This window comes from Cheilinus undulatus, linkage group 14 (assembly GCF_018320785.1).
Source record: "Cheilinus undulatus linkage group 14, ASM1832078v1, whole genome shotgun sequence".
In the NCBI taxonomy this organism is placed as follows: domain Eukaryota; kingdom Metazoa; phylum Chordata; class Actinopteri; order Labriformes; family Labridae; genus Cheilinus; species Cheilinus undulatus.
In genome coordinates this window covers 8,032,063-8,176,241 of record NC_054878.1, presented here as the reverse complement: position 1 = coordinate 8,176,241, position 144,179 = coordinate 8,032,063, and the positions used below count along the sequence as shown (strand labels likewise).

Here is a 144,179-nt window from a genome sequence, read left to right as displayed (position 1 = left end):
ATACAAGGGCAAAAGGGGCATTAAGTGGCAAAAATTGGGCAAAGGTGGCAAAAATGGGGAAAAGAAAAAAAAAATTTGGAAAATACAGGAGAAAACCTTGTTAAACTAGGAAAACTGCAAATAAGTGGCAACATGGTTAAACAATAGGAAAAACGGGAAAATGTTTCAAATAAACAGTCAGGTGAAATAGGTCAAAAGTGGCAAAAATGGGCAAAAAGCAGAAAAATGAGGGAAAATAGCAAAAAATGGGAAAATACAAGCAAAAGGGTGGGCAAAAAGGGTGAAATATTGAAAATGGGCAGCCTAGTAAAAAACTGATGGAAATGGGTGGAAAGGGGCAAAGGGTGGTTAAAAAATAGGCAAAAGTTGTAAAAAGAGAAAAAATGGCCAAAAAATAACATGTTATACTCACAAAAAGTCACCAAAAAGGGGCATAAAAGACCACAAAGGTTAAAAAAGGCAAAAATATGTGAAATAATGGTTATGCCAGTAAAAACTGATGGAAATGGGTGAAAAGGGGCAAAAGGTGGTTGGGATTAGGCAATAAGTTGAAAAAATAGCAATAATAGGCAAGAAAACTACAAATATAGGCAAAAAGTGGCCAAAAAAGGGGAAAAAAGATTTTAAAAAAGGGCAAAATGGGACAAAAGCTGCAAAAAGTGGCAGAAAAATGGGCAAATATAGGTTGACAGTGGTAAAAGAAATTGGCAATTTTGAATGAAAAAAAAAAGTAAACCAGTTAAAAAGTCGCATGAATAAGTAATTCCGCCATCAAAATCCAATAATCACTTGACACACTTTTCAGCCCAAAATGAGGGAGCTTTTAGCCAGGATGCTAGCACCAATGCTACTGATCACACACACTTACACTGATATCAATAATTCAGGGCTATGGACGGCCCATTATTTGGGATTATTAAGGGTCCAGACAATTCTGTGGTCGGGCCTGCTGGAAACCCAAATGAAAAAACCTCAAGAACAAACAAAAAAAGTCTTTAGAAGAAATTCCTTCAGCTGTTTAGAAGAAGTGGAGGTCCTGATTTCCCTGACCTTTACACCACTGGGGACTGAAATGACATTGTCTTCAAATGCATGAACTTTAATATGAAGTTTCCCCCCTTTTATGGCCTTTGCTCTTCCTGAAGACTTTCCACAAGATTTTGTTTCAGCGGGATTTGGTGTCCATTCATTCTGTAGAGCATTTATGACGTCAGGCACTGATGTTGGACAAGAAGGCCCCGCTCACAATCTCCAGTCTACTTTTCCTTTTCGCATAGTACCAGGTGGATGTTGAAAAATACATCTTAGTTATTTTAGTTATTTTTTGTTTCAGGAGTTGCCTGCTCTCAGTATAAGAGTTTATTTCTCTAGTTTAGAAAGGTATAAAAATGCAGGGGTGCATCCACCACCCCTGCTCCCTTAAGCAGTGCTGAACGCATTATAAAATACTAGAAATATGTTTGATATAAAGCCATGCCGTGTAATTTAGACTGTGACATGTGAGGTCGAGTTGGACTGCATCTCAGGAAGCCACGAGTTCAGAAGTCTTTCAGGGGAACAGTTCGGCTGCGTTTTTCCTTCAATTGAGTGGGAGTTTCCTTCATTCCAACACGCCTGGAACGTAACATTTATTACAGCCCGGGGCCGGTGGGCGGCTGGTGGGTGTTCACCGACCCCAATGGTAATTATACTGATAGGCAGGTATAGTACTGAGTAATAACCCCAAAAAGTAGGGCCGGGGAGCTGTCCTTGATACTTACATTTGACTTTTTTTTTTCAGCGTGTGGATTCACTGTCTTGCTCTACTAACAGAGACCTTTCCTTTCACATTCTGGAGGTGGTTCAAGTGACTAATTGGGCTCATTTTACCCTGGACATGTGTGTATTCCTGTTAATTCCCGGTTGGAAGGTAACCAGAGCATTGGAGGTGACTCGATGCAGCATCGGGAGCTGATCGAGGGGGGCTAAAGGACCAGTGAGGGTCCCTTTGTGAGGATTAATGGGAGGTAGACTGAGGCTCACCTGGAGTCAGCGCTGGGGTTTGCTGACTCCCTACTGGCTGTGTACAAAAATGTAGAAGCAGTGAAGTTTCTCTTTTAAGAACACAGAACTATTAATGGTGGTGTAGTGATAGATACGGATAATAAACGTCTACATCTCCTCTCTCTGCTGCAGAGCTGCTCTCTCGTCCTTACACAGAACATTTATTTCCACATAAAGATGATGAGCTGAAGTAGAGGGGGCGCTTCAACCCAGTTTATAGTCAGTCTCAACTCAACAAATGTGATATTAGTTAGTGAAAGGTGGTTATATACACCACATATATAATGTAGGCACTAGTTAATTTATAGGCAGAATTATTCCTTACTAAGTGCTACAAAAAAGTTTTAAGTGGTTGTTTTTTGAACAAGGGGTGCCTCATCTAACCTGACACGCCAGATGGATTTGTTTCACACATCCGTCTGGAAAACCTCCCATAGACGGTGTTTGGGAAAGGGCAGAGCCTTTGGAAAAAATAAACTTGGAGGGTGATTGGACGAACGATCTGTCTGTCACATGTTCATGGGCCAATCAGGGCAACAAAACACGTGACGTCGTTGCAGCTCCTGAGGAGGAACTCCTTAGAGAACTGCATAACACAAACCATGGCGACTGTAGACTTTCAGTACATGAATTTTGTCGTTTTTGAAAAGAAAACAACTCACTGCTGTTCTTTGTTCTTCTTTTAACAAAGAAATGTCGTCAAGTTCTGGTAAAACTGCCACTTTAGCAGCATCTATGCTAATGTCTTACCTAATTGCACCGGCCTCTTGTCACTGCTTGCTTACGTCATGACTCTGCCACGCCCGAAAGTACTGCCTCTGCCTGAGATGGATTCACCAGTAAGAAACACGGAAATGGGCGTATCCATCTGCTTTGCAAGGTTAAAATTGGCCAACGCAACAAAACTCAATCATATTAAAAAGAGTAATAGAAGTAGTCATGGTACAGGTCCCTCATTCTTACAGCCTGTGGTGGTGTGGCCCCGAGGAGTGTTGGGCGTCCCTTATTTTTATGCACAGAAGGTTGGAACCCCCAGCTGTAGCTATGGTTGACACTGGAACGCAGTTGCAGAGACAGTGGTGACGACAGCAGCAAAGAGCGGTCCGGATCACTCTTGTAGTGTGGCCAGTCTGATGGCCAAGACGGGTCAAGATTTACTTTGCATAGGCTGACATGGTGCACTGGTTTCCACAAAGACAGGTAATCATAATGATAAGTCAGTAATCAATATTGACTGCTGAGAGCTAAGATGAAAATGACTGATGCACGGTTTTGGGGCAGAAATACGAAAAAGTGGTGTGCATTGATAGTTGTCTTTCATAAATGATTAAGTAAGACTTAAATCCTTAAGGTCTTAAATATTAGGATTTAAGTTGGTCTCTTTTTCATAATGTTTTTAGGTTTAAATATGCACAATAAAAGTCAAAGTCTTTACAAATGTCATGAATAAAAGTTTAAAAATGTTTAAAAATTATATATATAAATACACTTTATTGCCAAAAGTATTCACTCACCAATCCAAACAATTGAAATCAGGTGTTCCAATCACTTCCATGGCCACAGGTGTATAAAATCAAGCACCTAGGCATGCAGAGTGTTTCTACAAACATTTGTGAAAGAATGGGTCGCTCTCAGGAGCTCAGTGAATTCCAGCGTGGTACTGTGATAGGATGCTACCTGTGCAACAGGTCCAGTGGTTAAATTCCCTCGCTCCTAAATATTCCACAGTCAACTATCAGTGGTATTATAACAAAGTGGAAGCCATTGGGAACGACAGAAAATCAGCCATCAGCCACCGAGTGGTAGGCCACATAAAATGACAGGGCAGGGTCAGCGGATGCTGAGGCGCATAGTGTGCAGAGGTCGCCAACTTTCTGCAGAGTCAATCGCTACAGACTTTCAAACTTCATGTGGCCTTCAGATTAGCTCAAGAACAGTGGGTAGAGAGCTTCATGGAATGGGTTTCCATGGCCGAGCAGCTGCATCCAAACCATACATCACCAAGTGCAATACAGAGCGTCAGATGCAGTGGTGTAAAGCACGCCGCTACCGGACTCTAAAGCAGTGGAGATGCGTTCCCTGGAGTGACGAATCACGCTTCTCCATCTGGCAATCTGATGGACGAGTCTGGATTTAGTGTTTGCCAGGACAACAGTACGGGATTATTGTGTGGGGTTGTTTTTCTGGAGCTGGGCTTGGCCCCTTAGTTCCAGTGAAAGGAACTCTGACTGCTTCAGCATAGCAAGAGATTTTGGACAATTCCATGCTCCTAACTTTGTGAGAACAGTTTGGGGATGGCCTGCACAGAGTCCTGACCTCAAGCCGATAGAACACCTTTGGGATGAATTAGAGCAGAGACTGAGAGCCAGGCCTTCTCATCCAACATCAGTGTGTGACCTCACAAATGTGCTTCTGGAAGAATGGTCAAAAATTCCCATAAACACACTCCTAAACCTTGTCGAAAGCCTTCCAAGAAGAGTTGAAGCTGTTATAGCTGCAAAGGGTGGACCGACGTCATATTAAACCCTATGGATTAAGAATGTCACTTAAGTTCATATGCAAGTCAAGGCAGGTGAGCGAATACTTTTGGCAATATAGTGTGTGTATATATGTGTGTGTGTGTGTATATATATATAGGTTAATTGGAAAAGAATCTTTTGGGAAAGTAACAAAGCCCCCATCTTTAGGGTGGAGTAAGAGGTGGATTTGGCGAGTAAGCACGGCTTAGGGTAATGTTGGGATGGGAAGTAAGGTTGCTACAAGCCCCTGGTCATCCTGTGGATGTTCAAGGGGCCTGAAAACTGCCAGCCTTCTCTGGTTGAAAAGGCCCGGACAAAAGAAATGCTGTCGACACAGCAGACCCCAAATTTCACCACATTGCGTTGCTCTACCTCTGTTATTTTTAGTTGCTTTTTTAAGAACATTATAGTTCAGATCCACCCTGAGTGCAGGACGCCCCACACTGTAACAGAGGAGGTGTCTCTGACATAACCCACCTGAATGGAAATGTGCTTCAATCTCTTTTTCCATGTCAATCATCCTCCGTGTTGGTTTCAGCATGAGGCCATTGTTTGGCCTGGTTGTGAGGCAGACAGCAGAGGGACCTGAACAAAGCGAGGATGAGATCAAATGTACACAGCAGGTAAAGAGATCAAAGCTCAGCGTGCTCAGCGTCTTCGTGCGGGACTTGACTTCACACAGACCCGCTCTTACCGTGAAAGCAGCCACACGCTGGCACGTAAATGGACACCAGCTATTCAAATGCACTTTTCCAAAGAGGTGACGGATGAACTCTTTTTATCATCCTTTGCTGGGCGATTCTCACTGAAAGCCCACACTCTCTCCGAGCTTTAGGGGAGCTTGTCTGGGGTTTTCCATGTGGAGTGGACCGATTGTGAGGTACCGTGTCAGATCCTTTACAGTAGGAAGCAAACACCGGCCAGGAATTCACAACCAAAGTCTGTTTATCTCAGAGGGCTTTTCCTCTTTTACTGGGAGAGTGAAGGAATGTTTGCTGACAAGTTCAATCTATCAGCAGTACAACCCAGTTCAAAATAAGCTGGGACGCTGTGTAAAATGTAAATAAAAACAGAATGCAATGATTGTCAAATCTCATAACCCATACTTTATTCACAACATAGCATAAACAGCATATCAGATGTTGGAACTGAGACATTTTGCCATTTTGTGAAGAAATATTAGCTCATTTTGAATTTGATGGCTGAAGCACATCTCAAAATAGTAGGGACAGGGCCTCAAAAGGCTGATAAAGTGGGTCATACTAAAAGTCCCATTTCTCAAACTCTCTCTTGATATTCTTTTATTAAACATTTCAAAGATGTTATTTTAAAAAAAATTAGACAACACAATAAAATATCACAATAAAATATCACAACACGAAATAACTGACCCAAAACCTGTGCTTCTAAACAGCAGATGATTTAGCACGACAGGCGGAAGTCATGGCAACCATGGAATTTTGGGCAGCCATTTTGTAGACATCATGGACCTCTTCAATTACTCAGTCAGCCATTTTGTTTAACTTTATCTGGGAACTTCAAAATTGACTTCTAGAGTAATGGCAACCATGGAATCAGTTTTATTTTGCTGTATTGGCATGGACTTATCAGTTACTGCCAAAGAAGGGAATATACATATTAAATAAAAACACATTTAATAAACCTTGGTTGGCCATTTTGTTCAACTTTATCTGTGAACTTTTTAAAGAGTCATGGCAACCATGGGATGTTGGCAGCCATTTTGTGCACATCAAAGACTTTTTCAGTTCAGTTGTCAGCCATTTTGTTTAAATTGATTCATAAACTAAAAAAGATGCACTTTGAGAAGAGTCATGGCAACCATGGAATTTTGGGCAGCCATTTTGTAGACATCATGGACCTCTTCAATTACTCAGTCCCAACCTTTTGTACACATAATAGACCTCTTCAATTAGTGTGTCAGTCATTTTGTTTAACTTTATCTTCAAAATTGATGCCCTTCTTCTAGAGTCATGACATCCATGGAATCAATTTGAATTTTATTTATTGGCATGAACTGATCAGTTACTGCCAAAGCAGTGTATAAAAGTATTAACTATTTACACATAATATATTTATTAGGGATGTCCGATATTGGCTTTTTTACCGATAACCGATAACCGATATTGTCCAACTCTTAATTCCTGATACCGATATAAACCGATACCGATAATATGCGGGGTTTTTTCCACCAAAACTAATGTAAGGTAACAACATCACATATACCCTGTTGTGAAATTAACACATTATGCCTAATTTAGTCACTTTATTGTGTTGCCCCACTGGATGCATTCATAAATGTAACAACAAGGCTTTCAGATGCAAACATTTGATTCCCCTGTGCAAAAATGAGAAACAACTTCAACTTAAGTCAGGGAGAAAAGTGCCAACATGGCACTGCCATATTTATTATAAAAGACAAGTGCTTCTTTTTTATTTTTTTACATGCTTCAAACGACAGCTTGGATCATGCTCTCCCTGAGATAATCCTGACAATACCCGGCCACTACAACTAGGGCAAAATACTCAGTTTTGACTTCTTCACAAATGGCAAAACTACAACAAAAACATTGAAGGCAAACAGCTTCAGTCCAGACTAGAGTAGTACTAGTAGTACTACTAGTACTATTTCTTACTAATTACTCAGTCAGCCATTTTGTTTAACTTGATTCAAACTCAAACTCAAATGTGCTTTATTGGCATGAACAAATGTGTCATGTTATTGCCAAAGCATTACATAGAAAAATAAACACATTACATTGATAAAATAAAATAACAGCATTTTTTTTTAAATAATGACTATATTATAGAACAGAGCAAAATAATAGCTAAAGGATTTACATGTATGCTATTACATCTTGTGATTCAGAGTTAAACATTGAACAATAAATATATATGTAAATTTTGCATGTAAACATATTTACGGAACACTGAATTAATAATCAGAGTTTTATACTAAATAATAATATCTAGCAAAGAAACTTGTCTAGCTGTGTGACATGCTGTAATATACTCAGCTGACAGTTTTACTGTTAAAATTTCCTCTCCAAGTAGGATTTGAATTTGCCTCTTACTGGGGAGGGCAGCAAAGCCTGGGATTATATCATTAAATTTGGGAAAATACATTTCTTGAACTTTTTCATTTCATGGACAGTTTATTAAAAAATGGATCTCTGTTTCTACCTCTCCTGTCTGACACTGTCTGCAGACCCTCTGAGATCTTTCTGTCCAGTTTTTCTAATGCCATCCTGTTTCAATGGCAAGTTTATGATCACTGAGTCTGTATTTACTGAGTGTTTGTCTTTGTTTGGTTTGTTTTATTATGACTAAGTATTTGGCCAATTGAAATCCTCTTCCTAGTGAGTTATAACATTGTAATTTATTTATGTACTGTGTTTGTAATTTCCACTGATTTGAATATTTTTGCTTATTATCTCTGTCTATTTCTTTGATCTCTGAGTTGGGTATAATACTGTTACTAGTGTCATGACATGTGGATCTTCTGATGTCAAATCTGGTGTTATCAGGGACCACAGAGTGCTGCTGTTCTAAAAATGCCCTGTGTTAACATGATTCAGACTCAGATTCTATGAGGTGCTTGGTGAATTTCATTATTCTTTTTTTAATTTGAATTAAGAGAGGGAATTGACCAAGTTCTGCTCTGCAGCCGTGGTTTGGGCAGTTCCTGTGGACTCTTAAAATGTTTTTACAAAACTCCAGATGGACTTTCTCAAATGGGTTTGAGTCCCAGAGCTTGGGTTTGATTGATTGGCCCCACATTTCGCTTCCATACAGGAGGATTGGTTCTATAACACTTTTAAAAATCTTGAGCCAGATCCTTACAGGGATGTTTAAAATGAAAAGAGTTTTTCTGATGCTGTAATAAGCTCTATGAGCTTTATCAGCCAATGAGCTCACAGCCTTAGCAAAGTGTCCAGATGCGCTAATAACTGCGCTAATGATTCATGACCTAAAAAAAGATGCACTTTGAGAAGAGTCATGGCAACCATGGAATTTTGAGCAGCCATTTTGTAGACATCGTGGACCTCTTCAATTACTCAGTCAGCCATTTTGTTTAACTTTATCTGTGAACTTCAAAAATTATGCCCTTTTTCAAGAGTCATGGTAACCATGGAATCTTGGTCAGCCATTTTGTACACATAATAGACCCCTTCAGTTAAGCTGGGCATACACTGTGAGATTTTCCTCCGATTTCACCACAAATTTTCAATCACACGACTCACTTTGAAGGTGGGCTGACTTTCAGTCAGATCGGATGTCTTTTATCGTGCTGTTTTCAGGGCGGTACGACGGTCGATCACGGCCCAACTAAGACCAAGTTGTCAGCCATTTTGTTCAACCTTATCTGAGAACATTGAAAGCATCAAAAACTATAAATTAGAAAAAGAAGACCCAGGACTCTTGAGCAGCTAAAACTCTACATCAGACAAGAATGGGGCAACATTCCTCTCCCAAAACTCCAGCAAATGATCTCTTCACTTCCCAGATGTTTGCAGAAGAAGAAATTCTACACAATGGTCAACTAATATTTTTGATGAAATGGCTCTGTTTCAACATCTGATTGTTTCATGTTCTACTGTGAATAAAATATGGGTTTGCAAACCATTGCATTCTGTTATTATGAATATTTTACCTAGTGTCCCAACTTTTTTGGAATTGGGGTTGTAAATACCGAGGATAGGTGGTAAATGTTTGTTTTTGGTGTTAAAATTAGTGGATAAATGGTTTAAATAGTGGAGAAAATAAGAAACTGAAGATGATGGAGCTAGAGATAACCAAAGATAAAGCATTTATAGTAGAAACATACAATCAAAGTTGGCCATTAATAGTTCAACAGTATAAAAATACTAATGGGGGCTAAGAGTGCTCCTTTAATACTGTCAAACAGTCAGCTAACCTCCAGTTTAAACTTTGGAGTGGATCATGACTGATAGAGTCTATAAAGAGAGCGTCATGTAAAGGTCCGTGGGGGTCCGTCTGAAAACAGTAGGGATCCATTTTTCTGGATCATTCCAGAGCGGGCATGCTGAGATTTGGCCCCTCTCTGAACTTGCACTGTTTGTCTCTCAGCTGATTAGAGAGACTTGCATATCTGAAAGACTATTTATTCCCCTTCTCTTTTCATCTCCATCTGAAGCTTCCTGACACGCCGAAGGGGATGTGAATCGATGCGAGATCTGGGGAAGAGCAGAACTGTGATAAGTTTATTCCAAAGACATGAAAGAGAATGCCATAATAAGCCGTCTGCCCCAAAGTATTTTAGACTGCGAGAGCGTGTGAGAATTTTAATCTCACAGCTGTCTTCTCTTGTAGACTATACTCCCGCCAACAGATGACATCTTTTGCGTGACAAATGAGAAGTTCACGGCGTATCTCGGTTTCATTTGGAGTCAGACGTGCATTTGGAAGGAGGAACAATGAATACTTAGCCACGACGTCGTCTCATTGTGTCTCTCCTTATAACAGATAAACGTCTAAGAATACAATTTCATCCAGAGCGTGATGTCGACAGCCAGTGAGGGAGTTGTTGTGGGTTGTTGTGTGATGCAACCGCCTCTGGAGAAATTCATCGGTTCAGTGTGCGCGCCGTTGTCAAGTGTGACTACAGCATCTCTACAACTTGTTATGAGGCAAGTGAGAAGGCGACCCAGCAGGAGACGCTTTCACTGGCATGTTAGATGATTTTCATGTTTCTCCACACTTTAAAAATGAAGAACAAGAAACTCTGAAAAGACAGAAACATGCTGAATTTAGGACAGGGAGAACAGAGATGTTTAAATAAAGATGCTAGATCCAAAAAATCACTCTCATCATTATCAGCATCTTTATTAAGAAGCCAGAGCTGACAAATACATTTTAATGGTCTATGTAGAGTCAGTAACTTAAATACTTGACTGAAAAACATCCAAGAACATTTTGCAAATCATTTTCAAGTTCAGAGAAAAAAAAACCCCTTCAAATATGGATTGCAGTTCTTTAAAAAGGGGCATTTATCAGGGACAAGGCTTGCTTCTTCCCATCTTAGGGATGCAGAAAAGAACTATCCTTAAACCACCTCAAACCTGGTCTGAAGTCTGAGGGGCAGTTTTCAGACTGGCAACGTGTTTTGCTGTGTCTGCTCCAGCACGCCTCGTTACTTTTTTTTAACCAAGTTAATCTCCTGTCAAGTAACGTTGTATGTAAAAAGTGGAACAATGACTTGCCAGATAACTAGCAAATAAAATCCAAACCCAAGGCACTCTGACATCATTAAAAACCCTTCATTTAACAGGGATATCTACCCATTTCAACTCCCAATGAGTTTTTATCAGGACATAGTGCGCAGATTAAAAAACAGGTGTTTTAGTACAAACGAAGATGATGGCTCCTTCAGCTGGGGACCTCTGGCAGGCACTGGGATGGTTTGTGGCCTGAATGTAAAGTGGTCAGATGAAGGTCAGCACCTTCAAGTCAAAGGCCATGGTTGTGTTGCTCCGTTTGTTCTGTGTAGGACTCATAAGCCAAGGGGGGATGTATCTCAGTGGTGCAGAGTGTGAAATGCATGTATGAGGCCCTAGGTTGAATTCCTGGAATCTCCAACAACATGGCTGCTTGTGTGCCCTTTCACTTGTCACCCTCAGTCAACTGTTTTGACTGTCAGTCAGTAGCCATTGAGTTGTCGTGGCCGAGTGGTTAAGGCGATGGACTTGAAATCCATTGGGTTTTCCCCGCGCAGGTTCGAGTCCTGCCGACAACGCCAATTATGATCTTGTGCGGCCTGCTGGTCCTTTTAACATTCACACATCAACTTGAGGGGTACAGGCAATAAGCAACATTCTTCAGCAAGCTAGCTGCTCTTTCAGGAGGCAGAGGTGCCTTTGCAGGAATTGTTGCTGTATCTCGTCTGTCCCTGCTAACACATATTTGTTTGACAACGAGGTGTCTGGTCAGGGAAATACAGCCTGTAACAAAAGACGGCTTTTTAGATTAAACGTATTTGCAAAATCAAAGTTTACCAGCAGTGGTTGTTGTGGCCGAGTGGTAAAGGCGATGGACTAGAAATCCATTGGGGTCTCCCCGCGCAGGTTCGAGTCCTGCCAACAACGTCTGATCCTTGAACATCTCTGGCACCACACCCTTTGGAGCTGTGTATAGGTTTCAGAACCCAATGCAGACAGTAGAGACTAGACTGAAGATGTATTCAAATGTGTTGGAGATAGAATTAAGTATGCAAAACAAGCCCTCCCGTGTCACTTCAGTTCCTCATACCAAGGATCCCTTTTCAATTTGTCTCTGACGGATGTGCTTTTCCAGTTCTGTCTTGGAAGGTATGGGTCATTGATGACTTCATCAAAAGCAGGTTTTGCAGTTCAATCCAAATATGAGTTTACTTGGCAAAAAATAAAGCACATAGTTGTGGTATAGTTGCGAGCATAGCTGCCGCCCGAGCAGCTAACCTTTGTTCTATTCCCAGCTATCGCAATCAGAGAATTCAACTGTTTTGTGTTCTCCTTTCCTGCGAATCATCAGCATGAAGGTGTTAAAGTGGCTGCTTCACATGAAACTTTGTGTATGATGAAAAGTGGAGTAGCTTCCCAATAAAGTGTCCTAGGCCCATTATGGCCTTGAACTCTTGGTCATCATACTGACGACTAAAATGTTACCCCAGGTACTCTCCACAATCCTTCGTCTACAGCTCAGTACCCATGCTGACCTGGCGATGGTGGTATACTGGTAAGCAAAGCTGCTTGTATATATTGAAAGTGATGGATAGTATGTGCTTTTGAGATCCTGTTTGGAGCTTTCCGATGGGAATTGACAAAGTTTGGCCGCATCCAGCGCTAAAAATAGACCTGCAGTATATCTCCCAGAGTGGCGCTTCAGGAATGCGCAAGTGCCAGACTGGACCATGGGTAGTGGAACTGCTCTGACAAGAGAGGGAAGAATTTGGTCCATGGTGTGATCAGTCTGATATCCTGAGACTTTAACCTATATTTTCCATTACAAGGTATGTCAGAATCTCCCCATTTGCAAATTGCAGACATTAGGGGCAATGTGCATCTGATTGGGGAGGGCTATATGTCAATAGCCGTGTTGTCGTGGCCGAGTGGTTAAGGCGATGGACTTGAAATCCATTGGGGTTTCCCCGCGCAGGTTCAAGTCCTGCCGACAACGGCAGTTTTGATGTTGTGTCTGCCAGAGGGTTGAGGTTTGATCCTGAGAAGCATGTGAGTTGCTCACAAAGGATTTCACATATTCTAATGCAGTTAGAAAGCCATGTCCATCTCCAACATGGCTGCTTATGTGTCTTTAATCTCTGAGAAAACTATGTCTATGATGTGCCCTTTCAACATTTACATGAAAACTTGAGAGGTAAAGCCAGTAAGCAACATCCCTCAGCAAGACAGCTGCTCTTGCAGGAGACAGAGATGCCTTTGCTGGAACTGTTGCTCTACCCTGTCTTTCACTGCTACCACATACGTTCCTGTATTTGACAACAAGATGTCTGCTAAGGGAAAACAGCGTGTAACAAAAGAAGGCTTTGTGAAAGGTATTTGGATAATCAAAGAGTCAGCAAGGTCAGAGGTGTGGTTGTTGTGGCCGAGTGGTTAAGGCGATGGACTAGAAATCCATTGGGGTCTCCCCGCGCAGGTTCGAGTCCTGCCAACAACGTCCAATCCTTTAATCTCTTTGAGGAAGTTCTCCAATGCCAGTCCCTTTGGAGCTACAGTGCCTCCAATATCCACATACTGTACAGTGACCGTACTACGGAGCACATCGCTCCCTCTCTAGTCTATCAAAGCATTTCAACAGCTGGTGGGTGCCTCGAGTGCCACTTCACTCCGCTTTGTTCGAGATAAGCTGCAGGTCTAATTTCAGCGCTGGCCGCTGCTAAACCGGATCAATTCCTGTCAATCAGAAAGTTCCAAAAAAAAAAAGTTACAAGCATAGAATATCTGGTTATTTCAATATACAACACAATGCATGGACTCCTGGTTGCAAAATCATCACTATGGTCTTGTACACACGTAACCGGGTATCTGGGAAACTGCATATATTTTTGTATGTTTAGGCCTGTCATCCACATGAAACTGCAGTTTAACATCCCTATTAGATCTTTTCTGAAAACTCCGGCCAAAGTCAAGATTTTGGAAAACTCTGGTTTCGTGGTTACGTGTATGCCAGGAAACGGAATTTTTGGTTCTCAACGTCACAACTTGGGCAGTGTTTGAATCTCTGGCGGAAGAGACAGAATGATGGAAGTTCATTCTGATTGGCTGGCACAGGTTTCACATCTGAAAAACAGTGCCACCTATGTGTTTGGCAAGCTTAGAGCATCATTTAGTGGCGGATTTGCTGGTTACATGTGGATAAGGGTTTTTTTGTAAACGATCAGGTGTGGACGAAAGTATTTTTTAAAACGAATGAAGGGGGATATTCATTTAGAAAATACTTAGCTACGTGTGTACGAGGCCTATATCAACATTACGTCTCATCCTGCAGCGAAAGCGAAGGGTCACGGAGAGCTCAGTGCTCACAGAGAACCATTGAAGAGGAAAAATTAACTTTTGAGGACATTTAGCAAAAGAATTTTGCATATAACCACAGATCCTTTCAGCAAACATTAACTTTTAACTTCCTAATGTACTCACCCAATGTTGGAAGCAATAATGTCATGGACTTACACCAGAAAGGATGATAAATTAGTCCCAAAAGGTAAAATTGTCCACTGTTGACATACTATTCCTGTGTGAACTTGCAGTTCTCCCCTGATCTCTGCCCGCTGGTCAGGGCTACGCGCCACGGCGCAGCGCTCTAGAGTCACTTCCTGTTAGCGAAGTCACTTGCCTTCGGTCGTTGCAAACCCACGATGCTCTGGTGTGCAGCGCAGTCCTTAGTTTGCAGTTATAGTTAGGTTTCTGCATCAGATGCAGGAAGTATAGACGAGACTAAAGTTGTATTTACAGTCAACATGTTGGAGACATAATTAATGTCTGCTAAACAAGCTCCCTTTTTGTATGTGGAAATTGTGGTTAAAACTATGACTAAAAACGTTTGTTGTTAATCTTTTGTCCATGAGAAGGACTAGACTAAGACTAGCCAAAACTAGATCTTTAATGTCTGATGACTGACAAGAAGTTTAGTTTTTGTCAAGATGACTATAACTGGACTAAAACATATTTTAGTTTTTGTCAGACATTCAAAATCCAGGCTATTTCTCCAATGTGGTTAAATCTGTCAAAATGCAGTGCATCTGTTTCTATTCTGCCTCTCAGCTGGGATCCTAGGTTTAGCAGGGTGCATTGAACACACTACTATGTTTTGATACCAGATTCAGGCAAGTGAATAGATGCTTGGACTAAAAGTTCAGGCTAAAATGTGAGGACCATTTATGGACTAAAATGTTTTTGAGTTCTAATTGACTAAAACTATAAAGAAGAAAATACGAATTAAACTGAAAGGCATTTAATTTAAGGACTAAGACTGAGACAAAAATAAAAAATAGCTGTCAAAATAAACACTGGCTCACACATCAATACAAGCTTGCACAGTAATTCTCTTATTGTAATTTCTAATAAGAAATACCAGTTTATCTGCGAATAAAAACTATCAGTGACCAGTCTCATCTTCTAAAAATCACTCGAAGCAAGACAGAAACGGCCTGATCCTTTGTTTGTCTTGTTTCCTATAAAACAGCTATTTTTTCAGTTTCTTGGAGTAATTCCCTTCTTCCCAGATGAGTAAAAGTCATTCGTAGATTTACGCTCATCTGACCTCTTGAACAGTCACTCCTTGTTTTCCTCCTCTGTGTTGAAGTCCTCTTCATTTTCTTCACCTCTGCCTGGATGTTCATTCTGAAAACACCGAGCTAAACCTGTAGCAGCAATCTTTGCCATCCCGGCTGTCTGCCAGAAAACCTCCCAGCGCGTCTCCTGTGAGATTATACCTGCTCAACACAAGATGCAAAGTACAAGAGCAGGCCTGAGGGTGTAAATAGGGAATGAATGAGACGCTATTTTCTCCTTTACAAGTCACTTTACTATTCCAAAGGATTCAAATCAGTTATTTTCAGGTTCAAAGATTCATTTTGTTGCTTAAAGGAGATTTTATTTTCCCACAGAACATGTCAATTTAGAGAGAGCCGTTAATCTTTGATCAGCGCTAACGTTACTTTGCAGCGACTATCAATAGCTAACAGAGAAGCTAAGAGAAAGAATGAAGAAAACAGCGAACTGATAATTATCCCTTCAGGCCGTCTCAGCTCTGGTGTTTAGTTTAAGACAGTGGTGAAGAGCAGATATTCCCTTTGTGTGCTACAGAAGTGTCTTTCTCTTGAAGATTATCCAAAACCTCGCTCATGCTGGAGGGCCTTCACTGCTGGCTTCACAATCCTGTTCAAAGTTCAGACGTGAAACTTGGAACGACGTCTGATTCAGACCTACAGCAGAACTTCCTGATGTCATAAATATCTGCATCCACGCAGCTTCCAGGCAGTGTTTTCTCAGGGCGTCGGCGTGGAGGTTACTCGGTCTGATCTGGATATTTATATCGACGTGGTTTGGCAGAATCAACAACCATTAGAAATCCAACGTCTCATCTTATTGTGCGGTCTGTCTCGCAGCAGTTTCCCACAGGAGACTTTTAACACCTTTGGGTCCTCTGGAGCCAAGAAGAAGCCTTATTTTCTCATCTTGAATTCAGTTTTTTAAAATGTGTTTTGTATGATAAAGAGCAAAAACACAAACCACAGTGGAGGAGTTGTACTTATATCAAAGTGTGGGCTTGTTTGGGATTTTTTTAAACACAGAGGTCTAAAATATTCACACTATCGGATTTTTTTGGTCTTTAAACTCAACCAACATTCATTTATTAGGAAGGAGTTTTTATTCTGCTCTTACAAAACCATCTAAAAAAGTCTCAGAGCATTAAATTGGTATTTTAGATTGCTCAGGAAAAAAATCACCACCAGTTTGTTAAGTAAAACCTCAGTTCTTTCTAGACTTTATACCATCCATTGAAAATGCAACAGGACCTGTCTTGCCACTGTGGCTGTCATGTTGGAGCCACCATGACAGATGCGACTTGTTTATTCTGCATAAATGCAGAGGAAACTGCTGCCCTTCTCTTGCTGCATCCCATTCATGTTCTGTGCTACCTACCTGTTAGTGGTGGGAGTACTGACACAACAGTATTGATTTATCGATATTTACAAAGTACTCTTTATGGTATTGATCTCGAGCAAAGTATCGATATCAAATGGGTACTTTAAAATACGTCTCACCACTGACTTCTCTGCTGGCTTACCTGCTCGTCCATGCCACGTGACCTGGGAGACCAATCTTGAATGAGTAACAGATTTCAGTATCTCAACTCGCTCGCATCTGAATTCATTTTACAGTCTGTGATGTGTGAACCTGGCTGTCTTTCTCACTCAATATGGTCCCCGAGTAAAGTTCAAAATTGTAAGAAAACCAAAAATTACTGAGACCATACCATAAAATGTATGAAGACCAAGTTGTAGGAACATAACCTTCATCAAATAATAAATATTTGATGACTTTTATTTCTTACATTTCTACTTGAAACTAGTGGGTGGCTAATTTAGCCTTTCTATCTGATTATATTTTATTTATTTTATTTTTACCTGCTTGCACAAATGTTTTAATTCAGTTGAAGTTTCTCCCTAAATGAATGTCTGAATGACCTGCATATGTCTTTTAATTTGCCTGAGATGTGAACCTTTTGAAAGGTTGCGAGTCCAATATTTTATTTTCTTCAAAATTATCCGTACCAGTATTGATAAAATAACGTAAAAAATTATTGGTATTGTATCAAATTAAAAAACATTGGTATCCTGCATCTCTGCTACCTATGCTAGACCGGGGGTCCATCTGAGAAAGTACAAAAAGTTACCTCCTAAGTCCTTTCCTATCTATTTTTCATTAACCCTGGTGAAAAACCTCACAGGGTCAAGAAAAGGTGTTAGCAGAGGTTAGGAAAGGAGAACAGTGATTAGGAATTCTGACTTCACTTTCCCTCAGGTTGTTAAAGATGTGGCGTGTGTTATTTGTGTAAAAACCAAAGCCCCGTCCACACAGAGACAAATTCAGGACTACACGTAAAAGTGTTGTCGTCGTATCAGCGTTTCATCCACACTGAAATGGCGTTTTGGGAGGCTGTAATTGATACTTACTGAAACTGGGTCCCAGAGTGAACAAATCTGTCAATGCTCACTGTTTCATCTCTGTGTGGACAGCCAACCGCATCTTTCTTGAAACGATTACGTCACACATAGCATAGCCCACTTACACCGCGTGTCCATGTCGAACCAAAACAACCACGGCGGGTTACAGGACTGTGTTCGTGGCGCAGAAGCTACTGAGCTTTTTATGGCTTTTACAGCAAAACCCGATGCTCAAAGAACAGCACACACCAGACGTTCTTAAATCCACCACAGAGAACAACCAGAAGGGCAACCAGGAGAAAGTTTGAGTCAGTTTTCGGTAATCTTCTTCTCACTTTTGGTGCATCTCCGTGGCAGCCATACAGCGCCACTTACAGGCTTATATACTTAAATGTTTTTAGTCGTTTTCAGTGGTTCCGTGCTTACGCAGACATTTCCTGAAGTGATCCCGTGTTTACAGAAAACTTTTTGACAACAAAACGGAAATATATTGTTGTCGTCTCTGTGTGGACAAGGCCTAAAATTTGACATTTATTACATGCTGCTTGGAGTGTTGCATGTCCTCTCTCCTTTGCTCTCTGGTTTACCTTCTCTGTCTACCTGTGGGCTGCAGGGTGGAGGAGAGAGCACAGCAGAGCCACACAGACTCCCAGACAAACCGGCAAGGGGGCGTATTTTGATACTCTAATTGCACACCATCAAATTTTGCTCCCGGTACTCAGTGCATTAATATAAAGCCAATAATCACCTCACTACTCCTGTGTCATTACTCCCAGCATGTGAGAAGCAAAGTGGTGGAAGCCTACATATTTCCCTTTTTGCATTGTAGTGGCTGTAAGATTGCCAAAGGTTTGCCAACCTGCTGACATTTGTCACATTCCTGAACCTTGAAAAATCAACATTTTTGTCGCTTTAACAGCAGTTAAAAAAAAAAATTGAGAACAGAACTAGACAGAATAAAAACATCAAAAAACATACCCAGTTCTTGATTTCTTTGCTCATCACTTTCCAGTAAAACCTGGAGGAAATGGCATTTCTGGTTTTAAGTATACCACAGTGTCCACCCATCGGTATGCAGTTAAACTCTCAAAGTGTTTTCCCGGCATCCTCCTTTGATTTGATTGCCCTTTGCCTCCCAACGAAGAGCCCTCCATCTTCAATTAAAAATCATCAAAGAAATAAAATCATTAGACAATTAGCCAATCTATCAATGGCAAATTACATTGGAATGTATTTCAGATACTCACCCTTCACACTAAAATTTTCTGAGTACCTTCTCAGGTTCAGATTGTTGGATTTTTCAAACACAGAAGGATTTACTCCATTTACCAGTAGATTGTACACCTCGCCCCACTTTTCATCCAGTTGGTGATGGACATTAAATTATTAATTATTAAATTTGAAATTCGAAATGCAAATGCAATTATATAGCAAAGTTGGCATTTTTCACCAGTCCATCAAGGTCGAGTGACCAAATTATTTTACTTGCCAAAACATATTTTTACACGCATTTGGCAAGTGCTAATTTTAAACCGTGCATGCAGCTTTGATACAGGATACTTGGACACATATAAACGCCAGTTTTACAACACAAACTACTTATTGGTCTCAAAGTTAACCGCTCACGACACAGCGTGTGTACGCAGTAATTGTTAAATTATCCGATAGTTGTATTTAACAGCAAAGAAAATAGAGTGGTGCAGTCGTGACATAATTTTGTAGGCAAACCCAGAAGTTTGCGTAGCATGGGTTCCCTCGGCGTCGCAGCCTATGGGATATTTCAATGGGTTTTCGGATTATTGCTGAAAATAAGCTCTGTGTCCAATAAAAATGTATAAAACTTACATGTTTTGTTCATAAAGATAATCTTTATAAACTGATACTATAAGCATCATGGTTAGTGAGTCTAACTGTTGAAAGCATAAAGCTAACATCATACTATATTAAACTACAACATGGTCGACTAAATTTAACATCATCACAGGCAGATACAACTGAATGGCAGGCTCAGATGCCACGCTTCGGATGACGTCGTATGTAGTCCTTAGTAACTTAGCAACTGCCTTTATTAAAACGTGAAAAGACACAATTCAAAGGTGGGGCACGTTTCAGATGTATTTTATGTCGTAGGATAAAACACTAAACTCTCTTGAACTTGTGTTCACCACAGACCTTATTTCAGGCGTTTAACTGAAAACTCATTCAAAATTCCCACAGACTTTCAGACGAGGGAACCAGAAGTGCTAAAATGCTAACTCACTAACGCGTTTTGGGAATCATTCCTGCACCACTCTATATGCAACTTAACGTACTCTTACCTCGTGTCGATAACTCTTGCAGCAGGGAGCAAAAAATATGGGCGTGACGCTGATGGCGTAGGGCGCATCCGCAGAACCACAAAGTAGCAATTTTTGATGGGTAGCAAAAAATGACACAACACCGGCACCTACCACCCTTTAAATTTCATTGATTTCATTTTATTAACTGATTGCCTTTTTGTGTTAAATAAAGCTTGGAATTTATGCTTGAATCTCAAACCAATTGTTTCTGTCCTTTTGTATATGTCACTGGTCTCTTTTTGTTCAAACCTTATCTAAATCAATTAATTTAAGAGGCCATAACACATTCATGGACTATGAAATTCTCATCCATCATTCGGCATGTTCTCCGTGTTGTTAAAGGGATATTTCGTGGTGTTTAAGTTGGGCTGTATGTTCTTGGATATAGTAAAGAGATGTGGTTTGCATTGACAAAGAGAGCCCAGAAAGTGACTGCCTTCACCTGTAAGTAGTGGGACTGAGAGAGTGGCTGGGGTTTGTTTGGTTGTGGTGTTGTGTTTGGAATTTTCACTGAACTGATTCATACACGGTGGGGAGATACTGAACTGCTTTTCTGTTGTGTTTTTATGCTTGCATCGTTTCCTGTTTTTGTGCTTGGTTTGGGGATAAAGGGGGGATTGTGGGGGGAAAAGGTCCTTTGTCGTGGACTGTTTGGTTTTCAAAAATCCGAGTCAGAGTAAGCTCTGCAGAGTCAAAATCATACACTCCGATCCCTGCTGTTTTGTATTTTACCATGCAACACATGAAAAATGATGTGAAACCTGCCATATTAATATTAGTAAGTATAATTTAACTTTTCTCTGATGTTCTGGGTGCTGTGGGGTGCCTAATCATAATCCCACCCAGGGCACTGTACTGTCTGGGGCCAGTCCTGGGGGGTCCAGACTCTGCATAGGTGGAGGTGGATGACTGACCTCTATGGCAGCAGGAGACGGGTATTTTTCAAGCCGACGGTCAAAGGTGCTTCATTCTGGTTTAATCTGACTCACACTGCTCCTTTTGTTATTTAATAAATAATTTATGTGATACTAATGATTTCGTGCCTTTCTCATTCATAAGTCTGCAGCTAAAACAAAAGGAGCAAAGATCTAACCGGTCCCAGCAGAGCATACGTTTTTCATTGACTTCCTTGTTGTTTTCATGAATAAATCAGTTTTTAAATTTCTTCATCATGTTTGTTGCCCTTGAACAAAAGCGGTGACCTCCTGGTCCGCCTTTAGCGCTGATGAATAACATGAGTGTGTAACTACTGTGAAATCAAAGTCCAAAATAATGAACTTATTAGCATTTTGTTGTTTCCTTTCTCCAAATAAGCAACAACTAAAGAGGGGCAGACTTTTATTTAAGGGTCACAGAAACAAAGCCATGAAGAAGTGGGTTTATCACTTTGAATTCAGCTGAAAACATTGTCTGGTTTCTTGTCTTTTGTTTTGCTTTGTCAAGGAGGCTGCAGAGAAAAGGTCTAACTGACATGCCATGATAAACGAAAGACGAACTGTTGAATTAAGAAGTGTGTGTTTTTTTTTTTTCATTGTTTATTTCTCTTTTTAAATGAAGCCCAACAACAACCTGAGTTATTTAAAATTTCATTTCAGCCGTGCATTGGCAAGCTACAGCTTCACCTTAGCTTTGTGGTGACACAGTGATACTTATAGATCATATGAATTTGATTTACAGTGCCTTGAAAAAGTATTGCCCCCCTTTCTGATTCCTGAGTTTTTTGCAGATTTATCACACTGAAATATTTCGGATCATCAAACCAATTTGAATATCTCACAAAGACAACCAAAGTAAATGCAAAATGTAGTTTCTAAATGATGATTTTATTCTTTAAGGGAAAAAAATCCAAACCTATCTGGCCCTATGTGAAAATTAACCCCCCTTGTTAAATCAAGAGTTAACTGTGATCAACCACAGTTCTTGGAAAGCTGAGTTCAATTTCACTGGCCACACCCAGGCCTGATTACTGCCAGATTTGTTGGATCAAGAAATCACTTAAATAGAAATGCATCATCATTTGGGACTCCTGTGAACCATGGTCGGAGCCATTATCCACAAATGTAGAAAACTGGGAACAATGGCGAACCCTTGTGGTTGGCCAACTAAAATGACTCAAGGAGTGCAACGACAACTCAACAAGGAGGTCGCAAAAGAACCCAGAACGACATCCAAAGAACTGCCGGCCTAACTGGCCTCAGTTAAGTTCAGAGTTCATGACTCAACCATAAGAAAGACACTGGGCAAAAATGGCACCCATGGGCGAGTTCCAAGGCCAAACCACTGCTGACCAAAAAGAACACAAAGGCTCGTCTCACATTTGCCATGAAACTTCTTGATGATCCCCAAGACTTTTGGAGAAATATTATGTGGACTGACAAGGTGCGTGGCTTGTTACATCTGGTGTAAAAATAACACATCATTTGATTAAAAGAACACCATGCCAACAGTCAAACATGGTGGTGGCAGTGTGATGGTCTGGAGTTGCTTTGCTGCTTCAGGACCTGGACCACTTGCTGTGATTGATGGAACCATGAATTGTGCTGTCTACCAGAAAATCCTGAAGGCCAACGCCTGGCCATCAGTTTATGCCCTCAAGCTCAAGTTTATTCAGCAGGACAACATCCTGAAATATACCAGCGAGTCCGCCTCTGAATGGCTAAAAATACACAGAATTAAGGTTTTGGAGTGGCCACGTCAAGGTTCGGACATATATCCAACTGAGATTCTGTGCTGCAAAACCCTCCAATATGGCTGAGTTAAAACAATTCTGTGAAGAAGAGTGGGCCGAAATTCCCCTTCTTTTCTAGTTTCAGGTGGAACATGACATCCTTCATCCACCAAGCATAGGAAGGAGGCTTTGAATCCTTCCAGTGAAACAGTATAAGACGACAAGTTGGCAAACGTGAAGAAAACATCGTTGTGAAAACCTCCTGACAGTTTTTGATTATACTTTATACAGGTGTTTTAACAAGAAATTGAGATTGAAATTGGGTTTTCGCAACTATTCAGTGGGTTATGCAAGTGTTTGCAAGTGTGTATTTAGGTATGTGAGAGAAAGGAAGGGCGCTGTAGTTACTAATACTTATTTACTTTGTTTACTGGTGCATCCTTGTGCATTACATGGGTTGGGCTATTCACAAGTCTGGGCGTATTCTGGTGTTAAACATGGAAAATTGAAGGTAACGGGTCAGATCTTGGTTCTGAGCTCTACAGTTGCGAGTGGATGCAAGGTTTGCAAAATCAGACCTGTGCAGGACTCTGGTGTGATGGTCTGGGGCTACTTTGCTGCCTAAGGACCTGGATGGCTTGCCATAATTGGTGGAATCATGAATTCTGCGCTGTATGGAACTATACGTTCGCTACATGGAAATCCTGAAGGAGAATATCCTGCCACGAGTTCATGACCTCAAACCCAAGTGCACTTGGGTTAATGTGCAGGACAATGATCTGAAACACGCTAAAAAGTCCACCTCTTGATGGCTTAAAAGCACAAGATGAAGGTTTTGAAGTGGTCAAGTCAAATTCTGGACTTCAATCGGGGGACTTGGTCCATTTTGGAACAGAAATTGCAACACTGTTGCACTTCACTTTGGTTTGGTTTGCACTCACACTGCTCTTTGCCAAACGGACCAAACCATCTGAACACCTACGACCTTTGCCCACTGGGGGCGCTGTCGTCACAATCAAAAAGCGACCAAGAAGAAAAGAAGGTGTAGAAGAAGACGAAATAAAAATCAGTTTCGTTCTGCCGGTCTTTTCTTCCACATGAACAATGAAAAAACACCAAAATTACATTGTCTTAGGGTTTCTGCTTCTGCATTGCGGCATTATGAGCAGCCAGCGAAGTGGTTAGCTGTCCAACATGTTGTTCTTTAAATGAGACGAATAAATCAGCACCAATGATGAAGTGTCATGGCTACACAGTCGCTAAGCGAGGTATCGACATGTATTTGAGTGTATTAGATCACATATAAATCTGTATATTATCACACTTTATGCCACTTCCTGCCTTTGGTTCACTTGTTGCTTTGCTTTGCTTTGATACCTCAAACGAACCAAACCAGGGTTCTTTTGGAAGCGGACCGAGAACCCCCTGTTTTCAAATGGACCAGAGTTCGCTTGTTTGGTCAGCACCAGAGTTAGTTTGAGCTTTTACACCACTCTAAACAAACCGGACTATCCAGGAAAACGGACCAGAGTTCATTTAAAGCAGACCAAACAGCTCTGGTGTCAATGCGCCCTGAGATGTGGCATGACCTTAGACATTCGGTTAATGCTCAAAACCCTCCAATGTGGCTGACTTAAAACTATTCTGCAAAAAAGAGTGGGCCAAAATTCCTCCACAGTGATGTGAAAGACTCATTGCCAGTTATCATAAATGTTTGCTTGCAGTTGTTGCCACCAAGGGTGGAACAACCAGTTATCAGGGTTAGGGGCAATGATATGAGACTCATTGGCACCTGCTGAATACTGTATTTTCTTAACAAAGCAATGTTTAGTTTGTTCAACCCTCTGCAAATCAGTAAATGAAGCTATTATTTCATCTTAGGTTGAGTCCCTGTTCTTCTGTCATTGTAGGCGATCAGATAAGTTGCAGGTAAACTATTCAATTTAAAAATCATGTTAATTAAAGTGCAGACAAATGAGCATTTTATTATGATTGAAGGTTTGCTCACTGAATTATTATGCTTTTGTGATTGTTTTCTTTTATTTCTTTGACCCAGTCCCCACACTAAACCTAACACTCTCCACACTGACAGACCATTCCTGACGATGCTGATAAAGATAAATAACTTCCATTCAGGCAAATTTCCTGCATCATTAAACATGGCAAACCTATTAGTTTGGAGACATTTGGATCCCACGAGAGATCAGCGGAATCAGATCCACTGCAGCGATCATAAAAGAGGGACAGCGCCCTGCCAGCATCAAAGAGGATGTAAGGAACGTAACGCGGCGCTTTGTGCATGAATAAACAGGATGGTGATTCACTTAGAGCTTGCATAAAAGCAAGCGTTGTCCTTTATTTTGACTTTCATTTGTGCCGTCACAGCTGATTCACTTAATGCCTTTAACCTTTGCTGCTTCTTTGTCTGATTCTGTGTTACCTTTCCCATTAAAATACCTCAGCACTCCCATACAAAACAGGAGTCAACAGAGGCAGTTACAGAAAATGCAACCTTGGAGCTGAAATGCCCATTTCTATGATGCTTACAATGGACTGAAAACATACAGTGCTACCTCCTTTACTATAAAACTCCTCTATGTTCTATATATAATACCTTTTATGTGCGGTATGGCTGATTGTGTTCTGTCTCTTTTGCTCTCACATGGACTTTTCCCTACATACAGCCAATGCCAGCTGAAAATGCATATGGAAAACAAGACTTTGACCATAAGTTTGCTTATGGTACCAGATGTATCAATCTCAGACCAGATCAACTATTGTCTGAATACAATTTATCCTCTGGCCTACCTTTGGGGGTATAGCCAGTGGTTAGTAATAGTCTAATGGCAAAGACTCAGTCCTGGGGCTGAACGATTTGCAAAAATAATCTAATTGCAATTTTTTCCCAAAAATTGCGATTTAATATGAAATTATTCTTGGGTTAACGGTATGTATTTTTGACAAATTCTAGCAATAAATAATTCCATAAATAGGACCATGTGTACTGAAAACAATGAAATTATTTCAGATGCAAATAATCCATCGTAGCATGAATCTTAATATGCGGGTGCAAGAAGCTTTAAGCTGTAAAGGGGGAGGCTGGGGTGGAGGAGGTGAGGCTGGCTACCAGCTAATCGCAGCTGGTGCTGACAACTCTTGTGAAGTAACGCTTCATCAGCTTTAGATAGAATGAGCTAACTATTTCTGCTGGTATTGCAAATGTGATGTCATTTGCTTTGTTTAAGGGCATTATCATTTTTATGTCACTAATTTTGATTAAAAAAAACATACATAAAACACTAAAAGGAGAATTTTTGTAAACCATTATAAAAAATGGACACTTGAATGTTTGCATAATGTGTATAAAATCTCTGCCGCAGCAAAAAAAAAAAAAAAAAAAAAAGATTTATTAAACTGGTATTTTGAGACATTTCAAGTTAAATAAATATTGCAACTTCTGCGGTTTGAAAATTGCAGCAAGCCATATTGCTATTTAATCTTATTTGCGATTAATTTCCCAGCCCTACTCAGTCCCATGTATTTTTGACCCTAAAAGCCTGTGTTTACTGCCTATTTTTTAACTGATATTCTCACTTGTGCATCATGGAGAACTAAAAAGTCGATGCAGGAAATTTGCCTGGATGGAAGTTATTTATCTTTATCAGCGTCTTCAGGAATGGTCTGTCAGTGTGCAGAGGTTTGGTGCTGGGACTGGGTCAAAGAAATTAAAGCAAACAATCACAACAGCATAATCATAATAAAATGCTCATTTGTCACCACTTGCCTACAATGACGGATGAACACAGACTCAACCCAAGATGGAATAGCAGCTGCTTTCACAGATTTGCAGCTGGTAAAACAAACTAAAAATTGCTTTGTTAGGGAAATAGTATTCCAAAGGTGGAGTTTCAAGTCCCCTAACCTTGATAACTGGTTGTTCCACCCTTGGTGGCAAGAACTGCAAGCAAACTGGCAATGAGGCTTTCACACCACTGTGGAGGAATTTTGGCCTGCTCTTTTTTGCAGAATAGTTTTAATTCAGCCACTTTGTTAGGGTTTTGAGAGTGAACAGCCTGTTTAAGGTCATGCCACTGCATTTCAATCAGATTTTAGCTTTCATTTTTTAAAGCCATTCAGAGGTGGACTTGCTGGTCTGTTCTGGATCATTTTCCTGCAGATGAACCCAAATGTGCTTGAACTTGTGGTCATGAACTGATGGGCGGGTATTCTACTTCAAGATTTTCTGGTAGAGAGCAGAATTCATGGATCAATAAATCACTGCCAGTGTTGGCAACTCCTCAGTACAAAAAGTAGCTATTTCCTGTCCTAAAAGTCGCTAGAAGTCGCTAAATTACATCACCTAATTTTCATCATTTGCACGTAATTGTAATGGACGCTGTAGGAGCGAGGACTAATGTATTGGGAGTGACAAAAAGTGAGTAAAAAACACCCTAAATATGTGTAGAACTACTAATGAACTACTAATGTCACAATTCCAACCCTCCTCCTTTATTCGGGCCTAGGAGTGGCAAAGGGACCCAATAGAGACACTCTGGCAGAGTAACTTTTTTTTTTTTTCTTTTTTTTTTTTAGATTTCTTAAATTTGTTAATTTCTCTTACTTTTTCTAGCCCTTTAGTCTAGTGTACTTAAATACGGTTTGGTTTTTAACACTATGACGCACTTAGGAGCCTACAACAAGTCAAGGTTAAACATGAAATACTCTTTTACATTTTATTTGTATACGATCTCAGTAATAATCTAAATAGACTAAATAGAGACGATAGAAAACGTATCAGGAAAACTTGGAGGTGCATTTCGTTTGCAGTCTGGACAAAGTCTACGCAGCTGGGAAATATTGCTGCTGCATGAGGACTGGGCCACCTGTGAGTGCTTTGGGACGGGGGAGAGGCCCATGGCAGCACCTGCTGCTTGCTGAGAGGAGTAAAGAATGATGTGTGCTTTCACGGCAGTCTCAAAAAGTCTCAAACAATGCCAGAAAAAGTCGCTAGGTTTGTCGCTGGTCGCTTTTTTGGAAAAAGAGTCACTAGAGTCACTTTTTATGCCAGTTTCCAGTCCTAACACCAGAGAAGGACTGAGGATGTTTGAGTGCAGGGAAAATAATAAAATGAGGACCTGCTTTATTCTGTGGGGCACCAGTGAACACAACTTGCCATGTATGAATGAGTCAGGAGTAAAGATTAGTTCTATGATTATATCTTCTACAACCCTATGAATAAAAAGATGAGGAATTATGAACTGTTTGTGGTGCACACAACAACATAGGTGGGAGTAGTTATGGTATAGGACACTGATCATCAAGTGGCTGCTTGGGGGCCAAATCAGGCCCCCCAAAGTTTCCTGTCTGGCCCCCAGAAGATCTTTAAATTCAGAAAAGCAGGAAAAGAAAATATTGTGGTCATTAGAGTATCTTTTGGCTATAAATGTCTGCAGCTGTTAAATCCACCCCAAAAACATTTAATATTGAAATAGTTTTCACATTTGATCTGTTTTTACAGAAATTCACTTGTCATCCATTATAAGTAGATATTAAAAAAATGTTTTAAAACTGGCAAACATGGCCAGATAAAGTGGTGTAAAGGGGTAAGAGAGTGGCAAAAATGGGCGATAAGCATCCAAAGGGGTTGTGGAGTGGCACAGAGGGACCAAGACTTGCAGGAAAAGTGGTGAAAAGAGGTTAAACTGGGCAAAAAGTATATCAAAATAACTTTAAAGTGGCAAAAATGGTGAAAAAAGTAAAGTTGCAAAAATAGACAAATGTGGCAAAAATGGACAAAAAGGGGCAAAAATGGATAAAGGAGGGATAAGACAGGCAAGAGAGTGGTTTAAAGGAGTTGAAGAATGGCAAAAAAAATTTGGTTGAAGGCACAAAAAAGTGCTAAAAGGATCAAAATTGGGTTAAAAATGGCAAAATGGTGCAAAAATAGCCAATGGCAAAGCATTGAAAAGGCAACGAAGTGGGTTAAAGAGTGATAAAAAAGCAAGAAGTGGCAAAAATTTGTTAAAAATGGCACAAAATGTTGCAGAAATGGCAGAATGAAGCAGTGAAGTTGTGAAAAGTGTGAAACAAGAGTTCAGATTGTTGCTAAATCATGATTATGAGGGCCCATCCTCTGGGATTTTCAGGAGCCCAGCCAATTCTGTGGACATGCTTGTGTCCTTGTGGTTTACGGTGTTATATATCAGGATAGATCTCTCTGATAATGCCTAAAAATGTCCTGCGTTTTGAAAGAAAATAAAAATACTAATAAAATAATATGTTAATCAGAACAAAACATTGATTTAATTTTTCTTTATTTGTAAGTCCGGCCCCCAGAGACTCTGTCAAGAATAATTCTGGCCTTTGTGCAAATGTACTTGATGCCCCCTGGCATAGGAGTATAAATCAGGCTTTTATTCTACTCTAAAGCTTGTGTGGGACATTTTAGGTGGTTACTGAAGAGACTCAGAAACTGAGGTGTCTTTGCAAACAAGAAAGCAGTAGAGACCATCAGCCTAAAGACTTTTTTTTTCTTTGAACAGATTCACTGCATACAGCTTCTTTTTCACGCTACCACTGAAAGAAAGGGCTATAAGATTAATTTTGATTGAAGACTTGGACATACAGGACAAAACCAGCACAATAAGAAGTGCAGTTTTTTGGTACAGGGGACCAAAATCGCAAAGAAAGCCAAATGTTCCAAATTTTATTTAAAACTCGAAAGAAAAATAACAAGCCAAACTGCTCATCCGGGTTGTGCACTGCAAACATTTCTCTGTTTGAAGTGTTCATGTGGCTGTAATAACACTTTCAGTCCTTCAGCGTGATAACGCAGTGAGTGCTCTGGTTGGAGTCAGATCTTCTGCAGAGCTGCGCGTGCCGCAGCATACCTTTTGTTGTGAGTATATATTGACATTTCTCAGTCCGGTAAATGAGCAGGTCCTGAACTCTGCTCCTTCACGTGGGTGCAGAGCCACCGAGCAAATTAAAGACAGCTCAGGGGAGAGGACACAGGGGGGTGGACATACCCTAGTTTGTTTTTCTCAGGGCCAGGAGAGCCAGAGGGCAACCACACACCTTTGTGCTACAGAGCATTTTTAGACTCAGTTAGATCACTTTGAGCAAAATCAGAGAGCTCACAACCCTGCATCCTCTTCCTAATGATTATGGACTGGCAGCTTTTTCACCTTTAATGGTTAAAGATTTATAAGATCTCTTTAGAAAGGCATTTAAATCAGTTTATTGATTACATCAGTGTTCTCTAATGGTGTGGCAGGGCACACTAGTGTGCCTTGAGGCAACTCTAACTTGTACAACCATATGTTATTGCTACGACATTATAACAAGTAGCCTACTGTAACCAGGCCTGCCCACAGATCTGACTGGAAAAAACCCAGAGAATGGGCCCTCCCCAGTCATTTATTAATGACATCAGTGTATGTGAGTTGGATCAGTAGCATTGGTGTTAGCATCCTGGCTAACAGATACCTCATTTAGAGCATGGCAAGCTAATTTGGTTTGATTGGTTCTCTTGACAGCTTGAACCATTTTGCTGGGGTTTTTTTCTCTTGCATTTTTTGCCATTTCTTTTCACCACATTTTTGCCACTATTTTGGAATGTTTTGCCACATTTGATCCGTTTTTGCAACCTTTTTTCCACTCTTTGGCCAATTTTGCCATTTTATGGCCATTTATTTTACTCCTTAATCCCCTTCATACCCATTTTACTACGTTATTGCAACTTAAACCCTTTTGCCACTTGTGGTCTGTTTTGCCACCTCTTTGACACTTTTAACCCATTTATGCCACCTTTTTGCCAGTTTTTACACACTTTTTCCTTTGTTTGACCACTTTTTTTGTCCAATTTGGCCCTACTTTATCACTTTAAACCATTTTTACCACCTTTTTACAACATTTAACTCTTTAGGCCACTTATAACCTATTTTTGCTACTATTTTGGCACTTTTAACAAGTTTTTGATAATTTTAACCCATTGCTGGGCCACTTTTTTACCAATTTCAGCCCATTTTCGACTTTGTTTTGCCACTTTTAGCCTAATTTTGCTATCTCTATGATCCCCCAGTTGGCTTGGCCCAAGAAAGCTCTAACCCCCCCATAGGCCAACTTGACTGTAACATTATTTAAAAAGTCTATTTTGTATTGATTTAAATATAGTGTGCCTTGAGATTCTGGCTTAACCTTAGGTGTGCCTTTGGGGAAAAAAGTTTGAAAACCACTGGATTACTCAACAGTGTGCAGCTAGAATCCCATCAAAATTCACCAAAACTAATCAGTTTTTATCAGGATACACCAACACCCGTTTCTTAGTGCGAGGTCAGAACTTAAAGAGTTCTACCGCCATGTTTGACATGGTATGATGGTTTTTGTGTGGCATGAAAACAAAGCCATACTTTTTATTGCGATCACTCAGTGTGGAAAGCTGTTTTAATTCTTTTTATCTGCTTTTGTTTGATACCAGCATGAAGGTAAAACAGGAAAAATGATCATTTAAATTTGATATAAAAATGAATTTTACACACAGGGGAAAGTGGACCACACTGTAAAAGATTGGCACCAGAATGTTTTCATAATTAAAATATATTATATGAATTATCTATTTATATATAATTATATATATTATGTATATATTTATATACAATGCTTAACACATTTATTTGACCACCTGTCATATTTGTCTCAGAGACCATCTAGCATCATGAAGTGCTTTAATGCGGACTCTTTCATTTTCAGTGAGCTCTCCACGTTTTACCATTTTGAACAGGAATGAGGGATTTCAAACTGAATTCACCCAAATTTGGGCCGGCTCACTGGGCTTCTCTGAGAGGTCAGAAATTAATCAAGCATAACATTCAACCACTAAAACTTGTTTTTCTGTTCAGGAATGACAGTTAATAACTATAATTTGACATTAATCAAGAAAAAAATGTGCTTCACTATTTTTTCAGGTTTTTTTGTAAATCAGTAAATTTGAAAATTCGTGGATAACAATAATAATTATGTTTTAGCATTAAAAATATCATTTGTGTTAAAGAGCTTCTACATATTGGTGTATTAACCGTTGCAGAAACATAAAAATGGCTTTGGTAATTACCAATGCTGTTAATTTGGGGCAGCTGTGGCATAAACCTTACTTTGGTTAGGGTTAGGGTGGTCTAATAAATTTGTTAAGCACTGTATATAAAAAAATATGTTATTTTAAATAAAAATCAAATGTTAAATAACATTTTCTGAAAATCCTTTTAAGGGGTTTTGTGTGTTTTGGAGGTCCCATATCTAATACAATAAATGAAACTTTAAAAAAAATATAGTTTTCATTTCATGAAGTTGAGGTAGTGCAGAAAAAATTGATATCAAACATGAACATCTTCTGAGTGGTTTATATTGTTAAAGGAGAAGTATTACATAAAGGAAAAATAAATGTGGACCTCTTAATAAACTAAACCACTGCCTCTGATCATACAGTCTCAGTCTTTTTTTTATTGTGAAACTTGAAAATTCAACACCCCACTGTAAAGACTGGACGTCCCGTAACCTCACCCCTTCAGCACGCTAGTGTCTGCTGAAAGCTTGCCAGGCCTCCCGTGCATAGTTACGGTTGCTAACCTAGGATTGGACACTGGTGGTTTTAGGGAGGGGCTTAACGAAGGGTCAGTTCCCATCTCCAGTTCTTACACTGAATGGCTGACAGTTGGGGAAATTCATTTTCATGACTAGTGAACTCATCAACTCTTTAAAAAGTGTGATTTTGTCAGATGGATACTGTAATCTTGAAGTTCAGCTTCCTTTTTTTATAAGCCCAAACATCAAACGTAGCGAGTTACCATTTCAAAGTTGATGGAAAATAAAAATGTTTTACAAATTAAAGACACTATATTCTTTTCTATTGATAAAGTTGGGTTAAATCAGATAAAACTCAGAGGAGGACTTTGATGATGTTATAAATTTATAAATGGGGCTTTACAGCTGTGCAGGGGGGATTCTCTTTGGGTTCTCCGGCTTCCTCCCACCACCAAAGACATGCTCATTAGATTAACTGGTAACTCCCCAACGACATCTGGGATAGGCTCCAGCCCCTGCGACCCCCAACGGGATAAGCGGTATAGAAAATGGATGGATGGAAAGGTATACAATTTTCTTGTATGTTAAAGTTTATGGTATCTTTTTTTTATTTTGCATTACACCCACGCCTAAAGTATTTCTTGAAATATGAAGTATGTTTCTGTAAAATTGCTCAGGAACAAATAAGTCAGATGTTATTTTAGTTTCAGATGTACCTTAAAGCTGAAACAAACACATCTACTCTGCTTTTGTAGTGTTAGTGCCAGTACAGCAGACACAGACTGCTCTGACTGTTGTTCTTACATCTATTTCTATCGCTCACACACTCTACCAACATTTTATCTTCCATTTATTCTCATTTTTTTTTTATTTTTTACAGATTGTGCACTTCTCACATATTGGGATAAAAGCGCCAAAAATATCATTCTTTTAATGTGTGCAGTGATTTCCACAGCACACTGATACTCCTTTTCCAGCGAGCCAGGCTCCAGCTGGAGCTGGTTCACAGCTGGTTCAGTGAAGGAGCCCACAAAGAACCGCTGGCTCTTCTACAGGCTGGAGCATCAAGGCTTGCCAGCAGCCCTAGTGCCCAAGTCCGAAGCAGCAAAAGCGATGGATGCTGTTGCGTCGCTGTTTGGCTCTGGAACTTTCACTGAAGTCCAAACTTCACCGGTCCGACGGATTCCAGCATTATGTGATGCACAGTGTTGGGGGTACCGAATTACAAAGTAATCTGTTAGAGCAATGGTTCTCAAACTTTTTTTGACCGAGGCACACCAAAAAGCAAGCTGACGTCTCAAGGCACACCATATTAATGTCCTTGCAAAATAGCCTCTTTAGCATGTGTAGCAAGTAGCAAAATGTCCCCGTCCCAACTGCATGCAATGTGAGCAAGTGCCAGCTACATCAGTTTGATTACAGAGTTTCCTTTTGTAGCATCCTGACACTCTGCAAGTGATGCACTGCAGTTCCCCAGGTTTATACCTAGTCACACTGTTCCTATTTTCTCTCTGTTGCTCCTATTAAGATGGACAAGTAACAAGGGAAGAGGTTGCACAAAGGATGCCAAGAAACCAGGAGTGTCTATTCTTAATTTTCTTCCACTTTTCTCACTCCCGAAACTTGTTAGCTTGTTTTACAAAGAGGAGTGTGTTGCATGGATACTCTCCATACCCATTTATGAATTTTTATGGTCTGACTTTTGCTAACATGGATACTTATGTAAAGTCAGACAAATTTTCAAGGCACACCTAGACTTGCCTCAAGGCACACCAGTGTGCCACGGCACACCATTTGAGAACCACTGCGTTAGAGTACTCAGTACTAAGCTCCTCTTGCTTTCATTGAATCAGCTGTGCAGCTGCTACCCAACACTGGTGATGCAGGCTTCACGTTAACTAAACAGAGAGAGAAAAGAGTTAACAGGATCCATCATTACGGAGTCAGTGCAGTCAAACTCAGGATCATAATTATATTATAACTGGACCAGTGACACGAGGTCTGCAGATTTCCTCCAGTTTAAAAATGTAAACTTAACCCTGATGATTTCAAATATTCCAGTTAAGTCATTAAAGTGTGAAAAAAGTGAAAAAGAGTCAAACTAATTAGATTAAAAAGTCTGGAATGTGGGAAGAAATTCATCTGTTTTTGTTTCAAATTTAGAATTTTGCATTTCACAATTATAACTAAAATGTATGATTTAACTTTTTATTGATATTCTGATTTTTAAATTCAAAACATATTTTGACCATAGAAAATTTTAAATTCTGATTTTATCTCATGTTTTGACTTTTTTTAGTCCGTACTTTGAGTTTCCATCCCACAGTTTTAACTTTTAGATCGGCAATTTAAAATCTAAACTTACATGTCGACCTACTAAACTCATGTTTTTGCTTTTTATGTCATATTTTGACCTTTAAAACTGATGAATTTAACTTTTTGTTCCATACTTTAAAATTTTCAATTCATAATTTTAAAATTTAAATCATATTTTGAATTTTTTTAGCTCAGATTGTTGACTTTTAATCCCATAATTTGAACTTTAAGATTAGAAATTTAAAATCTAAACTCATGATTTTTAGTTTTATCTCATATTTGACCTTTAAAACTCAAGATATAGAATATAACCTCATACTTTGAACTTTTACTGTCATGATCTCACATTTTGACCTTTTTTAATTGATGATTTTGAGTTATATCCCACCGTTAAAACTCACTATTTCAACTTTCTTTCACATATATTTGCATTTTAAGAACATTATTTGGACTGTAATTTTCATGTTTTGACCTTTTGGACTAAAAGGATTGACTATCTCAGATTCTGAACCTTTAGACTTATGATTTTGACTTTTTTTTTATCTCAAAATGATGTATCATCAATACTACTTTGTTTTTTCCATATTTTATCACTTATGAAAATAAGGCTGCCAGTTTCTGGTTAAATGTCAACCCCGTCAGGCTCTAAGGTTAGGCCTAAACTCAGAATTTGGCATTTGCTTGTGGGAGAAACTGAAGTTTTTACTTACTACACCTGGTAGAAATCTGTTTTTGTTGCCAGAAGCCGCTGAAGCTGCTGCAGGGTGCTTCGATGTTCTGGGTTCTCGACCAGGCACATCCTCAGCAGAAGCTTGCTCTCTGAAAGTGGCACATCGAGGTGTTAGTGTGTGGAAAAAAATGATTCAGGAGAAAACAATATAGAGACTTGCAGACTGAAAATACGTGCATTTATGTGTTTCTTACCTCTGGACAGTCTCCAGTCGAATTCAACTGCGCCTTTCAGGAACTCCTTGGTGGTAAAAGTAAACGCCCCATGAAGGAGGGAGTAGAACAGCACCCCCAGCTGCCAGACAGTGGTCGGGCAGGCCTGGTACGTCCCACAGTACAACCACTCTGGGGGGGCATATAGACGGGTACCTGATGCATGCAAAAACAGAGAAAGAGAAGAGTTATGGATGGAAGAGGGAGCGCCATTTATGTTCAAATTTAGCAATGAAATTCAAGATTTAAAATACTTAAAATAATGAATCAAAGTCAGATATCATACCACAAAAACGATGACATGTCTCTGAGGAGAAGCTCGCACAGCCGAAATCAATAAGGCGCACTCTTGACACCCGGGACTGAGACTGTATGAGGACATTGTGAGGCTTGATGTCTTGATGGAAGATGCCCTTTGATTCCATATCAATGGCGACATCCACCAACTGCCTCAAGATGTCCTGGAGTAAAAGGAGACAAAAACAGTTTTAAGGATTAAAATGCACTGAAATGAAGTGAATGAAAATGAAACGATGTCCCTATCTGGCCCATCAAAGGCCCACCATCCCACATAAAGCCATCTGCTGCCCAGTGAAGTAACATGCCATGCACATGTCATGCTGACTGAACACATGATAGCAGCATAGTTACTGCTGGATGATTTTAAAGGGGAAATGTATGGAAGGCCTCAGACTGCCTTTAAATATCAGTGGTGATCCATTTGTACAAGTGGGTGTCCCCATAACACCCACAGCACCATGACTGGTTTAAACTGAGCCAAATAGACACAGAAAGTCCAGATACCTACCTTTGCCTCGTCCTGACACAGTTTTCCTCCACGCTTATTCAGATGCTGCAGGAGGTCCATGCAGGGCGTCGGTCTCTCCATGACCAGAACTAGTCTGTCGTCCAGGGAGTACCAGTCAAGGAGTGACACCGCTGCTGACTGGCCGACTTCTCCTGTTAATCCTGTTGCTTTGAGCATGAACGCCACCTCCAGGATGACGTTGTAGCTCGTTCCATTGCATATCTAAGGATGGAAATACAAACACGAAGCTGTTAGCACCTTCTGTCTGCTCAAACTGCTTTTGGAGGAAAATAATCAATTTTCTAATGCAGACTGGTGACACACAGAACTGACTGGACCCTTGTTAATCCCAGAGAATGAACCCCCCATAGGTGTGATGTTATCAGAGTAAATGTGTTGGATCAGTAGCATTGGTGCTAGCATCCTGGCTGACAGTTCCCACATGTTGGAGCTGAAAAGAGTGCCAAGCTATTACTGAGTGCTGATGTTGTAATTATTGATTTGTGTTACTTTTGAACTGGTTTTACCACTTTGTTTTGCTTAATAATAAATTCATTTTGCCACTTTCAACCCATTTCTGCCCATTTTTTTGCCCCTTTCCCATAAATTTGACCTCTTATTTTGGCCACTTTTTGCCTTTATCCTTTCTTTTTTGACCCAGTTAAATTTTTTTCCCCAAATTTTTACCTTTTCCTTTTAACCAATTCTCTGCATTTTTTCTTACTTTTCTGTCTTGCAACCTTTTTGAGCTCTTCTGCCATTTCTTGCCGATATTGATTTTTTAAATTTTTTTTATTTTTTTGGCCATTTTATTCTCTTTTTGCATCTTGTTGCCAATTTTTAGCTGCATTTTGCCCCTTTATATTTTTATATCATTTTGCCCCATGTATAAATAGATTGCTTTTACTGAGTTAATAAAAAAAAATCAAAAAAACATTTTTTTCAGGTGGATAAACACTAATTAGGATAGACCTACCTATAGACATCATGTTTCATTTAACCAAATTTGTCTGTTTTACTAAATGCTACTAGGCTAAATATTACACACTGCACCTTTAAATGGATGAAAAGTGTCAAAAAATGGAATAAAGGGGCAAAAAAGTCATCTTTTCTAAGGATTTCTGGGGGAATAATATTTAAAATTAAGATATAAAAGAGCCACAAATAATCACAAATCACACGTTGAGTACCACTGCCTTAAAGTAACTATATGTCTAATTATTTTACTCCATGCACAGCAGAAGTTAGCAAAGCAAATCACGTCTTTTTCTGGTTTATGGTTCCGCGCCCGCCCTGAAGTTCTGTGGCGCCCCCAGGGGAGGCCCGCGTCACACTTTGAAAACCGCTGCAATAGACCATGATTTTGCTGTTCCCCAGAAAGCTCTCCCCTTTATTCCTCTTATAGACAGCCTTGGTGAAACGTACAGAGTTGTTTTAAAGAGAGACTGAGGCAGAAGTAGAGCTGTGTCAGTTAGAACAGTTAGGTTTTGGATGCTGTTTGTTGTGGATCAGTTTACTCACCACCTCCTGGCGACTGACTTTCTTTGCGTCGATATACTTGATGGCAACCTGCAAGACACAACATCATCGTCATCATCATCATCATCAACAACAACAACAACCATTATTAAACCTTGAAAATCATGGAGCTTTCTCCAGTTTCCAGTGATGCTGAGATACAAAATTGTACAATAACAAACTCTGAAGGTGATTGGTGGATTTTCCACTGAAAGCCAATAATCTCAGGGAGACAGAGGAGGTAGGATGGGGTGTTCCAGTGTCAGATGCATTGTGGGAAGGAGGGCTTTTCCAGTATAAAGGACTGTTGTGTTAGTTCTGGGTATAGATGGTTGAGCGATCACTAGCAGGTTTGATCTGCCAGTGTCTAGTACTGAGAACCTGTGCTGAGTGTTTTCTGTCTTCTCAGCTATTTTTCATGTCAACTTTGGTCTAACTGTCAGTAAACTCTAGAGTCTGTTTTATTGTAGAGATGATTTAAAATTATCAGGAAAAGAAAGGCTTTGACTGACTTACCGGTAGCTTGTCTGATTTCCTGAAGCCACTGTAGACCATCCCATAGCCTCCTCTGCCAAGTGGACGCAGAACCTCATATTTGGAGTCAAAGTCAGCTAAAAAACACAAAAACCAGAATCAGAATCAGGACTGTGATTTTATTGTCAAGTACAAAAAAACAAGACGAGGTTACGGAAATGGAGAAAGAGAAAAAATCTAAAAGCAATAAAGAAAAATGCAAAATAGAATATGAGTTTAAAATGTCAAAATATGGCTTGAAAGTCAAGGTTAGGAGTAAAAAATGTCAAAAATATGAGATAAGAAGTTAAAAATATTAACTGAAAAGGTCCATTCACAAGACAACATGTGAAACAGTGAGTGTAAAGGGAGATAAAATGAGATGAAATTCTTAATTGTGAGTTTAAGGGGTTCAATTTTGACTTAGAACTTAAAATTTTGACTGTTAACAGTCCAAATATGACATAAAAAGTCAAAATTATAAGCTTCAGTCATAATTGGGAAATTCAAAACAATGAAAGATGAAATGAAAACACAAGTTCATTTTCTTTTCCCACATTTCTGACGATTTTCAAATCTAATTCTACCGATCTGTCGGGCCTGGGCTTGAGTTTGACACCCCCGTCTAAGGCAACACTTGATTTAAAAAAAACAATTTAATTTTAAAATATAAAATCAGAAATTTGTGTAAATTCAATCTTATTGAAGTCAAAGCAACAGCACGAATCTTTAGACTTACTTTTGCTTTCTCCACAAGACCGAGAAAACCCACAGGAGAGGAAAATTCAAGTTTGGTGAGCGCTCGATGTCCGTTTGTCTGCGACCAACCGACTGATGACTGCGACCAGAAGAGTTCGAATGCTGAGACTCTGAGCTTCTAGAGTAGAGAGTCTGAAGATTCTAGAACTGACATCACAGTGGTATTCACATCAATGGACCAAAGACAAACATTCTACATTCTAAACAACAACATTCTAAAGTTCCATTTACGCAGAACCGCTCTACTTTCAATTATTTATTTATTTATTTATTTATCAGTTTATCTGTCAGGGACAGTACATAAGCATTGTCGTATTTAATGACAGTGTAACTGATGAAATGTCTGACAGACTTCTAGCCAGGGTTCATTTTCAGTCTTTGTCCCTGGTCAGGCGTTTAAGGAATGACACACATGATGAAGCTCGATGAACTTTACAACGGTGCTGTCCCATGGGTGTCTGGTCCGGTGTTTTTAGCCTCTGTTTGTACAAAGATAACATGGGTTTCATTGCTGATTGGGTGGCCTGACCATAGATATCTATATAACACTAGATATGCCAGCGCGCTGTAGCAGCCCGCTAAGACGACGTGCCTACGTGGCGGCCATCTTGGTGGGGGCGACGTTCTCATTAAAGGCAATGCATGTACATTGAAAATAAATCATAACTTGCTCAATTCTCAACCGATTTTCACTTGGTTTGCTTTATTGTCAACATCAAAATATGTGCTATTAATACAGAACACTTTATTAAAAAAAAAAAAGGAAAGGGCTTTCGACCAATGTAGCCTACAATTTAAGTTATTTTAACTCTTTAAGTCCAGAGGTCTGAGAATCGTTTGTGTTCAGCCATTATATATTTTTAAATGTATATACATAGACATATGGTTGTATGTATAAAAATAGAAGGATAAAGATATACATATATAGAAAATATGTTTAGATCGAAATATGTAATTGTAAAGGTAATCAAATAATCATTTATATTAATTTATTTGTTCAATTCTCCTCCTTAGAACTCTAAAATTTCTCTCTCTCTCTCTCTCTCTCTCAATATATATATATGTTTATAGAAACAAACACACTCTGTGGAGATAGAAAAGAATAGTTTATTGCCATTTGTACAAGTTAGAAACAGGTACATTGAAATTGTTGCGTGTCACTAAATAAATCATAACAATTCACCTTGGACTTAAATAACGTATATAACTATACATATAACTATAACGTATATAACTACTACTAATACTAGTAGTGGTAGTACACCAACTACTACCGCTGATACTGGCACTGCTACTACAACCGGTAATACTATTACAAATGCTGATACTACTTCTACGACTCTAAAGGCAGACAAACATTCTACATTCTAAACAACAACATTCTAAAGTTCCATTTACGCAGAACCGCTCTACTTTCAATTATTTATTTATTTATCAGTTTATCTGTCAGGGACAGTACATAAGCATTGTCGTATTTAATGACAGTGTAACTGATGAAATGTCTGACAGACTTCTAGCCAGGGTTCATTTTCAGTCTTTGTCCCTGGTCAGGCGTTTAAGGAATGACACACATGATGAAGCTCGATGAACTTTACAACGGTGCTGTCCCATGGGTGTCTGGTCCGGTGTTTTTAGCCTCTGTTTGTACAAAGATAACATGGGTTTCATTGCTGATTGGGTGGCCTGACCATAGATATCTGTAGAACACTAGATACGCCAGCGCGCTGTAGCAGCCCGCTAAGCGACGTGCCTACGTGGCGGCCATCTTGGCGGGGGCGACGTTCTCATTAAAGGCAATGCATGTACATTGAAAATAAATCATAACTTGCTCATTTCTCAACCGATTTTCATCCGGTTTGCTTTATTGTCAACGTCAAAACATGTGCTATTAATACAGAACACTTGAGTTTAAAAGAGAGAGCGGAAAAGGGCTTTCTACCAATGTAGCCTACAATTTTAGTTATTTTACTCTTTAAGTCCAGAGGTCTGGGGATCGTTTACGTTTAGCCATTATATATTTATAAATGTATATACATAGACATAAAGTTGTATGTATAAAAATAGAAAGATAAAGATATACATATATAGAAAATATGTTTTTAGATCAAAAGATTTAATTGTAAAGGTAATCAGATAATCATTAATATTAATTTATTTGTCTCTCTCTCCCTCCTTATCTCTCTCTCTCTCTCTCTCTCTCTCTCTCTCTATATATATATATATGTTTATAGAAACAAACACACTCTGTGGAGATAGAAAAGAATAGTTTATTGCCATTTGTACAAGTTAGAAACAGGTACATTGAAATTGTTGTGCGTGTCACTAAATAAATCATAACAATTCACCTTGGACTTAAATAACGTATATAACTATACATATAACTATAACGTATATAACTACTACTAATACTAGTAGTGGTAGTACACCAACTACTACCGCTGATACTGGCACTGCTACTACAACCGGTAATACTATTACAAATGCTGATACTACTTCTACGACTCTAAAGGCTTTTTATACTACTACTGCTGCTTGTACAACTATACTACAGCTACTATTAATCGTCCGGTATTTAGCTGTCAAGCTGCTAGCTCGTGTTAGTGTTTTGCTAGTAGCCAGGTATTTACTGAAGCTCTCAACAAGATTTAATAATGAAAAAAGAGCCAAAAACTAATTTTACCTATGAAAGCATATTTCCAGTTTCCTTGTTTCAACCGTACGGTGTAGTGTGCAACCGTATCCAGCACAGTTTTCGTGCCATCTACAACCATGGAATGCCCCGACACTTTTGCCCCCACTAGCTTAGCCTCGCCGTAGGCACGCAGCTCAAAGGGGCGTGTCGTATCTACTCTTTTATATATATCTATGGGCCTGACCTCAGACAGTAACACAGTATGAACAACGTGGGCGGAGCCAGACATATTTAAAATACGGAGCTAAGCCCAAACAAAAGATGGCCGAGGGGTCGGCACTTCCCTAGGATTTATTTGTGTATTGGACAGTTCAATGCACAGTTTTTGCACACTTTAAAATAAAAAATTTAAATTCAAAATTGCAACAAATATACATATCATTCTGGCAAAAATAATCACATGACATCATTTTTTTTTCTTAACCTAACTGAGCTAAAAGCGTCATTATCATGCTAAAGTCATGATACATCATTCTGGAGTCCAATAATTTTCACTTCTGCCTCCTTAAAATATCTTGAGTTTATATTTTGTGTAATTTTTGAGTTAGAGATATTAATTTATTCATGAAAATGAGGAAAATTGTATTTTTACAACTATTTTAAAAGTATTTTTTTACACTGCCATTAAAAAATTGGCATGCATTTTTTATTCTAAGAAAATGCCATGTTTCTTGATAGAATAAAAAAATGCATATCATTTTTTTTTCTTATGTTAAATGTCCCTCATCCTCTTCTGTACATGCATTCCTAAAAGTAAAAATCTGATCTTTAAAATTGCTTTAAAAACTACATTTCCACACTGTGATCAGCAAGGACATTAGCAACATACTTAAAACCAACTGGGAAGATTGGGGGCTTTAAAGAAAACACTCGGGACTGAAGCCCCATGAGCCCCCCCCCCTTCATCATTTTGTCTTAAAGAGAAGCACATGGAAACAGTTTTTGCAAAATTCAAAGTTAAAAAGTCGTTTCTGAGCTGCTGTGACCAACTGTGTATTCAGCAACTCTGCAGCTTGCTGTGGGGATTTAGATGAAACATAGATGATGGCATCATCTGCATACATTTGGCAGCATCCATCTTCACAGCTGTCTGCTAGCTCATTTATGTACAGGCAGAGTAGAACCTTGTGGGACGCCCACATTACGCTTCTGAAAGGATGATATTGAACACATTACATTCAGCACTCCAGATATGACTCAGACCAGCTGAAAACTTGTTAGGAGAAATTAACTTCTGAAGTTTATTTAAGAGTAAGTTGTGGTTCACAGTATCAGAGGCCTTTTTCAGGTCTAAGAATACTGCTCCTACATCTTCATCGTCATCTTCAGAGTTTTTAATAGTTTCTGTGAGATAACAGGTCCCCATTTCTGTTGGATAACTAGATCTAAAACCATGGTATTTTAGGTTAAAGTAGCTGGTGACTTTCAAGAGAGCTGATCAGTTTCTCTGCCACAAACTTTAAGAATGTTTGCGATCACAGGAAGGGTTGATATCGGCCTGTAGTTACAGGCTTTGCCAGGCTCACCAGATTTAAACGTTTGTGTTATAATTCCTTGATCAAATATTTGGGGGAATTTTCCTGCATTAATGGATACATTTATTGTGTGTTATGGGCTTTATAAGAGCGTGATGCCTCTTTAAGAATTCATCCATCCATCCATTTTCTTCCATTTATCTGGAGTCAGGTCACGGTGGCAGCAGGCAAAGCAGGTCAACCCAGACATCTCTACCCCCAGCAACATTGTTGAGCTCCTCCTGGGGGGTTCAGAGAAAATCCCCAGCCCAGATGAGATTTAGGCCTTGTCCACACGAAGATGAAAATTATATATTTTCATTTAGTTTTGAAAAATTGTTCTGTAAATATGGGATAGTTTCAGGAAATGTCTGCATAAGCATGGAAACACTGACGACTGAAAACACTGTAGTATATATGCCAAGCCTGTACGTGGTGCTGTAACGCTGCCATGGAAATGCTCCAAAAGAGAGAAGAACACAGAAAACTGCCACAAACTTCCTCCTGGTCACCCTTCTAGATGTTCTCTGAGGTGGATTTAAGAACGTCTGGCGTATGTTGTTCTCGGTGGTGGTAAAGGAGCATCACATTTTGCTGTAAAAGCTATAAAAAGCCCAGTAGCTCCTGCAGCACGAACACAACCCTGTGATCCGCCATTGTTGTTTTGGTTCAACTCACTCATGCGGCGTAGGTGGGCTACACTATGTGTGTAGAGATTCAGTTGGCTGTTCTGGGACCCTAGCTCCTTTCTGGTTCTACTGTGTGTGTTTGGGGTGTGTATGGGGGTGTGTGCGTCTGTGTGAAGGTGTGTGTGTTTATATGAAGGTGTGTTTGTCTATATGAAGGTGTGTGTGTCTGTATAAAGTTGTGTGTGTCTGTATGAATGGGTGTGTGTCTGTGTGAATGTGTGTGTTTATATGAAGGTGTGTGTATATATGAAGATGTATGTGTCTGTATAAAGTTGTGTGTGTCTGGGTGAATGGGTGTGTGTCTGTGTGAAGGTGGGTGTGTCTCTATGAAGGTGGGTGTGTCGGTGTGAAGGTGGGTGTGTGTGTGTGTGTGTGGGGGTGGGTGTGTGGGTGTGTGAGAGGGAGAGTGTGTGAGTGTAAGTGTGAATTTTGTGTTTCTGCCCCTGCCGTTCCCACTACAAGTTGCTAACCTTGCAAAGCAGATGGATACGCCCGATTCCTTGTTTCTCACTGGTGAATCCATCTTGCAAAGCTCCTGTCTGAACCGTTTGGGCCCGGTTAGAGAGTGACAGGACCAATCAGCTACGAGGGGCAGTACTTTAAGGCACGATGGAGTTGTGACGTAAGCAAGCAGCAACAAGAGGCTGGTGCAATTATGGCGGAAGCGATTAGTGTGATGCTGCTAAAGTGCTGTTTTTATCAGAACTTGATGACATTTCTTCGTTTAAAGAAGAACAAAGAACAGCAGTGAGTTGTTTTCTTTTCAAAAACCACAAAGTCGTGTACTGACATGTCTGTAGTCGCCATGGTTTGCGTTATTCCTCGGTAGCTGCGTATGCGCACCTCGGTCACAGCTATGTCACGTGTTTTGTTGCTCTGATTGCCCCATAAAGATGTGGCAGACAGAACGTTCATTCAATCACACTCCAAGTTATTTTTCAAAGGCTCTGCCCTTTAAAAAAAAAACTCTGCCCCTCATGTGTTGTATAGGCTGATATGATAAGGCAGTCTGTTCAGTGGGGCTGTGTTGTCTAGACTGGCATGATCACTGTATGCGTTCAGTTTCTGTTGTGTAAACTGACCTGAGTGGTTAAAATTTCTATTAAATTTCTATTGGTAGAAATCACTAGTTATGAAAAATTTGGCTTCATTTGTAAATTTGTTGAATTTCTTTCTCTCATATCTTGATTACATTACATTTTATAAAAAAACAAACTAAAAACGAGTAGCACCTTAATTCATAAATGTGATCTAACGAATGCAAAAGGCAAATATTAAACATAAATGCTTTTTATATTGCTTGTAACTGGGATGAAGTAAACATCTGTTGAGTATTTCAACAGAAAATTGTTTGATTATGTTGAATTAAAAACCCACAAATGCAGCGGGTCCACCAGACCCACAAACACTGGCTGAGTAACAAAAATATGAACACCACACAAAGGTTAAAACCCAAAACCCAGTTTCCGTGTGGATGAAATGCTGAGGTGACAAAAAAGTTTTGTGTTTACTCCTGAATTCGTCTCCATGTGGACGAGGCCTTAGAATCCCTCCAGCAAGTTCTGGGTCTACCCAGGGGTCTCTGTCCAGTTGGACATCCCTGGACAAACCTCTACAGCACAGGGGTCAACCTCAAGGCCTGGGGCGCCAAATCTGGCCCGTGGTCCAGATGTATCAGGCACACAAGATCATGATCTTTCTATTATAACTGGCCCACCAGTATGAGATCTAAGGATTTCCTCCAGTAAACGCGTAAACTTTACCTTGATGATTTAAAATATCGATGTTAAATTTTAAAAAATCTGAAAAAGTAAAGAGTAAATAAAATAAAAAGTCAGGAAGGTGGGAAAAGAAATTGATGTTGTCATTTCATATTTTCATTTTTGCATCTCACAATTCTGACTTAAACTTGTGATTTTGAATTTTTTCACATTTTGACCTTCAAGAGTCACAATTCAAAATTTTAAGTCATATTTTTACCTTTTAAACTTGTGATTTTAACTTTCTATCTCATTTATTTGCCTTTTAAAACAGTTATTTTGCCTTTAAATTTCATGTTTTGACCTTTTGAACTAATAAGTTTGACTTTTTATCTCAGTCTTTGAGCCTAAAAACTTATCATTTTGACTTTTTTCATCTCAGAACGATTTATCAGTGTTATTTACAGTGCTTAACAAATTTATTAGACCACCACCCAAAGTAAGGTTTATGCCACAGCTGCATCATGATGTGCTTTAATGCAGACTCTTTCATTTTCAGTGAGCTCTCCACGTTTTACCATTTTGAACAGGAATGAGGAATTTCAAACTGAATTCATCCAAATTTGAGCCGGTTCACTGGGCTTCTCTGAGAAGTCAGAAATTAATCAAGCATAACATTCAACCACTAAAACTCGTTTTTCTGTTCAGGAATGCAAGTAAATAACTATAATTTTACTTATTAATCAAGAAATATTAATGTGCTTTACTGTTTTTTCAGGTTTTTTGTAAATCAGTACATTTGAAAATTCATGGATAATAATAATAATTATATTTTAGCATTAAAAATGTCATTGGGGTTAAAGAGCTTTTACATATTGGTGTATTAACTATTGCAGAAACATAAAAAAGTATATTTGGTAATTACCAATGCTGTTAATTTAGGGCAGCTGTGGCATAAACCTTACTTTGGTTGGTGGTCTAATAAATTTGTTAAGCACTGTATATTTTTTCATATTTTACTAATGGTAAAAATGAGGTTGACAGTTTATTTAACTGTTGACCTTGTTAGGCTTTTAGGTAAGGCCTAAATTCACAATCCGCGATTGACTTTCACAATCCTGGCCTAAATAATCCGACTCTCAGGACTTCTCATCGGAGCAAATCTGGCCACCCCTGCCCTACAGGAAGGCATCCTGATCAGATACCACCTCAACTGGCTCCTTTCGATGCAAAGGAGTAGCGACCTTACTTTGAGATCCCTCCGGATGTCCGAGCTCCTCACCCTATCTCTAAGGCTGAGCCCAGCAACCCTCTTGAGGAATCTCATTTCGCTCACTTGAACCTGTGATCTTGTTCTTTCGGTCGTTACCCAGAGTTCTTAATGAGTCTTTAGTTTGTCCTCATAGTCTCATTGCTCTCATAAACTTCAAGTGACATTTCTGCATCACATATTCTTAAAGCCCAGGTTGTTCTGAATAAAAGGATGTTTAAAGCTTGACTGTGCACCACAGAGTTGATGTTTTACAAAATTTTTAAGCCAAAAAGTCCAGGAGAGACACAATAGTTAGAAAACAGCTGTGGGCTCAGAGGGTTGATAAGAGGGTTAATTACTTTTCCACATACTGTAGGGCCAGGTAGGTTTATTGGACATAATGTGTTGTGTTTTATAATATATAGAATACATCATTAGTTTTTTTTTTTCTTTTTCTGGCAGTAAATTGGAACAGAAATAGGAAAAATTCAAAAGTTTTTTTATGTTTTAGGTAAAAAAGAAGTGGGATTATGCGTTAAGTTGTGATTTTTGCTTTGATTTCAATCATGATGGCTTTCTGAGGAGGTGAGACCGCTCTGAGAATTTGTGATTATGATTGCCGCAAACATGATTGTTGCAAATGTGATTTTTGCCGTTTAATCCTATTTGCTGTTGAGAACACGGCACAAAGTGTGCATGTAGGGCTCGGTCTTAGTCTAATTTAGCCTTAATCCTTGATGTGAAAGTGTTTCGATAAATGCTCTGATGTGATTTCGTCAGACTACATGCAGCTCTGGGTTGATGCCAACATTTAAATAGTTTTCTGATTGATCTCCATCGCTGACAGAAAGACACAAACACAGACAAGGAGACAAAGGAGAAAGTTGCTTCACTAAAGAGTTCACAAACTTTGTTAAAAGGGAACAGAAAAGTTGAACAGAAGTTGCAGAAGAATACCTCAGAAGCTGAAGAGTTGTCAGACTAGGAGTCATATACTGTATGTCTGCAGCAATGAAAGCAGCATAAACACTCACACTGGCAAAGCCCTCGACTTTATAATGAGGATTCTCTACAGGTGAGCTCTCAGCAGGAGTCCACAGTAGTTGTGAAGGTGAACTAAACCTCCCATGAGAACCAGGCAGCTACATGGAGAGAAAAAGGAAACACACCAGGAACTCTACGTTCACCAAAAAGGACTTAAAAAATAAATGCAACACAAGAGGGTTCGCTTTAGGGTATTACCTGTGAAGTTTGAACTTTCAATTATATTTATAAAGCTTTAAAAGGAAACAGAACTGCTGCCTGGCAGTTACGTATATCTGCTAGGTTTACATAAGCTGAACAGAGAAAGGACAGAGATGGGTAAAGAAGAGGGGCTCTGATGGTTCCTGTGGTAATGAGATTAACGCCCCTAGGTCTCATAGTGGAGTTCAGTTTTACTGGTTCTTGAAGCTGGTAATAGGTTGTTTGCAATCATGTGATCCTGAATGACAGTTGGGGTTCAGGAAGTGGTGGACAGCCATAAGGAATGAAAGGAAAGTTAGTACTTACCAGCTCTAAATTGACCTTTTTTGCTGCAATTATAAAAAAAAAATCAACATAGATTGAGTACGATCCCTACACTTTACAAAAAGTGTTTTTGCCACAGTTTAACAGATTTACTCAGCTTAGAGGTGATCATTATCGCACATTAATCAGTCCTGCAGACCTAGAGTTGAGCGTTGTCCATCCTGATGAAGGGAAACAAGAGTCTTTGTGTTGAACTAAGATAAAGCTGATTTAACTTTTAAAAATTCTCATTTTGTCACAAACATGCTTTTAATAGAAACAGAAATGGACTATACACTGAATAAACCTGATGAGGTGAGAGGCCGAGTAATGATGTGCTGTCCATGAATGAGCCTGTGCTTCGAAACAGCTCTTTTCATGTGAGCCGTTTGAGTGCCAGTTTCCTTTCCTCCCTCCTTTGATGTTATCAAAGATCACATATTATACAAAATACACTTTATCAGGCTTTCTAACAAAAATATATGCCCCGCCAAGAATCCGAACACCCCCCCATTTTCTCCACCTTTCAGAAAATGTGTGCTGAAACAGGCCGTTCTCAGATTTTCCCCTCATGATGTCATGTGGGTGTTAGGCCCGCCCCCAGGTTCGGTTAACTCTCCCACGTGTAAGAAAGTTCCACCCTCCTCTCCTGATCCTCCTCTCATTTGCCAGCTCAGAGAAGGATTAGGAGAGCCACATCCATTAAGCCTAAGACATTCCCTTGGAGGGGCGGAGTCAGGGGCGGGGTCAGACAGCTCATTAACATTTAAAGCCACAGACACAGAAACAGCTCATTCTGAGCAGGGCTGAAACAGAGGGTTTTTTAGACATGTGGAAATCCAAGACTGGGGTGGTTTTTCAGCAGCAAACTTCATGGGCATGTTCTGAGGACATCCAAGACCAGTATAAACTGGTATGTGACCTTTAAATCCATAGTTTGGGAGCCGAACAACCATCTCTGTTGAGCTGAGTGAAATGATCTGGATCTCTGATCATCTGGGGACTCCCTGCCCTAACCAGAAGGTTGGTGACATTCATCGGCTGAGGGACCACGGGTAGGATCAGAGTTTAATGTGCTAAACCAAGACTGTACAGAACCAAACTGGACTGCTTTGTGGAAATAGACCATATACTGCTCATAATTGAGTGACACTGCTCATCTAGGCCTAAGACAGAGTTTTTTAAATCCCTGCCTGCTTCCGTTTCTCTGTGTTTTTAAGCTTTTTTTAAAATTTTGTGCTGGAATATCACACTTCTTTTGGGAGACAAAGGTAGCTTAAGAATTAAGAATGTTTGAAGTGTTACATTGTGAACTCTTCACATAGTCTTGAACAGCTCAAAACATGGCCTTTTTGGTAGAGTTGTGCAGAAATCTATGCAGAAATCCCTTCTTGGCCCCCAAGGGGAGTAGCACGCTGATTGGTCCTATCACTTTCTAACCGGGCCTAAACGGTTCAGACGGGAGCTTTGCAAGGTTATGTCTGGTGTACATCATTAGCTCAAGATGACTGCCAGAACTAACCTCTCCTGACACTCTTTATGGGAGGTTTCCCAGATGATTGTGAAATCTATCCATGCAATATATAAGAAACTGTCTATCTGATTTTTGGGGTTAGGAGGCTCAGAACTAGCCACACTCATTAAGACACATCTACAAACCAATGACCCAGCAATGGGAGCAAACTGGGGTTCAGCGTCTTGCCCAGGGACTGCAGAAGCTGAGGTTAAGAGATGACCAACTCCACCCCTGAGCTGCTCCAACATCAGTGCTGATAGTTCTGTTAGGCTACATCCAGCCCATTTCCGAATAATTTAAAAACAGCTAAAAGTTTTTCAAATCCTCCCTCAGTAACTTTGAGTTGGAAAGCTAAAACATATTTTCATCTGACCAAAAGAATAGTCCGTTATTTAGCCTAGTTGTAATTCACAGTTAGTTCTTTTCCAGCTTTATAAGAAAGTTAAGTAAGAAACACAAACTTTCTCACAGGTTGTCGGCACTGAGGTCAAACTCCAATGAGATTATTCCTTTCTCTGGAGCCAGAAAGTTCCGTCTTCAAGAAATGTTGTGCAACTAAAACACCAATCTGCTGGATGTGCTCTCTCTCTCCCAGAGTGTTGTGGTTGTTGGCGGAGAGGATGATGTATGAGATCTATGAACCAACACATCATAACAAACTGATAGTGACAGCGGTGTAGTACAGCCAACATTTTTGAGGGGGCACAAATTGATACAAACGTCCACAATATAAATCACTGGGGAATATAGACAAATAAAAACATATACTGTATCACAGGGACTTTCCACTGCAGACCCTATGAAACATGAGGATAGGGAAGATTTATTTCTAAGGTTTGATCATGAAAACACTTCTGTCCATCATATTTCTGAGGCTCCGTCCCTTCACTTTTAATGTCTGCGACTGAGCCTGAAACATTCACACGCTGAAGCTTGTGTTTGTGTCTGGGAGTCAGAATAGCCCGAGGTGCTAATGGAGCTGCGTCTCATCCCCGACAGACTGTGATGGCAGCTGATATGAAGTTGTTTTTCATGGAGAAGGAAAAAAAGTCTGCAGACTTGTAAGGATGCCAGTAACAAGCTCCACCTCATTCAGCGTCTGTCCAGGTCTTTATTGTCATAATTTGTTGAAAAAGCTGTCAGTAAACTGACCACACTGCATGTTTTCTATGGCAGGAAAATACCTGGGAATGAACCCAAGAGCTGAGAGGATTCCTCTACATGCTGCTCTGGTCCCAGTGAAAAATGAAGTCTTTTTTTTTTAACATTGTTCACTCGAGTTAAATAGTTTACTTTCCAAACATTTACTGTCTTGATTACAAGGAAGATACTGGAGGTTTTTGCCCAAAAACATAGTCTGTATAAAAGAAGTTCTCTCCTCTGCTGATCAGGAGATCACATTTATGGATGAATGTATGGTTGGTTGGATGAAAATGGGGGGTTGGTTGGTTGTTGGATGAAGGCATGTTTCCAGCTTTTATCAGGCACTCATTGAAATACCTGGAAATTGACAATTTCAACCTTAGAGTGTCATTGCAGGGCAGCACAATACCGATCCACTTAATTATGTTCTTGAAAATTTCACATTTCATGTAGAAAATCAAAATCAGTGAAGCGACCAAGCGACCTCACTGGGCCGCATAGCAACGCCATTTTGGAAGTCCGCTGAAGTTACCATATATAGTCACCTCACTGATAAAGACGGAGCAGGACATAGGGAGAGGGCGTGGGGAATGATATGAGGCAAAGAATCCACCAAGTCAGCCCTGAAACCAACCCATCAGCGGCAATCCAATCACAGCTTCTTTACTTTGGAGGATATCCAAATATTGAGCCACAAGCACCTCTAGATGTTCTTTTGATAATGTTTAGTTGAATGGATGGTGAAAAGGAAAATGTATTATGATGACTACAAGGATAGTCTGTTTATGCATGGATGGATGGGTTGTTCAATTAATCTACAAATTAATGGATGAATGATGACATGGATGGATGGAAGGATGGATGGATGGAAGGATGGATGATGTGTTGAATAAACTGATAAATCCTTATATGGGTGGTGACATTGATGGATGGATGGATGGAAGGATTATTTACTTAATCTTCAAATTAATTGATGGACAATGACATAGGTGGATGGATGGTTTGTTAAATGAATTGACAAAGTCATATATGGATGGTGACATGGATGGATTGTAGCTGGTGGGATGGATAGATGGACTGATAGAGGGATGATGAGTCAGTTGAAAGAAATGACAAATCAATGCATAGATGGTGAAAAGGAGAGATGGGTGGTTGATTGGTAGGTGGATTGATGAATGGATGTTTTATTGAATGAAATGACAAATTTATGTGTGGTGACATGGATGGATGTTTGAATAGATGGATGGAGGGATGGATGTTTGGATTGATAGATGGATGGTTGATCAGTTAAAAGAAATGACAAGTCAATGGATGGATGGTGAAAAGTAGAAATGGGTGGTTGGTTTGTGGGTAGATGGATGGATGCATGGATGTTTGTTAGGTTAAATGACAAACTGACAAATGAATGGATGACATTGACATTTATGGATGGTTGGGTGAAGGACAACTGAATAGGTGGATGGGTGGATGGATATTTGGTTGATAGTAAGATGGATGGATGAACTATAGGTTGTCTGTTGGATATATAAATGGATGGATCCTGTAATGGAATAATATGGTGGCAATACAACATGATATTAGGGCACATTCAGTGTTGAAAACATGAGCATAAATTTAACAAACCTTCACTCTTGAAGAAGAAAATATAATTCCAGTTTACTCAGCGATGCTAATAAAACATTTTTACCATGTTAGATTTTTGTCAATGCATCTAAAGCAGAAACTCTATTACTCTTAATTTTTACTCTATGAGGCAATAATCTACAAAATCATTAAACTGTATGAACAACCACCTGACTTTAAGGACCTAGATTATAAATTCTTCAGGAGAAATTGCTGAAGAATAGAGTCCTTTCTATATCCATTCCTGCAATGAATGCCATCGCCCCCTGCTGTCTATTAGAAAGAATGCGTGTAGACACTCGTGCAATAAATCTGTGCTGTAATTACAGTCCAGAATCACATGGGTCGGTTTTTAATGAGGCTCACTTTTTCTTTCTTCTACATGCCTCTAAAATCAATGAAATATAACATGCCTGAAGCTCATTTTAGACTGAAAGAGAAGCAAATTTTAACATCTGGTTTCTTGCATGATTTTGGCTGCGGGATCGTTTTGTTTATTCATTGCAGTGGAAACATAAGCTGTGAAAATACATCCCTCCAGATATGTTGGAGAACCAAAAGTTTATATTATTATTATGCCTGTGGTGCTATCCTGTTGCAGTGAAGGACCAGTCGGCAACTGTCCTCACCTCAGGGACCGTGGTACAATGACACTTTTTTACACAGCAACTTCATCCTAAAACATGCACATAGAAATAATGTTCCCCCTCTCCCATGAACATTCTGCATTAACTTTCTTGATGTGTCCAGGTCTTTGAGACTGACCATGTCCCAGTTTGAGGATCTGTCAGCTGAAATCAGTCTAAGTTCAGTTCTGTGAACCCAAAATATATTTTTGTTTCATTATAAAGAGGCTGAAAGTATGCTGACATACCTACACTGAAATGCTGAATTTGTTACAAGAAAAAAATCCTGTTTTGTCAGGTCTCTCTGCAAGATTATAAAATAACTTTAAAATGATCTCTGAAAGGCTTTACACGACATCTCACGCTGAAAAAAAGAAATCTTAAATATGCTTTATTTAAGACATGGTGGCGAGCACAAGTGTGCATCCATTCATTGTCAGGGAGTGGATAGTGGGACGCAATAATGAACAGTTTATAGGGAGAGGGCAAATTGGTTAAATGAAGCGGTGATAAACTTTAACCAAAAAGTTGATATTCTTAATATCACTGTGACAAAAGGGAAAACTAAACTACAGCTGCCGCACAGCTGACCAAAAACTGCGGGGGCTTTTCCCTAGCAAACCTGCCAAGGAGTGGAAAGAAGAAGAGGCTACCATGGCAACCACTCAGGTCATGACCTCAGCGAAGACTGTTTATGTTTTAACCAAGCAAAAAAGTCCATCCTGCCATCATTTGATGTTTTTGAAATCACCTTTTAAGATGCCAGCAACCAGTGTTAATACCGTCGACTAAAACTATGACTAAAAATGTTTGTCGACAGCCTTTTTTTTTTCCATGACAAAAACTAGACTCAAATTAACAAAAATAGATCTGTGATGACTAAAACTGACAAAAACGAAGTTTAGTTTTCGTCAAGATGACAGCATGGCGAAAAAAATCAATGCTGTGACAAACAGCGTTGTTGGACTACTGGCCTCCAGCTAATATTAGAAAATTTAAATAATGCATCCATGAATAAGTTGTATGAAATTTTCTTAATTCTTTAGCTTCTATTATCTTATAATAATATGCTTTGGATTTAGGTTTATAAATGCATTGCCAGCTCTAAAGATGGGGTAATAAAAGCAGTTTTGGCTCTTATAGTAAGTAGCAAACAGAGGGAGGCCGACTGAGAGGAGAGTGGCTGTAATACTCCATTATTCATTTAGGCTAGTGACAGAGATATGCTGGTGTACGCTGCAGATAACCTGCTCTCTCTTGATTATTCATGAGACTAACAAATATGTTTAAGAAAGTCTGAAATGTCCGCCAGCCAGTACAACAAATGAAGAATTCTTAGAATGTTGTTAAAAAGCAATGTTGCGCACAATGATGGTCAAAGGTTTGGGAAAATGTTAAATACAGCTTTAAAGCAATAACTAATGTAACACCCCCAGACCACGAGGAAATGAGCGTACATCCAATTATCTGCTGTATGCTTGTTGGATAAATGAGGGCCACTGTTCCCTTGGTTAAAGTGTTGGTGATGCCATGCTCAGAACTTCTGAAGTAAAAATACTTGTGGTTTTGGATCCTTACTGAGACCAAAATGTGTGACAAGTCTAAGTCAGTAGGGATGAGGATTATTTAAAGAAAACCTAATGGCTAGATCAATAATAGAAGCAGTGAGCTTATCATGGAAAATTACAAATAAATCATGAACAAGCATAAAAGAAAAACATTCAAATGCTTGGTTTTGATATCATTCAAACTGATTAATGTGAGGCTGACAGTTCAGTATCCGATCCAGTAATCACTGAGTCATTGGAATTCATCAAAAATCTATCATACTGCCGCAGATATATTGCAGTCATTTTGTGTTATAGAGCAATAAAAACTCTCTTATTGCTCTTTTAAGTGTTCAAAGTCATGATTGGAGCAATTTAGAACAAAGTGACAGAGCAAATTGTCTCTCATATTGTTGCTTTAATACAGCCAGCTCGCTCACAGACAAAAGAAGTTCTCACTTCTTTTCCTGGCTGCTAGAGATGTGGCATTCACAAACCAGACATTTATAAGAGAAGAAAGGAGCAGACATTTCCTTTTTACCCATTTTTGTCGTTACGTTAGGGAAAGAATGCAGGAGTAATTTGCACTGAGGCCTCCAAAACAAACAATCTTAAATATGATATAAAAGGTTCAGAGCCTCCTGGAGCGTGCATCTTCTTTGCTTCTTTATAGCTTGTATGCATGTCTCAAACTAGCATGCAGCTGAGGACCTCCACTTCAAAAAAACGCTGCCATATCTATCTATAATACTGGAAGTCACTTGAACTGAACGTCTTCTTCGTTGTTTTCTCTGTCTGTCGCCGCCATATTCATAGAGGCAAGTCCGCCTCATAAGAAAATACAAATACACGAAAAATACACAAGTTTTCGGCTTAACAAGCACAGCGATAACATTACATTAATTCTTATGAATTGATTTATGATCCAAATTCATGTATCACTGAGCACAGACATAATATACGACGGGAGATTGGCTGGCCGGACGTCGTCGTCGCTGCCATGTTACTAGAGGCAACTCGCTACGTCATTCAATACAGTAGACAAGGATTTTGCAAGTTTTTGGATTAGTGATGTAACATTTAACTAATCTTTCTACTCAGCTGATGCCAGATTATGGTGTCTAGGATGATTTTACCTTCAATTTTCCTTTGATGCATTGCTGTGCAAATCTCAATTCCAAAAAAGTTGGGACTCTCAACAAAAACCCGTATTTTACTCTCAAGAAATATGAACATATCAGATGTTGAAAATGAGACGTTTTACCATTTCTTGAAAAATATTAGCTCGTTTTGAATTTTGCACTAACACAAGTCAAAAAAGTAGGGACAGGGGAAAGTAATAGCGTACAAAAGAATAGAGGCATGAAAGCCCAAACATGAAATCAGTCAATCAATCAATAAACAACACGGACAAACTTTAGGCAAGGCAAACCTCTGAACTTGGTTGAAAAATAGCTAAATATGGTTGATTTATTAAAGCCAAAATGGCATTAAAATAAAGGACTGAAGAACCACAGCTGGTTCTTTCCAAATGATCCAGATCATTAAAAGTTCCCATCATTAGTCGCTGCTATGTTTCCATGAAGCTGTGCAGGTTTTTAAAGTCGGGACAGACTTGTCAGAGGACAACGGTGTCACAGAGAGGAGAGAAGCATCTGTGCATGAGACAGTTTAATGTTTCTTCTCTGCAGGAAAGAACATTTATAATGAGGTCTCTCATATCTCTCTGGCTGCAGAAAGCTTCATGTTAAACCCTCAGAACCCTGCAGCCCTCCTTCAGTCTGTAACATCCAGATTGGCTGCTGATTCACTCCCCGTTAAGTGATGGCCTTAAGCGACTCCACTGATAATCCCCAGCTTCCTTCGACCCGGGCTCCCTCTATCAACAAGTGTCCAATGTCTGAGTGCCTTCTAACCGAGCCGGACACGCAATTCTTCTTTAAAATTGGAGACTTTCTTCATCCTGAGAGCTCCTACTTTCACCATATCCGCCCTGAACAGAGAGGTAATAACGTGAGCAGGTCCGAGGGGAGCGAGGAGCCACTAATAGTCACTCCCTCCTCCCCTTAGCTCAAACCTGCTAGCTCACTTACCCAACGACCGTAGCTCGGCAGCCACAATTCACAGAAATATGTGTGTGGGGATGTGAAAACCCCTCCTGTGTAATTGTGAAACATTCAACAAGCATGCTGCAGTATTACTGTTTTGTCTTCGGGGTTGATATGATAAAAACGAGGCCATGCTAAGAAGAGTAATGGACTCCCCTCTGTAGATTAATTTCCTGTAACTTGTTAATTAATGTGGCTTTACTAATAAACTTTTCTCTTTGGCTGCCATCCCAGCTAGATCGGCCGCAATCAGTCAGAGGAATGCATTAGCACAACACCAGTTGGCAGTCATTCATTAGTCACTAATCACAGTGAGTAATACCGCGGTGGAGGCCCTCCATTATGAGAATATAAATCTGATGTATTAATACGACCGGGCGAAATGTCTTATTGGCTGACTGAAAGGTCAGTACCGAGTCAAAGTCACGTTCACGAACCCCTGAGTGAACAATTAAAGGGAACATTAGCATAATTTAAAATATAGTGAGAGGAAGGCAGCAGGATACAAATCTAATCTAGATTTAGCTGACAGCAGCACCTTCATGTTTAAACACCTGCCTTCAACAGCCAGCCTGGAACAACAAATGCAACACAAAGAGGAGAGATTTATCAACATGGTGGTCTACACTTTAGTGAACGTACCATTAGACGTCTCTTACATGTAATCAGACAATGCTTTAAGGCTGTATTGACAGCATTAAAACGTTACTACAATGGGATTATGGCAGGGGTGTCAAACTCAATCACAGTAGGGGCCGGATTCTGAACTTGGGTCTAACCTGAGGGCCTAACAGGGTCGATATTTAACCATAAAATGTCAACTTATTTTCAACAGAAACGAATGGGGGTAGAAAACTTGGCACTGATGATAAATGATTTTGTGATTAAAAGGTCAACATAAGTTAAAAACTGAAAATTTGAGATAAAATGTCAAATTTATAAGTTTAAAAGGTAAAAACATGAAATAAAAGTCAAAATAATGTTTTTAAACAGCAAAATATGAGACAGAATATTGAAACCATGAATTTTAAAAGTCAAAAACTGAGATAAAATTCAAAATCATAATAACAGCCAAAATATGAGGTAAACATTGAAATCATGAGTTTCAAATGTAAAAATATGAAATAAATTAAAATCATGCATTCTTAAGGTATAAAAAATGAGATAAAATTTAAAGTTCGGAGTTGAAAAAGGTCAAAATGGGAGATAAAAGTCAAAATCATGATTTCAAAAGGTCAAAAACCTGAGATAAAATTAAAAATCATGCGTTTTTTAGGTAAGAAAATTGGATAAAAGTTAAAGTTAGGGGTTGAAAAGGGTCAAACATGAGATTAAAGTCAAAATCATGACTTTTAAAGGTCAAAATAGGATTTGAAATTTAAAATTATTAATGTGAAAGGTAAAAATATGAGATAAAAGTCAAAGTTATGAGGTGTAAAGGTTAAAATATGAACTTAAAAGTCAAAACCATAACTTTTAGTCATAACTGTGAGATGAAAAATTGAAAATCTAGAGAAAACACTAATTTCTTCGCCACATTCCTGACTTTTTATCTGATTATCTTTACTGTTCACTTTTCTCTAATTTTTATGACTCAACAACAATAATATAAACCATCATGGTTAAGTTTTCATTTTTATACTGGAGGAAATCTGCAGACCTCATACTGGTGGGCCAGTTATAATAAAAATATGATCTGGTGGGCCAAGTATAAATGCATCACAGGCCGGATTTGGCCCCAGGGCCTTGAGTTTGACACCTGTGGATAAGGGCAAGCCTCTTAAGCCTCTTAAATCATGGCTTAAAATGTGTTTTAATGTTATAGTAAAATTTAACGAGTCATTAAGACTCCAAAATCTGACTGAAAACATTCAAAGTTTATTGTGGTAGTTTAGGTCAGTTCTCAACCTTGGGATCGGGACCCCCTTGAGGGATGCAAGACACTGAGAAGGGGTCTCGAAATTCCCTGAAAAAAATAATAGTTTTAAAATTACGCTGTTGCCACTTTATACCAATTTTGCCAAATTTTACCCCCTTTTCATCATTTTTTTTCTCCACCAATTTCAAAACATTTTTACCATTTAACACCTATTTTTTTTGTCAATTTAAATCCTTTCCACTACTTTTTCTGCCTGTTTTTGAAACTCCTAAACCAGTTCTTGCCACTTAAGCCTATTGTTGCCTCTGTTGACCCATTCAACCACCTTCAGTACAGTGGGGGTCCCCGGTCTTTGGTACCTTTATTTTGGGGGTCATGGGCTGAAAAGGTTGAGAAACCCTGGTTTAGGTAATTCCTTAGGACTGTGTGGGCACATCAGCTCACATTTTGACTGATTGTTGTTTTGGCCGCTGTTTTAAAGTTAGTCTTGGTCTTATGATCAAAATTACTTTTGTTAAAGAAATAGTGTACACTTTAACATTTTTTATTCAGCTGTACACTGAAGTATCTGACAGAACTATGATAAAAATAAGAAAAAAAAGTTCAGGTGAGACACAATGGTCAAAAATAGCTTAGACTCAGAGGGTTATGATGAAAATGACTTTTACTTTAAGTCATATTTTTGGCATTTTTAACCTTTGTAGTTTGAGTCCAGTTTTAGTCTACTTTAAGTCCTTAAAAAAGAATTTACATTTTATTCTTAACTTTTAGTCTCAGCAGTGATTTTCTAATCTAATCAGCATCACTGCAACATTGATATGTTTATAACAGTAAGTTTATGCACTGTCAACTAACTGATTTAAAATACACTGCTTAAAAAGTGACATATGCACGGAAAAGAAATATGGATTTTAAATGTCCATCAGACGACACTAACATTTTAGTCTTGTTTTAGTCTCCTTGATGAAAACTAAACCTACTTTTTAAGTCATTATCACCAAAATTCCAGTATTTAGAGGTGTGGTCTGTCCACAGACAGCAGCTCTCAGATGTCCCTCTTACAGACCACTACACAGATAATATCACGTTCGCCTCTGTCAGGACGACTGTGATATTATTAGCTGGTACAACCTATTTTTCATTTTGAATTAGTTGCACTCACAGTAGCTCTGTTAGCTTACGCTATGTAGTGAAAGCTAATGTAGCCATGCTATTTACATATTTGTTTCTTTGTTAGCCAACATAGCAATGGTAGCTTAAGTGTTAGCATGTTAAAGCAAACATAGCTAAAGCAAAGGTAGCTAGGTAAGCTACATAGGTGATGTAGCTATTGTGTGACCTGAGCAGTAAAAGCGCTTTGAGTTGTAAGATGAGTTGAAAAGGTATAGGCTATAGCATTTATTTTCAGCTAAGCTTAGTCTAGTCTTTCTTGTTGAAAAAAGGTAGTTGACAAACATCTTTAACCGTAGTTTTAGTCTATGCAATGAACACTGGATTCTTCATCACTGTAAGGACTAGGGCTGAACCTTTTTGGAAAATAATCTAATTGCGATTTTTTTCTGCCCAGTATTGCAAGTTTCATTTGATATGCGATTATTCCGTAAGTTTCTTTTATTCCTAACCAGGCCTGAACAATTCTTTTAAAAATCTAGTTCTGATGACTTTGACTCATACTGAAAATTGGATATGAATTATTGCATTGAAGGGATTTTGTCATTCTTATATCTAATAAGAAAAAAGTTAAAAAATGAAGAAGACATGATTTTGTCAGAATACTCTAAAAACATGGCACCTGAATGGTTGCATATGTCATGCATAACATCTCTGCTGCAAAAAAAGTTTAAAACTGGTATTTTGACTCAAATTTCAGGTCAAAGAAATATTGCACCTTCTGCAATTTGAATATTGCAGCAGGCCATGTTGCAATTTAATCTTATTTTCGATTAATTGCCCCAAATGACCTGAAAAAACAACGAATTATAGATAGATAGATAGATAGATAGATAGATAGATAGATAGATAGATAGATAGATTGATTGATTGATAGATAGAGAGATTGATCGATTGATAGATAGAGAGATAGAGAGATTGATTGATTGATTTTAGTCTTTTGCAAGCTCCTTTTTGCTGTGGTTAATATTGTAACAGGAAGTATTATGTCAGTACAAAATTCACAGCAAAACATAACATGTTGCAAAAATATCTTTGTGCAATTATGAGGCATAACTGAGTTATTTACTCAGAGAAAGCCACCAAAACTCCTGAAAACTGAAATGCAGAGACATTTTGTACATGCACTCCTGCATATTTATGTGTTGTTTTAAATTGTTGACAGCCAACTAACAATTCAAAGCCAAATCTAAAAAATAGCAATCTTAAATTGTGTTTGTTACATTACAAAAGAAAAAAAAAATGCATAAATATCAAGTAGTAGTTGTGTATAAATAAGGTACTTATTGAATAAAATGAGTTTCCTGAACATAAAGAATGGTATTTCTCCTTTTAAATTGAATGCTGTTTTATATTCAACGCCTCAGCTCTGCACATCTATTTTGGTTGTATGCATTTTCTAATGTATGCATTCAATTGTATCTGTATTCATGTAGATTGCTCTGTTGGTGCAGGTGTCCCATGATTGGGTTTCTGTGTTGCAGCACATCTATTTTCTCTGTGAAAGTGGGAGCGTTGACCTTGAACGTCACCTTGAGCTTCAGGGAGGACTGCTTTATTTCACAACACTGTGTCACTTTATGAGGAATTGTTCCTCATACATTTCTATTCATTCCTCCTTAACTTAAACTCTAATCTCTCATCAGTGATTGGTCGTTGTATTTGTACTCTATTGATGCTTTTTCTTTGACTATCTGATTGTTTTTGGACGTGTCTAAGCCTCCAGTGTTTGGGAGTTAACATGATATTCACTGGCCGACAATGAATTTATTCCTTGTATTAGGAAGTTGTGCAAATTTACTGCTTTCATGAAGATAAATCTGTTTTATTTCTCTTTGTACTAATATGTTCTACTCTAGGGGTGCTTTCACACCTACAGTTTGTTTGCTTTGGACTGAATTTTCACCTTTCACTGTGGTAAAAACGTAAACGTCTAAAGGGCTGAATCCACAACAGAACTAATAGAGAAAAAGACAAATGCAGAGTAGAGGAAGAGACTGGAAATCCTGTAGCTAAGGAGGATGTGAGTCATGTGATTGATTAAATACATAGAAAATGGAGAGCATTCAAGTCATATGTGAAATATCACTGATGAAGTTTGTATAGACTATTTTTTAACATCCTCTTCCTTTATCTGTTTTCTTTAACTTTGAGATGAGAAGTTGTTAGACATCAGAGATTTGGACTCACCTTTATATTTTTGTGGAAAGTTATCCCACAAAGCTGCAGCAGTTTATTTCTGCTGTCCTCTACAGTTTGATACCGACACAAGGACTCCAGTGTTACAACTCCTCAGTAAGGAAAGTCACTATTGGCTACCCTAAAGTCAACAGAAGTCGCTAAATGACGTCATCGCCTATTTTGCATAATTGTCTGTATGCATTTATTTGTAATGGACACTGTAGGATGGAGGAAAAACATCAGGAGAGATACTAAAACTTAGTAGAAAACACCCTTAATATGTTTAGAACTACAAATGAACTTTCTTCTGTCGATTCTTAAAACGTCACAGTTCCAACCTTCCTCCTTTTTCTGGGTCTAGGACTGGGAAAAATGAGAGACACTCTGGCAGAGGTTCTTCAGATTTTATTTATGTTTTTTAATTTATTAAGTTTAGTTTTCTTGAGTTTGGTGTAGTTTTAAACCGTATGGTCCACCTACAACAAATCACGGTGAAACATGAACATTTTTAACCATAACATTTATACTATGTGGCGTTTTTTGTGTACAACCTACATTAACAATCTTAATGAACCAAAAGGAGACAATAGAAAATCTGTCAAGGCGCCTTCACAGCGCGGTTAACCTGCAATCTGGACATGGAGGGGTGAACATCTCCTGCTCTGACTGCAGCTGAGACAGACTGCTGCGTGAGGACTGGGCGGCCTGTGAGTGCTTTGGGACGGGGTGGGGCCCACGGCAGCACCCACTGCTCACTGAGAGGCGTATCAATGATGTATGCTTTCACGTCAGAGTCTCCAAAGTCTCCATTAACACCAGAAAAAGTTGCTAGATTTGTTGCCAGTTGCTTTTCTTTGTAAAACGCAACATCCATTTTACTCAGATTGAATTGAATTAACTGTTTTTTATAACCTGTCTAAAATACTTATACTTCTCAGCCATAACAGCTAAAGGGCTCAGTTTGCTTTAGTTTAATTGGTTTAAACAAATTAAGTTGTGTTTTCTTAAAAATCCAAAACAGCAATTTCAACTATTATAATTAGCTGATAGAACTCATTTTAGTTTTAAGTACAGTACTCAAACAAGTGAAGTAGTTTTGTTATTACTCAAATTATTTGAGTTATGACAAATCTGCAGTTTTCCCAGAATGCTTTTGGGCACTAAACCTCTATGCACTCTGTTTGCTGCTGCTGTCTTGGCAAGGACACTTTTGAAAAAGAGGTTTTAAATCTCAAAGAGGTTTTCTCCTGGTTAAATAAAGGTTCAGTAAAATAAATGAAATGCACCATGGGTAAAGTTGTTGTCTCAATTACATAGGGGGTCATATTAATGTTATTAAAGTCAATGAATGTTGGATGGCACACTGACATTTATGAAATATCAACTACTGGTTCAGCGGGTCACTAACAGTCATTGTTGAAAATGGTGGCACAAGTTAGTCCACATTAACCTTGCAAAGCAGATGGATATGCCCATTTCCTTGTTTTTCACTAACGAATCCATCTTGCAAAGCTCCCGTCTGAACCGTTTGGGCCCAGTTAGAAAGTGACAGGACCAATCAGCAACGAGGGCAGTACTGACTCTGACTCTGAATAACCATGTGTGTGCTGATGCCTTGAGTGTGTTTGTGCATGGTTGCTCCATCTGATTGGCCGCCACAGTCACGGAAGGCAGTGCAGCGGCGGCGGACTTTTGGCTCAACAGACAGAGGAGAATGACTGCAAACAATCAGATGAGGTGCATGGTTAGACATTTTATCAAAGTATTTATTTAACATTGATACTTTTAAAAATTACTTGATACCAGATAAGTACTTTATAAATATCGATACGCCCACTACTACCATCCACTGAGAGACATCAGACAGGCAACGCTGTGAGTATTTTACTTTAATGTTGAAATGTTAGACAGTATGTTTTATAAAATATTATTGGAATATGTTTTTATGTTTTGTTTTATGTACAAGTCTTAGTAAATGAGAGAAACCTTACTACCACTCTGTCTTCACTGACACTGGTTTAACTTGGTGTTTAGTCAAGAGTTTCTACACACTGGACGAGAACAGTTCAGTCCATATTAAGGTGCATTCACACTTAAAATTAAGAACTACCCCTTGGTATCCAAATGCCGAAAACCGGTCTGACTGTGAGGCACAATAAGATCTGTTAGGAGGGATTTGTTTTGTTTTTGTTTCCATTTTCAAACAAAGCGGAGAAACAGAGGACTGATGGGTGAGAGGAGAGATGACTTGCGACAGACTGATGAAGGTAACCTTTAATGTGACAATAACACCGTGTGCAGCGCCACCTGCTGGCCCACCAGGGCGCCATGACTAAATGAACCCTTTGTCAAATGAACGCCCTCATTTCGGTGTTTAATCACTTCCACCGTTGTCGCCTTTTCACAGACATCTGTGTGAGTCATCGCCAAAAATCACCTCCTGCCATTTCATTTAGTTCCCCCTCATGTTGGCCGTTGTGCAACAAAAACAACAGTTTCTTCTATTTGGCGTGTGACTGTAAGCGGATTAGTTGTTCTTGAGCTGAAGGTGGCTTCTCTCTGCGCGCTGTGCACAGAACAGTGGGAGATAATAGATATGACAGACAGAGATTAGGGGATTATGGTTTCTGGTAGATGAAACAATCATTAAATGTTAGAATCTGTCAGGAAGTGGACAGAAGCGTGGACGGCTGGAGGCTGCACGCTCCAATGGTTTCTTTACTTTTTCTGAATATGAAGACAATAATAAGGAGGCAGGTGGTGTCTCTGACTGATCGGAGCAATAACACAGGAGACAATCAGCCACAGGGGGACACATTTCCTGCTCACTTTTGTCACAATAAAACCTCCGTCTACTTCCCCCGCAGTGTTATTAGTATGCACTGATGCGGCAGGAAATAGTCATGTGAAACCTTGGCGACAGAAAGGCGCTCGAGCCGAGGTGTTCCAGGCGCTCGCCATGCAGCAGGAGGACCCCGGCTTTAGATGTGATTACATTGTTATTCAGCCTGGGATACCGATCTTCAAAGGAAAGGTTCAAAGCGTCCAGGTTATCACATCTAGAGCCGGGAAGACTCAACAGTCATCGATCAGAGGGACATAGACACATGTTAGAAGATCATTTTTAAATTTAGAGCAAAATTGACTTTTTAAAGCTATTTAAATCAGAAATTACATTTTTATTGGATATCAGTTATGAAACCTCATTTCCAAAAAGGCTGGGACATGATTTAAATGGTGAAAAAAAGCTGCCAATTTGCAAGTCACTTACAACTTTTATTCAACAGCATGACGACAACATTTAAACTTCAAAACTTTTCCACACATCCTCAATTTGATGTTTGCAATACATTTCAACAAAGTTGAGACAGGAGCATGTGTACCACTATTTCCTTGTGCTTACATAATCTTTTCTCCTTTTAACAATCTGGGGGTGAAGACTAGTTCTTGCATTACTGAAATTCCTCTAAGTTGCAAAAAATTCACCTTTAAGAACAGCAATTCATGTCGGTTCACTTTTCTCTTCCTGGCCAATCCAAATCAAGAAGAGGTGGGGCAGAAGGTGGCCCCTGTTATGGGGGAAGTTCCCAGGACAGGACAGGAATCCTCTACAACTCCAATTCCAAAAAAGTTGGGGCACTGTGAAATATAAATAAACACAATCCACTGATTTGGAATTCTTGTAAACCCAAATTTTATTCATATAAAAACATTTCCAATGTTGAGACTGAGAAATGTCATTATTTCAAGAAAAATATTAGCTAATTTTGAATTTGGTTGCAGCAACAGGAGTGGGGAAAAAGTAAAGTAAAAGGGACTGAGAAAAATAAGGGGAAAATAATACAGTAATTGCAAAAATTTGGAATAGTGGGGTTAAAAGTGGCAGAAAATTGGTGAAAAAAAAATGGCAAAAAGAGGTTAAAAAGGCATAAATGGGTTAGAGAAATGCAAAACTGGGTGGAAAAAACATGAAAAACAGTTAAAAAGTGGAAAGAATGGGTTAAACAGGCAAAAGTGGGTAAAAATGGCTTTAAGTTAGAGACCCTGTTAAGTGAAAATAAATCCGTATTTAGGTTTGTTGGTTGGTCACTAGCTGCGGTTACATGAGCATTTTTTTTACGATCCAATTGAATTTATTCTGATCAGAGATTTAAACATCTCTGTGCACGATTCAGATTTGTGTGCACATGTATCTTACATACACATAGGTGAAGCATCGTCCCTAATGTCCTGAAATTGCCCAAGAAGAAGAAATTCTTCTTTGCCTTTGGTGAAAAAAACCACCGGCACTCGCTCGTTTTTTTTCAACTCCTGTTGGCACAGAATATTGGATTGCTCTACTATTGCTGTCTGCACCTTATATAATCTGATCAACAATTTGGTGCTCTTTTAAAGTTTCTAGTAAAAATGCTGTATGTTTCTGTCTTGTCCATAAAACTCCCCCCTAACAGGGAGAGACGATCAGAATGTTTTTATGGACGCTGATCTGAATGACTATTGGCATTAAACATCCCTCTCGATCGAAATTTAATTTCTTTCCAAATGAACCGAATTGGAGGACTTTATTCCAAATGAAGTGTGTGTATGAAGCATTTTTATTCAGATGAGGCACTTACTCTGGTTACAAGTGGTCCATGTAAACATAGCTACTGTGTTATGAACCCCCAGGTCAAATTTCAGTCAGATAAAACATCTCTATTTTTATAAAATTAAGCTTCAAAATCCTGAAAAATTAGGCAGTAATATCTGCTTCAGGGTGGTGTGGGCGTGTCCGTTGAATAAGCTGAAGCCACGCCCACTCAGGAGAAATACGAGTCCATATTTTTGCCCTGCCCAAATTAAACCAAGGCAGGAAAGAGGGGAAAAACTTTCCAATAGTCTAAATCCAAAATTCAGTCACATGTAGATGATGTCAGTGTTTTCACATGTTTACAGCAACCTTATTCCAACATGTCTAGAGTGTTAAGACACAAATTTTTGATTTTGCTTCACAGGGTCTTTAAAGAAATTGCATTCACTGAAAGCAGCTGAGACATTTAGCCTTGTAAAGACTAAGACAGGCCGTGTGAGTGCAGGTTTTTGGCATTGACGATGGTGCAGAGTGAGTACCAGGCAAGGATGAAGGTAGAGGATGAATTGCAGTTATGCAACCCCGCATAAACTGCACAAACACAGACTCCTTATTCATACTAAATTAGAGCATAGAGCAAAATAATCAGGTGTTATTGGCAGTTAGTTCATTGCAGAGACCAATAAACTAATTGCCTGGGAAAGTTTGATGCGAGATAATCCGGCCTTTGCTGACTTCGGGCAGACGGGGAAATCTGAGCCAACATTCACATGATTATCTTGTAGTGTGTGCCTGACTTTAACTTTAAAAATGTCATCAGACATGCCCCTAAAAGTTTGCACCATTCTTTATAGACTGTTCACTTTAGTTAGTTAGAATAAGGCTCAGTAATTCAAATTAATCATGAAGCTCATCAACAACAAACTCTATTTGCAATTTGGCCTGAATATCAATATTGGCACAGACTGAGTAATTTTAGTGACATATAGAGGCTGTGATAGTTCAACTTGAATCAGCCTTTAATAAATAAAACACATACTAATTAGAGAAGCTCATTAGGATTTGAAAGCATGCCCATTTGGAGGTTCTTAAAGATTTAAGTCTTTGGTGAAACAGTCAGCAGTCAGCGTGGGAGGAAACTGTCAGCTCACGACAGAGAAAATACAACGTCATTAATCTGAGCAATTAAACACAGTCTGACAGGGATGTTTCTAAATCTGCAGGTATCTGAAACACACAGATTTCAGTATTTAAAGGAAGATTTAAGTACCATATGGAGGAGATGGGTCTTAGTCCAGTATTTCATCGTCGTTAATCCTTCTATCCTATAAGGCAGGATCAACATAAAACTGAAATGTTTTAATATTATCTATCTTTGAAAGAAGGCTCTCTAGGATTTGCACAATTTGTTTATTACAAGTTGAAGTGTACTGACTTACATGCATTTAATTAGTTACCTCAGTTTGAAATGCTGGACCCTATTACACTGGATGGTAGAGATCATTTTGTTCATACACGTTTCTCTCATCTGTAAAAGTTGAAACTGTTTATCAGCTTTTCTATATTTTAATATTTAGAGAATATAGTCTCATTAAAGCTCCTTTTGTTTTGGTATGTTTCTCTCAGGTTATGGAGCAAACTGTTGAGTCTTCATGACCTGAAAACAAAGCAAGACTTCAGGTGGTTTCATATTAGGGAGCTGGTCCTGTATCAGAATGCACCAGACCCTAAAGTTTGACTTATTTGGTCAGTGTGAAGAAAAGCATACTATAATCATCCAGCACCATACCTAAGTCTGCTTAAAGAGTTAGTTTCTAGCATGGTTCATGCAGTGCATTCAGAAAGTGACATATCACATTGACATTAGTATCCAGATCGATTACAAAAACATGTGAAATTTAGCCCAGGTTCCCATTTGTGTGGATCTTTGATGAGAAGTTGCTACACCTTGGTTAAAGTCCACCTGTGGGGAATTAAATTGACTGGACATAATTTGGAAAGGCACACACCTCTACAGAAGGCCTCACAGCTGACAATGCACAACAGAGCAAAAACCAAGCCATGACGTCAAAGGAACTGCCCGCAGAGTTCAGAGACAGGATTGTTAGAAGACACAGATCTGGGGAAAGCTACAAAAAAGGTTCTGCAGCACTGAGGGTTCCCAAGAGCACAGTGACCTCCATTTTTCTTAAATGGAAGAAGTTTAATACAACCAGGACTCTTCCTAGAGCTGGTCACCTGGCCAAACTGAGCAACTGAGGGAGAAGTGCCTCACACCGTGTTCCAGATTATGATGCAGATATTTTTCTCTGATTTTCCTAAATGTTCGATGCGAATGACAGTCAGTATAATTTTTAAGTCATCAACCATTAGAGCAGAAGTCACTCTTTTTTCAAAAATAAAAAATGTAAAGTGCACCGTTCCAAATTATTATGCACAACAGAGATTCAAAACATTGTATAGGTTGTAAAGAACTGAAAATGGTCATTTGTTGAATTTGCAGCATATATTTACTGAAATCAAAAGCTGTTTCAGTCAAAAACATCTTAACAGGTCAAGTTACATGTTAACATAGGAGCCCTTCTTTGATATCACCTTCACAATTCTTGCATCCATTGAACTTATGAGTTTTTGGAGAGTTTTTGCTTGAGTGTCTTATGCCCATAGCAGCCAATGGCACAGAGGTATTCTTTGCTGCATGAGATGGTCATGCAAAAAGATAATATTGCTACAGAAGGCGCGGTTCTTCTTTTTGTACCATGGAAGAAAGTGGTCAGTCAGAAACTCGAAATACTTTACTGAGGTAATTTTCACACTTTCAGGGACCCTGAAGAGGCCCACCAGCTTTCTCCCCATGATTTCGGCCCAAAACATGACTCCGCCACCTCCTTGCTGACGTCACAGCCTTGTTGGGACAGGGTGGCCATCCGCCAACCATCCACTACTCCTCCATCTGGATCATCCAGGGTTGCACGGCATTCATCAGTAAACAAGATGAGTCTTCATGTCATTTCTGTGTTTATGTTTATTACACTAAAATCCAATTTGCATAATAATTTGGAACGCGGTGTAGTAAGAGAGGTGGCCAAGAACCCAACAGTCACTCTGACTGAGTTCCAGAGATCCTGTGTGAAAATGGGACAAAGACAGAAATCACTGCAGCCATTCCCGATCCTGGCCTCTGACAGAAGCCTCTCCTCGACGCAAAACATAAGAAAGCCTGCTTTGAGTTTGTACACTCAACAGTGATTCATGGTGGTGGCAGCATCATGCTGTGGGGGTGTTTTTAAGCTGCAGGGACTGGGAGACTAGTCAGGGTTGAAGGAAGGCTGAAGTACAGATATATCCTCAGCTTCACATTAGCACCATTAACTCTAAATTATCCCATTAGCAAATAAGCTGCTACCATACCACAGCAGCATATTTTTCAGACAGACATTTTGGGCGTTAATTTTTTTTTGCCCAACATCTGTCCCTGAAACTGGGCACAATCCAGTAAATTCTGGCGGGCATGCTTCCTAAGTCGGAGCAAAACCTTTGACATGGACACACTCTGTGGAAACTGAGGGCTGAACCATATTTACATGTTCCTTTAAGATAAGCTTTAGGAAAATAATTACTGAAAATGTATTTAAACACCATTGTTGCAAACACAATGAGCTTTGAGGAAGTTGAAACAAATTAAAAGTTCGTGCCCTTCTTTTCCCCAACTTTGTGAAGGCAGTGATAATTTTCCGTTGTGTGCTGCTGTTAGATCTGCTGTTTATGAATCAGAAGTTTCTAGAGTGAGGCTAATTTGCAAAGAAAGGAGCCAGTTCTGTCCCAGATGTCGGTGCTTTGTCTGATTAAAATACATGCCAATAGCATGTAACCTGTTCCGGAGAATAAGGAGTCTCTTTTCTTCTCATTTGTGCAGATTTATCAGACGTCCCGAGGTTCTGAAGGAAACATTCGTTGGCAAAGGATGCATTTTTACACAACATTAGCAATCATTAGCAGGTTTGTAAATTCAATATTAACCATCTCTTTTGTTCTAAAATTGCTCCTTCTTGATAGGCGTGCAAACTATTTTAGACATACTTTATATTTAAAAGCAGAATTATGACATTTAACCCTTGTACTATATTACATGCATAGTTTAAAAGGAATTTTCAGGAACTGTCACAGAAAAAAAGTGCACATTTTGTTTGCATTTTGTTTCCCTGAACATTTTTGAGTTCTAAATTTTATTTTCAGTGACAGTAGTAACTTTTGATCCTCGTGCTGCTATCGTGGTTAATCAGTAAATCAAAATAAATCGTACAGTGAAAGAAGTTATGTCAGAGTAAGGTATTTAGTGATGATGATGACAGAGCTATCTGTATGCACAAACAAATGATGTGGCACTAAAATATGCATCATTATTCTGTTGTTTTCAGGGAAATTCTACTGTTATTTTCCATCCAAAGCCATTGTTGCTGCATTTTAATTGTTCCATGGCAATGAGGTCATTGTCTGTGGCAAGAATAGTGTCCTAATCATTGTTTTTACTGTGCATGAGTGTCCTATCTCGTCCACAATAGACATCTCATTATACAGGAAACAGAGAGTGGGGAATAAATGAGTGATTTTGGACACAACATATACATGAAAAGATTTGATGTATACTTTTATTCCTGTAGTGCTTTTGCACAACAATGTCCAGGAAAAAGAATGACCTAAACATTGTAGTTGGTGAGCAGTAAAGGAACTTGAGTTTGTGTAGCGCTCTCTAGTTCAAAGTGTTTTTTACAGACAGGCCATATTTCTCATTCATCCATTTACTCTACATTCTCACACTGATGGCGAAGGCTGCTTTAATGCACACATGCCACTGATGCAGAAGCTGGGGTTCGGTGTGTTTCACAAGGATACATCGACATGTGCCTGAAGGAGCTGGGGATTGAACCCCTGACATTCCAGAGGAGGGAAGACCAACTCCGCCACTGAGTCACAGCCAGCCCCCATACTAAGAACATACTGGGGTATATTTTTCTTGTACAAATTTTTCACAAATACAGAATGGGACGATTGAGGCCAAATCCAACATTCATAAAGGTTAATAAAGGTTAATCCACAGCAGGGGTCATCAAGGACATTTGCACAAGGGCCAGATTTATTCTTGACAGAGTCTCTGAGGGCCAGACTTCCAAATAAAGCAAAATTAAATCTATATTTTGTTCTGATATTATGTTATTTTATTAGTATTTTCTTTCAAAACGCAGGACATTTTTAGGCACTACCAGTGAGATCTATCCTAATATATAATGCTGTAGACCACAAGGAGCCAGGCATGCCCACAGAATTGGCTGGGCTCCTGAAAATCCCAGAGAATTTTCCCTCATAGTTATGATGTAGCACCAGTATGAACTCATGTTTAACACTTTTCACTACTTCACTGCTTCATTCTGCTACTTCTGCGACATTCTGTGCCATGTTTAACCAGTTTTTGCCATTTTATCACTCTTTAACCCACTTTTCTGCAGTTTCACTACTTTGCCATTGGCTATTTTTTTCACCGTTTTGCCATTTTTAACCAATTTTTGGCACTTTTTGTGATTTTATCACTCTTAAACCCACTTTCCTGCCTTTTTACTGCTTTGCCATTGGCTATTTTTGCACCATTTTGCCACTTTAACCCATATTTGATACTTTTTGACCATTTTTGCCTCTTTAACCCAACATTTTGCCATTCTTTTACTCCTTTAAACCACTTTTCTTGCCTGTCTTATCCCTCCTTTTTCCATTTTTGACCCTTTTTGTCTATTTTTGCCTCTTTTCATTACTTTTGTCATCATTTTGGCCACTTTTCACAATTTTTTTTTATATACTGTTTGCCCCTTTTATCCTTTAATAGTAATGGATTGCCATATTTTATCCTCTTCTCATCATGTTTCCTGCAGGTTTTTGTCCCTTTGTTCTACTCCACAACCCATTTGGATCTCATTGCCCATTATTGCCACTCTCTAACCCCTTTTATCACTTAATCTGGCCATTTTTGCAGCACTTCTGGCAGTCTTACCTCATTTAAAAAAAAATATTTACTAATAACTGCTGACAAGTGAATTTCTGTAAAAACAGATAAAATGTTGAGTCATTCTAAAACTATTTTAGTATTAAACATTTTTCGGATTAAACAGCTGCAGACATTTAAAGCCAAAAGATACTCTTAAAACCACAACATCTTCTTTCCCTACTTTTCTGAATTTAATGATCTTCTGGGGGCCTGATTTGGCCCCCGGGCCACCAGTTGATGATCAGTGATCTATGGCATCATCTCTCAACTTGCAGGTTCTGATTTTTACAAGGGATAATGTTTAAAATTTTCTGGTTGTTTCCCCCTCTTTTTTTTCCTCTAATGTCCACATCAACTCTGCAGCTCAGTGGACGAAATGCATAGATGTAGTGGTTTTTGAAGAGATTACTCTGCACTCCTCCATGGTTGTGTCCACATCTACTGCGGACCGTGCTTAAGTACACATGAATCGTGCTTGAGACCACCTCCTCTTAAAGACTCAGGCATGGTATGCTTCCACTCACACAGGTCAAATGACTTTGGGGTCAAGTGTACTCAGATCCAGGCCTGGGTCCCTGATGTGACCAACCTTAGCTAAAGGAAAAACAAGCATGTGAACCCTTCATAAGTGCAGTGTTGTAGTAAACAGAAGGTATTAGTGAGCTCAAAGAAGCAAATCAAACATAATAGAGAACGAAATCCACTCTCTGCGCTGCTCTCAGCCCTCATCCACTCTCTTATCAGATATTCTTTTGTCCGGCTGCTGTTTACAAGGTCTGAGCACATGAAACACTAAAGACTCTCATCATTCCACTTCAGTGAACACCTCGGCTCAAAGCTGCGCTCAATGTCACCCAATTCACTAAAACTTCTGTCTCCGCAATCTCCCTCGTATCTCATGTACGCCTCTGCCAAGGTTGTGTTGTGTCGGCTGTGGAATGACAAACAGCTCAGATTAAGCTCGAGTAGCACTTAAAACAAGGAAGTCTTTATCACTTATGATGATATCATAATAAAAAGGCAAAGCCGAGGAATACACCAGAGTGCTCATTCTGCTTCCAGACCAAATGTACTTCCCTGATTCTTTGGGTAACAAACAATAAAACAACAATAAAATTTTCAGAAACTTGCAGCTCTGTCACAGATAAAGCACTCTCATTACCATCTTCTCTGATAGAGCAGCTTGATTATTGGACCTAAGCTTCAAAATACGACGGTCAAGGGACCGCTCTAGTGTGCATCCGACAGATGCAATGCCCTGAGGTTAAGTTGGCAATAATAAATATGCAAACTCAAGAAAGACATTTAAAATAAAGCCATCAAGCTGGTATGCAAATCACTAAGAGGGCACTTCTGTAATGCTTTTCTTGTTTTTCTGACTAATGAAAGAACTTCCCAACACTGCCAGATTCATACAGCGCTTGGCTCAGAGCCAGCTTTTTCCTAAAAAGTAAACCTTTTTGCAGATTCACTCCTTATTTAAATGCATTTTTAGCTCCAAATTAGAGGACTGCATTGGGATTGCAATGCAAATCTCATGGGATTGCATGTTTCCACTATTGCTGCAAGGGTCAAAACATTTTTGCAAGTCCTGAATGATAGTGAGTGCTTACAATGATTGGAGTTTGCCTGGAAGGGAAGTCTAATCTTGGTTTTTGCAACACAAAGAGACTTTAAGGCAAGTCTGACAGTGGAAAACTTTATGATTAATACTATTAAAGTGTAAATGGACATCAATGGTAATAAAATAGACTTCATTTACTGCCACAAACATGAAAAATTTTAGGCAATGAAGAGGCACAAACATGGTGTGTATGGAATGAGACAAAACACATGCTCCATTCATCCTGGTGAACGTAATCTCTCCTTCAAAAAAACTCTCTTCCCTCCACAAATTGTCAGACTTTACTGTAAATTTCTAAGATTTCAGGGTCAAATATTCTTGCAATTTTTCAATTATAGTTGAGAGTGTGCCAGCAGCCACTGATAGAGGGCCATTCATTATGTTGGATGAGAAAGAAGGACCTTAGCACTGACCTCGGAGTAGGGACCCTCTTAAATCTGTAGGCGTTCGTCTTAAACAATCACGCATAAGGGGGATTTAATATGCTCAAATTTTGCAGTCCTGATGAAAAATGATGTATTTTAGTTTTCATGTATGTGTGTCAGAAAAAGTCCTTTTTTGGTGGTCCGTCCACAAAGTTTGGGCTAAATGCATGAAAACTGGTACAAATATATATCATGTCCAGTAGTACAAAACTGAATCTATTGTCTTTTAACTCACTGAGTGCCACTGACGTATATATATGTCAAAGTGTTTATTTCTGTGCTCTCACGCTCCCTGTGAGTAATTTTGGGGCTTCTGGGATACGTAGTCGCAACATAGAAGAGATGGTGGATCAACGCCACAGAGAGCAGAGCGATCAGAACTGAGGTAATCTAAGCTAAAACCTATATAATATTAAAAAAATGCCCCTCAAAAACACTGAAGGAGTCAGCGGACACTGGAAGAAGCTTTAAACTTTTGGGTGAGAAATCAGTTGCTCACTGAAACCCACAATGATCTGAGCGACAACGAATCCAGGGATCAGCGCGGTCATTCATCTGCCTCAGCTGGCCAAGGGGCTAAAGAATGCCGCCAGGTTTCCCCCATGTGTTGGAGATAAAAGGCATCCGCTAGCCAGCTTGATACATATGGCGATTACACTTCAGAGACGGACTTTTCCGACCCAGACTCTGAGGAATGGCTGCAGAGTGAGAGGAGTGGATCTTGTTCTCCGTCCCAGAGCGATGGAGTTAAGTTGACATTAGGAACCCACTGATTATTCAGCCAAATTTATCGAATGAAACCATCACTCATGCTCCTGTGATTTCAGAAGCAGACTTGAGAGAAGAGCAAGCCCCATGCAGTTCTACAACACCGTCTGTTGCCAGAAAAAGAGGTAAGAACAAACAATTCCCTATATCATAGATTATATATTATATATTTATTATATATAACATATTTTATATCATATTACTTCTATAATTTACAGGCAGTGTCAGGGGACACAAGCAGGTGAGGACGTGGGCATATTGGGGGTCCTGTGTATTTGTATTTCATATTTATTTTTTTATTTTACAATAAAACACATTTGTAATACAATTTTCAGATGTCTTTTATGTCATTGAAAGCAAATTATAACATTCAAATCACTGTTCTGCTTGACAGACTCTTTTTCACAAAAATGCATTTTTCTCAGCTTTCTAGAAAGAAAGTGGTCTCTTTGGTGAAACTAGCCTCTATTCAACTTCAGGTAAATCAAGAACAAGCTGCAAACAAACGCTTTTTTTTTTTTTTTTTTTTTTTTTCCATGATGAAATAGAGAGTTTGCTCTTTCGTTTGAGCTATTCTGTGTTTTCAGAGTCATAGAACAAAAAATTCTGTGGGTCTTGAAAGATGACTCAAACTGGCCAAAAATGCTGGCACAAGCCACTTTCCATTTTATAAAAGGGCTGGCACTCAGTGAGTTAAAGATATGTAGGACATAAGATAATGAAGGATAAAAGTAAAAGCTGGATGTTTTTAAGGTCTTTTACAGGTCTCACATTTTCCACCCAAGAATTTTATCTGATTGACTCCAGAATTGTTTCAATTTTTCAAGACAACTTAGATATCTAAAGTTGTGCAAACTGTGAGTTTTCAAATTGGGATGGGGCCACAATCGGGCTCCAAAGTTTGAACTGTGATTTTTTCTTCTGAAAAAACTATTCATTCAACAAAACCGTTCAACCTAGACTTATGATTATTTTGTCTGCATACAGGTCATTATAAGACCTGCAAAAAAGCCCCTTGGACTCATACCAAAATCCCAAGAGAAAGTCCACCAGCTTCACCTAAATTTTGTTCGAATGATTTGAACCTCTTGTAACTTTTGTAAACATTGCTCTGTGTTCTTCTACAGTCTCTGACAAGACAACAGTATCACACTGAACACGGCCACATGAAAACATCTCATCCAAGCAACAGGTAGTGACACAAATAGGTCATTTATTTATTCTTTTGACTGTGATGAACCTATCAAGTTAAGATTTTGAACTGATGTCCTCAGTATTGGATTAAACACCAGACATTTTAATTAATGGAGGACTCCCTGGTGATAGCAAGCATTTCATAATCTCGCCACTTTCACAGGTAGTTGGGATGACTCTCACACGGAACATCTGATTTCATTCAAATTTCACGTGTATGATTAAGGTCTGCCCAGCTACACATTCAAAGGTTATTTTTATGGTTTTGCTGTTGCGTCATCCACTGTAAGAAGCCAGAAATACCTCTTTATTATTGTTGAATCATGAGAGCTGACCCTAACTGAGTCAAGTGAGGCCTGAGGGTTTTTAGATGTTCTGGGTTCTTTTGTGACCTCCTGGATGAGTCGTTGGAGTCATTTTGGTAGGTCGGACACTCCTGGGAAGGTTTACCACTGTTACAAGTTTTCTCCAGTTGTGGATAATGGCTCTCACCATGGTTTGCTGAAATCTCAAAGCCTTGGAAATGTTTTTTTTTTTTTTTTTATCCTTTCCAGACTTACAGATAACAATGACTGAATCACAGTGTAAACATGTTACTGCTGTATAAGTGGACATTTCAGTAAGACATCTGATGGGTCTGCTTACTTTTTGGTGTCAGCTTTATTTTTCCACACCATAAGTCTTGCTAGATACTGTTTTTAAAAATTAAAAATGATGATATCTGTTTACAGCACAGTGAGGCAGAAAATAAAAGAGACTCTCTTCTGTTTGATGGGATATCAAGCAAAGTTAGAGCTCACCCGGGAACATAAAAAGTAAATGATTGAATTTCACATAGCGACTGAGCAAACAAGTGTCAGATAATCGCTGCCGCTCTGAGAACGACAGAATCAACACGACTCATGTCAATAAAAACTGATGATAGTTCGGCTAATCGTCAAGGGGAAATCATTCCGCCTCCTAGTTTCTCTGCATTTGAGCTTCAGTGGTTTTTAACTGGGCTTTTTTTTTTAATCATTTAACCACAAATGAATCATGAGCAGCATAATTGAATCCCTCATACTTGATGTCATTATTTTTATTGGTGATGTGAGATAATCAACCTGCAGCCCCACAGTGGTTGTTAGTCTGAGGGGAAAATTGAAAAATTGTATGACTCATAGTGGAAAGAGCTTATTTTTAGTCATCAGTGTGTTAAGGGTGAATTATCTCTACACCACACCGGGGGGCTTCAGAGAGTGGGGGTTTGAGGAGCTAATGTCCCAGGGCACCAACAAGTTGAAAGCCCTAAACAAGTATTTTTTTGGTTTTCATCCAAACGTGCATTAGGGTCAGACAGAAATAGTCTAACATTCAGTAATTGTGCTCTGGCTGCAGTCAATAATGTTTTTCCAACAGACAAAATGTGAAGAATAAAGGCCCACTGCGGGGGGGTTTAGCATTTTGTGCCATTTGTTTCTGAGTCATTATCAGTCGGTGTTAGAAGGAGCGTTTTCACCACTTTTATAGACAAAGAACTGGATTTTGAGTGCAGAGATCTAGAGTTATAATGGCTAACATTATGATTTTCAAATCTTTATCAGTTGTTAAACTATATATCAATGTTTTAATCCTTCAACACATGCACCAAAATATCACATTGACATTAGTATTTGGACCCTTAGCAAAAACACTTGACATTTAGCTCAGGTTCCTCCTATTTCTCCTGATCTTTGCTGAGATGTTTCTACACCTTGATTGGAGTACACCTGTGGTAAATCTGATTGGACATGATTTGGAAAGGCTCATACCTCTTTATAGAAAGCCTCACAGATGACAGTGCATATCACAGCGAAAACCAAACCATGAGGTCAAAGGAACTTCCTGCAGTGCTCAGAGACAGGATTGCTGGAAGGCACAGATACGGGGAAAGCTACAAACAATTTTCTCCTGCATGGAAAGTTCCCAAGAGCACAGTGGCCTCCATAATTCTCAAATGGAAGAGGTTTGGCACAATCAGGACTCTAAAACAGCTGGTTGTCTGACCAAACTGAGCGATCATGGGAGAAGGACCTTGCTAAGAACTTGGCCAAGAACCTGATGGTCACTCTGACTGAGCTCCTGAGATCCTGTGTGGAGATGGGATGAAGTTCCAGAAGGACAACCATCACTGTCGCCCTCCACTGATCTGGGTTTGTTGCAGAGTGGCTATTGAAGCCTCTCCTCAATGCAACAAAACATGAAAACCTGCTTGGAGTTTTCTAAAAACCCCATGTGAAAGTCAAGAGGCTGATGGCTTAAATGAGACCAAAATTTTACCTCAGACATTCAAAATCCATGATACGTCTCCACTGTGGGTAAATTTGTCAGAACACGGGCGTATTTGTAGCTCTTCTGCCGCTCAGCTAAGGGAAGCAGGGATCCTACGTTTTGCAGGTTGCATTGAACCCACTAACATGACTTGGTACCAGATTAAGGCAAAAGAATATATGTTTGGACTAAAAGTAAAGACTAAAATGTGAGGACTTTAAATGGACTAAAACTGGACTGAAATGTTGTTGATTTTTTTTAAACTAGACTAAAACTATAAAGGGTAGAAATGTCTAAAATGTGACTAAAACTAAAAGACATTAAATTAAAGGACTGAAATTAACATTTTAAAAAGTCACCAAAATCAACACTGCTGCAAAAATCTCAAGGCTCACTATCTCCATATTCATGTAAAATTCTCTCTTAAACTTGTCTTAATTTGCATCTTTATTTGATGTTTAGTTGCAGTAAAAAAAATGTGTTTTTTTTTCACACTCACAGCACACACCTAGATATTCCTGGCCTTTACCATTTGGGAGAAACATGAGTACACAAATGCAATCTAGAATAACTAGAATAAACTACTATTCAGCTATATCTGCCTTATTCAAACTTGTTGATTAAAGCACTAAGATGTTGCAATTTTTTTTTTTTTTTTGCACCTATTTCTGCCATTTTTTTTCTTGCCATTTTTCTGTTTCAGTTAACCCATTTTTGGCAATTTCAACAAATGTTTCTTCCAATTTCATCAAATTTTCTGCCAATTGTTGCCACTGTGCAAAATTTTGCAAGTTTTTACTTGTTTTTTTGCCACTTTAATCCAACTTTTGGCAGTTTAAACCATTTCTGTTACATTCAAAATCACATTTTACCACCTTTTTCAACATTTTTTTGTTGTCAATTTAAACCTATTTTAAGTTCATTTTCAAGAGAAGGGGTTAACATTTTCAAGAAGCTTACTGACTATGGCAAAAAAGAATTAAAAATTATTAATTAAGTACAATACTTCATTCAAAATATACTAAACCTTAGCTATTTTTTTCACAATCATGTCTTGTCTGCCTTAAAAAGCTTATAAAACATCGACTCTGTGGTGCACAGTCAAGCTCTGTACATCCTTATTTTCAGGACAACTTGGGCTTTAAGAATATATCTACTACAGTAAAGTCCCTTAAATTTTTAAAAGGTTAAAGTTGTATTTATCCTGTACATACAAAAGAAAAAAACAAATTGGAATTTGAAACTCAGAGATCTTTAATGATAACACACAGGAAAAAATAATGACTAAGCCTTTTCTTTGCACAGACTTGCAATAGTGAAAAAAGAAACATTTTGTCACGGATGATTTTCAAAATATCTACATAGAAAGAAAAAGTCTGTGTGCTTTTTCTGCAGTTAGATTCATTCCTGCCATTCCTCTTAGCAGTAGTGGTCGACTGCCCCTCCCAAAATGCATTTCGGTAAACAACATGGCAATGCCCTGGGCAATAAGCCTCAGTAAATGATCGAAAATGGATTAAAAGAGGATAAGAAGACGCTTATTATTGGATCAAACAATGTGGATTCAATCCGTAAAGACCCTGAAAAGTCACCAAAGTTCTGGGCTTGCTAGAACGGCGTCCTTTAGGGAAACGGAGACATAGAGGGTAGAAAACAAACAATATGAAAATTGAGTTTTCAGGGGAAAAAAGAGTAAATGTCAGTGACTTATGGTTCAAAAGTTATCAACATTTTAATAAACTTGTCACTTTTTGTTATTTACGAGAACACCGTCCTCAGAGACCCCGGAAAGTCAACAAAGTTCAGGGCTCACTAAAAAATGTTCTATAAGAGCTACGAATGAACGGAGAACATAATCAGAAAAGCATAATGGAGAGCTTTCAGATAAAAAACAAGAAAGTATATAAATACTTATAAAAAAAAATTATAAATACATAAAATAAATTCATAAAAGGATGTGCCTGCAGCATGGATCCGTGCTGCATGAGCTCTAAGGGTTTAGTAAAAGTAAAAGTAGTGAATTTTTAAAATTACTCCAAAAAGTTCAAGTACACACAAAAGCTTCTCAGTTACAGTAATCTGAGTAAATGTAATTAGTTACTTTCCACCCCTGCAGCAAGGCTGCAGGACTGTTATCCTGGATGGACTACTGCAAATCTTCATGTAAAAACATGACTAAAAAAATCAAAAGTGAGCAGAGAAAAATGAAAATAAAGAACTTGATACACTTAATCAAGCAGAACCCAAAGAAGTCTCTGTGATACTGAACAGCTGTGGATTCAGCACCCTGGACAGCAGCCAGCTCACTAAGATCTCATCGACCAAACATGGAAACATGAAACCCTCCCAGTAACACAGAGTTACTCTTCCTCATGGTACAAATGAGCTGAAGAACTACAGACAAACATAGCAGTGGTGCCAACAGTTCATTAGTGCTAACATGATGGGGGTTTGCTTAATGATGCCGTTTTTAAAACAGGACTGGGTGCATTAAGAGGAAATGAGGCCCAAAGAGACGGCACGCTCACACCGGGCCCAGCATCACACAGTCACATGTAAAAGTGAAGTATCAGCTGCAGCTCCGCCTCTTCTTACATAATGAATCATATTCACACCATGAGAGCAGCGTCACTAGCAGGAAATGTCTGCATAATCAGCCTTTACGCTTTTTGTTCCATCAAGTTGCCACCAGCTGAGAAGCTAATGTTGACTTTCTTCTGTCTGCTCAGTGATCACCATCATCAGCGCGCTCATTTAGTTACACATTTAATTTCTCTGTAAAGCTCACGCTGGCTCTGGATGAACACAAAGACAACAAAAGCTCCCTTGAAATGGTGAGATTTGGCAGATGTTTGAAGAAAAACATTATAGCTGGAGAGAGATCTGTTTATCCTGAGAGCATGAAACTTTGATGTAGCTGCATTTGGTAGCAGATATTTCTGCTGAACCTTGACTTTTTTCCCTGGGAATCTGCAAAGCTGCTTGGCGCATCCTGAAAGTGCATGAATAGATGCCGGAGCAATTAAAAACTGCAAGATGAAATCATCCGCGCTCCAGTGTTGGGCTCTATTCCCCTGTCAAGGAAACACGGCCTCTCCACAGTAATCCAGCGCTAATAGGAAGGGTTCAACCGGAGTGTCAAGAGCAGCCAAAAGCTGCAGATTTTCAGAGCCGTCTGACAACTAACCCACTTCCAAAAGCACTCCATAAGCAGAGGGATAATGAAGCTTATACTGCAGCCAGAGAGTGTGTTACTGTAGCACTGTGAGCTAAACAAATAAATACACACTCTGCTATGTTATAATTAGTGCTTGAGGTTCATGGAAATGTTGTTTTTCATGTACACAAGCGCCGGATGAGGAAAACACCGAAACGCTCAGTTTACGACAAGTTGTTTTTGCCTTGGCCTTGGAGTCAGTGTGTGCTTGTTTGTGGGTAAATGTTTGTGTGTAAATGTTCGGGGGTGTGGGAGACTCTGCCTCTATCCTTCCTGGGAACATTGAAACAGTCTGCTACATAAAGGGGAAATAGCTGCAGCATTGTTAAAAGATGTTTTTTATGCTCAAAGCAAAGCGGTGAGACAACCTAAAGCAAATGTTAAAACAGCGAGGAAATACTTTTAACCCTCTAACACAGACTTAAAACAGGCCGCTGTAAGAGAAGTTGTAATATTAATTCATTTCCTGCTAGCAGCTCCTCTCCTCTCATGCCCTCATACGGTAGAAGTCTCCTAAGCATACCCAGATTTGATCAGCTCATGGTGCCTTCAGTCATTTCAGTCCAAATTTCTGCAACTTTTTTACCACAGAGGTTTCTTTTCTTACTTTCTTTCGTTATTAGGATCCCACGAGCAAAAGCATGGGCTATTCTTCCTGGGGTCCAACACACATAAAGTTAAAGGGATATTTCAGTATTTTTCAAGTTGGGTTGTATAAGGCAGTGGTTCTCAACCTTGGGGTCAGGGCCCCCTTTGGGGTCGCGAGACACTGAGAGGGAGTCTCCAGATTCCCTAAAAAAAACTTTTTCAAATTCTGCTGTTGCCACTTTACACCAATATTGCCAAATTTTAACCAGTTTTCATCATTTCCCATCAGCTCTTGGAGGAGTCCTGGTTGAACCAAACTTCCTATATTTAACGCCACCATGCTCTTGGGAACCTTCAGTGTGGCAGATTTTCTTTCATAGCTTTCTCCAGATCTGTGCCTTGCAGCATCCTTGTCTCTGAGTTCTGTCAATGTGAAATTTTAGTTTCTTATTTTTAAAAACTTTTCAAAAATTTCAAAAATTTTGTTTTCACTGTCATGATGGGGTACTGAGTGTAGATTATTAAGTTTAAAAATTCTTATTATTTTTTACTGTAGCATCAGGCTGCAACTAGAGCTTGGCAATTAATCTCAATTATATTAAATCATAAATTATGACATGCTGCAATTTTTAAATCACAGACAATGCAATATTTCCTTAACCTGAAATGTGTCAAAATACCAGTTTGATTACATTTTGATGCAGCAGAGACTTTTTACATTATGCATACATTTAGAGGTTTTTTTTTAGAATAGTTTACAAAAATCGTACTTTTTCTATGTATGTTTCTTAATTGAAACGAGAGTAACATAAAAAAATTATCATTCCTTCAGTTTAGCAATCGATATCAAATTTGCTATATGAGCCAAAATCGCAATTATATATATTTTCAACATTTTTCATCCCTAGTTTAATCTATCTACTGTTGTGCTTGCTGTAATATAGGATTATTTACTACCCACATTTGTTGAACAATACAAAGATGAAGAACCTAAAAATTATCGCATGTTACATCGACCATTGGAATATTGGGGAAAAAAATCACAATTAGATTATTTTTACGAATCGTTCTGCCCTAGCTGCAACATAACACAAGTGAAAGAAAAGTGAAGGGGGTCTGAATACTGTCTGAATGCACTGTGGTTACAACACTTCCTAAGGCTTTGAATCAGAGGATAGCACCTCACAGATGCCTGCAGCCTGCATCACTCCCCATCCAGAGTTCCCTGCCTGACTTAATGCCGTTTTGTGGACTTTCAAATTCAACAATAAATCAGACCATGGGAGCTGAATGGAAATTTGTCATCCAAGTAAGTTTATGGCTGTTGCTTTGTTTTTTTTTTTCATAATTAGATGAGCTACAGTCGGCAGAAAACTCACAGACAGCTCAGTGGATGAGTCATCACCAGTTTACTGTTCCCTTATTTCCTTTCCAATCCATAACAAATTATTTTTCCTGTAGTTAAGTTAATGCCAGGGCTTTTGATCTTCCCAATGTTCTTGATTAACTACATATGTTTGGGATTTTAACCCTTAAAATGCCAGTTTGATGACATTACGTTGCTGTTTTTTAACTTTTTCAAATCAGACTTCTACTGTTTGACTCTGAAGAAGATGCGACTCTGTGCTTGTGGAAATGTTAGTCCTTTGCACTTGAATAAATTGCCTTAATTGACCCATGAGCTCGTTTTTTCCTGTGGAATTTGCCTGTTTGATGGTGTCCAATAAATCATCCTTTAAAGTCTGATTGGCTGTCTGATAGCACTGACCTCCACCCGTGGAGAGGATGAAGCATATAAGACTTCCATTTTATTACAGGAACAAGAGTTAAACTCTAAATTATGTCTGCAGATTTTTCCAGGCCACTGACATCCTTTTAGAAGAACTTTAAGCTGCCCTTTGTAAACAGCTGATAAACCTCACTGTGATTGAACACAGCTTTGTACCGCCCTGCTCCTCTGACTTTTAAAGCTTCTGTTGTTAAATGCTACATCTGATCAGCTCGCAGGGATCCCAGTGCCTTGTTTGTTTCACATTGTGTTACGTCACCTTAACACACTGCAGTGAAGAGGAGGACAGCCCCGTTAACACACCCTGAGCTGTTCCAGACACAACAAGAACGTCCTGAATTAATCAGGCTGCTCCTGATAATGTGTGAATGTGGGGGCAGCAGCAGAACACTCACTCAAATAAATTAACACTGTTTGACCTCAATCTCCTTAACTTCTCTTGAGTTGGAAACACTTTAATCACTCCAATTAATTGGTTTCTAACTATGTTCATAATGAGAAGAATATAGAGGATTAATAGAGTGATGGGAATGAATGGGGCCGGGTCCAGCAGGGTCTGAAGTTTACACAGCTCAAAGACGGGAGGGCAGACGGTCCTGACCTGAACCCTGATCTAAGCAGATAATCATCTCTGATGGCAGTTTACAGAAACACTTCATAGAACTGCTCTATGGGAGAAATTTCTCCAAGATATTCTTCTAAAGTTGGTTCATAATGAGACTTTATTAAAAGTGTTAATTGATAACCTTTTATGCTTGGTTAGTGGAGTTAGCATTTGAGATTTAAATGTAACAGTCAGAACTTTGAATGTAGTTGAAATTTAAAACCCATCCATCCATCCATCTTCTTTCGCTTATCTGAGATCGGGTCACGGGGGCAGCAGCCTAAGCAGGGAGTCCCAGACTTCCCCCTCTTCGGCCACTTCGTCCAGCTCTTCCCCGAGGCGTTCCCAGGCCAGCCGAGCGACATAGTCTCTCCAGCGTGTTCTGGGTCTTCCCCGGGGCCTCCTCCCAGTGGGACTTGCCCGGAACACCTCACCAGGGAGGCGTCCAGGAGGCATCCGGACCAGATGCCCGAGCCACCTCATCTGGCTCCTCTCAACGCGGAGGAGCAGCGGCTCTACTCCCAGTCTCTCCCGGATAGCTGAGCTTCTCCCCCTATCTCTAAGGGAGAGCCCAGACACCCTGCGGAGGAAACTCATTTCAGCTGCCTGTATCCATGATCCCGTTCTTTCGGTCACTACCCACCGCTCACGACCATAGGTGAGGGTGGGAATGTGGATCGACCTGTAAATGGAGAGCTTCGCCTTTCGACTCAGCTCTTTCTTTACCGTGACAGACCGATGCAGAGACTGCATCACTGCTCACGCCGCACTGATCCGCCTGTGGATCTCCCGTTCCATTCTTCCCTCACTCGTGAACAAGACCCCGAGATACTTGAACTCCTCCACTTGGGGCAGGATCTCATTCCCAACCTGGAGAGGGCATTCCACCCTTTTCCGACTGAGGACCATGGTCTCAGATTTGGAGGTGCTGATTCTCATCCCAGCCACTTCACACTCGGTTGCAAACCGTTCCAGAGAGAGCTGGAGGTCCCAGTCTGATGAAGCCAACAGGACCACATCATCCGCGAAAAGCAGAGACCTAATCCTGAGGCCACCAAACCGGATGCCCTCAACGCCCTGGCTGTGCCTAGAAATTCTGTCCATAAAAGTTATGAACAGAACCGGTGACAAAGGGCAGCCCTGGCGGAGTCCAACATGCACCGGGAACAATTAAAATTAAAAACCCATGATCCAAAAAAGTTGGGACACAATAGAAAATGTGGAAGGACAGAAACAGCGGTGATTGGCAAATCCTTTTCAGACTATATTTGACAAAATACAGCACGAAGGCAAAATACTTAGTGTTAAAATTGATTATCTTTATTGTTTTTGTAGGAAATGTACAGACAATCTCAATTTGATGCCTGCAACATGTTCCAAAAAAGTTGAAACAGGTGCAAGAAAAGACTAGGAAAGTTATGTACTGTTAGAAAAACACCTGAAACACGCCATAGATAAGTAGATTAAATAATAAAAGGTGATAGTACTGACTGCGCTCTACCAAAAGGCCCAGTCATCCACAATCGATAACCGTGTGTGGTTCTCAGTTCTGCAAAAGACTACATTTATTTATGAACATTTCTCAGTATGCATTTGCAAAGGATTTATAGGTTTGACAATCTAGAGTTCATAATATCAAAAGATTCAGACAACCTGGAGAAATGTCTGCCCATAGGCTGAAAACCAACACTGAATATCTGTGACCTTTGACCCCCACTAGCATCATTCTGTGACGATATTAAAATGTGGACTAAGGAACCCTTCAGAAAACTGCTGTCAGTTAACATAGTACTGCATCTGTAAATGTAAGTTAAGACTATCATGCAAAGAGAAAGCAGTATATCAACAACACTTCTCTGGTCCAAGTCCATCTGAAGTGGACTGACTTCAAGTGTGTTGTGGTCTGATGAGTCTACATTCCAAATTTTTGGGGGAAATAATGCCCATAAGGTCCTCTGGGCTCAAGTGGAAAAGAACCATCCAGATTGTTATCATGGTGAAGTTCAAAAGTGAGCATCTGAGATGGTGTGTCGGTGTATTAGTGCCCATAGCATGGGTCACTTACACATCTGAGATGGTGTGTCGGTGTATTAGTGCCCATAGCATGGGTCACTTACACATCTGTGATGGTGTGTCGGTGTATTAGTGCCCGTAGCATGGGTCACTTACACATCTGAGATGGTGTGTCGGTGTATTAGTGCCCATAGCATGGGTCACTTACACATCTGTGATGGTGTGTGAGTGTATTAGTGCCCGTAGCATGGGTCACTTACACATCTGTGATGGTGTGTGGGTGTATTAGTGCCCGTAGCATGGGTCACTTACACATCTGTGATGGTGTGTGAGTGTATTAGTGCCCGTAGCATGGGTCACTTACACATCTGTGATGGTGTGTGGGTGTATTAGTGCCCGTAGCATGGGTCACTTACACATCTGTGATGGTGTGTGGGTGTATTAGTGCCCGTAGCATGGGTCACTTACACATCTGTGATGGTGTGTGGGTGTATTAGTGCCTGTAACATGGGTCACTTACACATCTGTGATGGCACCATCAACACTAAGGGGTACATACAGGTTTTAGAGCAACATATAAGCAGGAATACAAAATTTCTGTCTTCATCTCCATGGAGTGCACCCACTTCAAAAAACCCTCTGATGTGGATCATTTATTAGTATGCCGCTTTTTCCCAAAGATGGGGAAGGTATGGCAAGCAATACTCAGCAGTAGTTGGTGGCTGATGTTCATACAAAAGGCAGTCTAACTCAGACCGTTCATCTTCTGTTGGATGAGTTCCTGAAAAATTGTGGGGTGGAGGTTCCTGGATCACTTCCAGGTCAGGGCCTTTTTGTATGGAATATGCACTTTTGGTTTCCCTCCAGGTGCTCCAGCTTCCTCGTTCAGACATGCTCGTTAGTTTATTTGGTGACTGTAAACTCGCCATAGGTGTGAGAGTAAGAGTGCTTGATTTTTTTGGCTTTGTACGTCCAGGGTGTACCCCGCCTCTTGCCCAATGACAGCTGGGATAGGCTCCAGCCCCCCCACGAACATGATAGGTGATGAAGAAAATGGATGGATTGATAATTATTCTCCCAAGATCCTGCGTGTACATATGAGGACAGGACATACCTATTATTTATTTATTTTTTTAAGATAATTGTCCAGGAAGTCCATTAAAGTTCAAGAAATTTGGTTGAATTGTCGCAAAATTTGCTGTGAGGATATTTTGGGGAATTTACTTGAACATTTTCATATATTTTCATGGAAATGTAAGGGATATGTTTATATATTTTCAAGAGTCTAATTGAGAGGCTTTGGGAAATATGAATTTATTTTGGCATTTTTTTGGAAGTTCAAGAGCATTTTAAAGGGCGTTTGGGAAATTTGTTTGGCCGTTTTGTGCATTTCCATGTATATTTTGGGAAATTTAATTGTAATGTTTTGGGAATTTGATTGAGAATTTGACATCTGAAAGAATTTTATGGAAATCTGTTCAGGGAATTTTGTGTAATATTCCTGGAAATTAGGGAATTTATTTGCAAATACTTGGAAATTTGCCAGGAAACTTCAGGAGGAATTTGCTTTGAAATCTTGGATAATTTTTTGTTTTCAGGAATGTAAATGGTGCTATTCTTATGAGAAAGTTTCACCAAAACATTTTGGGGATATCTGAATACATTTTGGGTACATTTTATGGGATACTTTGAAATAAGTTTTTTGATTAAGACTGACATTTGAGATAATTACTTGGAAATTTTAGGGAATTTGTGTGGTTCTTGGAATGGAACATTTCCAAGACAAGGCTGATGTCGACAAACAACAGAAACCGGGAACTATTGAGCAACTAAAGATGCACATCAAGCAAGAATGGGGAAAAATTTCCCTTTAGGTACTTTAACAAGTGTCTTCGGTGTTGTTAGAGGAAAAAGGTGGTGTTACACAGCGGCAATAATGCTCCTGTCCCAGTTTTTTTGGAATGAGTCACTGGCTTTAAATGAAGAATGCAAGGCCTTGTCTTTCTACTGTATTCAGTTTATTTTAGGTTGAAAAGGATTTCAAATCAGTGTTTTCTGCTTTTCATCACATCCACACAGTGTCCCAACATTTTTGGAATTGGGGTTTGTATATCTCACTGACTAGACAGCCACATTTGCTGAAAAGACCATCTTTGTACCAGTGAAATGCATCTTCCAGATCCTCTGTGGGATTCAGTGTGACAGGAACAACAAAGAGCAGAAACTGTGACACGTCTGTCCACAGAAACCAGCAGAAGTGAAGAAACATGTCCTTGGAACCGCTCACTGTACATCTGAGTTCACTTCCCCTGCCTTAACCGATAAAAAAAGACCTTCAACCCTCTTACCTCTTTTGTAAAGAACCTAAAAACTTCACTTACTTTGAGTGGAAGAACAAACTGTCTTACAAAGTCCTCACAGTTTAAAATCCAATATTCATTCCCTCATGGACCCAGACTAATGTAAGAAGTAATGTGTGCAGAGCAGGCATGTGACTATTTGAAATTATTTTCATGAGAACCAATCCTCTCCTGCATCTGCGGCCCGTATTAACACTGATGGGGATGAAATGTGGTGAGTGGTCCCATTTCATTAAGTCTTTCTGCTTTCCTGATTACTGCTGTGCTCCCCAGAAGACACAAAGAAGCATCCTGGGCGAGGGCAGCCGATGTGGGCACTGCCGTGTAGTTAGCAGTGCTTTAGCCTCACGCCATCGACCGCCCTGCTTCTTTATTGATGAGAGGTGGATCTTAGGGGGGGGTCTGTGCTATCTGTAGCCTACCTGGCTGAATGATTTACTCAGATTCCCTCCAAGACAGAGATCAATTTGTATCTTTGATGATTCTGAGATTACTCAGGTGCAATAGAGACGCTCGTTTTAACTTTTCTGCAGACTTGGAAATGATGTGGATGTTAAAATCAGAGTGCTGTGAGGGGGGACGTAGGGTCAGGCTTTAAAAAAAGCCTGGATGGAGGATTTACTGTATCTGCTTCAGGAAATTATGATGTAGTAAACTCATGAACTCATAAAAGTGTGCAGCTTTTTGCAGGTTTTACTGGTGCTATATTCACCGCTTTGAGCGGAATCTTAGCATTTTTACTTCTGGCTACATGGTGTGGAAGTGAGATTACCATCAGAGTTGGCTAAATGGACATTTTTAATAGCATTTTAGCATTTTGAATGCATGCCCAATATTTTTTACTGATTTGAAAGATGCTAAAACTGTTCATCTACCTTTGGTATATCTCTATATCCAGCAGCAGGCCCTAATCACTGCATTGAAATATAATGAGGAATAGATGCCTGATTCAACATCTTTTATACAAGCAGAACTTGCAAACATAGTTTAGATTTTTTTAGGCCTCTGTGCCTTGCATTGCATTGCTGTTAAGGGTGGCACAACCAGATATTAGGGTTATTAGGGGTCAATGACTTTGTCACACAGGGCCAGATAGGTTTGGAATATGCAAAAACATAGGAATAAGAAAGGGGGCAAATACTTTTTCACAGCGCTGAATACAGAAAAGTGGTTAACTTCTAACTTAAAACTAACATAAAACTAATGCCATGCTAAAGATACCTCCGAGGTAGCCATTACTGACGGCTTCCAGTGCAACTAAACCCAGCCCATAGCGCAACTCAGTAAGTAAGACTCTGACAGTATCTTCACTCACTCGGTCAGGCAGTCAGTCACAGTCAGACTATCATGAACGGCTCACCTCAGCAGTCAGCCAATAATAAACTGTACCACAGTCCAAATGAAACAAAGCATAGCGAGGCCCATCTAATTGTCAAATAGTCTTACTTGTTTGGTCCAGACCGGGGTGCAACTGAAAGCCTCACGTGTGCAAACAAACCAATTCTTCGGCTATATATCCCCAAAAGTTAACTTTTTCTCGTCAATGGCGCTGTTGTAGCTCTGTGACCCACTGACCTCTCAGTGACCCTTTGCTCTCGCTGCAGGATGAGACGCAATGTTGATATAGAGATGATTTACGATCGGGAGTATATGCATTGTGTTTTATTTTGAAAGTACAGGACGTTCTACGCTTGTGACTTCCATGGTTGGTGCTTTCTGAATGACAGTGAATTTATGAGGTTTGGCAGCAGCCAGTGCTGAAAATAGACCTGCAGTGTATCGAAATGAAGCGGACCGGAGTGGCCCTCCAGGCACGCGTCACTGCCAGTTTGGAGTGCCGGCTACAGAAATGCTCTGATAGATTGGAGAGAGAGAGATGTGCTCTGCGGTATGATTCATTCCACGGAGCGCACACTGTATATGGAAATTGGAGATTATAATCAATAGTGTCTCCTTTTTGCTGGACAACAGCCTACAGCTGTTTGTTGTAGTTTTCAACAGGTCTCTGACATCCGAGGAATCCCAGTCCATTCTTCTTTTATGAATCTTTCAAGCTTCTCCAGATTTGATGGTCTTCTGTCATGGACCTTCATCTTCATCTCAGATTTTCAGTGGGATTCAGGGCACTTAATAACACTCACTTTGGTCTTCTGAAGGTAGTTCTTCACCAGGAGTGACGTATGTCATTGGGTCATTGTCGCGTTGGGAGACAGAGAGATGACCAAGACACAGTTTTGTTGCTGACTGCTTCAGGTTCTCTTTCAAAATCTCTACATATCCTTCTTTCTTTATGGTTCCTTCCACCTTGACAAAGTTTCCAGCTCTAGACGCAATGAAGCTTCCCCACAGCATAATCCTCCTTCCACCATGTTTCACTGTGGGGACGCTGTTCTTTGGCTGATACACCTCTCCCTTCTTTCTCCAAACACAAGCAACGTGAAAAAAAGTTCTAGTTTGGCCTCATCTGACCAAAGGACACGCTCCCAGTATTCATAATCCTTCTCCAGGTTGTCCTAAGCATACTTCACTATGGCTTGAAAGAGGTTTTTTTTTTTTTTTTTTGGTCTGCAACCTTTCAGTCACTTCCTGTGCAGGGCTCTTCTTTGAGACTACAGGTCCTGACTTGGCTAAGTTGGCAGTTGTTCTCAAGTCTTTAGACACATCTCTGTTACTACCTCTGCCAGGCATGTTCTGGACTGTGTGGCTCTCTGAATTTCTTGATGATCCTTCTCACTCCAGTTCTTGACTCTTGGGAATGCTGTGATAACTTGGCATATCCTTCTTCTGGTTTGTGAGCATCTTCAATTCTTTTTCTCAAGTCTAAAATAAAATAACTGTTGGTTTTAGCTTGATTTTACCAGCTTTGAGCATTGCAAAGTTAAGGTACGTCATTGACCAACACTGGTTTTTTGCTATGGCTGGATCTAAAGGCGGTTAATAATTAGACCCTGGTAGTTTTTGGCAAGTTAAGGTGTAAGAAACACCACTGAAGGGTCAATTTTATCTGACACAATGCAACAAGACAAGTCCAGGCATAAACATCTGTGCAGTAAAATCATTGCTTTTGGACATGCAGTCTCATGGCTGTGTAGAAAGTGGTTCTGGATCTCAATGAGGGTCTTCCTCGTCAATGAAAAGCTGACTCTCAGAATGATGAAACTAACTGTGCTTGCCAGAAGAGCTTGTTTTGGACACGCTTACTTTCAGGATTGTTTCAGAGTCATTATCACCTGTTTTATGGCTTCAGACTGGACCGATCTCCTGCAGCAGTTGCCAGACTTTTAGTATTTTAACTCATTTAGATTCAAACAGGGCCCAGATTTAGGAATACCAGAGTTCCTCTGTAAAAACAACCAAAGATGGTCTAATTAGTCGCTCTTCATCCTTGAACTAATGTAAGGTAGGGCACGCTTTCTTAGCTAAATCATAAATCTTCCACCTCCACTGAACGAGCCTTGCGTTGTTGATGACGACACGTTTGTACTCTGGATGACTCGTGGAGGCCCGCTAAGCTGTACAACCTCTGATGCTGTTTGAAAGCTAAGCCTCTTTTGCAACATCTTCATGAAAACTTGCCATTGTGAGGATCAGTTTCCAATTAAGAGAGCAAAAATAGAAGCAGACATCTTTATTACAGGGAGCATATTAGTCATTAATCCTCTCTCTCTGCCAGATTTTTCACCGAGTGCTGCTTTGGTGAAGAAATGACACCTCCAATCAAGGAAAACCGTTTTGGATTAACAGAGAAAAAAGAGGCAGGTAGAGCAGCTTGAGTTTGACACCTTGAATACAGAAAGAACACTGTACTTTCCTTTTTTCACTGAACACTTCTCAGACATTGCTCATAGTTCGGTTTCTCGCTGGTACACGGCCCCGGCCTTGTTTAAACACAGTTCAGAGCACCCTGACGGCACGGATACCCAGAAGAGATGGCATGTCAGGGTGAGGAATAGGCTAACTAATGAGGACTCTCATAATCCTTTAGCTGGAGCCTAATGGGGCATTTAAAGGAAGACAATGCATCTTCTGGCACGTAACCCCACTCCTCTTACACTCATTTGTAGAAATCATGTTACAAGAGAAGCACAATTAGCTAAAGCAGTGATAAAGAGACACAGAGCTTTTTTCACTGAAATAATATTGCACTTCAGAGCATTCATTAATCAGTAAAGCTGCCACATCGTAATACTCAAAGGCCTAATTCACTCATTTAAAATCATTAGTATCGTTCTGCGTGATGATGCAGTCTGGGACTTTCAGGTGAATTCACTTCTTAATTTTCTTCACAGTAATTATTTATGCAATGTTGGCGAATTTTTCAATATTTCTTTTTTCTTTAGGCAATAAAAAGCCAAAAGCTTGAATTTGATGTTTGAAAAATAAGGTTTATATCCCCTCAAGGTGTGAGCTGAAATTGTCCTTAAGGCCACATCCATCTGGGTAACACCCCACGGATGTTTGGGAATGCCAGAACCTATGAAACAAGAAAAATATAAATCTAAGAGGGTCACTGTATGTGTATTTTTTCTTCCACATTTGTTACAGGCTAATCAGGTCATCAGAGTTGGCAGAGAAGTCAGCTACATAATGTATGTTTGACAGGAAGCCAATCCATGAATGTTCACGATCAGTGGAGCCAGTCCGTAAATCATTCTCTCATCAAAGCCGGTCAGGAGAGCAAAAATGTCTTTACCACCATGAAAAGCCGTTATTTATTTTCTTTGCTCTTAAATAAATAAAAAAAATGTTGTCTAGTTCTGTGAAAATCACCAATATAGCTCAACCCACAAGAACCTTTTCACTGATTACCATTGTTTAACCCCTTAAAGCCTGATAACTAAAAAAAAAGCCAGAAAGATTTCATTTTTTGGGAACTGAGATGTTTATTTAACCCTCTACAAAAATCCAATGAAGAGAAATTGACACAAATTTCACATATATTTTTTTCTATCACATTTGATGTGTTAGGTGTTTTTGGTAATGGATAAACTACTGGAGACATTTTTATCATTTATCTGATTGTACTCAAAAGGTTTTTGAAAAGTTTATCAATCATGTTGATTAGATAGAGGTCTAAAAGTGTGTTAGATGAAAGTGTGTATTAAATATGCCACAGTCAGCTTAAGGGGTAAAGCAGTGTTACTCAACCCTGCTCAGCAAAAGAGTGGAAAATGCCTTTGCAAGAGCCATGATCTAAATGGTAAAAAATGTGGTGAAAAAGTGGTAAATATGGGTTAAAGTGGCAAAAACAATAAGTAAAAGCTGGCAAAAATGTGAGAAAGTGGTGAAAAGGGGCAAAAGAAGGGTGAACAGAGGTAAAATAGGTATAAAATGGCAAAAAACTGGGTGAAAAGTGACAAAAATAATGGGGAGAAAAAGCAGCAGACACAAGTGACAAAAATGATTAAGTGGTGGAAAAAAGGGTCAAAAAGCAGCAAAAATGTTGCAAAACAATTGAATGGACAGTGACTAAAATGGTAAAAACTGAAATTTAATGGCAGAACGCAGCTTAAATGGGTGAAAAGTGGCAAAAAAAATGGCAGGGGGATTGCATAAAGCAGGATAAAAGAGGCAAAAACTGGTGAAAAAAGGCAAAAAAATGTGATAAAAGTGGCAAAAATTGGCAGAAAATGGCAGAAAAGAAGTGGCAAAAAATGTGCTAAAGCAGCATAAATTGATTAAAAAAACGGCAAAAAGAAGCAAAAGAATGGGTGAACAGGGGTAAAATAGGCATGAAATGGCAAAATCTGGGTGAAAAGTGACAAAAAAATGGGGAGAAAAAGCAGCAGAAATGAGTGAGAAGTGACAAAAAATGAGGTGGCAAAAATTGTCAAAAAGTTGAAAAAAGTGGTAAAAGAATATATAAAACATGACTAAAAAGGGCAAAAAGAAGCAAAGACTGGCAACAATGGGAAGACGTGGCATCTTAAATGGGTGAAAAGTGGCAAAAATGGCAAAGGGGGGCAACTGCAAAAGCAGGAAAAAAGAGAAAAAAAACTGGGTGACAAAAAAGAAAGGTTGACAATTAAATCTGACAATTAATGCCTGGAAAACAAACTGATCAATGTGACTTGCAACGGATAATTTCTGAGGTCAAAGTTTCCCTTTTTAAATAGTTTTTAAGGAATAATATTTCAAATTAGGACATAAAAGAGCCACAGATCATCAGAAAAAGAGCCAGACATGGAGGATCACTGGGTTAAAGACTCGCAGTAACTTCAACTAAACCACACCTGTGTCGCTTCCACTCAGATGATGCTGATTGGTCCATTTATTCTCAGACTGGGAACAAGCAAGATGGATCCTGATGACAGGTGTGAAATCTGACCAACCCATCAGTTTTTTCAAGATTTAACATCATAAATTACCTGCCAAATATGGGAATTGGTTTAATTCGAGATCATTTTGTTGTTACACTGTCTTGTCTTATTTTTCTTTGTCCAATATCTTTCCTTTCTTATTTTTCTATCTTATCTATTTGTTTGATAGTTTTTTTCTTCTCATTTTTTTCATCCTCAGCTTTTTCTAACATGCTATGCCCCACAGGTCAAAGCAGTCTAGAGCTGATCCTGTTTCTTTCTATCTTTATTTCTAAGTCCAAACAGACTTAAAGAGGGCTTCCTTGTATTTCAGAGTGCTGCTGTATTTGAAAAGTTTGGACCGAGGCCGTGTTTACTTCTTGGCCATCAGCCCGCAGTGAAACGATCGTCTTACACCTCGAGGACATGTTCCAGTCACGGGCCCAGGATCTCCAAACTTCACCCCCCCGCCGTCCTCTGTCTTTCTATTATAATAACATGACCTCATCCCTGGTAGATCCATGAGCCTGCCCCCCGTGAGTTCAGCCCATGAATATGTATGCCAGTGAATAATAACAGGAAAATCTTTGTCAAACCGCTGCTGGCTGTCTCAGCTGTGGCTCCTGTATTAAAACTCAGCCTGCTTTCCTCTTTGTCCTGCATATTATTCTTCTTGTTAAGAGCTAATCCTTCTCACAGTGAAGTCATGAGAAATCCCCTGGATCACATATTTGAAGACCAAGGTGACCAGACGTGTCCTGCTGCCTTTAGCATGGAAAAAAGTCATTTGTAATATTTGTTCAGGTCCTTAGAATGCAGCTTGTAAAACAGCACCTAGGCTTTTAGAGGTTGCATTATTTCATATGTGTGCTGTTAATAGCAGAAATGCATTAGCAAAGCTGCCTGTATTTAAGCCAGAGAGAGTGCGTCATGACAAAGGCATGTCATATAAGCCTAGCAGGCCTCTGCACTCGCTATAAAGTGTGACCAACAAAACAGCTTATATATATGTTCCTCCTGCCTGCAGCTATCTTTGAGAATAATGAGAGCAGTGGTATTTCACTTTACCTAAAGGTCAAAGCAGTTTAATTTAGACATTTCTCCCTAACGTGAGTTAGTGGGAGAAAATGAGTCCAGCAGATACGGGATGTATTTCCACCCACGTGAATCCCAGATGCATTATTGCAGAGGGATGTTCACCTGAGTGGGCAACATTTTGGCAGCCTTTCTCTCTAAATGATTGCTTGTTAACACAGTCAGAGCGCAATGGGAGCGACCGAGAGGGGTAAAGAGTTCATTGTGAAAACTTGACGCAGACAGTTGAGCCTGCTGAAGCCGCGCGTCCGGTACACCGGCCTCCAAGGGGGCAATGTTGTGCGTCATCTTTTGTTGGAGCAGAAATCTCGGTGCAGAGAGGTCATGGTTTGGGCTGTACCTCAGTTTTGGGGTCATTGTGTGATGCAAGTTCAGTTCAAGACAAAAAACAGAAACAGAAAGCTGTGTGCATTATTCTGGGTCTGGTTATTTTTAGACCAAATAAGTGCAAGTACATTTGTCCCATCTAGAGTTGATCAGAATGACCAATGATTGTAAAACTCACTGGCATGGTGTGGAGAAAAGATTTGAGCAGGCAAAGTGAGACACAACTCCTCGAATGTACATCACATGCAACTAAAGGCAGAAGGTAGGTAATTGGGTGAAACTGGTGAAAAGGGCAAAAAACAGGATAAAAGTGGCAAAAATTGACTGAAAATTGCAGAAAGAAGAGGCAAAAAATAGGCTTAAAGCAGCAAAAATGATTAAAGGTGGCAAAAAGGGGCAAAAGAATGGGTGAACATGGGTAAAATAAGCATAAAATGGCAAAAACTGGGTGAAAAGAGACAAAAATGGGAGAAAAAGTGGAAGAAATGAGTGAGAAGTGACAGAAAATGACTAATAGGTGGCAAAAATGGTAAAATAAAGTGGCAAAAATGTAGCAAAAAATGAATGAAATGTGACTGATGTGGGCAAAAAGCAGCAAAGAGTGGCAGTAATGGAAAAAGTGGCATCTTAAATGGGTGGAAAGTGGCAAGAAATGGCAAGGGGGCAAATTGCCAAAGGCAGGATAAAAGAGGCAAAAACTGGTGAAAAAATTGCAAAAACAGAATAAAAGTGGCAAAAATTGTCAGAAAATGGCAAAAAGAAGTAGCAAAAACACGGCTTGAAGCAGCATAAATTGATTAAAAGTGGCAAAAAAGGGGCAAAACAATTGCACATAAGGGCAATGAAAATATACAGACAAAAAATAAAAGTTGACATGTTGTGATGCAAGTTCAGTTCAAGACAAAAAACAGAAACTGAAAGCTGAGTGCCCTACTCTGGGTCTGGTTATTTTTAGACAAAATAAGTGCAAGTACATTTGTCCCATCTAGAGTTGATCAGAATGACCTATGATTGTGAAAACTCACTGGCATGGTGTGGAGAAAAGATTTGAGCAGGCAAAGTGAGACACAACTCCTCGAATGTACATCACATGCAACTAATGCCGCTTTAGATGGAAATGTAAAGTAACTAGATGTGCTATTAGGTCCTGTTTCATGTATAATGATGTTTTTTAGGCCAAACAGATCAGCTAGCTCTTGGTGCTAAACTCAGCAGCAGTTCTGTATTCAGATAACTTCTTCCAGTTTTATAAACTTGGTTCAGGAAAAAAGACCACGCCTCTAAACATATGTATATGTACTGGGTACATACATCTTCATTCATGTACCCAGACACCATCATCTGACTCCTCCATCCAGGTCTCGGCTCTTCCAAATTCCTTTAGCTGATCCATCACCACCTCAAGCCAGTCAATCATCCGTCATATAGGCCTTTCAGACCTGCAGGGCTCCATGCCGGTTCTGGTTCCTGAACCTAGTTTTAAACCGGATGTCAATTTCAAACAACTCACAGCCCTCTTTCAGTCATCCTGGACTGAAGACCCACCATGTAGAACCCACCTTAACAGGTAGATTTGTTGTAAGAGCTCTAAGTCCATGCTGTGCTGAGCTCAAGTCAAACTTTCTGGTAGGTGGAGTAAATTAACCCGACACTCCACAGAAACACATTTGGTTGTTCTTTTAATTTCTCACCCCAGTGTTGATACGGCCATGTTTGACTTCCTGCTTTCCTCCTCTCAGATGTTTTTGCATGGAACAATCAGACGTCTGACATACAAATACCTTCAGAAATCAATTTGACCTTCATTTAATGCCAGGTATTTATGATACATCTCAACTTTTTTGTTCTTCCAGCCATCATTTTTATTGAAGTGTGATATTTGAAAACATGGGGACACAATTTGAAGAGGCAAGACTTGAGGCGTTCAGATTGATCCAGATTATAAAAAGCAGTTCATCTGGAGGGTAAATAAAAGTGAGTCATCACCGCTCTACAAGCTTCAACACGGCAATAAAAACACATTAACCTGCTTCTCTGAGGACGCTGCTCATTACCCTGCAGGGACGCTGAGTTGTTCTTAAAACCGGGACGAGACGTCTGCTAATGGATTCCGGCGGATACCTTTGTGTACATTCAGGGATGTATGAAAGCTTTTGAAAGGCTGAGCAGCTGATCACATTAGCCAAAAGGCCTGTATACAATACAGAGGTAAGTAAACTTTACTCTAAAGTGCACTTAAAAACAAGTTTACAAGGTGTTTGAAGGTGCAGAAAGTTAAGAACGGGAAATGGCTGTAAACAGCATTATGGATTACACACAAGGTAACCATTCAGTAAAACTTCCACGCACAGTCCTGGTCTCCACACTTGATCCTGGTTAATGCTTCTGTGTTGAGTCTGTGCTGTTATGAGCTCTACATACTCGTGCATTGGTGTCACCATGTTTCTGTCCAGTACTTCACCCAGTGTGACTTTTATGCCAGGTTCTCGGTCTCATAGCCACATTCCCTGTCCGTCTGTGTTCAGGAAATCATTGCAGCTGAAACTATTATGCTGGAGTTGGAGGTAATAAATGTTGAGCAGCAGTTGATTATACTACTGTAATTGCAAAGATGCAAAGAGAGGAAGGGAGGGAGAGCAAGGCTACTGAATCAGCTGAGGAAGAGGATGGAGAGGAATTGCTTTACTTGGTCGGTCACAGAGAGAGACGTGGCATGGATTAAGAAATATATGCCTGATATTTTCAAATGTCAACAAGGAGCTTTGACTGGTACAGTTTCTGCAGAAGCACCATAGAGAGTATTATGAAAACTTGCATCTCTGTGTGGTGTGGCAGTTGCTCAGCTATAGATTGGAAGAGCTTTCAGAGAGTGGTGAGGACAGCAGAAAAAATCATTGGTACCTAACTTCCCTCCATCCAGGACACTGGTTTCAAACGCTGCTTGTTGCGAGCGAACAACATTATCAAGGACAGCACACACCCACATCCTGGTCTGTTCTCCCTACTGGCCTCTGGCAGGAAGTATCGCAGCCTGAAATGCAGAACGGTCAGGCTCTGCAACAGATTCATTCCCCACGCAATCAGACTGCTAAACTCAAATGGTTTTGGACTTTAAACTCCACACCACAAACTCTAATAGCTGAGGCCTGCACTATTTAAAGGCATTTCAGTGGGTGCATCTTAGTGAAATAGATCAGCAGCAGGAACGCATTTTATCATGTTTCTTTTAGATATAGTATTTATTGTATATTTTTTACAGCTATTTTTAACTTGTCATGTAATTAAGTGTTGTAGGCCATAGTAATTCTGGAGCCGATGCAACGAAATTTCATTCAATTGCACAGTGGTGTATTTTTTGAATCACAATAAAGTATTTATCTATATCTATCTATGGTAGTATTGCTGTCTACAGCCATTCATTGCACTCTAGAGCACACACAATATGCCTGTTAACATTCTCAGAGACTGACGCCACCCAATGGTACACAGTTGACCAATTATAGGGTTTGAGGAGGTGCGGGCCTGCTATGAGTGTAGGCCTCTGTGTAGGGCTACGTGTAGCTACGGTGTATGCCAGTGGTTCTCAAATGGTATGACACTTCCACGAGTCTACATGGAAAGCATCAAGCAAGAACACCACATGTCCCTGCCTCTCCTGTGCCTACAAGGAAAGCCTGGGGCAGGAAGAGAAGCAGCAAAAAAAAAACCAAGGCTTCATGAAAGCACTAGAAAAGCACTCAGAGAGTGCAGACCTCTGCCATTAACGCTATCACCCAATAGTAAGGAATCCTTTAAAAACATTCCTGACCCAGACAGTGCTCTGGATCACTCCCAAAATCTAATTTGCTGATTACTCCCTCCCCGGTGGGGTGTAGACACAGTGAGGCAAAGCATTGGCTTCATTATGCGTGGACTGTCATGGTGGAAGCACCCATGGTCTCACCGGGCGACAGAAAGTCATGGCAGAGGGTGAATATTCCTCTATTCCTCCCAGCATTGTAAGTATTCTCGCTACAATTTGCTGTCTTTCTCTCTGTTACGCTCCGACTCGTCTCCTCAATCGGGTGTGCGTCTTTCAAACTCTATAAACTCCAAATCTTTGAAAAGAAACATACCAAAACATGCTGCTGAGATTGAAGTTACTCATGTCCACCATATCCTGGTCTAAAGTTGTAACAGCACAGACCTCCGCCATTAGCCCTATCTCCCAATAGTACAGAATCCTTTTCCTGGATTCCTGGATCCAGACAGTGATCCAGATCAGTCCAAAAATCGAAACAGTTTTACCTCATGCCATTCCTGGCATTTTCTGAAAATGTCATGAAAATCCGTCCATGACTTTTTGAGTAATGTTGCTAACAAACTAACAAACAAACAAACAAACCTACCCAATCACATAACCTCCTTGGCAGAGGTAATAATGACACTCATAAAGACAGAGGCAGAATAAAGGAGGAGCTGGGGTGGAGGAGGGTTGTAAAAAGTGGCTTGCAGAAGGAGCAGCAAAGCATAGCCAGGCAAGAACACTTTAAATATGGCAGCATGAGTGCGATTTGCTAATAGCGGGCTGAATAAATGTATCAGCTTGCTGTCAGCTGATGAGGGCTTGCGAGATCAGCTGATCTCAGTTATATGACAGCACTTGACTCTCTAGCCTGCCCGGATTTACTGTAACATGAAAGAGATATGGTTTTGGTTGGCCTTAAAATTTTGTCTTGTTCTCAGGTTTGCCTTGGGCAAAAAAAGATTGAAAACCTCTGGTGTATGCTATGGTGTGGCTTCAACATATAATAATGATTTCTATTATGCAATGTACAGTACTGTGCAGAAGTTTTAGGCATGTTTGGGCCAAAATTTGAGGCTGAAGTAAGGCATGCAATGGCGAGTGCGCCCATCTGAGGGCCCCATTGGGCAGGAAGGTGGATTGACACAACCCAGGTCATGCTCTGGATGTCTTTGTACATTACCAAGGGCATGGGAAATTAATCTGATGAAAATTAAACAAAAACCACAGCTTTAGGGTGGAGTTATGGGTAGATGTGGTGCTTAAACATAGCCTAGGGTACTGTTAGGGCGGTTAGGAGGGTTGCCACAACCCCCTGGCTGTCGTGTGTATGTTCTAAGCACCTGAAAGCTGTTGGTGGTTGCTGGGTGTATTACCAGGGGTGCAAAGGCCTGGACAAAAGAAATGCTGTTAAGCTCGACCTTGGCTGCTGAGTGACACACGTGCATGTCAAATGTGTCGACACTGACTCTAACTGCCCTCCCTCCAACAAATGTGAATAGAAGATTGAAATATTAACAACATAAAAATGCCCAATTTCATTTTTGTTTAATTCAGATAGAAGGGCTATAGTAGCCATCTATAGCCACTAGTTTCAAGCAAAAATGTAAGAAATACAAGTCATCCAAGATTTTCATTGAAATATTTATCTTTTTAAGTTTCCACAACTCAGTATTTATACATTGTATGGTATTGGCATGTGGTCTCAGTATTTTTTATGTTTTCTTTATGAGTCCACATTGAGTGAGAAAGGCAGACAGGTTTACATCACAGACTATAAAATTAATTTATATGTGATGCATAGCTTCAAATGCAAAAAAGTCAGTGTAAAACATTAAAGACGTTACTTTTGCTTTAAAACACTTGTCAGAGTTACATTGGTTGGTAGTAAGGAACCATAAAAAGAGAGGAATCTGTTGGTCCATAAGCCATCTGAACGTCCACTGCTTTGACACAAAAATATGATTGCACATCAGACAGTTCAGGCACCGACATCATCCATTAATCCCTGAATATGGGACACCTTGTCGAGCATTAACCCTTCCACATTTATTGAGGAAGGAGGATGGATCATAGATGGATGATCTAGCTTGGCCTTCAATGAAAGAAAGCAGCACAAGTCTCAACGGACAATTTAGAGAGGTTCTGACCAGGCAGAAACTTCTAGCTCTATGTAGGATTTGTCCGTCTCAACATTTTTTAGTTATGAACCCAGACAGAAATGCACCCTTCAGAAGCAGTCTGAAGATTAGATTGCTTCCATGTGGAGGTTGTCAAACCTACCTGGATATTAGTTTACCAGCCCTTTTTTGCCCTGTCTCCATCAATAGAACCTTTTGGTTCTGCTCCCTAACTTCCATGGGGGTTAAGACATTTATCAACCATCCATTTTCTACATGTTCAGGTCACGGGAGTTGGGGGGGCTATCCCAGCTGTCATTGGGCAAGAGGTGGGGTACACCCTGGACGGGCTGCAACGTCTAATGCATAGAGACAAACAACCAGGCTCGCTCACACTCACACCTACGGGCAATTTAGAGTCAACAACTAATCTAACGAGTATGATTTTGGTGGTGGGAGGTAGCCGAAGTACCTGGAGTAACCCAGGTATATATGGGGAGAACATGCAAACCCCACACAGAAAGGCCCTGACCTGGAAGCGACCAGGAACCTTCTTGCTATGAGGCAACGGCACTAACACCTGTGCCGCCATGCAGCGCTGAGGTTAGAACAAGTTTGTAATAATAAATACAACAAAAATAACCGAAAAAAGACAATAAAAACTAACTACCACACACACCCCCACACACACCGCAACCCTAGGGGAAACACTGCTTTCTATTGCTCCTTTTAGTCCTGTACATGGCTAAAAACTGCAGTCCACAGGCTCTGTCATTTTAGAAACAAAGTCTTTCAACCTCTCTCCAAATATCAGTCCCAGTGGATGGAGCCATCCCAAAAACAGATGTCTTTTTCCGCTGCTCATCTGCAGAAAAAAAAAAAAAGACTAGCTGTGAGACACTGAGGATAATGACTGTTGTCTGTGTCGAGGCACCGTGGTGGTAAAAAACACACTCTTGATGCTCACTCTCACCTTCATGCGGGGCCTCTGGAGAGGGTGATTAGGGCCGACTCAAACTGGCGGTGTTCAGCACGGCTGGAACATCAGCCAACAGGCCTGATGAGAGGAGAGGCCAGCAGGTCCATGGCAGTGTGGATATTGTATCTTCATTATAATCCACACAGGGCTCAGGGGGCAGCATTGTTAAGGGAGGCAGCCAGCGTCTCTTAAGGCTGATCCACACCAGCAGCAGGAGCAGTAGGAGCCGAGTGTATGAGCAGCTCTGTCGCAGCGGCCTTCTTCAGGGAGGTGAAGATGAGCAGACGGTGGTAGAAATAAAAAAAATCTACCTCTTGGGATTGCAAATGTTCTCTGAAATGAGCATATACCAACAACAACAGATGGTCAGTTTTCAGTTCAAAAGGTTCTCGACTTACAAATCATCCTTCTATGATAAACAAAAACAGTAGTTGTTAGTACAAATGACCAGTAATAAAAATGTTTGGGTCAGCATTGTGCTTCTGTAAAATAAAAAGAGCTGTGACACTTTTTTTATGGATTCCTGAAAGAGATGTATCAGTATTTTTGAAGTTGGGTTGAATAAGGTACTTGGCAGTAGTAGTGGCATTAGCCTCTAGAGATTTCAGTGAGCACTGTCCCTTTTAAAAAGAAGGGCTCAGAGTACTGGCAGGGATGCTAGGCTATCAGGTATAGCTGATCCGCACAATTTAACAAGTTACAGGGAAAAATGGGCCAAAAAAACAACATTGGCCTCTGCGTTTGGGGCTATTTTGCAATGCAACTTTTGGCCTTCTGTGTTCTTCCACTTCAGTGTATCGTCATCTGATCAGCTGTTTGGGTCCGTGGGCTTTGTCAGATGAAATAACAAAAAACTTAACTAAAACAAAACTTAATGGTTTCCACTTGGGTGCCATTTATTGTGGAAACTAGTAGTTATTTTATGATTGGGATCACAAAGAAGAGCTTCTACAGATGAAGTCAGCAGGAAAAATGAGAGAAGAGAAAATTTAGAGGAGACTGGTTAGCAGGAGAGATCCCAAGTTACCTGGTGGTCAAGGTGTGAAAACTGTGACACACGATAGCTAATGTTGTCATCAGTGGGAATCACACTTGTTCAGGACATGTATGCGACTCACAGGCGCCTGCAGCCTGCATCACTCCCCACCCCGAGTTCCCTGCCTTACCAAAAACCAGTGTTTTACTGACCTCCTTCATCTCTACAGAGATATATTGAAGAGACCGACCCTGACTAGAAGAGTTGAAAGGAAGTTTTTCACCCAAGTAAGTTCATCTAATGTCTGATAATTAGATAAGCTACGGTTGGCGTAGTCACAGGGCGACTGTGACTCAGCAGGTAGAGTTAGTTAACCTTTCAAAGTAGATGGTTTTGCCAGGTTCAACGTCTGTCATTAGATAAATCCATCTTGAAAAGTTCCGATCCACAATGTCTGTACCATACAGCACGCTATTCGGACCCATCAGCTTCATTTGAGTAGAACGAGGCGTTAGCTATGGGCGGGGTTTAGTTATACTAGCTGAATGCAATGGCTGCCTCTAGTGCAATCATTAGCTCAGATGTAGCAACACTTTTATCAGAACTTGATAACATTTCTGCATGAAAGCAAGAGTAAAACATCTCTCAAAGCTTTTCATGATAGAAAAGATGTTTTCGCTCTTCTGCTGACCTGCTTCGGCATGAGTTTGGGATTGTTACAGGGTGGTGGTTAATTGTTCTGTGAGTGGTTGTTAACAACAGCTGCAAGTGGAGCAATTAGCTCTGATTTAGCCACAGCGTCCGATTGTCAGACTATATTTCTGATGAAGAGAAAAGAGCCACTGTGAAAGCTTTTCATGACAGAAAAGATGTTTTCACTCCGCACCTGGCTTGCTTCAGCATGGGTTTGTGATCTTTACAGGTGGGGTCTGCTGGTGTATCCTAATGGCTGCTGCTGCGGTATTGGCTCAGATGCTGCTGTAGGAAAGTGGCAGTTTAACCAGACCGGACCACATTTTTCTTTGAAACAAGAACGAAGAATCACACTGAAAGCTTGTCTTGGCATAGATGTTCTTGTACATCTCCTGACCAGACTTGGCATCAGTTTATTTACACCACCATTTATTTACACCACTCACAACTACAGCAGCAGCAGCATGTCTGCTATTTTATCTTGGTGCTCTGATTGCAACTGTTGCTCAGCAGGTAGTGTCATTGTTTCACAAGGTTGTGGGTTTGACCCTCAGCCCCTTCGGTCACATGTCCGTGTGTCCTTGGGCAAGACACTTAACCCCAGTTTGCTTCCACTGCTGCATCAGTGACATGTAATTATGGAAGCATACGAATGGGATTAGCTAATACTCATGGCCAATTCTCAATAGCAACCTCTTCCATTAAACAATGAATGTTTAAGTGAGTAGATGTGACCTGCGGTGTAAAAGCACTTTAAGTAGTCAGATAATTAGAAAAGTACTTAACAAGCTCAAGTCCATTTACAATTTACCATTTGATTGGCCCATCACGAGTGTGACAGATGGAACATTCCTCCAATCAGCTTTCAAGAATGTTTTTTTGAAAAATGCTGCCCTTCCCAACAGATTCCTATGGGAGCTTCCCCCAATGAATGTGACATAAATCCATGCAGTAGATAAATGAAAAAGTTGTCTTACAATCAGAAGGTTGTAAATTTGATCCCAAGCTCCTGCAGTGACGTGCCGATGTGTCCTTAGGTAAGACACTTTGCTCCCACTTCTTTGTCGTTGGCATGTAACAGTCTTAATTTTGACAGCTATATTTAATTTTAGTCTTAGTCTGTTGATCACGTCTTGTAGTTTTAGTCACATTTTAGTCATTTCTACCCTTTTCAGTTTTAGTCTACTTTTAGTCGACAAAAACTTAAACAATTTTAGCCTAGGTTTAGTTAAAAAAAAAGTCCTTAAGTTTTAGTCTTTACTTTTAGTTCAAGCATTTATTCTCTTGCTTAAATCTGGTACCAAATCATGATAGTGTGTTCTATTCACCCTGCCAAACCTGGGGTCCCTGTTTTCTCTGCTAAGAGGTAAAGGAGATAAAGATGCATTGTTTTTTGACAGATTTACCCACAGGGGAAAAATATCATGGATATTTATGTCAGAGGAAAACTAAATTACATTTAGCCTAGTTTTAGCCATCTTGACGAAAACTAAACCTAGTTTTTGTCAGTTTTAGTCATCACAGATCTATCTTTGGCTAGTCTTGGTTTAGTTTTCGTCATGGAAAAAAGGTCGTCGATGAGTTATTTTAGTCATAGTAGTTGTCGACAAATTAACACTGGCGTGTAAATGGGTATGGATTCATTTGAATGGGATTAGTTAATACTAAAGGCCGATTATCAGACCTTTGTCATCAGTGAGTGAATGCAGAGTGAGTGGCATGGAAGGGTTTGAATGTGTGGATCTGTGGTGTAAAAATACACTTTATTGCCAAAAGTATTCACTCACCCATCCAAATAATTGAAATCAGGTGTTCCAATCACTTCCATGGCCACAGGTGTATAAAATCAAGCACCCAGGCATGCAGACTGTTTCTACAAACATTTGTGAAAGAATGGGTCGCTCTCAGGAGCTCAGTGAATTCCAGCGTGGTACTGTGATAGGATGCTACCTGTACAACAAGTCCAGTCATGAAATATCCTCGCTCCTAAATATTCCACAGTCAACTGTCAGTGGTATTATAACAAAGTGGAAGCGATTGGGAATGACAGCAACTCAGCTACCAAGTGGTAAGCCACGTAAAATGACAGAACAGGGTCAGTGGATGCTGAGGAGCATAGTGTGCAGAGGTCGCCAACTTTCTGCAGTTAATCACTACAGACCTCCAAACTTCATGTGGTCTTCAGATTAGCTCAGGAACAGTGCATAGAGAGCTTCATGGAATGGGTTTCCATGGCCGAGCAGCTGCATCCAAGCCATACATCACCAAGTGCAATGCAAAGCATCGGATGCAGTGGTGTAAAGCACGCCACCACTGGACTCCAGAGCAGTGGAGATGCCTTCTCAGGAGTGACGAATCGCGCTTCCCCATCTGGCAATCTGATGAACGAGTCTGGGTTTGGCGGTTGCCAGGAGAACGGCACTTGTCTGACTGCATTGTGCCAAGTGTAAAGTTTGGTGGAGGGGGGATTATGGTGTGGGCTTGTTTTTCAGGAGCTGGGCTTGGTCCCTTAGTTCCAGTGAAAGGAACTCTGAATGCTTCAGCATACCAGGAGATTTTGGACAATTCCATGCTCCCAACTTTGTGGGAACAGTTTGGGGATGGCCCCTACCTGTTCCAACATGACTGTGCACCAGTGCACAAAGCAAGGTCCATAAAGACATGGATGAGAGAGTTTGGTGTGGATGAACTTGACTGGCCTGCACTGAGTCCTGACCTCAACCCGATAGAACACCTTTGGGATGAATTAGAGCAGAGACAGAGAGCCAGGCCTTCTCATCCAACATCAGTGTGTGACCTCACAAATGCGCTTCTGGAAGAATGGTCAAAAATTCCCATAAACACACTCCTAAACCTTGTGGAAAGCCTTCCCAGAAGAGTTGAAGCTGTTATAGCTGCAAAGGGTGGACCCACATCATATTAAACCCTATGGATTAAGAATGGGATGTCACTTAAGTTCATATGCAAGTCAAGGCAGGTGAGCGAATACTTTTGGCAATATAGTGTACTTTGAGTAAACAGATGACTAGGAAAGTGCTATGCAAGCTCAAGTCCATTTACCATATGTTTACTTCATCTTTCGAATTGGAAAACTGAGCTGAAATTAGTTTTAGTTCAGTTTGTTGTAGTCTCTGTTGAACCCTACAGACTCAAACAACAATGAAAATCTCAGTTAAATGAGTAGCTTCCACTGTCTTCAGACAGTGAAACCCTACCAATGCTGGCTCCCGTTGTGGGTCAGTCATCCCCCACATCAACTGAAAGCCCAGGTATGCTCTCCAAACTTTGTAGCAAGTGCTGATGGGTAAAAATAGTAATTGACTGTTAGAATCGGTGTTGAAATTAAGGATTAAAGCTAGCCAGCTATGTAAATGAATTACAAGAAAACCAAACCCACCCCTCTCCAGTTATTGACCTGTAGGTAGAGTCTGCTCAGCACATCATGACCCAGCATTTCTACGCCCTCAGCAAGCTGTCACTAATTAAAGTCTAAATATCAGGAGTCGCTCAACAGCACGGTGAAAGGAGTATTTGTTTGTATTTGCAAGAGTACACTGTTTGGGAACAGAGCTTGTTAAAAAATGTATGAGGATCTAATGGATGCACCCGTGCAGTGATGACAGCGCACATTTCCTCTGAAATGAACTTCAGAGTTGATTGAAGCTGAGTGTAACTTTGCAGGAGTTTGTAGTAAAGCTTTAGCCCAGTCTTGATAGCGCTGGAGCAGAGAATAAAGGCCCCGGGGCCCCAGTCGATCCGAATGATGCAATTAACTATCTCTTAATTCATGGATATCTTATGACTGGAAAAGCCACTGAGGTCAATTATAGCCAGTGGCCAGTAAAAAAATCACAGTGAGGTTGTGCATTTATGTCCCTGAGATGATCTGCTGCAGTGTAATTATGATGAATCAAATAGGAAACTGAAAATCCTCCTAATTACAGTGTCATGATGGAACAGGGAGGGACCTGACCCGTAACAAAAAGAGCTCTTTAAATCTTTCCCGCTGCTCTATACATTATTTAACAGGAACTAAGCCTGAAACACGAATACATCCAAAAAAGGACTGGGAAATACTTTGGATTTATGGTTTAAAAATCTGTTCATTCATTTTTTTTTTTTTTAACATGCATTAATATTCTTTTGGACATTCAGGTAATCCTTAGTGGTAGGTGTGAATGCACTTCAATTAATACTAAAGATATTATGATATCTAGTCGCTCAGACCACATAAAGAGATGGTCTAATTTGAGGTCATCTGCCAGAAAGCAAGCATATGGACACCAAGCTACAGCGAGCCTAAGAACCACATGTATGTGCTGTTATTACAGAGACAGGTGGACAGGTAAGTTCTGATTTAAGGTGTACTCTGAAGATTGCTTGAGCATGATGTGGGTGAACCAACTGAAGTAATGTTAATGTATTTCACCCTATTTTAGTCCAAAACTTTGTCGTCCACTTTAGCTGATTTGAAAAGCCAAAAGTCAAAAAACATTGTATTTATTCAAAGCAACTTAATGAGCCAAATTGTGGTTAAAATGCTGCTTTTATTAAACTGAAAATATTATATTTGTCCACTAGAAGAAAAACAGTCCTGGTAGCACTTCAACCACTGGCTGCTTCACCTCTAGGCAAAGGAAGGCAGTTGACTGGGGCTTCAAGACAGAGTCATGATAGGTGTGCACCACACATGAAGTATACTTCTAATAATACTTTTTTATTGGTAAAGAAATGAATTTTAATTGCAAAGAGCAGTTCAAGAGTGAATAGAATAGCATTAAAAGAGATTTCATTTATCCCAAAATGTTTCTGGGAAGGACCCTTTATCCCAAAAGTAAAATCACAGCTTCTCAACATGATTCAAAATGACATCAAATCCAGCACAAAATAATAAGTCTTTAAACATAGTACTTTGATGGATGTGACCAATGCAATAAGGCACTTAAGCCGTGTTTCCATCAGGGGGTCCGGTTTGATTCAGTTCGGTTTGGTATGGTTTGGTACGCTAAACCCCCAAATAGTTGCATGTGAAGTCAGACAGCGCCAGTCAGCTGTTCCAGCTGCAGAGTTATAGAAAGGATGAGTGACCGAAATCAGTAGGGAATAAGCAGTAAACAGCTTTATTTCAGCTAAAAGTGCTTTTTAAAAAAATAACTACATTTTAATGATGTTAACCGCTGTCAGTAAAGATCCTCAGCTGATGGAATATACGTGTACAGAGACGGTTTGAGTCGTAATGCTGCGTTAATATGTGAATATATCTAGTCTAGAACAGTTTATTCGACAAAACATGAAAGTTTAGAGCTGTACTGTGAGAATTCGCTGCATTACAAATAAAGTAAAAGTTCAGCTGGTGTTAAAATAAAGCTAGATTAAGTTAGAAATCTGGGGTGCACTGATCTTGTTTTAAAGTAGTCTGCAGCCTGAAGTTTTACGAGCCCGTTCAACAACAACAGAGCGATGTTTTCACAGGTTATCTAACGTAAGGAGTAGATTAATAACTAGTTACAGATGAGAATGACCTGTTCAAAGGCTTTGTATTGACTAAACTTCTGCATTAATTTAGTTTCTCATCCATCGTGGATAGACCAGGCTGATGCGAGCCTTTGGGCTCTGCTTTGTGTACTTAAAATCATCCAGATAAACATCAGGAAACTTGATTTGTGGCCAGATACCAATATCCATAGACTAAGAAACAGTTTGGATGTCTGTCAAGTCCAAATATTTCCCATTTAGGCAGATATTGGTCCATGTTTCTCCCGTTTTCGCCCGCTTCTCACAGCTCAGACCTCCGTGTTTAAAGACCGGAGGCGAGCAGCTGAGTTGCGCGCTGACGTGATGTCAGTGCAGCCCCTATCGTTGTGTGTAGCTCCACCTTTTTGGTACGGTTAGGTAAGATTGGCACCCCTATGGAAGGGTGCCGAAAAGTGAGATGTTGCCATTTCATACACAGGAAATTTGAGATTTGAGGTCTCCCATTCTTTTACTTGCACCACAAGCGGTCAGACTAGACAGAAAAATGATAAATACAGAGCCATATTTACCTTCTTGTAGCAAGTATTTATGACCACAGAATAGGTTTGAAATCAGTTTCTTGATGAACCAGATGAAGGCCACCAGCTAAAATGCATCTGCTTGATAAATTTGTTTCCCAAAGTCCTACTATTTACAAAGATTTGTGTTTCCACACGGTTCAAAATGTTGCAAATAAAGATAAACACAGTGCGAAAACACAGCTGGTTTGCACTTTTCAAAGTAAAAGCCCACTTTAGCATTTTTTTGAGAAACTCCCTTCATTTGTACATCATGCTTTTATTTTGAAAAGCTACCTGCATGCTTCCAGTATACACTAAATTGAGTCACTTGTAGGGAGATCTGTTGAGGTAAGACAGGGCTTTGACAGCAGGGAGACAAAGCCAACATGCTGCAAACTCATGCCTGTTATGACAGAAGCAGCAAAACGCCAGCCTGAAAAAATGGTTATTGCATAGGACTGGTGAGGAGCGCTCTTTCTAAGGGACGTCACAGTACCAGTGCGGACCTAATCATTGCAGCCTGCTGGTGAGTTTTTAAACTCAAATTTACTCGAAATGCAGAAATACGCATTTATATCAATATACATATAAGAGATACAAATATCTATCTGACAAGATGAACTTGTCTGATCATGCAGGGTTTCTTTTAAGTGATATTATTAGTGATTTTAGAATTGTCCAAAATCTCTTGGTATGCTGAAGCATTCAGAGTTCCTTTCACTGGAACTAAGGGGCCAAGCCCAGCTCCTGAAAAACAACCAGTGACCAGTCCAGTGGCGACGTACTTGACACCACTATATCCAACGCTTTGCATTGCACTTGGTGATGTATGGCTTGGATGCAGCTGCTCGGCCATGGAAACCCATTCCATGAAGCTCTCTATGCACTGTTCCTGAGCTAATCTGAAGGCCACATGAAGTTTGGAGGTCTGTAGTGATTGACTCTGCAGAAAGTTGGCGACCTCTGCACACTATGCTCCTCAGCATCCACTACCCCGCTCCATCATTTTATGTGGCCTACCACTTGGTAGCTGAGATTCTGTCGTTCCCAATCACTTCCACTATGTTATAAAACCACTGACAGTTGACTGTGGAATATTTAGGAGCAAGGAAACTTCACTACTGGACTTGTTGCACAGGTAGTATCCTATCACAGTACCACGCTGGAATTCACTGAGCTCCTGAGAGCGACCCATTCTTTCAAATATATCTGTATAAACAGTCAGCATGCCTAGGTGCTTGATTTATACACCTGTGGCCATGGAAGTGATTGGAACACCTGATTTCAATTATTTGGATGGCTGAGTGAATACTTTTGGCAATATAGTGTACATGGTTTTGTGTACAAATTTCATCCAAAGTAGATTCTGATAAACAGTATGAGTACATAAAGGCACTGTCACTTGCAGAATGCAAGGTGCACTACTTTTCTTTTTGTATGGAATTTAAAAACAAGAATGCACAGAATGCTATCTATTGTTTTTGTAGTGCAGCACCTCAGAAAAGTCAGTCGATTGGATTCAATTACAGACTTCTCTAATTCACTGCCACTAACACTGACGTCAGGGGTTAATTTACAAATTACCAGATGTCTCTAGGTAATACTAATCCCATGTGAATAGTCTTTAACCTACTAAATGACTGGGGGTGTTGGAAGGATCTTACTTGGATCTTTGAATTTAGGTCACAACACAGGTGGAAAGATGAGACTCGTGTTGCATTTATTTTCTATGGAAAAAAGCAGAATGAGAATAAATAATAAACAGTATTGTAGCTGCTCTCTAGCAGAGGTGCAGTTCAGGGGGTTTCATGATATCACACAGCGGGGTTAAAGCCGTGGATGATGAGAGAGAAGTAATATGTGAATCTAATATTTCTCTCCCTCAACAATTTACACTGACTTTGCCTCTCAGTCACAGGAATATATCAGCAGTAATAACCTTGAACATACCGTCTGCTTTATTAATACGCCTCAGTCAGGACGCGGCGTATTTGAGGCCGAGCCAGCGTCTGATTAGATGGTGAGGGAGGCTGCAGCCTCTGCATGGGAGAACATTAAACAGCATACAGTATGTTCACTCAAACTGAGCACGATGTGTCTCCTGTATATTGATTTATAAGGTAACCAGGTCATGGACCCTCAGTCGCAAAGGCGTCTTAATAAAGCATGTTCGACTTTGTTGGTTTAAAAAGTCTGCAGTGCTTGAGGAGGACAAATGACTGCCTAATATTCAACAATTTGCATCTTTACCACCAAATTAATACATTTTTGGGCTGCATTTGGAATTTGTACAGTCAATAGGAGATACAAGATTTAAGGGATTGTCCTTACAATGTGCCTACGCCCTAATTTAAGTGTAATATCCTCATTAGACCTAGCCTTCATAGCTGATCTGAAATGAGACAGAGGATTACTCGTCTTTGTCACCAGATTTGCCCTCCCTCACTCTCTCATTTTGAAGCATTGCCCCTATTGTGTGACCTCAAAAGCTGCACCAGAACGAACTAACACGCCACCTTACATTGCTGATTATTTCAAGCATAATTTCAGGTCCCATCCATCCAGCCATCCATCCATCCAGCCAGTCATCCATCCATCCATCCATCTTCATCCGCTTATCTGGAGCCGGGTCGCGGGGGTAACAGGCTAAGCAAGTCCACCCAGACATCCCTTTCCCCAGCGACACTTTCCAACTCCTGCTGGGGGATCCTGAGGTGTTTTAGGAACAGACAGGATACATAATCCCTCCAGTGAGTTCTGGGTCTTCCCCTGGGTCTCCTCCAAGCCGGATGTGCCAGAACACCTCCATGGGAGGCGGCTAGGAGGCATCCTGATCAGATGCCCGAACCACCTCTACTGGCTCCTTTCGATGCGAAAGAGCACCAACTCTACTCCTCGCTCCCTCTGGATGGCTGAGCCCCTTATCCCATCTCTAAGGCTGAGCCAGGCCACCCTCCAGAGGAAACTCATTTCAGCCACTTGTATCCGCAATCTCATTCTTTCAGTCATTACCCAGAGTTCATGACCATAGTTGAGGGCTGGGAGGTAGAAATTGAGAGCTTCGCCTCTTGGCTTAGCTCCCTCTTCACCACAACGGTCCGGCACAACGCCCGCAGTACTGCTGACACTGTGCCAATCCGCCTGTCAATCTCACGCTCCCTTGTACCCTCACTTGTGAACAAGACCCCAAGATACTTGAACTCCTTCACTTGGGGCAAGGACTCAATCCCCGCCCGGAGGGAGCAATCCACTGTTTTCCGGTAGAGAACCACAGCCTCTGATTTGGAGGTGCTGATTCTCATCCCGACTGCTTCACATTCAAACCGTCCCAATGCCTGCTGGAGGTCCCCAGAACCACATCATCAGCTAAAAGCAGGGATGGAATTCTGAGGTCACCCAACCGGATCAGTGGTTTAACACTGGTTCCCAACCTGGGGTTTGGGACCCCCCGGGGGGACAACAAAAATCTTAGGGGGGGCACAAGGCTGCTAGAATAAGATTTGTGAATATTGACTAAAACCATGAAAAAGCAGTTATCAAGTAGTTTATTTAAGGATCTTATGATAAGAAAAGCTTGAATAAGCCTTTTGTTAGGATTTTATCACTGAAATGATTCAAATCTATGTTGATTTTTGGCAGCAGTGTGTAATTTTGGGTCCTGGGGGGGTTCAGCTCTTGTTGCGTACCTGTAGCGGGGACTCCAAGGAAAAATGGTTGGGAAACACTGCCCTAGATGATGAAAAATGAGACAAAATCTCATAAAATAAAAAAATACCTAAATGGCTAGAAAAAAAATATACGGTTGCACGTCCACTTGGTCATTCTCTTCATCATAGACTTTTTGCTACAATCTGTTTTTCCAGGCAACCCTCATATTTCAGGTTAAGCTCTGCATTTCAGGTTCAGAAGCACTGATTTATACCCTACCATATGTAAAATAGACACCAGGTTTAAATATGCCAACACGTACTGAGGCAGTCAACACTACCATACTCTCCCAGATGTCGTAGAGTGCTGCCATCTCTCTAAACACGAGCAGTTTCCTGTTCCAGCTGGTCTGTGAAGGTTTCATAACCTTGAGGCTTGAACAGCTCCGGCCCTCTCAGGAACAGACGGCTGATCAGGTGTGTCAGTGTGACAGCGGAGTGTGAGATGTGGCTGCTGCTGCTGCCTCTTATTAGTGATAACTCGAAATAGAGCAGCGCTGAAATCATGTCGGCGCTGACCTTCACCCCGACCAGAACACACACAGATGTTATTAACTCCATGAGGAAGAGGGATGGAGCTCTGAGGAGATGCCGGGGCTCAGAGCTCATCACAGGTGAAATATAGCTCTCAGAAGAAATTGTCATACTTTACTGAGAATCTGACGACATTCAGCATGAAAGAAGACATGGAGGCATTTTTGGAATGATGATGTTAAATTAAAGGCATAGAAGGGGGAAGGCAGAGATAGATAAGGAAAAGAAGAAGAGGCTGCAGAATGAAGATGAGCTTGTAAACAAGAGTTTGTTCAGACTATGAAAACAGCTTGTCATGGTTTCAGTGGGTGAAGCTAAAACACAGGAAGCTACATTTCTGCAAAGACTGAACAGTGCAGAGGCCCAGAGCTAGAGCTACCCATGCATAGGATGGACTGGCCAGATTCCACGTCTGCCATCAGACACATCCATCTTGCAAGAATCCAATCTGAAACAACCGTGTCAGGTCTGAGAACGTACCTGACCAATCAGTATCATTTGAAGGGAACAAGGCGGTAGCTGCGAGCAAGGTTTGGCTGTATAAGACGGTAGCAATGGCTGCCACCAGTATAGCAATTAGCTTGGATTTAACTAATCTATAGTGGCAGTTAAATATATAACACAACACTTGGTTACACCGATGGCTTTCTCCTCCACCAGTTCATTGATGACATGGTTGCATGCGGCCCTCCACCTCCTGATCACCTCCATGTCTTCAAGGTGTCATCACCAGCCATCAACCCCAGTCTTCAGAGTAGTCAGCCTCTTTATCCGATCTTTTTAACCCCTTCAGAGGTAAACACAGAGTCCAAGCACAAAAGACTCTCTGATAAAAATTCAATATTACTTCCATGCAAGACATACATAATTCAGTATCACATCTATATGTAATGAATGTTATTTCGAATCATTCACGTCTGTCCTGATTGAACAGAACTGGACCACATTTTTATTACTATAATAATTATAATTTAATCATATTTTAATTAAATAAAGAGCAAATAACAGCACTGAATGCTCTTCATGATGGAACAGATATTGTAGTTCCCCTCCTGACCAAAAGGACGTATCTGCAGCCTTGCAGGCAGCAGTTTCAGGACTGCAGATTCAGGACTGTTGAACTGGGACCCATGTTTTTTGCAGCAGCGCCACCCAGCACAGTGAATGAGCATTGCAATAAAAACTGTTGCTTGAGATGACTTTGATAGGCAGGAATTTAAAGTTAAAGTACTTTTTGTGATGTTTTAAGTGTTTTATTTTCATTTTATTGAATTGTTAAACTGGGGGCTGCACGGTGGTGCAGGGGTTAGCGCTGTTGCCTCACAGCAAGAGCGTTCCTGGTTCACTTCCTCATCAAGGCCTTTCTGTGCAGTTTGCATGTTCTCCCCGTGCATGCGTTGGTTCTCTCCAGGTACTCCGGCTTCCTCCCACCACCACAAACATGCTTGTTAGACTAACTGATCACTCTTAATTGGCCGTAGGTCTGAATGTGACTTTGCCTGGTTGTCTGTCTCTATATGTCAGCCCTGTGATTGACTGGTGACCAGTCCAGGTTGTACCCCGCCTCTCGCCCAATGACAGCTGGGATAGGCTCCAGCGACCAAGAACGGGATAATCGGTATAAAAAATGGATGGCTGGACTTTTGGCTTTTCAAATCAGCTAATGTGGACCACAGAGTTTTGTGGGATAAGCAGTATAGAAAATGGATGGATGAATGGATCAAAGTCTTTGATCCCCGTTGAATCTGATGACTCTTTTACCAAACTTTTCTTTATTTTCCACTAAATACAATTAAGGACAGAACAGGGGAACAAGCTGGGGACAGGGCCTGCCGAAGGTTATATATATATATATATATATATATATATATATATATATATATATATATATATATATATATATAAAATTTAGTGATACTAGTATTGTTGTCTTATCAATAATGTTACACAATCCAGTGCTGCAACATGTTCATTTTACTCCAAAATGTATATCCGGTAAATAGATCAAACTTTACTCATTGAGTATGGACTCTGTCCATCACTGCCATTAATATTAGCAATAGCATTAGCTAACAATCCTTGGGGGAAAAAAATAAATAAAAAATCATAAATGTGTGTGAGCAGGGTCCTTGTTATACAGCCCTGAATCTGCAACTGAAACTTCTGCCTGCAAGCCTGCAGACACACTCCTCTCCTCTCGACAATGTAAACCTAAGAAAGTTATGGCTGAGATTTGATTGTACTGCCAGTGACTGCAGCCAGTGTAGTGATTAGCTTGGATTTAGCTTTAGCCACAGTTTTATCAGACCTGGACAGCATTTATTTAAAGAGCCACACTGAAAGCATTTCTTTGCAGAGAACTTGTTTTTGCTCTTCTCCTCCCCTGCCTCAGCTGTTTATAAACTACAGCAGTGCTGGGCTGTGGAGCTCAGCTTTCAACCACAGCTGTGAAATCTACTACCTCATTCTCTCTTGTCCCTCTGATTGGCTGGTAATGAATGTGACAGACAGAACGTTTGTCCAATCACATCTAAGAATTTTTGAAAAGTGCTGCCTTTCTCAAACATTTTGTATGGGAGCTGTCCGAACAAAATAAAGGCCCAAAAATAAGCTGGAAAAAAAAAAAAAAAATCATGCACAGAATTAAACATTTCATGAAACCAAAAAAAATACTTCTTAAAAAACATTTGGATGAAATGTTAAAAAAAAATCCAGAAAACCTAAAACATTTTATTCATAAGAAAATATATAATGAAACAAAAATATTTGAAAGAAGTTTTCCATTCACTGAAAAGTTTTAGCACAGTTGACCTTCAGGGCCACCGTACAGAGCCGATAGGTTGAAGAAGTGGATCTTAAACCAAATCAAGGCTTGAGCGGACTCCTGGAAAATGTCTCTGAGAGCTGCTGAAATTAACCTGCGAGGCTCCCGTCCCATTACTGCAGGCTGGCAGAGGGTCACCATCTGGCAGAGATCTATTGCACAATTACCTGAGGCGCTGCGGTGACAGTCTACAAAATAAAAGGCCTGAAGATGGAATCATAGAGGAGCAGCTGAATTCTATAACCAAGACCTGAACTCTTAACACAGACGTACTCTGTTGTTTCTGAGAGCTCCAATTTAAGTGCAAAGTTGCTCCAATTGCCTGCTCCTCTGTTGCTCCTCTGTTCCTGTCTGTGATAAACTTTCTATTTACTTCTTGACAATTTATGTTCTGGCTGCAGCGCTGCTTTTGTTCAAATTTAGTTGAAAAGTTGTACAAACAACAGAGGCCTTTCAGATTAAACTGAAAAGATGATTTTGTGAGCTGAAATGGAACGGTGAGATGTGAGGATGGCTATAATAGGGATGCTGCAAACACAGTTGTTTTGCTGTTGATAGCAGTATGGATCATATTTAGTGTCTTCATAAATCAGCTGGTTTAGCAGCTTTTCAGTTGACTCAGCTTTGTAGTTTACTGGGATCTCCTACAGTATAAGCTGATAAAAGGAGAGTGTAAGTCATCTTTATTCAGTCAACAACATGCTTGCACACATGTGCATGAGTATGGTGTGCTGTTGCTTCCCCTTGTATTCTCATATTATATATATATATATATATATATAAATCAAATTTAAAAAAATAGAAACTCAAACTTCTGAGATAAAGTCTTATGAGATAAGTCAATACTGTTACATAAAAAGTCATAACTTTGAGATTAAAAGTCTAAATTATAAGATAAAGTCAAACTTTTAAGCTTAAAGGTCAAATGGTTACCTTAGATTTCCAAATAATTATATACAAACTTAAAATTAAGAAAATAAAATTCAAAATTATGACATAAAAAGTCACAATTATGTGGTAAAATGTTATAATTATTTGGGAAAAAAATCATACATTATGTAAATATGATGTCAAAATTTAGAGATAGAAAGTCATGATAATAAGAAAAGTCAATCATAACTTTTTTATAATACTGAATTTTAATCTCAAAATTTTACCTTTTTAATGTCCTATTTTACTGAGTCCTCCTTTAACAATAAGGTTGCTTTTCAAAAATTCTGAAATCCGTATGCTGGTCTAATTTTTTGTCATCATATAATTCTGCACTTAACAGGGCTGCGTAGACTTTTACTGCCACTGTATACAACCGAGGACTTAGAAGAGCTGGGAAGGCAAATCAAACAGCCCATAAAACATCATATATTTGCCAGTTCTGTGCCAGCACTGGCAACATTTCTCTACTAGAGCATGAATCTTCATGGCCTGAGAGGAGAAAACTGTTTTATTTGCATTATACGTGATTGAGATTTGACCCTGAAGTACTGCTATCTGACTTTCAGCCAGTAACTTTCTGGAGTTTGGCTCAAGACATCGTCTCTGTGTAAAAACACAAAAATGGTCAATTTGACTAAACACACATCACAAGGAATTTATTGCTTAAGATTTGATCAGTTCTATTAATTATAGGGCCCACTTTTCAGATGTATAGCATCTTGTTTACAGGCTAAAAAATGTGTTAAAGAAAGTAATGGTGTAAACAGTGAGCGCATTCATAAATTTAAACACAAAACAAGGCAAAGATATGATCAAAGTTAAATGTATGAGTGTACAAGAGAAGGTTTAACAGTGTGGCACATCCAGGGTCATAAATTGAGGGGAAGTGGAGTCTGAGATTCCGTCAAAAGGCCTGAAAGACAAAGTTTTCTCCAAAGTAAACCTCTTTGAGGGAATACGACAGTTCTTTATGCTTGGCTGGTAAGCCAGATTTGCCGAGTACGTCGGGCTGGAAATTTGTGGTCTGAAACCTTATCCTCTGCAATCTGCGTCAGTCAAATCCATTTGACAAGTGGCATTTGAGACAGAGGGCTTATTTCTTCGATTTGCACAATCACAAAACAGTTTTGTCTGGAAGGAAAAGGGTGAGCAAGGTGGGAAAACAATATGGCTGCACTGACAAGTCTTTATCTGCTGTCTGTCAGGATGTTTTTCAGCTAAAACAGGAACAAATGCAACATGACGTGGGATGATATTCTGCTTGACAAGTCACTGATTGGAAATATCAGGTAGATAAATGCTAACAGATGGTAAAATAGATTGGATTTGAACAAATGATCATTTACTGTCCAACTGTTTGCAGCTCAAACACAGAGAGATTAACATGTAAAAAAGTGTGTTTGAGTAAAACAGCTGTGATAAGATTTTTCAGTTTCAGCACAGAGACAGACTGAGATCTGGAAACAGATACAGAAGTGAGTTAAAATAAATGAAGAGATTAAAGGACAAGATTAGAGATACTATATGCTACCTTTATGTTGTTTGATTGCGGTCTTTCTACCTGCAGCGCCAGCAGATAGTTGTTGCATAATCCTGTTGAAACTGATTCTCTCCGTGTGTCCAATAAAACAGGTTTAATGGCCAAACACTGAAAATTGACCTAATTTAACAGAGCTCCAGCCAACTGGTGCTAGTAGTCTCACAGTTAGTGAAATGAGGATCACCTGAGTGTAGTGAATGTGTCTCAAGTGAATGTGAAATAAAGACACCTGTGTCTGGAAGGTCCAGTCACTGGTTGATTAGTATTCCTGGCTACCATTACACCATGAAGACAAAAGAACACTCCAAGCAACTCAGAGAAAAGGTAACTGAAAAGTGTTAGCCAGGGGATGGATACAAAAAAATAATCAAAAGCACTGAACATCCCTCGGAGTTCAGTGAAATCAAGGGTGTCAAACTCAACTGTAGCAGGGGCCGGATTCAGAATTCAGGTCTAACCTGGAGCCTAACAGGGTCAGCATTTAACCATAACTGTCAACCTCATTTTTACCAGTTATAAAATATAAAAAAAACAGCACTAATGATGAATCATTTGGAAATTCAAAAAAGTTAAAAATTGTAAGTTTAAAGACTCAAATCTGAGATAATATTATTAGTTAAAAAAATCTGAACACGATATTAAAAATAGAAAAATAATATTTTAAAGAGCAAATATATGAGAACAAAGTTGAAATCACAAGTTTGAAAAGTGAAAATATGAGATCAATTTTGAAATCATGAGTTTATGAGTCAAAATATGACTTAAAATCTTAAATTATGAGTCTGACAGTTCAAAATGTACAATTAAAAAGCCAAAATTAGGAGATGAAAATGTCCAAAATTGAGCTAGAATTAAAATTGATGACTTAAAAAGTAAAAAGTATGACTTAAATTCAAAACTGGGAGTGGAAAAGGTCAAAATAAGATGTAAAAAGTAAAAATTTTCAATTTAAAATGTCAAAATATGAGAAAAAAATTAAATCATGTTTTTAAAAGTGAAACTATGGGATTAAAAATCCAAAGTAAGGAGTTGAAAATGTCAAAATATGACTTAAAATTTAAAATTGGGAATCTAAAAGATAAAAATGTAACATATAAAGTCCAAATTGTGAGTTGAAAAGGTCAAACCATGAAATGAAAAGTCAAAATCATTTGAGTTGCAAAACTGAAAATATGAAACAAAAACGCAAATTAATTTCTTCACCCACATTCCTGACATTTTATTTAATCTTTCTTACTCTTTACTTCTCAGATTTTTATGGCTTAACAGGGTTATTTTAAATAATCAAGGTTAAGCTTACAATATTATACTGGAGGAAATCTGCAGACCTCATAATGGGCCCGTTATAATACAAATATGATATGATCTTGTGGGCCGGATATAACCGTTCCATGGGCTGGATTGGCCCCTGGGCCTTGAGTTTGACACCTGTGAGTTAAATCAATCACTAAGAAATGGAAGGAATATGGCACATTTGTAAATCTGCCTAGATCAGGCCGTCCTCACAAACTGAGAGAGCGTGCAAGAAGGAGACGAGTGAGAGAGGCCACCAAGACACCTATGACTGCTCTGAAGGAGTTACAAGCTTCAGCAGCTGAGATGGGAGAGACTGTTGGCCGGGTTCTTCATCAGTCAAAGCTGGAGCGTGGCAAAGAGAAAGCACTGTTGAAGAAAACTCATTAAACCTGGATTAGACTTCACCAAAAGGCATGTGGGAGACTCCATGGTCGAGTGGAAGAAAGTCGTTAGGTTTGATTAGCTCAAAACTGAGCTGCTGGCCATCAGAAAAGACACCAAACACTGCACATCCCCACAAACACCATGAAGCCTTGTGAGGGACAGTGGTGGCAGCATCATACTGTTGGGATGATTCTTGGCAGCCAGCACTGGAGGGCTTGTAAAGGTGGAGTCTAAAATAAATGAGGCAAAATACAAGACAACTTGAAGTGGGTGAAAATTCATGCAGTAATTTATTTTACACCACATATTTTTATTCAATTTACATTACAATGTAGATTTACACTTTGACATTAAGAGGTTATTTGGTACATTTTTTTTTGTCATAAAAGCTAAATTCTTTAAACCATGACTGATTTGTAAAATCAATAAAAGGGGAAAACATCAAAGGGGTTGAATTCTTTTCATAGGCACTGTAAATTTATATACCAGTACAAGCAATACACCGGTACAAAGCATGGAGCCATGCTGTCATAACTGCAAGTGCAGTCGTTTATTTTTTATCACAAGCAGCTGCTTCATGGCTTCATGGCTCACAACAGACTGTAAAACCGGATAAGATAGATCGATCATTCTTTTTGCAAATAATATCTGGGGAGTTACACTAACATTTCACACATTCACCATGTTTCAGAGCGCTTTTTCGTCGCAGTGATGGGTTTGTAAAAATACACGATAAAGCGCACATAAAAATCTTTAAAAACGAGACCATGGGTATTTGCAGCACTTCCTATCTTCCCTACCCGATAGGCCCCCCCACCCCATAACAGGACGTGGCGGATGTGTTGTTTTTTGTGGAATACACTGAAGAACTTAGCCTGCACACGTACTCAACCTTGCTCTTGTTTCACCCATACTTTTTTACAAAAACTCACCCACACACACCAGATGTCCATCACACACACCTTTAACACACTTCCACACATATGTAGTTATGGAGCCGCAAAAACCTGGTCGTTTTCAAAGTAATTACAGCGTCAGATGAAGAGTCCAACTGGTCATCAGGCTTGTTTTTTTATTTACATGTGACACAATTGATCATATCTCAAAAGGCAAGTTATGTACTGACTCCAAATAAATTCCCTGTGATTCCAAAGGATATTATGCAACTTTGTTACATTTACAAATTTGAGGGATACAGCTGAGCAATTTCTGTATTTTGAAATATATGTGAAAAAAAAACAAAACAACTTTTTATTTATTTATTTATTTATTTATTTTAGCTGTATTGTACTTTTAAGCAATTTATTGTAGTAGTTCAGACATAAGTCAATACATATTTTTAAAACTTGGGATATAAGGGTTATGTTAACGTAAATACTCCCAAAAATTGCACTACAGTATGTAAAAATGTAAGAATATGTCCTGACAGACTTGCACAATGGTAGGTTTTAAATGGTTAAACAGAGAGAAAATATGGGCAGAGAGATGAGGGAAGCTAACCACACATCGAGACTGGAAATCCCACGACCAGTGTGTGAGGACTACAGGACTACAGCCGCTGCTTATCGGCCCCTGCTCTACCCACTGAGCTATACCAGTGTACTCCATCCCATGTTAAAAAAAAAAAAAAAGACCAATTCCAAAAGTTTTAGAAAACTGACATTGTGCCAGTTAATTCTGAATTCCCAAATCTACAAAAATTGTTTTTTTATCTGCACATTATTTGGAAGCTAGAGAGCCTTGCATATTAAACTTGATGCCGTAATGCACATGCAGATTTAGCACCTAAAGCTGTTGGACTATTGACCAAGCTGTTGTCTGTAAAGCATTACAGCTGTTTTGTTGCTTTTTCTTGCCAAGAATGGAATATTTTCTACCAAAATGCACACTGAGTTATTATGCAATTTTATGAAAACTGAAGATAACAGAAAAAATTAACACTATTTAGAAAAATATGACCTGAAGTAAATTATAAAACTGCTTGAATGATTTAGAAATAAATTAGCTATAACACAGACAAATTAAAGCTTCCCTTAGGGGGAATTTAAGTTGAGAGAGAGCTGTCTTAACTTCAGAAACAGTTAGAAAACAGTGAAAGTATCAGTACGTAATGACTAATGCTTAATATAGGCTTTAGGCTCGAACCCCCACTGTAGCATATAGAAATCAAAGCTAAGCTCTTAATGTCCTCTTCACTTCAAAGCTGATGAATGCAAATTGATTGGTTTAATACCACACTTAAAGACCACTGTTTAATCCCTGTGCATGCCATTCATGCTTCACAATGCTTATAGTCTCTATATTTAATGCACAGCCCATGATTTAATGCCTTTTACTCCTTATGAGACTTACATTAATGTATGCTAAACCAAAGGTGATGATTTCATTTAAAGATGGGCTGCTTTACAGGTTTTAAATGATGATATTCCATTATGAGTCTGAATTTAAAGGCAGAGAGAATAGATGTCTCATTTTTAAACCAGGCTCTTCATTTCATGGATGTTCTAATAAATGTGTTTTAGTCTTTGAGACACAGTCAGAGCTGCTGGGACTATTTCACCAGTATTCAAGGGTTTTATTTTCATGTCCTGTATTTTATCTTGTTTCTGTGATTGCTTTATTTAAGTCTGAGGAATAGGCTCATCATGCTCCTTGGTCGCCCACAGCTCATGAGAAGAGAGAGGAAGTCCTGCTGGTTTTATATTCAGCGGTCTGAGAAACTATTTATTACAGAATTGAAATTTTAAACAAGGAAGAAAAAATGTGAAAAACATGTTGGTTCATGCACAATGTATTTGCATTTTTTTCTGGATTCTGAAGACTTTGAGGCCTTTATTTTCCCAAATTTTGTATGTGCATTGTACAGTATGTGTCCTGAGGTTCCACCAGGTACCACCAGATTACCCTTGGTACCTGGGCCTTCACCAGTACTGGTAAGTCCTTTTTACCCAACAAGGGTTCTGAGTGGCACACACTGGGGAGAGCTTTGAAACCAACAGAAACAAAAGCTTTCCTCAGACCTGTTCCTTTCAAAACTTATTGGAGCAGTGGTTCTCAACCTGGGGGTCGGGAACCCTTTTGGGGTCGGGGACACACATAAAGGGGGTCGCCAGATGCCTTAATAAATACTAAGAATGTTTTTAAAATGTTCTTTTCCGACCCAATTTTGTCACTATTATTTGCCACCCATTTTCATCACTTTTCCCCACCAATTTCTGATCATTTTTAAACAGTTTCCAAGACTTTTTTCTGCTTGTTTTTCCCACCAATTCTTGCCGCTTTCTGCCTATTGTTGTCTCTGTTGACCCATTGTTAAGGTTATTAAGATATTTGCAACCCTTTTTGCCTTTTTTAACTACATTTGACTATTTGTTATGCCCATTTTTGCAAGTTTAAACCACTTTTTCCCACTTTTAAATCCCAATTCACCTATTTTTCCACCCATTTCTGCCGCTTTAATCCCCTTTTACCACTTCCTGTTTTTTTTCCATTCATTGCTGCCTCTCTTATCTATTTTCCGTTATCCTAACCTTTTTCTTTGACTATTAAAATCCCATTTCACCAACTTTTCCACCAATTTTTGCCATTTGAGCTATTTTCAATCCATTTTAATTTTCTTTGATGAAAATCAATGCAGATTTTTAAGGCTATCTACTGCGGTACAGATGAATAAAAAAGATATTTGTTGCTTTGTTAAGAACTGTTTTGATTCAGGTTTAATATAAAATATGGTTATTGCAGCTTAACTGTAGAGTGGGCCATGGTTTTGCTGACCTCCTTGGGCCCCCAGTTTGACTGGGCCCCAGAAAGCTCTCCCCCTTTATCCCCCTTCTGTGTGGCCTTCTCTGCACATGACCACTCTTGAATGTGAATGGCTGTGTTCAACCACCTCCAGGTACCGTGGGGGGCCCCGGTCTCTGGCACCTTCATCTGCAGGCTGAAAAAGGTTGAGAACCCCTGTAATAGAGCACACACTGTACTGTATTTGACCATTACACCTGTTGGGACAGTAATGACATTGTATTCACAATAGTTTGGAGCGTTTCTGTTGGAGTGTGAGCCCATCCATTCTGCAGAACAATAGTTTTCAAACTTTTTCTTTTGCCAGAATCTTAAGGCACACCATATTCATACAACACAAATAGCCTCTTCATCCTCTAACATGCACCACTGAATAGTTGCAATAATACTGTATGGTTGAACAAAGTCCCACATATGAGGTGTGACAATAAAGAAACAAGACATTAGCAGCTAACTAACTAAGCTAACTGTGGCCCCAGGACTACAGATGGCATTAGCTAGCAAGCTAAATCTGGTACAAAGCATTTTCTCTCTTTTTGACTCCATGTAATTTTGTACATGGTCCCTAACACAAATAAACGTAATAAACTAAAATAAACTGTGTCACATCAGGCTGTTGTGTCCTTTTCTGTTGCTTATTTGCCAAGTTTTAAAAAGGCCAGTCAGTATACGTGGCTGTGTACCACTTTATAATCTGTAACTACTACCACAGATACGGGGGGTTTCCAGTCTCTGGTACTGTTAATTTTGAGTATGTGGAGTGAAAAGTTTGGGAACCCTTGGTTTTACCCTCAAATTCCACATATTCTGCACAGACATCTGTATGCAAATCGCTACAATTCTAGTCAATCTTTGCAGTTCCACAGCTGGAGACAAAGCAGAAGCATCCTTCTGGTCTGCTCTTCTCTGCTTGAGATATTTGCCAGGTGTGTTTTTAGCAGATGCAGCCGCCAGAAAGCATCAATACAAACACAGCAGATCGATCAAAGCAGAGACAAGTGAACACAGAACATCCAGTGAATTTACCAAATTATACGTTATATCAGCATTATATGCCATTGATCATCGGTTGGACAGCAGGTCAGAGATTTAAGGGTTAACCATAGACTGTAAAAAGAATTTGACAATGCCTGTGTGATGTCAGCATTTGATTACAATAGGCACACTCGAACACGTTTTTAAGCCAATCCGTGGTGGCCTCCATATTGAAATTGCTGTCTCAACCGAACTTTGGATCAACCTAACAGCAGACAAGATGGCCCGCCCACTGAGCTCGACCTTCTGTCAGCTTTCACTAAAGCTAACCTTCTGGTGGTAGCCAGCAATCTGTCGATCAAATGAGATGCACCAATCAGTGCACAGGGAGGTTTTTCCTAAATATAATCAAAACGGTTATGGTACAAATAAAATCTCTCCCTGTACAGTGTGTGCTCATGAAGACATTAGCTAATGAGACAGGCTGTAAACCAGCTTATTGCTAGTGTTAAAAACAGCTTTTTAACGTGTTGCGTACAGGGCTTCCAGTGTCAGGTGAAAAGTAGGAAAACTACCTGCACGGTGCACCAAGACACCTTACAGCAGGCCTATTCTTTAAAATATTATATACCACCATCACTACATGCACTCTTGAGCTCATGTGGTCATTTAAGCATGAGCATGATCAGGCTTAACCATAGATAAGTAATGAATCTGCTTTTGTGCTTGCTCTTTCAGATCGCAGTCTTATTCCTCGTGCACTCTGGCAGGCAAAAACAAGCTGTTGTGCTCTCCTGAGTTTATACAGATCCAATTTCTCTGACAGATATCTGTTTCTTTCCAGGTGCAAGCCTTTCCCCTTATTTTTAGTTGGAAACATCCTCTTCACGCTAAACTTGGCTTTGGCTAAATGTGGCGAGAAATGAGTCGGTGCAATCAAACCTCCTGTTGATCGGAGTGTGCAGCGAACACCCCCGCCTGTCTTGTTGTGGCTGACCGGCTGCAGCGATGCTCAGAAGCTCTCCTCTGTGACTTTTTCTTTCCTGCACACTGACCTGAAAGAAGACGCCTCTCCTGCAGCTCCATGAGCCCGGACAAACACACTCGTCCTCTCTGACACAGTCGTGCGCCTGCAGCCTGGGGAGAGAGCTTTTCATGCTCCACTGTTTCCTCTGAAAGCAGAGCCACTCCAACTCCCAAATGCTGCAAAACTGGGACCTGTTCTGTGCTACTGTACTGTGAGAGGAGAGAAGAGCCAACACTTTAACCTGAACGCTTTGTGTCAGAAAGAAGAGGGATGAAAACTGGGTCTTAGTCCCTTTGGAAAATAACTGTTTCACTCCAACTCCAAATAAAAAATGGCCTCCTTCAGCACTTTTTGGGTGTTACTGAGGCTTTGAGATGCATCACAAATCTTCCAGAAACCACAGCTCACTTCATCATAAAGCCACATGTTTAACATGAGAATGTGAAAATAATCTCTGATTCTTAGAAAACACAGAGGCTTCTGGGGGAAAGTAGTTATGATCTGGCCAAAGGTCATGAATAATGGAAGGAAAATTACTAAGTACAACACCATTAGTTTAATAGTGCTGGCCATGTGTCACAATATCTTTGATATGTTTTATTTCATAGGTTTAACTGCACATTTGACAGGTTTAATCTTTGTCTGACTTACATTTCAATGCTCATAACTTATTGAAATATTGGTTTGGCTTGTATGCATTTAAAGCAACAACTTCTTCATCTTAAAATAGTTTCTAAGTTGACCTAACGGTACAGTAACTTCTAACGGGTGATGGCCACCATCCAGATTTCACAGAGCACCCTAGCCAGCTGCTTTCAGAACTATATAACTTTTGCAAAAGGTTGTGGTCATCTTGAAATAAAAGTGGGCAGCTAACAGAGGTGGAAATGGTATAAGACTACTGTAGTCAAGTAAAAGTACAGTCATGTTGTTTAGAGCTTACCTAAGTAGAAATCAAAGTACCAGTCTATAAAGCTCCTCGAGTAAAAAGTAATTTATTTGAAGTCTATACCAGTGATACTCAACCCGCGGCTCTCCAGTGGCTCATGCTGCTCTTTAGTGACCAGTTGCGGCTCTCTTAAGGCTTACTTTAAAAAATCCTCCCGAAATCCTGTATAAAGTTGAAAACTGTCAGCAGTAAAGACTCATTGAAACAAGTCATATGAATAAATTTAATCCCACACAAAGAAAATTCAAATGAAAACTTGTATATTTCTACCGTCGGATGCTCGCTGGAAGGAGGAAGGTGCGTAAAAGAGCGCGGAGAAAATCAGCTGATGGCACGTCTCTTCAATAAGTTCATTCATAGAGGTGTGCTGTCTCGTGTTCAAATTGAAGCTTCTAATGCCCTCGTTTTTAAGAATTTCTTCAGTCACTTCCTGCCAATGCTCTCCCATACTTACATCTGATGATTTTTGCAATGTGCATTATCATCAACGAGCCAAACACTGCCATCACATTTTGAAATAATGTAAAATTGAGTAAAACTTGTCCAAACGTGGGTGTTTTATTTGATCTTAAATGCACTAACGATAAATACCGTCAAAAGCAGGGTTGCCAGGTCTGTGTGACAAAACCAGCCCAATGGCTGATAAAAACTAGCCCAAAACCAAGCCCAGTGCTGAAATTCAAAATAATAAAGTAAAACCTCTGCCACACTGCATATTGCTTGAGAGTCGGCAGACATTCTGCTTTTCTGTGGGTGGTGTGTATGTCTGTGTGCCATGTTCCATGTTTTCCTTCCTCTCTGCTGATTCTTTTAGTTGTACTTGAGTGTAAATAGAGTAGTTTTTCTGCGACAGCTATTAAATAAAAAATTGAAAAAAATTGAAAAAAAAATTGAAAGCATAACTTTAAGTTAACAGAGTCACAGAACTACAGTAAATGTCCAAAGAGAAATATTAATACCCAAACAGACACCCATAATCCATCAGCTGTTTAAAAAAAGCTTCTCATAGATCTAAGCCGGCACATTCTGATATTTTAGACTTTAGTCCAGGTGGAACTTACATAAACAAAAACAAACTTTAAAAAAACATTACAGTGCTCCCAAAAATGAAATTCATTAAAAGCATTTACAAAGTTGCCTGTTCTTTATAATCAACAAAAATTAAAACATTTGCCTTAAACAGATATGTTGTACAGTATGTATTGACTGTTGAACAGGTTTTCATATCTGCACCAGTGTTTCAGCAGCTTGTTCAGGTGTTGAATGTGAACTATTGCCATGGTCTGTCTTTTTTTTTTTTTTTTTTTTTCTAAAGGAGGCTTTGGGCAATTTTCACTCCTGGTTCACTCTGACAATCTCCTCTGTTTTGGGACGCTGCAGGATTTAGGGCTCAAACATTTCTTCATCCATGACCTGAGAACAATCCTCTCCTCCCTGCAGACAGAGAGCAGGGCAGCAGTTCAGCCATGGCAGCCTCACTGTGCTGCTGATGTGAGCCATGATTTCATCTGAACTGGCTGACAAACACCAGTTTACCTGATGTTCTGTGTGGAGGAAAATCCCCTCATCGTTGGGCTGCTGATATTTTCTCTATTTTAACATATTTTCATCGATCATGCATCTTTAAAGATCTGCTTGAAAGTGGCTGAGTGCTAACATTAGCTGCAATAAGACTGTAGCCAACTGGTTTTCAAATATGATTTTTAACAAGAAATGATGCCCGATATCCTGCAGGATTTCTAGTATCCATTAGATAGCTGCTTTTCAACTGTGAAACAGAAAATTGATTAGATAAATTAAATGAACTCTTCACACTAAATGTTAATGACTTAGCTCTACAGACTAAACAAGTGAATTTAGGTGTGTTTGGATGATTTTAAGTGGGGTCTTTAGTTATATGCTGATGGCATTGTTTAAATGGCTAAATCGGAATCTGAGTTCAAAGCATGCTAGACTGATCTTGGTCCTGGTTCAGCTGGAGACTGGAAATGAATCTAAGTACGTGACAAATCTAGCACATTAGAAAGAAAGGTACAAATGAATTACGCAATTACTCTCATTTATAGTGATTTTACAAGACGTTTATATAGATCTGGGTTCTGTTATTAACAAACTAAAATACACAGCAACATTGGATGTTTCATCTTTACTGTGTGATTGTATGTCTCTAATACTGAATTACGCTGCAGGATGTGGGTTTAGAGATCATAAAAATGTAGATACTGCGCAAAAAGAACTATCCAATATGGGTATCAGGTAAAAATGTAACAATATTAAAGGGATATTTCAGTATTTTTTAAGTTGGGTTATATGAAGTGGGGTTGGGACCTCATTTTGGGTCACCATATACTTTCCAAAAAACAAAGAAAATATTCAAATGATTTCAAATAGTATATGACCCATTTTTATAAGGGACGGAGTCGTGGGTGTGCCGCGCTGCGCCAGACTGCGCCGTGCACGAGATTGCAAAATGCCCTGGACACACCCCATTGGCGCGGCGCAGGCGCGGCCCAGGGCAGGTGCGCCACGCCTGCACCTGGTCTGCGAAAACAGAGCCCTATGTGTTGCAGCAGCTTCACTTGAATTTTAAAAAAGTTATGGGATTATACAGACAAAAGAAAAAACTAATCGGAAATTAAAAGTCAAAGATTTGTATGTAGTAAAAACAGAAAACATTAATGATTACGTTTTTTTTTTTTTTTTTTTGCACAAAATTGTTCACCCATCTCTTTTGGACCAAAGAATTAAAAATCATTCTGCGACAAAGATCTTCAAAATATTCACATTTTCACAAGAAAAGCCCTTGTATCATTGGAAATTATGGTCATTATTTAAAATTCAATGACTCTGAGGGACAAATTACAGCCTCTTTGTGTCTACATCTGTCTGTGAGCCATTCAGGTTATCTTCTGCATTTGCTCTGCGCATGCGCTGTTCAGCTAAGCATGACATGATGATAGACCAGCCTGCCATTGGTGGTCACAGCCCAGTCGCAATGCATGCTGGGATACAAACAAATGCCCATTATCAGAGTCACTGTTGTGGGTTTAATCTTTAAAGACACTGGAAGGTCAGCCAAGTTCCAGGCTCGCTGGAAAACATTCTGTAAGAGCTACGAAGGTGTGGATAGTGTCATTAGAATGGCACAATGGAAGGCTTTAAGAGGAAAAAAAAACAAGTGTCTATGATTTACAGTTCAAAAGGTATTTAACTTTGAATGGCACATGTCCAGTCTTGTTGTAAATTACAATGCTGGACTCAGAGGGTTAAAATCACTCTGGATCCATCCATCCATAGAGAGCTTCATACAGCACCCAGTCATGCGCCATAGCACTGTGCAAAGTTGGAGAGATGGAAAACACCTTTTTTAATTCAGTCTGTTATGTTATGACCTGTGAGTAGTCTACAAATGTATAGCTTTATCACAGGGCAGATCACAGTGTTTAAAGGGACGGTTCAGTGTGAGGGAGGAGAGGGCAGCGAGTGAGTGAGAGGGAAGCAGCAGGCACTGATCTGAATCATAAATCAGTGTCTAAAAATATACTGGCGGACAGAAGTTTCGGCGTCAGTGTGAAAACATGATTAGAACCACATAAGTTTATTTTTTAACGCACGAAAAATTCAGACAAAAAACATCTCTCTGCAAAGGCCTTTAGTCTTGTCTTACTCATTGAAAAAGGTGACCTTTCAAAGCAGATGGATTTGTCAGTTTCTGAGTTTCTCACTGGTGAATCCATCTTGCAAAGCTCCCATTGAACAGTCTGGGTCCTGTAAGAAAGTGAAAGGACTAAGAGGCAGTACTTCCAGGCATGGCGGAGTTGTGACATCAGCAAGCAGCGACAAAAGGCCAGTGCAATTACAGAGGAAGAGATTAGCGTGGATGCTGCTAAAGCGTCAGCTTTATCAGAACTTGACGACATTTCTTCATTGAAAGTAGAACAAACAACAAATCACCCTCTGAGTTTTTTTTTTTTTTTTTCAAACGCTCTGCCCTTTCCCAAACACCTCTATGGAAGATTTTCCAGATGGATTTGTTTCACACATGTCAGGTTAGGTAAAAGGTAGTCTACTATTATTTATGGTTGATTGTGCATTACAGATCTGGCATTCTCCCTCTGACCATCAACGTTGGTCCTTAGAGAAAACTGCCCTTGTGAGCTGAAGTAAGTCACATTTTCTTTTGCACTGTACAAAACATGATGACCCAAGAAGGCAGACAATACTGCAGTGACCTGATGAGCAAAAGCTGTTTAAATTTGACGTGTTTAAACTTGCCGAATTTTTCTCAAAAGCCCTGAAGAAGAGAGAAGATACTTTAAATTTCTTCATGAAATAAAACAGTACAAAATGATAGATGACAACTTAGGAGTTTCCCCTAAAAACGTGACGTCTCATGAACATGGCTGCTGTGGGAGTATGACCTATTTTGACACAAAGTTGAGTTGTAGAAGATTTTCAGCTAAAAATATGGAGGTCTGAGCTCTCAGATGCAAAGGAATGAAGGCTGCAGTTAGTGAAGTTTAAATTTTAAAGTTAGATACGTTTTGGCCGACAACAGGTTAACAGACTTCCTTTATTATTATAAGAGAACATTTCTTTATTTGCCATTTTCTTGTTAACTGGGTTTATATATATTTTTAGTCTTCAGCAGATGGAGGACGATCAGACGTGACCTTGTGGAGCTCCGGTGTAGTCTGATAGCTCAGTCATCAGTGAAAAATACGAGTTTTCAGTATTTAACTTTTAAAAAATAGACAGTGTGACTTTTCTGTCTCCGGTCTGACTTTAGCTTGGCTGTAAAAACACTGCAGAGTTTCTCTCTCCTCCTACGCAGACGCAGCTCTCAGACGAGCCTCCTCTCCGGGGAGCGTCGGGAGCCGACCTGGGGAAAAGCAGGAAATCGCTTCTTGAAGTCAAAGCCGACGAGGCAGCTGGAGGGAACGTGGTGCCACCTAAAAAAGTAAATTACAACACTTCATCACTCTAGGGACACGCTGAACACCACAAATTGATGAACACTAACAGTGTGAGAATAACCGCGGGAGGATTTTTCCCTTCACCTCACAGTCGCTAAAGCAGGGCATTAACCTGGATCGAACTTTTTCTTTTAAATAGTCCAGATAAACTACGTCCTACAGAGACCACATTTTCATTTTCAAGGGGTCTGATGATAATTTCTGAGAGCTTCCAGTTCTGCCTCAGTGCGGCCGTGATGGCTCCATTAACGCCAGCAGGCCCATTTAACCTAGTTACCGCTCAAACAGCAAATGAATGTTTCACTTCAGTGTTCATGAGGGTCCTGCGTCACATTTCAGGAGATTAATGGCATCGGTCATCAACCTGTAAAATCTGCCTCAGTCTCAGAGAGCATCTGTAACACCTGTCGATGCTCACAAACAAAATAAACCTCAAAAACAACAGAGATCGGGAGCTTTCTCAGATTTATTTGGGCTTTTTACAGCTAGAACAGGGATGTGAAAGTGTGTGACATATGGCAGTGTTAAGCTACTGGAGGCCCTGGGGCCACATGAGGCCCCCCACAATTTCCCATCCGGCCCCCGGAGGATTATTAAATTCAGAAAAGAGGGCAATAATATGGCATGCTATCATTTACCTTTTTTTCTTGAGATCTAAGAAAGCCTTAAACCTAGTGGCTTATCAGACAAGATGCACACTTCCATCCATCCATCCATCTTCTTCCACTTATCGGAGATCGGGTCGCGGGGGCAGCAGCCTAAGCAGGGAATCCCAGACTTCCCTCTCTCCAGCCACTTCATCCAGCTCTTCCCAGGGGATCCTGAGGCGTTCCCAGGCCAGCCGAGCGACATAGTCTCTCCAGCGTGTCCTGGGTCTTCCTGGGACCTCCTCCCAGTGGGGCTTGCCTGGAACACCTCACTAGGGAGGCATCTGGACCAGATGCCTGAGGCAATCAGGTCCTGGGTGAGGGACCAGACGAAGTGCGGCTCATAGACCTCATATGGCAGAGCGGCAGGAAGGACCTAGATCTGCCTTGCCCAGACGTTGGTCTCCGGGGCCCCCTCCTGGAGCCAGGCCTGGGATTGGGGCTCGATGGCGAGAACCTGGTGGCTGGGCCTGCACCCATGGGGCCCAGCTGGGCAGAGCCAAAAGAAGCCACGTGGGTCTCCCCTCCCATGGACTCACCATCTGTAGGAGGGGCCATAGAGGTCGGGTGCAGAGCGAGCTGGGCGGCGGCCGAAGGCGGGAACCTTGGCGGTCCAATCCTCGGCTGCAGAAGATGCACACTTGTATTTCTGTAATTTGGATTCTGCATGTGCATGTGTTTTTGCCAGTCACAACACAGCATACAAGCATCAAACTCAATCGCCCCCTTGTGGCTGGCTGCAGTTAAGGTGATAGGGACTGATCTCACTGTTAAAAGCTTAAAGTTCCATTAATTTTGGAAGGAAATAATATTTTTACAAGAATATTTTAATTGGCAAACTTATTGATTTTATTTCACTTTATTTCAATATCCTGCCCCCACAGCGTCAATCAAGAGAAAGCTGGTCCTTGTGAGAATGGAGTTGATGACCTCTGATGTATAGTAAAGGAGCCACAGTCTCGGATTTAACGAAGCCTGTTCTCATTCATGGGGTGCATTGTAACCAGCTGCACCTTAAATCTGCAGCTTTTAATGCCATAATCCCTCTAATGTAGCTTTTTCTCAGAAACATGAAAATCTACTGCAAACCTGATATGCTTTTATATGCAGATGTAAAAGCTCTCAGAATCATATAGATGATTTATGTTTGTCAGCAGTCAAGCAGTCAGTCTTAAGCATCAAAATGTCATAATTTCCCAAATGAAATGTAAATAAAATATCTTTGTAGTCCTTGTTTGTATATTAGTTTTAATTTTTAACAACTTGTGTTTAAAGAATTTGCTTGCAATCTTTGTTTTCATGAAGACTCGTGCAAACTACTGAAAGTTGCATGCAATTTTTAAAATGTTTCGAAGGCATTTGAATAATTTGTTCACATACTTTGTAAATAATGTGCACAATTAAATAAATTGCACACATTTTATTTCTATTTGTCCCCCGATTTAAAAATTTCACATACGTTTAAGTAACTCCTAAGCATGCTTTGCAAAAAAAAAAAAAAAAGTGCAGAATTTGGTAAGGTGCATTAGAGTTGTTCCATTTTCCGATACCAGTATCTGAAATATGTCTGATACTGCTTATAATGCAGGTATAAGTGTTGGCGAGCACACAAGTTCATGCACGCCATGCTAAATGTTAGTACTATAAACCAAAAATCAGTTCTTTGCATTGCATGCTTGAGCAACCCTGTTTAGATCAGCAAAGAAGAACCAAAGGACCCACTACAGCAGCAAAGAAAGGTGGTTGTGTGACGATTTTTCTCAGAATGTGATCGTTAACATGCCTTCCAGACCAGCGCTGTCGTGCACAACAAGAAGTGACTCAGTTTATTAAAAGTTAAATAACTTTTCAACCATATATTATTGACTTCCCTTTGAAGCTACTGATGCCTTTGAATCCCTTGTGGCAGCATTTTTACGTTTTATACAACAGTGCAAATAGGTGAGTCTTCAGCAGGATTCAAAATTATCTATGCCCATGTTTGTGTGTGTTTACCACAGCTTCTTTGAGAAAGCTTTACGCCGAGGACTGTCCTCCAGCTGCAGCTGACTCTGATTATGACTCACATTTACACCCCCAGCAGGAAGAAGTAGGTTTTTCCAGCTCATTAAAGTCCTCTATTCCATATAAAAGACAAAAAAAAATATGCAGATGCACCTTTTTCCCATCTCAGTTGACAAAAAGTAACTCTGGCTTTGTGAACTGAGTTTGTGGTTTAGTGATTCACACATGATTATTCGTATTTTGCACACCCATTTAATTAGAAGCATGCACATTTTAGTATTTGCATACATAATTTGTGAAACTGTTGTCATATGTAGATGTGCACTTGTATTTTACCTGCATTCTGTGCACCAGTTTGATGAATTTTAACTAACATTTATTCAACAGGTACAGAAAAATGTGCACTCCCATTGCATAAATGTCTTGCGGATTGATATAATTACCTCCGCCAAGGAGGCTGTGTGATCAGGAGGGTTTGTTTGTTTGCTAAAAACATAACTCAAAAACTTATGGACGGATTTTGATGAAATTTTAAGGAAATGTCAGAAATGGCATAAGGAACAACTGATTAGATTTTGGGAGTAATCTGGATCACCATCTGGATCCACAATTTTTTTAAGGATTCTTTACTTTTGGGAGATAGGGCTAATGGCGGAGGTCTGCGCTCTCTGAGTGCTTTCTAATTTCTATGAGCTTTTAGTTAAACAAGTATGAAATTTAGGGTTGAGTTTGTACGCTTTATTTATATTTCATGCACTTTATGTGTTGCATGCCCGGTTTGTCCTGTTTGACTGCTACATGATTTAGTTATCGTAAACGAGTGTCATTTGTAATTCGAACACACATTTTATAAATGGAATGCATGGTTTAATCAGTTTTACATGTATTTTGTGAATGGATACATGATGAAGTAAATTGCACTGTCATTTAATTTGTATTTCTTACGTTTGTTATGCACTTTTCATTTGTGTCTTGCATGTCTTGTGAAAATGGTGCACAGTGTTCTAATGTTCACACTTATTTTAACTGTATTTTACTTAGTCAATCCATAAATTCTATTTTAGTGTTTCAATGTTTTGGGAAATTTTGTGATTTCTAAATGTTTCATATGGGATTTGCAAACCAGCTACATGTATACCTCTGCATGCTTACTGGACTATGCACTATGCAAGCGGCGGTAGAACAATGTGGAAGCAGACCAGCATTTGTAAAACCTTTAGCGCAATGATACTCAACTAACCAAAAACCTTTATGAAGGTAAGCATTGTTATTAGTAAAGATTCATGGTAGGTCATATCAATAAATCTGTGACCGACACAAAGAATACAGGCTTTAACTTACAAATTTAAACATTTATTATTTTAAATCCGTATACTATTACCATCAGATGCATTATACAGAGGAGGGTGTGTAAGAGAAGTGCGCAGAGGAAGTCCACTGTTGGTGCGTCTCTTCAGTAAGCTCATTCATTGAGGTGTGCTGTCTTGTGTTCAAACTGAGGCTTCCCATTTCCTCGTTTTAACTTTTTTTTTCCAGCTACTTCCTGCCGATGCTCTCTCTAACTTATGACAATTATGCCGATGCACGTCATCAACGAGCATAACACACAGGGATCACATGTGGAGATAACTTAATATCTAATATCTAGTGAAATTTGTCCAAACGTGGGTGTTTTCTTTGATCTTTAATGCACTAATGTTCATAAATATTGTTAAAACAGCAGAAATATAAAAACCAAAGCTTCAAAATGAGGCAGCATGAAACGATGAGTCTGGAGAGCTGCAGGTGTGAGGCAGGGCTGGTTTTAGTCATTTGGAGGCCCAGGGCAAAGACCAATATGAGCCCCCCCCCCCCCAACTAAAGAATTAAAAATGAGCAGAAAAAAATTAGAAAGCATCTCTTTTATGTTAGTAAAACCACAGAACTACAGTAAATGCCCCAATGTGAGATATAAATACCCAAATAGCCAACCATCATTCAGCATTTTCTTTGAAAAGCATGTCAGAGCTCAAAATCTTTAGGTCAGGTGGAACTTTCATAATGCTGGTGTTTGGCCAAAGACTGCTATCTCCAAAATGACCACTTTTCAGGGAATGATAAAATGTATCTTTTCACATTTTTTATTCCTTTAAAATTGGTTACAACCCACTGACAGATGTAAAGGGTGATCAATAGCACTGAATTATAAAAACAAAATAAAATCATGAAAAATTGAGATACAAGGTTTTTGCCTGATGTATATATATGAAATATATTTAGCCTGAAATAATATACAGTATGCTCATTATCAGTGACATATTGGTTCTTCTGACAATATACAGACATTCACATCCCATTTAACCTCATTATTATCCACTGATCCACTGTTTTATTTTTATTTCAACTACAGATTAACTGATCTATTATCTACCTTACATTCCCAGTTGGGATTGTGGCTCTCGCTGAAGTATGTTTTAGATAGTGTGGCTCTTTGGTAGAATAAGGTTGAGTACCACTGCTTTAGTGAAATGGGTGGGTGGTATAGTGGCTGCACAAGCCTTTATTTGTATCTTAAAGCACACATTTTATATATCCCACATGTAAATTACTAGATCCTGCACAAGTAACTTAAACTAATGAACACAATGGTGCTTTTCATGTTACGTTTATGGGAGCCTTTTACATTTTTTAAGCTGAAGATTTTCATTGTCCCACAAACATGATAAAATTCTGCAACTTCATCAGCACAAAATTACACATCATGTTTGAAGTGAGCTACTTCTGTTACATTTGTAGGATCATTAGCTGCAGATCTGTTTTTTATTTGTAAGCTTTATTATCTCGGCAGATGTTACATCCAATCCCGAACCCCCCTATATGTAAGCAGCACATCATGGTTCTCCAGACGTTCTCTTTCAAGGGCACGTTATAGCAGAGTGAAGCCGTTCAGAGCTAATGGAGCTTGAATGTGGACTGTTCCAACAGAGCACGCTCCTCAGCGCATGGCGTGGCAGGCCTTGATTACTGAGGTGACAGTCTGGACATCCTGAAGAATTACTGTGATTGTTCTGCCGGAGTCAGAGGAAAGGGGAGGAACTGGCGGATAAATCACTCTTTATCTCGTCTATCAGATGATTCTATAGTGCGTAGAGCAATAACAGTTTCTCCTGGAGGACCTTGAATAAAGTGAGCTGCACTTACACGGCTCTGAGCGCATGTCTTTAGTAAAAGATGCCGTTAAGAGCCTGTGAGGAAGAAAGAATCACAGCAGAGCTCCAGCACCCACACAGCCTTTCTTTTTCAATGTCTGAATACGCCTTGATTTTCATGAATGCAGTGCATCGTTCACAACATGTTTTCTCTACAACAGCTCCTTTGAATGGGTAGGAAAGAAAGCGAAAGCTGTTGATCACAAAAAATAATTTATTTTGAATCATTTTGAAGCTTTCAGCCATAAAAGCGTTCATTTCTCTGCAGCAGACAGGTTCTCCGTTCTTATTTTGTTTTTCTTCTATGCAGATCAATCACTCTCCTCCGGTGTTCTCAGACTTTACTGGGACAACAGATGAAGGAGCATCAAGTCTGAGTGGGATAATGTTGGCACAACAAAACACTATACACTGCCATCTCCAAAAATCTATTATTTATGCCCACCTGAAAGTTTAGTTTCCAAGGTAACTGACAGGAAAAGCTCAGGTGCAATGTAAAAAACATTAGTTTATATTTTATTTGATATTTTTGGGCATAATTATGAAATTTTGTTGACAGTGACTCATGGATTAACTGTGATTAACCACATTTTTGGAAAGATCACTGCCAGACCTGTTGAATGCAGAAACCCTTTATAGAACCTGTCTGACAAAAGGAAGTAGGCTAAAAGATCTGAAACGGTTTCATGGCGCCATCTAAAGAAATTCAAGAACAGATGAGAAAAAAGTCACTGACATCTATCAGTCTGAAAAGGGTTACAAAGACATTTCCAATTCTTTTGTACTCCAGCAAACCGCAGTGAGAGCCATTATCCACAAAAGGAGAAAACTTGGAACACTGGTGAACCTTCCCAGGAGAGGACAGCCTACCAAAACGACTCAAAGAGTGCATCAACAATTTATCCAGGAGGTCACAAAAGAATCCAGAACCACATCTAAAGACCTGCAGGCCTCACCTGACTCAGTTAAGGTCAGAGTTCATGATTCAACAATAAGAAAGAGACTGGGCAAAAACTGAGAACCAAAAATAAGAGATCTATCATCTGCAAAGCCATTTCTAAGGCTTTGGGTCAACAGCAAACCCCAATGAGAGCCATTACTCACAAATGGAGAAAACTTGGGACAGAGGTGAACCTTCCCAGGAGAGGCCGGTCTATCAAAAGGACTCCAAGAGCACATCGACCACCTGTAGGCATCACTTGACTCCTCTAAGGTCGCTGTTTATGATTCAAGAAAGACACGGGGCAAAAATGGCATCCATGGAAGAGTTCCAAGGCCAAAACCACTGCTGACCAAAAAGAACACAAAGGCTCGTCTCACATTTGGCATGAACATCCTGATCATCCCCAAGACTTTTGAAAAAATTTTCTGTGGACTGATGAGACAAAAGTTGAACTTTCTGGAAGGTGTGTGTCATGTTCCATTTTTTCCAAACTAAAACCGCGCTTCGTAAAAGGAACATGGTACCATCCTCAAACATGGTGGTGGTAGTGTAATGGTCTAGGGCTGCTTTGCGGAATCAGGATCCATTTAAGTGTGACAAATCAGGGTGGGGGCAAATACTTATTCACAGTATTCTACATGCAAAGCATTATGGGATTGCTCACAGCTTTATTAAGGAAAGCCACTTTCGCTTTTTCCCCCCATTATGGGACATTCATCCATGAAATGAAAACAGCAGCTTTCTGTTTAGTAAATACACCTCATGGGGGGTGTTTTATCCAGCAGAGTCCTGATTTAAAACAGGAGGTGAGTAACAGAGGCAATATTGGGTAGAGTTACGTTTAAAAGTCACTTTGTTTGTGCAGTACATAATGAGAAAAGTAACTGAAGGTACTTCTGCAGGGTAAAAAAATAATCTCATCCCTTATGAGAATGAGGGCACAAACTGCATTGCTGTTAGGGCTGTGAATGCCATGTGGTAGGTTAGGTGAGGTAGAGAATGTCTTCATGTTGGCATGGAGGGTGGTGAGAGCTGGCATGGAGACATTAGAGATCGCTGTTCAGCCCTCTGGAGGTGTTGTGGGACTTACTGAACAAAACAGTGACAAATGGGGGTTATGTGCTTATCTTTTCTGTAGCACAGTGGTTCTCAGTTGGTCTCAAGATCCACCAGTCTCTCTAATGACATATCCAGAACCAAATTTACAAAGATTTTCAAGAAAAAAAAATGCCCATACCCCCTCTAAAAGACAGGGAAGACACATTTGAACCTTACAATGAAGGAATTAAGTCTTTGACTATTAACATAACTGATTGAGCATCCACTGATATGTTTGCATTTATAGATTTAAAACTACAACAGAAACAACTGTGCACATATTTCATTATTTTATTTTTAAGTGCTATTATCAGTCAGTCAGCGATTATTTTTTATCCTTTGTGATCCTGCTATAGCCTAATCTTTATCATTACTTCTTCATTTATCCACACACACTTGTTAGCCTGACTGTCAGACAGAGTTCATGTTGAATATTGCAGTAGCCTACTGTTCACCCACAGATGAAACCTTCCATATTTCATCTCCTGTCTTTATCACATGCTGCTGTCTACATCACATACAGACATGCAGTAGAATAAACAACAGCATCCGTAATCACTGGGTCACAGACTGCATCAACAATACAATCAGAAGGACAAACCAGAGCAATCATGATAATCACTCCAAATATCCATGAGGGAGTAGAATGAGCTGTTTACAGCTCTTCTGCCTCCTTCACTCTCTGCGACAGATGTCATTCAGCACCATGGACAGCTCCACATTAACACAAACACCAACAATCTCATCTTTTACAACACAAATGCTCACTCTTACACTGTACCTTACATTCATTTACACACCAAAATATTTAGATAATCAAATTTGTCAGTCTTCTGTATAATAATGAAGACCTCACAGCAGCAGAGTGGAGAATAACAATAAAATGTGAGCTTACCTGCTTAATTGGCTCAAACAGCGCTCTATTGATCCCTTGGCCTTTTTTCTCTCTTTCTTCCCCTGACTTATTCTGTTAAGTGTGAATTTGTCCCAGTTTTTTGAGCAGTCATCGACATTAACCTTAACAACAGCAGCTAACATCCGCCGACTACTTTAGTCCTCTTAGGGTCCGACAGACGAAGTGAGTTAATATGAAACTTATCAAAGAGGTCATCTTTTTCATATTCAGATCTTCCCTCTTGCTGTGCTAAACCAGATTGCATCACATGATGAGTAC

General features: G+C 39.8%; 1 protein-coding gene and 4 non-coding genes across 5 annotated transcripts; 4 read left to right on the top strand and 1 right to left on the bottom strand.

The window, feature by feature from the left end:
* Positions 1–11,255: 11,255 nt before the first annotated feature.
* Positions 11,256–11,337, top strand: trnas-uga. Its single transcript has one exon. It is a non-coding gene; the product is annotated as a tRNA-Ser (tRNA).
* Positions 11,338–11,604: 267 nt separating this feature from the next.
* On the top strand, positions 11,605–11,686 carry trnas-aga. The gene has a single exon. It is a non-coding gene; the product is annotated as a tRNA-Ser (tRNA).
* Positions 11,687–12,673: 987 nt separating this feature from the next.
* Positions 12,674–12,755, top strand: trnas-uga. The gene has a single exon. It is a non-coding gene; the product is annotated as a tRNA-Ser (tRNA).
* A 416-nt stretch (positions 12,756–13,171) lies between these two features.
* trnas-aga lies at positions 13,172–13,253 on the top strand. Its single transcript has one exon. It is a non-coding gene; the product is annotated as a tRNA-Ser (tRNA).
* Positions 13,254–35,377: 22,124 nt separating this feature from the next.
* Positions 35,378–116,393, bottom strand: LOC121521807 (serine/threonine-protein kinase pim-1-like). Its single transcript, XM_041805974.1, has 7 exons — positions 116,255–116,393; positions 38,453–38,547; positions 37,940–37,987; positions 36,419–36,640; positions 35,897–36,071; positions 35,593–35,766; positions 35,378–35,487 (listed from the first exon to the last, which is right to left on the bottom strand). Exons 1-7 carry the CDS (start codon positions 116,391–116,393, stop codon positions 35,378–35,380), a joined length of 963 nt encoding a protein of 320 aa, XP_041661908.1.
* Between the last annotated feature and the right edge of the window lie 27,786 nt (positions 116,394–144,179).

Bases quoted from the DNA above. Each gene is read 5' to 3' on its own strand.
- LOC121521807 (XM_041805974.1), bottom strand. From the start codon at position 116,393: ATGATTTCAGCGCTGCTCTATTTCGAGTTATCACTAATAAGAGGCAGC. The intron at 38,548-116,254 runs GTTATGAAACCT...TGTGTTTTTTAG, and splicing joins GGAGCTGTTCAAGCCTCAAG to CTGACTTTGACTCCAAATAT. The intron at 36,641-37,939 runs GTGAGTAAACTG...TTCCATCCTTAG, and splicing joins AAGTCAGTCGCCAGGAGGTG to ATATGCAATGGAACGAGCTA.